Here is a 130,269-nt window from a genome sequence, read left to right as displayed (position 1 = left end):
GCATGGTGGTGTAGTGGTTAGTGCTGTCGCCTCACAGCAAGAAGGTCCAGGTTCGAGCCCCGTGGCTGGTGAGGGCCTTTCTGTGTGGAGTTTGCATGTTCTCCCCGTGTCCGCGTGGGTTTCCTCTAGGTGCTCCGGTTTCCCCCACAGTCCAAAGACATGCAGGTTAGGTTAACTGGTGACTCTAAATTGACCGTGAGTGTGAAGGTCTATGTGTCAGCCCTGTGATGACCTGGCAACTTTCGCCTGTAGTCGGCTGGGATGGGCTCCAGCTTGCCTGCGGCCCTGTAGAGCAGGATAAAGCAGCTAGAGATAATGAGATGAGACATATTTATTATAAACTGATCAAGTAACAACCAGAGGTGGACATCCTGGTCCCCTATGTCTGGTTGGAGTCTCCTGTGGAGGACGGCCCCATATGGGCAGTTGAAAGTCACACTTGGAGGACGCTCTGGATACTTACAGTAATGCTTTTATGGCTGAGGACTACAGTTGACTTGAGAACTTTAGGAGTGCAGTTGTCATGAACAGTTTTGCACTCAAGTTTCCATCAATGACAGGGGCGTAGCTGGGGGGGTCCTGGGGTGCCCGTGACCCCCCCCCCTTGTCGGACCATACATTTTGTCAATAGCCGCATAAGAATATTAGAAAAGCGCCCACTGTAATTTTTCTAACTTTTTTTTTAACTAGATTGTCACCTCAGCCTCATTAGGGTTTCTATAACCTTGACTTCTTGTGGTTTGGGCGCGAAAACCCAGTTTGTCAGAGTGTGTGCGGGAGAGACGGATGTAAGTGCAGATCTCATCTCATCTCATTATCTCTAGCCACTTTGTCCTGTTTTACAGGGTCGCAGGCAAGCTGGAGCCTATCCCAGCTCACTACAGGCGAAAGGCGGGGTACACCCTGGACAAGTTGCCAGGTCATCACAGGGCTGACACATAGACACAGACAACCATTCACACTCACATTCACACCTACGCTCAATTTAGAGTCACCAGTTAACCTAACCTGCATGTCTTTGGACTGTGGGGGAAACCGGAGCACCCGGAGGAAACCCACGCGGACACGGGCAGAACATGCAAACTCTGCACAGAAAGGCCCTTGCCAGCCACGGGGCTCGAACCTGGACCTTCTTGCTGTGAGGCGACAGCGCTAACCACTACACCACCGTGCCGCCTGTACTGTAAGTGCAGATATGTTAAATAATACACAGTGCAATATGAGCATAAAGTGTGTGAAATGCAGACAAAGTTGTAATCGAGGAAATAGGCAGGAGGTCAATCGAGGCATGGACGGAATACCAGAGGCAAAACTATACAAGATCAAGGGATGAGAAATAGGAGTTGAAAATCAGGAGATCAACAAGGACAAGGAACAAGGCTCTGTCAGGCACACTAGACACAGCGTAATACTTCGCATCGTCCTTGCATGGGCGCAGTCCTTAAATAGCCTAAACATAGTTCATTGATTAAAGACAGGTGTTCTTTGTTAACGGCACATCTGCTGGAGCTCATTAGGCGCGTGCGCAGCCCGAGGCGCCTTCAGGTGCACGGACCAAGGCGCGCAGGACTGATACAGTTCTGTGCAAGCGCAACATGATCGCACTAGAAAGCATGGTCAAGCTACCTGTGTAGCTGCAGTCTTTTTAGTTGCGAATTACAAGTATTTCCTCGTGTTAATAATTCACCATTTCAAAACAAGCGAAACTTTCCTCCTTCTTTCGATGTGAAGAGAGGTAAGCAATTTATTATATATTTTTTTCCATCAAAGTTGCATTTTGTGGCTTCGACGCTAAGTTTTAGTGTGCCGTTTCTAGAACACAACATCAAGAAAACATGGAAGAAACAGCAATAATGGAAGAGCCGGTTTCTAAGCTACCTAAAACTAGCAATGGTACCGTAATTATTTTTTGTTGCATAATGTACTCAGGCTGCCAGTCAGTGTATGACCCCCCCCCCTTTGAAAAATCCTAGCTAACACCCCTGAATGAAACTGACTTCATGTTAAAACTGTTAATGTTATAGTCATGTTGTCTGTTGTTGCCCAAATGAGGATGGGTTCCCTTTTGAGCCTGGTTCCTCTCGAGGTTTCTTCCTCATGTCGTCTGAGGGAGTTTTTCCTTGCCACCATCGCCACAGGCTTGCTCATTGGGGATAGATAAAATTAGCTCATGTTTAAAGTCGTTCAAATTCTGTAAAGCTGCTTTGTGACAATGTTTATTGTTAAAAGCGCTATACAAATAAACTTGACTTGGACAGTAACAAAGTACATTTACTTGAGTACTGTACTGTTAGTCGGGCTAACGTGACTGCAAAGCTCTACGAGCTATTGGTCTGGCCAAGATATTAAGCCCAACCGTTTCCCAGAGCCCGTGGTTGACCCGCCTCCCTGAAATGCCTCAGTTTGCTACTGGTCGAAGCCAGAAAAGGCTGTGACGAAGCTTAAACCAATCACATCACTCTTTCCTCTGACGTATGCGATGCGACGGGGCTAACTGGTAGATTAAACTCTTACCGAAGCCGGTCAGGAGCAAGGCGAAAACGTCCTTCCTTTCAATAAATACCTCCAGGGCTGCTCTTTGCTCCGTTTTCAATGAGAACTTGCTCCATGTTCGTAATGTTTCTAGTGAATGAAGCGCTTCCGGCATAGATTCTGTAAACAACCTATGGCTTCCGGTCGCAGTTCTACTACGTCAGTGCCTTGAACACGCCTCTACCTAGGGCCGTTGGAGATGCTCAAAGTTGATTGGTTCCCGATTTTTCGGGAGCTTGGAAGAGCTGTAGATAGCTTGCCTTGCCAGACTAAGCTCGCAACAGGCCCTCATGTTGCGTCACGCTTAGGATGGGCGGGCCCAGGCTACTGTACTGTACACTTTTTGAGTATCTGTACTTTACTTGAGTATTATTTTTTCTGGAAACGTCACGTCCATAGACTGTATAAAATCAAATTCAGTGATTTCTCTGCAGTGTTATTTGAACACGATCAGTTGATGGCAGAATGGAAGGAGGTGGTTCTTCTGGAGAATGCACGCACTCATGGCCATACCTAGAACCCATGTTTCAGTTTTCTGAAAGGATTAAAGATTAATTTCATTTTAAATGTTTGCTTTGTTTGCCTAAAACAAACCACATCACGGCCTACAAAAACCCGCTGTCCAACATGCGGAAGTATATTGGGGTATATAAACGTTTTATTCCAAGAGAAAGCTTGCAGTGAAGTTGTCTGTGCTTTTAGAGCTAGCGATATCATTGCAATAGCTATGCAGTCTGGTTAGTCAAATGACTTTCTACTGTATGGATTTGCCCACCAAGTTGCCATTGTCTTGTCCATGGCTAACGTTAACACATAGCTAGTTAACTTGCACACTGTTAGTCATCACGTAAAAATGGAGTTACGCTAACATCAATAACGTTAACTTATCTGAAGTCCTTTCAGAGATGTTTTAGCATAATCTTGCCAAATAAACAGAATGTAGAAATCTTTCTTTTCTAGTAACGTTAGTTACCCAATATGATTTTGAGTTTGAAAAGAGTTTTCTAGCATATCAGGTGGGGCTTCACTGACTAGCTAGCTTAACATTAAACCACCATGATGGCACAGCATGCGTTCATTTTGTCAAGCCAGTCGGTTGCTTCAGAGGTATTCAGTATTGTAAGCATTGTGGCAATAATACAACACTGCACGGACAGAAAATGTACTTTTACAACCCCGATTCCAAAAAAGTTGGGACAAAGTACAAATTGTAAATAAAAACGGAATGCAATGATGTGGAAGTTTCAAAATTCCATATTTTATTCAGAATAGAACATAGATGACATATCAAATGTTTAAACTGAGAAAATGTATCATTTAAAGAGAAAAATTAGGTGATTTTAAATTTCATGACAACAACACATCTCAAAAAAGTTGGGACAAGGCCATGTTTACCACTGTGAGACATCCCCTTTTCTCTTTACAACAGTCTGTAAACGTCTGGGGACTGAGGAGACAAGTTGCTCAAGTTTAGGGATAGGAATGTTAACCCATTCTTGTCTAATGTAGGATTCTAGTTGCTCAACTGTCTTAGGTCTTTTTTGTCGTATCTTCCGTTTTATGATGCGCCAAATGTTTTCTATGGGTGAAAGATCTGGACTGCAGGCTGGCCAGTTCAGTACCCGGACCCTTCTTCTACGCAGCCATGATGCTGTAATTGATGCAGTATGTGGTTTGGCATTGTCATGTTGGAAAATGCAAGGTCTTCCCTGAAAGAGACGTCGTCTGGATGGGAGCATATGTTACTCTAGAACCTGGATATACCTTTCAGCATTGATGGTGTCTTTCCAGATGTGTAAGCTGCCCATGCCACATGCACTAATGCAACCCCATACCATCAGAGATGCAGGCTTCTGAACTGAGCGCTGATAACAACTCGGGTCGTCCTTCTCCTCTTTATTCCGAATGACACGGCGTCCCTGATTTCCATAAAGAACTTCAAATTTTGATTCATCTGACCACAGAACAGTTTTCCACTTTGCCACAGTCCATTTTAAATGAGCCTTGGCCCAGAGAAGACGTCTGCACTTCTGGATCATGTTTAGATACGGCTTCTTCTTTGAACTATAGAGTTTTAGCTGGCAACGGCGGATGGCATGGTGAATTGTGTTCACAGATAATGTTCTCTGGAAATATTCCTTAGCCCATTTTGTGATTTCCAATACAGAAGCATGCCTGTATGTGATGCAGTGCCGTCTAAGGGCCCGAAGATCACGGGCACCCAGTATGGTTTTCTGGCCTTGACCCTTACGCACAGAGATCCTTCCAGATTCTCTGAATCTTTTGATTATATTATGCACTGTAGATGATGATATGTTCAAACTCTTTGCAATTTTACACTGTCGAACTCCTTTCTGATATTGCTCCACTATTTGTCGACGTAGAATTAGGGGGATTGGTGATCCTCTTCCCATCTTTACTTCTGGGAGCCGCTGCCACTCCAAGATGCTCTTTTTATACCCAGTCATGTTAATGACCTATTGCCAATTGACCCTAATGAGTTGCAATTTGGTCCTCCAGCTGTTCCTTTTTTGTACCTTTAACTTTTCCAGCCTCTTATTGCCCCTGTCCCAACTTTTTTGAGATGTGTTGCTGTCATGAAATTTCAAATGAGCCAATATTTGGCATGAAATTTCAAAATGTCTCACTTTCGACATTTGATATGTTGTCTATGTTCTATTGTGAATACAATATCAGTTTTTGAGATTTGTAAATTATTGCATTCCATTTTTATTTACAATTTGTACTTTGTCCCAACTTTTTTGGAATCAGGGTTGTAATACTTAAGTATTTTAAAAAGCAAGTACTTCAGTACATTAACTTAAGTTAAAATTTGACTGGATAACTTTCACTTGTATCGGAGTAACATTTGACCAGTGGGATCTGTACTTTGACTTAAGTCATGAAGTTGGGTACTTTGTCCACCTCTGGTAACAACATAGCAAGCAAGCTGACTCTGTGGTGCCATCAGCCATATTCTACAGAGTTGTCTGTTGGGGAAGTAGTATCACGACAGCAGAGAGGAAAAAAAAAAATTAACAAGCTGATTAGGAGGGCAGGATCCGTCCTGGGATGTGCACTGGACTCAGTGGATGTAGTGGGGGAAAGGAGGATGTTGGCCAAATTGTCATTCTTAATGGCAAACACCTCCCATCCACTGCAGAAGACAGTAGCAGCACTGGGCAGCTCCTTCAGTGACTGGCTCATCCATCTGCGGTGTGTTAGGGAGAGATACAGCAGCTCCTTCCTTTCTACTGTTATGAGACTGTACAACCAGCACCTCACCAAGCACAGCACCAGACACTCCTCACAATAATGAACAATACTGTCCAGATCACTTCTACATCCATAGAGACCCCTCTGAATGTATACTGTGTTCACTGACTACCAGCATCAGTACTTTACAGCGAACTGCTAGCTACACACTGTTAAAATGGCTCCTGTGCAATATGCCTACTGACTTGTGCAATACTACCTGTGCAATACTTACATGTGTCTGGCAGCGGGGGCGTGGTCAAGCGTCGGTCTGTGACCGGAGGGCGGAGTCAGGGAAGGTAAGTGGCAGAATCACTGCACCTGATGTCTGTTAACCTGTGTTTGTGTGTCTTCTCCAGTGACCGTGCCCTATATAAGGAGAGAGAGAGCAGAGGAAGGGAGCTCTCTCCCCAACCAGAATGCTTGAGTGTATGTGCATGTGTGTGACTGGGAGAGGGTCAGTAAAAGCTGAAAAGCTAAATAAGAGTTTTTGAAAACTCAGTTCTGGCCTGCCGTGCTTCTGTGCTCCACCCACCTGCTCAACATACTACAACGTGCAATACCATCTGTGTAATACACTTATGTTCACTGTATATTTGCAAACCTGTTAATTAATGCTAATTTGTTAATTCATTCATTCTCATCTCATTATCTCTAGCCGCTTTATCCTGTTCTACAGGGTTGCAGGCAAGCTGGAGCCTATCCCAGCTGACTATGGGTGAAAGGCGGGGTACACCCTGGACAAGTCGCCAGGTCATCACAGGGCTGACACACAGACAAAGACAACCATTCACACTCACATTCACACCTACGGTCAATTTTAGTTAGTTAGTTAATTTACAGTCCCCTTAGGGAAATTCTTTTTCACAGTTTACATACATTTCATAGCGCGTTTTAAGGCCTGTTTCATACATACAGTAAAGGCATACATAATCACAAACACATGGACATGGTCACAGGCGTATATACATAAACTGTTTCACACATCCAGTAGAGACATATATACATAGTCACAGACACATAGACATTGTCACAAACGCATTTAGAGTCACCAGTTTACCTAACCTGCATGTCTTTGGACTGTGGGGGAAACCGGAGCACCCGGAGGAAACCCACGCAGACACGGGGAGAACATGCAAACTCCACACAGAAAGGCCCTCGCTGGCCACGGGGCTCGAACCCGGACCTTCTTGCTGTGAGGCGACAGCACTAACCACTACACCACCATGCTGCCTAATTTGTTAATTGTATCTTCAATTTATAGTTTCTCTCTTTTATATATACCTTTCTTTGTATGCTTAGTACTTTTTGCACTACTCCTTCACTGCCTTATTTTCTTTTCTTAATATATTTTGCGGGCGGCACGGTGGTGTAGTGGTTAGCGCTGTCGCCTCACAGCAAGAAGGTCCTGGGTTCGAGCCCCGGGGCCGGCGAGGGCCTTTCTGTGTGGAGTTTGCATGTTGTCCACGTGGGTTTCCTCCGGGTGCTCCGGTTTCCCCCACAGTCCAAAGACATGCAGGTTAGGTTAACTGGTGACTCTAAATTGACCATAGGTGTGAGTGTGAATGGTTGTCTGTGTCTATGTGTCAGCCCTGTGATGACCTGGCGACTTGTCCAGGGTGTACCCTGCCTTTCGCCCGTAGTCAGCTGGGATAGGCTCCAGCTTGCCTGCGACCCTGTAGAAGGATAAAGCGGCTAGAGATAATGAGATGAGATGAGAATATATTTTGCTGCTTTTTTGCTGCTGTAACAATGTAATTTTCCCCTTGTGGGATAATAAAAGGCTATCTTATCTTAAAGTTAACACGAAAGACACCACAAGATAGCTTAGTCAGTTACATCATAATATACAGCCTACATGGCAGTTAACAGCACTCAGTTGTAAAACCAACTACAAATCCAGTCACAATATTAACCAGCTGGGCTTCACAGGACATAACAAATACTATAGATATTTAGGCACTGCCTAAAAGCAGAGCTCCTGACGACTGTATGAGCAAAATATTTGCAAGGATACAAAATTGATCTGAATGGAATAACAATATTATAGCATATGAACCATCAAATTGTGTAGTGGAGTGTATTTCAGGGCGGCATGGTGGTGTAGTGGTTAGCACTGTCACCTCACATTAAGAAGGTCCGGGCTCGAGCCCAGCAGCCGACTAGGGCCTTTCTGTGTGGAGTTTGTATTTTCTCCCCATGTCTGCGTGGGTTTCCTCTGGGTGCTCCAGTTTCTCCCACAGTCCAAAGGCTGCAGGTTAGGCTAATTGGTGGCTCTAAAATTGACCGTAGGTGTGAATGAGAGTGTGAATGGTTGTCTGTGTCTATGTGTCAGCCCTGCGATGACCTGGCAACTTGTCCAGGGTGTACCCCGCCTTTCGCCCGTAGTCAGCTGGGATAGGCTCCAGCTTGCCTGCGACCCTGTAGGACAGGATAAGCGGCTACAGATAACGGATGGATGGAGTGTATTTCATGTCAATCAATTGCCGCATTGTCTTGTGAGAGTGATACCAATAATGAGAGACACATTAGAGTTACGAATACATATTTATTCCTTTCTTTGACACCGCATGCCATGCGCCAGAAACATCATGACATTTGTTATGGTGTGATTCTGCAGCAGTGAACCAGCACTTTCACTGTACATCATCACTATATAGTTACAATCCAATATCAAACTTGATATGTCAAACAGCTGTTTGGTTACATCTTTCACGTCCACACACGTTGGAGCTTGGAGCACATAGTCGCAGACTGCAAAGCACACGTACAACTAATTCACATGCACCGGTTCCTTCTAGCGTAATCACAGCGCACACATTCAGGACTCTCAGTAGCACACAGACTTTGTGAAAGCCTTGTATTTTCTATCACTTTTCTGGTTTTGACCCCATTTGTGTTTTTGGACTGTGAGCATTGGATTACCTCTGATATCCTGTGACTCCCTTGACTACTGCCTATTATTTGACTCTGTCTTTGCCTACGTTTTGGATCCTTTTGCTGGCATGTTTTCAATAAAACTCTTTCTGCACTTACATTTGTCTACCACCCTTACATGACAGAAACTCTCAACTATCCAACAACCTAGTGGACTTAAAAAACCATTTTAACTAGTTTTATATGAAACTGTCATGGGTAATTTTCGTAAAATGTGTTAGTAAATAATCTCATGTTAATTTTTAAACAGTAAATTACTGTAAAAGTAAGTGCTGGATAAAAACCCATCGATCTTATGTAAATAAAGATACAATTGTCATTGTCTGGTGGTCAAGTGTTTGAGATATGTTGTCTTGCACTTAGGGTCAGGTTCCCTGTGGTGGTACACATTCATATTGTACCTACGGATTTCGTATGGTCAAAAGCCATCAAAAAGCAGGTTGGTGTCTTTTAAGTATGAGACTCCGCTCCACACATGCTTTGCGTTTGCGAGGAGCTCCACTATTAAGAGAATTACTTCAGAACTGAGGTTGTGGTAAGAGAAGCTAAACCATATTAAACAATAATAAACAGTAAACTCCACCAGCTTGCATTAATACCTGCGTTGAGCCCCTCATTAAAACTTTGTCCTGTTTTAATTGATTGTTACCTGCAAATCATTTGGGGGGAATTCATTTCAGCTCATTAATTGAAATCAATGGGAATAATTTGGAAACTTACAGTGGTGCTTGAAAGTTTGTGAACCCTTTAGAATTTTCTGTATTTCTGCATAAATATGACCTAAAACATCATTGGATTTTCACACAAGTCCTAAAAGTAGATAAAGAGAACCCAGTTAAACAAATGAGATAAAAATATTATACTTGGTCATTTATTTATTGAGGAAAATGATCCAATATTACATATCTGTGAGTGGCAAAAGTATGTGAACCTTTGCGTTCAGTATCTGGTGTGACCCCCTTGTGCAGCAATAACTGCAACTAAACATTTCTGGTAACTGTTGATCAGTCCTGCAAACCAGCTTGGAGGAATTTTAGCCCATTCCTCCATACAGAACAGCTTCAACTCTGGGATGTTGGTGGGTTTCCTCACATGAACTGCTCACTTCAGGTCCTTCCACAACATTTCGATTGGATTAAGGTCAGGACTTTGACTTGGCCATTCCAAAACATTAACTTTATTCTTCTTTAACCATTCTTTGGTAGAACAACTTGTATGCTTAGGGTTGCTGTCTTGCTGCATGACTCACCTTCTCTTGAGATTCAGTTCATGGACAGATGTCCTGATATTTTCCTTTAGAATTTGCTGGTATAATTCAGAATTCCTTGTTCCAACAATGATGGCAAACCATCCTGGCCCAGATGCAGCAAAACAGGCCCAAACCCTGATACTACCACCACCATGTTTCACAGAAGGGATAAGGTTCTTATGTTGGAATGCAGTGCTTTCCTTTCTCCAAACATAACGCTTCTCATTTAAACCAAAAAGTTCTATTTTGATCTCATTTGTCCACAAAACATTTTCCGATAGCCTTCTGGCTTGTCCACATGATCTTTAGCAAACTGCAGATGAGCAGCAATGTTCTTTTTGGAGAGCAGTGGCTTTCTCCTTGCAACCCTGCCATGCACACCATTGTTGTTCAGTGTTCTCCTGATGGTGGACTCATGAACATTGGCTAATGTTAATGTGAGAGAGGTCTTCAGTTGCTTAGAAGTTACCTTGGGGTCCTTTGTGACCTCGCCGACTATTACACACCTTGCTCATGGAGTGATCTTTGTTGGTTGACCACTCCTGGGGAGGGTAACAATGGTCTTGAATATCCTCCATTTGTACACAATCTGTCTGACTGTGGATTGGTATAGTCCAAACTCTTTAGGCTACGTTTACATTAGACCGTATCTGTCTCGTTTTCTTCGCGGATGCACTGTCCGTTTACATTAAACCACCTGGAAAAGCCGGGAAACGGGAATCCGCCAGCGTCCACGTATTCAATCTAGATCGTATCTGGTCCGGTGCTGTGTAAACATTGAGATACGCGAATACGTTGTGCTGAGCTCTCGCTGGCGTCCTCATTGGACAACGTCACTGTGACATCCACCTTCCTGATTCGCTGGCGTTAGTCATGTGACGCGACTGCTGAAAAACGGTGCGGACTTCCGCCTTGTATCACCTTTCATTAAAGAGTATAAAAGTATGAAAATACTGCAAATACTGATGCAAATACTGCCCATTGTGTAGTTATGATTGTCTTTAGGCTTGCCATCCTTCCACTTGCAAGTAGTAAGTGATATGCGCTGGGATCACACACACAGCGGCTCAGTCCCGAATCGTGGCTTGTGCACTTCACTCGCGCGCTCTGTGAGCTGCGCAGGGCTGGAGTGCGCACCCTCCAGAGGGCACTCGCTGTTCAGGGCGGAGTGATTTGGAGCGCAGGATGCCTGCGGAGCCGAGCGTATCCGTGTATTGGTGTTGCTGTGTGCACGGCTAACGGTTTTAGTGTAAACGCGAATCGTTTTAAGAACGTTAATCTGATGATCCGCTGATTCGACGTAATGTAAACGTAGCCTTAGAGATGCTTTTGTAACCTTTTCCAGCCTGATGAGCATCAACAACGCTTTTTCTGAGGTCCTCAGAAATCTCCTTTGTTCGTGTCATGATACACTTCCACAAACATGTGTTGTGAAGATCAGACTTTGATAGATCCCTGTTCTTTAAATAAAACAGGGTGCCCACTCACACCTGATTGTCATCCCATTGAATGAAAACACCGGACTCTAATTTCACCTTCAAATTAACTGCTAATCCTAGAGGTTCACATACTTTTGCCACTCACGGATATGTAATATTGGATCATTTTCCTCAATAAATAAGTGACCAAGTATAATATTTTTGTCTCATTTGTTTAACTGGGTTCTCTTTATCTACTTTTAGGACTTGTGTGAAAATATGATGTTGTTATAGGTCATATTTATGCAGAAATATAGGAAATTCTAAAGGGTTCACAAACTTTCAAGCACCACTGTAATTACCCCCACCAAGAGGGTAATATTGTTGACGTCAATCTTAGCTTAAAGAAAGTACAGCAGGAGCTTGTTGAGCTCAAGAGTAGAAAGGAAGAGCTTAAACAACTCTCATAGACACGGGATAACATCCGTTACTTCCAGGTAACATATGTGGTTCTTATAGCAGTTTTATCCATCAGTGTGTTCTCTCTGTTTGGAATTAATATCTTTGTCTTCTTTTCCTTGTAGATTTTCCAGTTTTTCCATGATCTTGGTCCACCTGAGGCCATTCCCAGGGTAAACATCAACATGCCATACGCATATGAGAATGTAACAATATTTGTCCATAAACTTAAAGAGCAGACTGAAAGTACCAAATTGTATCCCAATTCATCTTCTCAAATAAACAGTCATCAAATGACTTCTCAGAAATCACACAATGCCTGACACTATGAACAAAGCACTTATTTAGTTCCAGCCCTGTGCCTATTTTCCATAAGCCTGCCTCGGAATCAAAATTCAAATCTGATTTTGGGACCTCTGCTACTAAAAAAAAAAAGATTCGGCTTTGCCACGCGTGCCAAGACTCCTGCAGAATCCCAAACCACATTTGCATTTCAATCAACACCTGCCACTCGATCCTAATCCATTCTTGGTCTCACATTTGAACCTGCTACTGAATCCCAATCTGTATTTGGGCTCTTCTCAACACCTGCTACTCAATCCCAATCTGTATTTGGGTTCTTAACACCTGCCTCTCAAACCCAATCTGTATTCGGATTCTCCTCAACACCTGCCACTCAATCACTTTCTGTATTTGGGTTCCCATCAGCACCTGATACTCAATCCCAATCCATATTTGGGTTCTTATCAACAACTGCCACTCAATCCAAATCTGTATTCTGATTCCCATCAGTGCCTAATACTCAATCCCAGTTTGCAGTTGAGTTCTCCTCAACACCTACCACTCAAGCCCAATCTGTATTTGGGTTATCAACAACTGCCACTCAGTCCCAATCTGTATTTGGGTTCCAATCAACACCCGCCTCTCAAGCCCAATCTGTATTCAGTTTATCATCCACTGCCACTCAATCCCAATCTGTATTTGGGTTCCAATCAACACCTGCCTCTCAAACCCAATCTGTATTTGGATTCTCCTCAACACCTGCTGCTCACTCACTTTCTGTATTTTGGTTCCCATCAGCACCCAATACTCAATCCCAATCCATATTTGGGTTCTTATCAACAACTGCCACTTAATCCCAATCTGTATTCTGATTCCCACCAGCACCTGATACTCAATCCCAATCCGTAGTTGAGTTCTCCTCAACACCTGACCCCCAATCCCAATCTGTATTTGGGTTCTTATCAACAACTGCCACTTAATCCCAATCTGTATTCTGATTCCCATCAATGCCTGATACTCAATTCCAATCCATAGCTGAGTTCTCCTCAACACCTGCCACTCAATCCCAATCAGTATTCCAATTCTCCTCAACATATGCCACTTAATCACAAACTGTATTTCGGTTTTCATCAACATCTGCCCCTCAAACCAAATCTGCATTTGGGTTCCTATCAGCACCCAATACTCAACCTCAATCTGTATTTGGGTTTTCATTAACATGTGCCATCCAATCTATAATTGGGTTTCCATCAACACCCGTCACTCAATCCCATTCCAAATCCACATTTCAGTCATTTCTGATTCATCCCATACCTACTGCTGAATCCTGGTGTACCCTATCCAAAACTATTGAACCAACAATAAAAGAACAACAAGAAGAAACCTTTATTGTCACATGCACACTTCAAGCACCGTGAAATTCATCCTCTGCATTTAACCCATCCGAAGCAGTGAACACATGCGCACACACCCAGAGCAGTGGGCAGCCACACACAGTGCCCGGGGAGCAGTCAGGGGTCAGGTACCTTGCTCAAGGCCACCCCACGTCAACCAACACTGTATGGTTCATCTTATCCCATCCTACAGGCAGAAGCTGAAATCTGCTAAGCCTGTAGTTAAGACGGTGAGGAGATGGTCTGATGAGGCCAAAGTGGAACTATAAGCCTGCTTTGACTGCACTGATTGGAGTGTTTTTGAGGCTGCAGCTTCAGATCTGCATGAACTGACTGATACTGTGACATCTTACATCAGTTTTTGTGAGGATGTGTGTGTGCCCACCAAGACCTTCCGCACATACAATAACAACAAACCCTGGTTCACCGCAAAACTCAAGACAGCTTCGCCAGGCCAAGGAGGAGGCCTACAGAAGTGGGGACAGAGTCCTGTACAAACAGGCCAGAAACACACTGACGAAAGAGGTGAAATCAGCTAAGAGGAGCTACGCTGAAAGGATCAAAAACAGCCTTTCAGCCAACGATCCAGCATCAGTGTGGACAGGCCTGAAGAATATCACTAACTACAGGAGACCATCCCCCTACACTGCAATGAACCATCAACTGGCTGACGAGTTGAATGTGTTCTACTCCAGATTCGACAAATTCACACCTCTCCCCCCCTCAGACATTAAAGACCCATTCACACCCCCTGCTATTCTGCCTCCTCTCACCTCTGACCCCACACCAGCACTCAAGATCTGTGAAGAGGATGTTTGTCAGCTTTTTCGCAGACAGAAGATCAGGAAGGCACCTGGCCCAGATGGTGTGTCACCCTCCTGTCTGAAGGTCTGTGCTGATCAGCTGGCTCCCATCTTCACCCAGATCTTCAATAGATCCCTGGAGTTGTGTGAAGTCCCCTCATGCTTCAAATGCTCCACAATAATCCCGGTTCCCAAGAAAACCACCATCACAGGACTGAATGACTACAGGCCTGTAGCTCTCACATCTGTAGTCATGAAGTCCTTCAAGAGACTGGTGTTGTCACACCTGAAGGACATCACAGACCCCCTGCTGGACCCCCTGCAGTTTGCCTACCGGGCAAACAGGTCAGCGGATGATGCAATCAATATGGGACTGCACTACATCCTGCAACACCTTGACTCTGCAGGGACATACGCCAGGATTCTGTTCGTGGACTTCAGTTCGGCATTCAACACCATTGTTCCAGACATCCTCCACACCAAGCTCACCCAGCTCACTGTGCCCTCCTCCACCTGTCAGTGGATTACAAACTTCCTGACTGACAGAAAGCAGCAGGTGAGGATGGGGAGCATCATATCCAGCACTCGGACTGTCAGCACTGGCGCCCCCCAAGGGTGTGTGCTCTCCCCACTGCTCTTTTCCCTTTATACCAGTGACTGCACCTCAAGAGACCCGTCTGTTAAACTCCTGAAATTTGCAGACGATACAATGGTCATCGGCTTCATCCGGGACGGTGATGAGTCTGCATACAGACGGGAGGTTGAACGGCTGGTCTGGTGGTGTGGTCAGAACAATCTGGAGCTGAACACGCTCAAAACTGTGGAGATGACAGTGGACTTTAGGAGGAGCCCCCCCACTCTGCTGCCCATCACCATCACCATCACCAACAACACTGTGACTGCCATTGAAAGCTTCAGGTTTCTGGGTTCCACAATCTCTCAGGACTTGAAGTGGGAGACACACACAGTCACTGTCATCAAAAAGGCTCAGCAGAGGTTGTACTTTCTGCTCCAGCTCAGGAAGCTCAACCTGCCTAAGGAGCTGCTGACACAATTCTACTCTGCCATCATTCAGTCTGTTCTTTGCTCTTCCATCACTGTTTGGTTTGGATCGGTCACCAAACAGGAGAACAACAGACTGCAACGAACAATAAGGTCTGCAGAGAAAATTATTGGTGTCAACCTGCCCTCCATCCAAGACTTATACTTGTCCAGAGTCAGGAAACGGGCAGGTAACATCTCTGCGGACCCATCACACCCTGGTCGCAATCTGTTTAATCTTCTCCCCTCAGGGAGGCGATATAGATCTCTGTATGCAAAAACAACCAGACATAACAGTTTCTTACCTCAGGCTGTCTCTGTGATGAACAGCTAAAATCCAGATTCTATATCAGTAATATCACTTGCAAAATATCTGCACACTCATACTGTCATTCTGTGCTCACTGTTACTTATATTTATACTTATTTAAATTTATTATTCATCTTTGCACTATGCACCATATTGCACCAAAAGGGAAATCCTTTCTGTGATGAGCAGCTAAAATCCACTTGTAAAATATCTGAACATCTGAATATCTGTAATATCACTTGTAAAATATCTGAACACTTATACCGTCATTCTGTGCACACTGTATACTTTATATTTATTTAACTATTCCATATTTGACTTACCTGGATTACTTTGCACTATGCACCTATTTTTGTTATTTGCTTGTTTGTTTGTTTTATGTCTACACTTTTTTATCTGTTTTGTACTATGAGAGCTAAGTGAACCAGAGTCAAATTCCTCGTGTGTGTCCACATACCTGGCAATTAAAATGTTTCTGATTCTAACTGCATGTCTGGACTGTGGGGGAAACCGGAGCACCCGGAGGAAACCCACACACACACGGGGAGAACATGCAAACTCCACACAGAAAGGCCCTCGCCGGCCGCTGGATTCAAACCCAGAACCTTCTTGCTGTGAGGCGACCGTGCTAACCACTACACCACCGGATACAGCTGATTTTAAAAAGCTGAAGTAAGTTTACATTGCTTTTTTGGCTGGTATCTACACTTTTGCGAGTCCTGTCCAAACCCTCAACTAAATGACATCTCATCTCATCATCTCTAGCCGCTTTATCCTGTTCTACAGGGTCTCAGGCAAGCTGGAGCCTATCCCAGCTGACTACGGGGGAAAGGCGGGGTACACCCTGGACAAGTCGCCAGGTCATCACAGGGCACTAAATGACATAATGACCAAAAAAAAAAACCCCCCACCCCCAGAACAGATCCTCTGGCTGCAAAACAAGCCTCAATCAAACTCTTGGGTTTTTCTTTTATATCTGTGAGCATTAAATGGTCCAACCTGCCTGATCCATCCTGGTGCCCTGTGTCTGGTTGGAGTCTCATCACATCGCTCCTGTGGAGGACGGCCCCATGAGGACAGTTGAAAGTCACACCTGGAGGACGCTCTGGATACTTACAGTAATGCTTTTATGGCTGATGACTACAGTTGACTTGCTAACTTTAGGACTGCAGTTGTCATGAACAATTTTGCACTCAAGTTTCCATCAATGAAGAGTTTATAACATCAACGAAACTGACTTCATGTTAAAACTGTTAATGTTATAGTCATGTTGTCTGTTGTTGCCCAAATGAGGATGGGTTCCCTTTTGAGCCTGGTTCCTCTCGAGGTTTCTTCCTCATGTCGTCTGAGGGAGTTTTTCCTTGCCACCGTTGCCACAGGCTCGCTCATTGGGGATAGATTAGGGATAAAATTAGCTTGTTTTAAATCGTTCAAATTCTGTAAAGTTGCTTTGCGACAATGTTTATTGTTAAAAGCGCTTTACAAATAAACTTGACTTGACTTTGACTGGGATGCCCAGTTCCAAGAACAGGCACCTGTCATGAAGGCTCTCCATTTGTAAACAATCCTTCTCACTGTAGAATCGTGAATTTCAAATTATTTGGAGATGGCCTTATAACCCTTCCCAGCTTGATGAGCAGCAACAATTGCTTCTCTGAGATCATAACTGATGTTCTTTCTTTTAGGCATGATGTAGCTACACAATTGAATCCTTGAGAACACACCAAACTCCAAAAAGTTCTGCTTTTGTAGAGGTAGTCATACTTTTTGATTAACTAATCTTGTGCATTTCATTAGTAACACCTGGCTGCTAATTACTCTTTTAACAATTGTGTAGGTCGGAAGGGTGTACTTATTGTTCCCCACTTGGTTTCTGAATATTGGATTAAAAACAAATTGCTCTTGATTTTGGTGTGACAAGTGCTTTAATCAGAAATTGGTTTGTACCAGCCTTTTATTTAAAAAAAAAAAAAGCAACACAAAATAAAAATGTGTCAATAATACAATATAACTCCAACACCCACTGACCTTTTTGAAATAAATAAAAAAGGAATCATTATTCACGTTTAAAGTGTTGCATAATAATCTAGCACCATTAACATAAGTCTAACATAAGACAGCGTAACATAAGTCTAAATTATGCGCCACTCTACTGAACACAACTCAAGGACAGATAAGAATAAATTCTGGACTTTATCACTGTAATTGAATCATTTCTATCCACAGACAGAGAAGCAAGAGTGGGACAAACAGGATTTTCATTCTAGTCTCCATTCCATATGAGGCACATCATGGAACTGTATCTGGCCTAATATTGCATGTGCATGACCACATAGAAAAAAACTCAATACACACCTCTGCATTTGTATTTCTGAAGCAAAATGACCCCAAAATATACAACAGAATGACAGGTTACCTCCACACCAATCAACACTCCTTTATGAGTGCTCCATCTACCCATCTCTCTCTCATACATACACACATATAAGTGGAATATTATATGGAAACGTGGTTTACTGGGAAAGACACCACTCTTATTTTTCATACGAGCTACATCTGGGACGTGGAGATCCAAAACCATGACATAAATCTCTATACTTCGCTTGTGAGAATATCGATTTATTATTTTTGATAAATTTGGGTACTTTGTTTGCGAATGCGCCTATATAATAAAAATAAAATCACACATTGGCTTGAAGATATGAAGTTCATCTTCTCGTGTTGAAAAACTCACATTTTTTATACGAAATACATCACGGATCTGAAGGACACATTTTCCGATATTTCACTCTGATGACGTCACTCCCGGCGTTTTCCCGCTAACTGGACGCACATTGTCAAAATGGCGAACTGGTTCAAAATTGAAATTATTTTGATGAACTTGCGTTGTTTTTTTGCAGATGTGTCTATATAAAAGAATATCTTCACGCCACCGTGTAACAATCTTCTTGTGTTGAAAATATTTTCACTTGTTTGATTTGCTCACTCATGAATACCGGTATGTTCACCAGTTGAAGATAAACTTCATATTTTCACATAACCATTATTAGTTATCAGAGAAAATAGAAAAGAGAGCTTATAAAAGGAGTGTCAATTGGCATGTGTGTAAGATAGATAGCTAGATAAACAGACAGACAGACACACACACACCACCTATGCTTTTGTTCAGACGTTAGTTTACATTACTTGTTTAATTTCAAAAGGACTGATACTCTGAAATAAGCTAACTAATTGGACCACCGAGCTGAGCTGTGTTAAATTGCACAATAACATTACTGCTTTAGGTGTGTACAGAGCAGTTAATAGCCATGAAGGAGTATTAACATGCACAACCTGCAGGACTGGGCGGTGCGGTGGTGTAGTGGTTAGCGCTGTCGCCTCACAGCAAGAAGGTCCGGGTTCGAGCCCCGTGGCCGGCGAGGGCCTTTCTGTGTGGAGTTTGCATGTTCTCCCCGTGTCCGCGTGGGTTTCCTCCGGGTGCTCCGGTTTCCCCCACAGTCCAAAGACATGCAGGTTAGGTTAACTGGTGACTCTAAATTGACCGTAGGTGTGAATGTGAGTGTGAATGGTTGTCTGTGTCTATGTGTCAGCCCTGTGATGACCTGGCGACTTGTCCAGGGTGTACCCCGCCTTTTGCCCGTAGTCAGCTGGGATAGGCTCCAGCTTGCCTGTGACCCTGTAAAAGGATAAAGCGGCTAGAGATAATGAGATGAGATAAACTTGCAGGACTAGATTGCGAAAGAGAAAGCAAGGAAAGGCAATGTGAGAACAGAACTCATACATTCAGGAGTATGCTACGGGCAAGTTAATACTGCCTGTGACTGTGGAATCCCAGCTTTAGTGCAAATAGCACAGTGTATCACGCAAATGTATAAGATCACATAAAACTAGCAACGACAATTGCTGCCACCGGTAGACTATACAAACACAGTGGCAAGATAATGAGAAATTATTGCTAGATCAGCCCATAGGAGACTGTAGTGCCATGGATTCTCCTTTTTCATTTGACTACAGTGGACTCCAATTATCAGCAAAATGAATGACGACGTGTCAATATGATCCTGAAATTCCTAAATACCCTGCAAAAAAATGACATCTTAGCAAGTGAAAATATCTTGAATATAGTCACATTTACAGTATGATCTACCATTTCCGATAATATGATTACAGTAAACCAAATACAATACTATTAAACCTATTTCTAGACATATTTTACTGGTTTTAAGCTTTAAACGTACTATTCTATTGGAAGATAATTTTGCTTCTTTCTAGAAATAAATGCTTAAAAATGAGCAAAATTATCTGCTAATAGAACGAGACTGTTTCGAGCTTCAAATCATTAAACATGTCGAGACATAGTTTTAATTAGTTCTTATATTTGGTTTCTTGTAATATTCTGATAGGAAATGTTAAATCAGTTGGACTATATTTACGGTACTTGCCAAGATGTCGTTTTTGCAGGGTATGCCTTCTAAATAGGAACTGGTGACAGAACAATGCAATATATCTCTATAAATTACAGCACAATGTAATTTTCTGAAGAAACTGTCAGCATTATCAGTACATTCAGACAAGTGGAAGTTCAAGTGTGCTTGATCAGTCCTATATAATGGTTACCTGCCATTTCTGCAGAGATTTTGTTTAAAAAAAACAAACAAACAAAAAAACTGTACATAATATATTCTTTTCCCAAGGCACCAGGCTAGTGATTTGTAGATCACTTAATAATTGCAATACCAAGTAGCTGATTCGATATTTAAAAAAATGCTCCATTAATGCTATTTTGATTCATTTATGTTCCGATGTTAAATATGTATTTTTGTGGATGATAATTATTAAATCATAGATACAGCTCTGTGGTAACAGTACATTTTTTGTTGATCTCTAAACCCAAATATTCTGATATCCAGCATTAATCGTGAGTTAATGAACTGTGCCATATTGGTTACCTCTACTTCCAAACTGTCACCATATATCTTCTGTATAAAATATGTGCAAGTGCTCGAATAACTTGCGTTACATTAGATCCGATGATACCACAACAAATATTACAGAAAGATCAAGAAAGTCAAAAAAATTCTGAAGACCACATTATCAGTTTTTAGACGGCGTATGTACATTAAAGTGTGTGAATGTGGTACACACTGCATTATGGGGTATGGAACTCCCAAAAAAGATCTGACTGAAACTCAAAGTGTAGTAAGGTTCTCTGCCAAGTAATAAAGGCTGTAGCCATTGCACACAATACAGCAGAGGTTACAGAGGGATGACAGGAGGTGGTAAAACCATAGACGCTTGCTCAGCCGCTTGTACTTGGGGTCTTGGTCGCACAGTTTGGAGTAGGCTTCACGGTTGGATGAAAGTCCAATGTCCTGGCCCAGCCCACATGCCTGCTCAATCATGTGCATGTCCGCCATGATCTCGGAGGTTAACTGGCCAAACCACTGGGCATTCAAGGCTGCCACAGTCACACACACAAAGAAAACAAAGATCTGTCCAGAGATGGAGCATGACACAGACAGACAGATGGGAAAAGGAATACATGTTAAAAGTGAATTGTACAAACATGTCAATAAACACAATACTACAGATACAGATGGGTGACAAACTCATACAGATACAAATCAAGAGCTTCAGTTCATGTTTACTTCAAACATCAGAATGGGGAAAATTGTGATCTCAAAGTGTGACTTTCTTTCACTGTGGCATGGGTGTTGGTGCCAGATAGACTGGTTTGAGGGCCCGTTTACACGAGGACGCTGTCGGGTAAAAACGACTAAATATTTTATCGGAAGTGCCTTTCGTCTACACGGGGACGGCGTTTCCGAGGCTGAAAAACGGAAAAAATTGAAAACGCCTTCCAGAGTGGATAAGTTAAAAACAGCCCCCGTTGCATATCCGTCTAAACTACCCAATACGCGAAACTCTGCTCGGATCTGCTCACGTCGGGTACGCGTTTACGTCATACATGTCATATACTGTACATGCCAGCCCGGGAAGTAAGAAAGTAAGTAAAAAAGTAAGAGCATGTCTGATTACATCGATCCAACGGACCTTCAAGCTGCTCTGGCAGCTTTAATAAACGTCCAGGAGTCCTTCGAACATCTATACCGAATCTGCACATATACCGTTAATGAACAGAGGTGGGTATAGTATGCTCTTACTTTTTTACTTACTTTCACCATAGCCAGAGTAGCCAAAGTTTTCGCAGTGCAGATGTGCAGATCAGACAAGACGGAAGACGTTGCGCATGCGTGCAGACATAGCGGAGGTCTTTCACAGCACCACCTAGCCGCCTGGCATGCACATCCAATTGAATTCCACACATTTATGTGTCACCGTATAGACGCAGATTTCCTCCTTGAAAATGGTCGTGTAGACGCGGAAAAAAGTGAAAACGAAAACGGACTTTTGCGTTTTTGTTTCAGACCGTCCCCGTGTAAAGTGGGCCTGAGTATTTCAGAAACTGCTGATCTCCCGGGGTTCACACACACACACACACACACACACATCAAGGAGTTTACACAGAATGCTGCAAAAAACATTGAGCAACAGCTCTGTGGGTGGAAACGCCTTGTTGATAAGAGAGGTCAGAGGAAAATGGCCAGATTGGTTTGAGCTGCCAGGAAGGATATAGTAGCTTATACAGTGGTGCTTGAAAGTTTGTGAACCCTTTAGAATTTTCTATATTTCTGCATAAATATGACCTAAAACAACATCAGATTTTCACACAAGTCCTAAAAGTAGATAAAGAGAACCCAGTTAAATATATTAGACAAAAATATTATACTTGGTCATTTATTTACTGAGGAAAATGACCCAATATTACATATCTGCGAGTGGCAAAAGTATGTGAACCTCTAGGATTAGCAGTTAATTTGAAGGTGAAATTAGAGTCAGGTGTTTTCAATCAATGGGATGACAATCAGGTGTGAGTGGGCACCCTGTTTTATTTAAAGAACAGGGATCTATCAAAGTCTGATCTTCACAACACGCGTTTGTGGAAGTGTATCATGGCACGAACAAAGGAGATTTCTGAGGACCTCAGAAAAAGTGTTGTTGATGCTCATCAGGCTGGAAAAGGTTACAAAACCATCTCTAAAAAGAGTTTGGACTCCACCAATCCACAGACAGACAGACAGACAGACAGATAGTGCACAAATGGAGGAAATTCAAGACCACTGTTACCCTCCACAGGAGTGGTCGACCAACAAAGATCACAACGAGAGCAAGGCGTGTAATAGTTGGCGAGGTCACAAAGGACCCCAGGGTAACTTCTAAGCAACTGAAGGCCTCTCACATTGGCTAACGTTCATGAGTCCACCATCAGGAGAACACTGAACAACAATGGTGTGCATGGCAGGGTTGCAAGGAAAAAGCCACTGCTCTCCAAAAAGAACATTGCTGCTCGTCTGCAGTTTGCTAAAGATCACGTGGACAAGCCAGAAGTCTATTGGAAAAATGTTTTGTGGACGGATGAGACCAAAATAGAACTTTTTGGTTGAAATGAGAAGTGTTATGTTTGGAGAAAGGAAAACACTGCATTCCAGCATAAGAACCTTATCCCATCTGTGAAACATGGTGGTGGTAGTATCATGGTTTGGGCCTGTTTTGCTGCATCTGGGCCAGGACGGCTTGCCATCATTGATGGAATGATGAATTCTGAATTATACCAGTGAATTCTAAAGGAAAATGTCAGGACATCTGTCCATGAACTGAATCTCAAGAGAAGGTGGGTCGTGCAGCAAGACAACGACCCTAAGCACACAAGTCGTTCTACCAAAGAATGGTTAAAGAAGAATAAAGTTAATGTTTTGGAATGGCCAAATCAAAGTCCTGACCTTAATCCAATCGAAATGTGGAAGGACCTGAAGCGAGCAGTTCATGTGAGGAAACCCACCAACATCCCAGAGTTGAAGCTGTTCTGTACGGAGGAATGGGCTAAAATTCCTCCAAGCCGGTGTGCAGGACTGATCAACAGTTACTGGAAATGTTTAGCTGAAGTTATTGCTGCACAAGGGGGTCACACCAGATACTGAAAGCAAAGGTTCACATACTTTTGCCACTCACAGATAATGTAATATTGGATCATTTGTCTAACTGGGTTCTCTTTATCTACTTTTAGGACTTGTGTGAAAATCTGATGACGTTTTAGGTCATATTTATGCAGAAATATAGAAAATTCTCAAGGGTTCACAAACTTTCAAGCACCACTGTATAGTCACTCTTTACAAGCGTGGTGAGCAGAAAAGCATCTCAGCATGCAACAGCAGAAGACCACATTGGGTTCCGCTCCTGCCGGCCAAGAACAGGAATGTTAGAATCAAGAACAATTTCCTATTAAAGTGGCCGATGGGCGTATGTTGGTTTTTCTTTTGTCACCCTTCTGTATATCATCAGAAAGCTCAGACCTCTGACAGGTACAACTTTTCAACTCTGGTTCTGGATTACCCTCCGTCCTGCACCTTTTTGTGCTCTAAGACACTCACTTCAGCTCAGGAAGGAGAGTTAATTTGCTGATTAGTTGAATCAGGTGTGTTGGGAACACGGAAAACTAGAGATGGCACAGATCCAATACCCAGTATCCATATCAGACCAATACCAGCACTAAATGATGGATTGGATATTGGAAAAAACATCCAATATCAATTCCTGTACAACAATTGGCAAAGATTTGATTTGGAAAAGAAATGTGTTTTAAATGGACCTTTTTGTCTTTTGTAAGGATTTATGTTTTATTATATTTAAACCCTTTGGTGACTGACCCCTTGAAAATGGTTCCTCCAGGAACCATGACGTTTCAGTTGTCAAGACAACGGAAAAACTAAAATACAAATACAAATACAAGAGCATTTTGTTTTGTGCACAAGAGCATTGTGACGTATCTTTCTGTTTTTGTATTTTAGTTTTTCCGTTGTCTTGACAACTGAAACGTCATCGTTCCTGGAGGAACCATTTTCAAGGGGTCAGTCACCAAAGGGACAGTAAGTGATGCGTGTGCAAAAGTTTAACCATGAATTTTAAAGCTTTGTAGTTTTTAAAGAAAACAATATCAGATGGGTGTCAGTATTAGCCGACATTCAAGTTTTAAGAATTAGTACCGATCTCGGAGAAGAAAAAGTGACATCATGCCACTTCTCAGGAAAACGCTAAGATGAGTAAGACAGGGGATCTCAACAACCAGGTAAGGGAACCTGTAGATTACGATAAGGTTTAGAAACATGAAGACATTGTGCTATACACATTATATACACTGCAGTGTGGGAAATAACGCCGGTTCGGTGGACATTTACCAATCATTTTCGCATTTGTCCGTCTGTATTTCAAAAGCACTGGATCGGATGGTCAATAAAAAAAAATAATAATAATTCAAATGCGTGCGTCTGTTTTTCAAAAGCATCAAACCGGAAGGCCCATGAAAAATTGTAAAGATATAGGTCTAATCTACTTCTAATTTTCTTCCAAATGTTACGACATTATGTCGTAACACGGCTTATGAAATGGGGGCCCCAGCGGGCCTGACTTTAAGAATTTAGAACTCAGCCACTAATGGTCCTTGCCCTGCCAAAATTTATAGGCACGTCCCTCTCCCCGAGCCCTTTCGAACCAGCCCAGGCATGGCCCGGTATGACCACAGCGCGACCCATTATTTGCCCCGAAATCCCCAACGAACTTTAACACGAGCCCTGGCTAGAGCCAGTATTTAAAAATTCATAACTCGTCCACCCAAAGTCCCAGCCCTGCCAAACTGTACAGGCACCTCTCCCTCCCTGACACCTTTCGAACAAGCCCAGGCACAACCCGATCCGACGTCAGGAGTGAGTGCGGTTCGCTGAAAACTTTAGCATGATCCCTTGCTCCAGACGCTCGCCATGCGGGGATTTAAAAATTCATAAAATCAACCATCAAAGGTTCAAGCCCCGTAAAAATGTACAGGCACCTCCCAGATTCCCAGTGCATGTGCATCAACCTAGCAAGATGAAGCGGAGTTATCCCTCGGGGAGTGAAAAAGGAAAAAGAAACTGCATGAAAATGAACAGCGGGAACAGCAGTCAGGTAACTCTCCTCTCCGGGTGGGAGAGTGGGAGGGACGGGGCTAGTCGGTGATTGACCTACATAACAGGGCGGTGAGCCCTGGGTGAACCCCGGATGGTCTCCGTGTGCATCTTGCTGGCTTCTACAATTTGTTATATCAATCGTTCTGAGCAGCGCTCGAAACTAACGGTGTCCCGAGGACCATAAAAAATGTCATCGGGACACAAAATTATCATATCTGGGACAATCCCGGGACAATGGAAAAAAATAGATCTAGAAAAAAGTTCTACATTAATATTATTTACAAACCCGTAACACATACGTAGACATTCACCTAATTTGTCAATTTTAATTTTAAAACGTTAACAGCGAAAAATACATAGTAGCTACACTTTCGATGCACCTGCATCCGTAGGCTACAGAGCAGCGCATTCTGTTCTAGAATCTTCGGCCGGAGTCCGCATTATATGGACTTGGAATGGAATTGCTACCGCACACGCTGCGCCGACTCTTGCCAGAACAAAAATGCTGAAGTGGTTGAAGCGGACCGACCGCGGGGAAGAAACTGAAAGGCCAGACATAACGTCTCCGGGACCTTCAGGATCCAAAGTGTCATCGCCTGGTCTGCAGGCAACGCGAGCAACTGAATGAACTGAATGAACACTGTTAGACACGTTATAAAATACAACAGGAATGATGTGGATGATATTGACGGAAGATACCGTTCAACAGAATAAGTGAGTTTTCTTGGTGTCTTTCTAGTTCAGAAAGTTTAGTCAGTCAGCAGCACAACTAGGCTCGGACCTGGCAGGTCCGTGTATCATCGTTTTCCAGATTGAATGGAATACTTGAATGATCGGATGATACACGGACCCTGGCACTATGCTGATGTTGCTAACGTTTGCACCCGGCAGCGAAAGTTCATAAAATGGATAACGGAAAGTTCATAAAAATGGATAACGGTAATGGTGAAAATGATAAGTTGGCCTTATAAGTGCCAACAGATATTCAAGGTATAAGTAGATGAAATGAACATAAAAGGGGTCTTATTTTCAACTAAAGTGTACTGCAGATGTAGGGAGTTGAAACATTTTCTGAATGAGCTAGTTGGCCCCTTTAAATAAACGGGTATCTATTCATACAGTGAGATCGCCAAAGTTTAATAAACTGAAAATGCAATAACTAATTTTGAAGTAGATGATGTATTGGACATGTGTCGCTTGTGTCTTGTGACTTATTGTAAAAATGATATAAAGGGTTCAAAATCGCATAGTTACAAATATAATAGTAACTTCATATGATGGGCGGCACGGTGGTGTAGTGGTTAGTGCTGTCGCCTCACAGCAAGAAGGTCCTGGGTTCGAGCCCCGTGGCCGGCGAGGGCCTTTCTGTGTGGAGTCTGCATGTTCTCCCCGTGTCCGCGTGGGTTTCCTCCGGGTGCTCCGGTTTCCCCCACAGTCCAAAGACATGCAGGTTAGGTTAACTGGTGACTCTAAATTGACCGTAGGTGTGAATGTGAGTGTGAATGGTTGTCTGTGTCTATGTGTCAGCCCTGTGATGACCTGGCGACTTGTCCAGGGTGTACCCCGCCTTTCGCCCGTAGTCAGCTGGGATAGGCTCCGGCTTGCCTGCGACCCTGTAGGGCAGGATAAAGCGGCTAGAGATAATGAGATGAGATGAGACTTCATATGATAATATTAACCACTGGTTATTTCAGAGAGGAAAAAAATGGGGACACTATTGCTTCCATTCGGGACAATACAACACAGAATTCGGGACCACTGGGGGACACAAAGAAAAAAAGTTAATTTCGAGCCCTGGTTCTGAGTGTAGTTACAACTGCACTTGTACAAAATGGAAAGTAATGGATAAATATTTACTAAGATTGAATTTTGTTTGCTTGGACAGCCCACAGGCAAATATAGATGCAGATATATTAGTGAATAAATAAAACTCATGAAATATTATGACAATGGTGCTAAATAGGCTAAATAATAATCTAAGTCACCTACATTTTAAGTACAGTATCTGAAGGTAAAAAAGTGCAGCCACTTTGATGGAGCTGAATTAATAGTAGCCTTATCTATAGTTTACAGGTGCTATGCTTAAGTTTCTAACAAGCAGCACAGAGTCCAGCCAGTCAGCCAGTGGAGGGACAGAACCAGATAGGACAGGCACAGATGAGCCACCTTCAACCAGCACAGATGAGTCGTATGCAGCTGCCTCAGCCAGTACAAGCAGCAGCACAAGTCCAGTACAGCCACCGTTGTCAAGTACAGACGCAGGGGAAGAACAGGCAGCCTCGGCCACTATTCACACAACCACGTGTGCACAGCAAGCATCAGAAGCTAGCTCAGACCCTAAAGCAACAGTCTCTGCGCCACCAAATGATCCAGCAGACTGGCCCCCAGTCTTAACGGACTGTATGCGGACTGAGCTAGTGCGCAGAGGTCCATTCAAGCCAGGAGTAGATTTTTCTTACCCCAAAGACAAGTCCAGAAGAGGGTTCCATCCAGGATTATTACAAAGACGGCTGTCAAATGGTGAAATTTATTTATTTATTTCTGTATAATTTATAAATTTATTTCTGTGTTTATTTGGAGTTAGGCCAACAGGTGGTGACACTAGTGCAATATGTTTAAAGGGGGGGGGGGGATGAGTGGAAGCACTGGGTGTCAGGTGCGACTGTTGAACATTTTGGGGTTCAGTTAAGAGGGCCCCTTAGCAGAATTTTGCCTAGGGCCCCATGGAGGTCTGAACCGGCTCTGACCTCCCCCGAGACCGTTCGAACGAGCAGGCACGGCCCAGTACGACATCAGGATCGAGCATGGCTCATGGAAAACTTTAGCACGAGCCCTTGCTCCAGCCGCTCACGTGCACGGGGATTTAAAAATTCATAATTCATCCACCCAAGGTCCTAGCCACACCCAAATTTACAGGCACCTCCCTCCCCTTGAGTGGCACACTAAATAAGACAATAATAATACACTCAATATTCACTGTTGATTTTATTGCACGATGCAGCTGAAATAGTGTTTTAGGGTTGACCGTATCAGATTGATCCAGCCAGTTGATTAAGAGTTCAGTTTACATGAAACTTTGCAGTACAGTATTAGGTTAAGTGCCAAACTGCTGATCAGTGTTTGTTATTATGTGCTTTTTTTAAAAATTCATAATAAGAATGACAGCCATAGTCATATGCTTTGTAAGATGTAGATTTATATTTTAATAGTTTTCATTTTCTTCTATGAATGGGGATGACAGTGTAGTGAAGATGCAAGGAGCAGACGTAAAGAAAGTTGGTGAATTCAAGTACCTGGGGTCAACTGTGCAGGAAAATGGGGGCTGCGATAGTGAGGTGAGAAAGAGATGGAGCAGTTGGAGAAGGATCTCGGGAGTCATTTGTGATAGGAAAATCCCAGCAAAAGTGAAAGGTAAGCTGTATAAGACAGTAGTGAGGCCAGCTGTGATGTATGGATTGGAGACCGTACCCTTAACGAAGAGACAGGAGGCAAAGTTGGAGGTGGCGGAGTTGAGGATGTTAAGGTTTGTGATGGGAGGTTGGACAGGATAAGGAACGAGCACGTCAGAGGGACAGCACATGTGGAGAGCTTGGGAAGTAAGCTAAGAGAGATGAGACTGAGATGGTACGGGCACATCCTGAGAAGAGATGCAGAGCATGTTGGAAGGAGAATGTTGAGGATGGAGCTGCCAGGCAAACGAAAACGAGGAAGGCCAAAGAGGAGATACATGGACGTGGTGAGAGAGGACGCGAAAGTGGCAGGTGTGGTAGAGAAGGATGCGGAAGACAGGGAGCAATGGAGATGAAAGATCCGCTGTGGCGACCCCTAATCGGGAGCAGCCAAAAGAAGAAGAGTTTCTTCTATTTTCTAGTCCAGCAGATTTGAGTCTGAATGTCAAATGATATGACCATGTCTAGTTCTGACATTTTAAAATGAGTTCTATGTATTTGTATTGTTAATGACTAAAATTTCTCATAGACTTATTATGAATATAGTTACTTGTGACATAATGTTTCATGAGTGTTATGAAAATACCTATATAAGAGTACCAGTAAGTTGTAGCCAACTGGATCATCCTTGCCCCTCCCATACTTTTTTCTAGACATGGAACTGACCTGTGTGTGCTACTGTTTTCTTGGGTAGAACTTGAAGCATGTCTTTCTTGAATCGTCTGACATTTTCTTGTAAATTATATTCAATTTGTAATGCAATTAGCAACTAATGTCGAGTGTAATTTGGACTTTGAAGATCACAAAAATGTGCCTGGAAGTAGCTGAGAAACCATCTCCAGGCATCTAAAGCCCTTCAGCTTCCGGGGCCCTAAGGCAGGCCCTGGACCCCCAGCCACATTGTTCCGGACAGGCTGAAATTTGGACAGACAGACAACATTTCACACTTGTCTGTCCTGTGACAGTCTGCTTAAAATTCCTTATTTCCCACACTGCACTGGATTTGGTTACGTTGGTTCTCTGACTTAGACCAGTCACTTCATATAAATGTTCATTCTTGCTTTTAATTCCTACTCAACCAATGTTAAAATTAAATGAAAAAAAAATACTTCTCTTAAAATTACGATCAATCTGTATTGATCGTAAATGTGCATTCTGCACTTTTTCTAATTTGTTAGAAGAATCTTATTCTCTGATACTACATTTGTTTACAGCTCAAAGTCGGGCCAAATAATAAATCAGTCCCAAGCCTCGTCACAAACGTGAAATTGATAAAATGCACTGTCTCAAAAAATGATCATAATATAAATGATATTCCTAAGAAACAAAACTAATGTTAAAATACAGGATAAAAATCAAGTTCTGCGCAACGCCTTGTGCTTGAGTAAGATTTCCGTGTAACCTGCGTGACATACCTGAAAGGCCTCCCTCTCATTCAGCAGGTCACTGGGATGGTACATGGCAAAAATAGCGAGGTTGAAGAAAGCACAGGCCGAGCCGATGTGCAGATAGAAAGGAAAGAGTCGACTCTGAATGAAGCCGTAGGTGTGTCTGTTTAGATAGCTGTCCATGACAAATCCTGAAATAACACGGCCATTTAAAATAGCGATTTAAAAACCAGGTACACAATGACGGACAAGCTTCCCTGAACAGATAGATTGGAAGCTTCTCTCACAAACTTATAGAGAGTATGGAATGTGCATTATATCAGATCTGAGGCAGGTTTACAGAAACAGACTCTCACCAGAGATGAAGGTGACCCATATCTGCATGCCCCAAAAGGTGGAGAGGATGATGAGGTGAAAAAGCTTTGCACTAAGAGGGGGCTCCTGGTCTGTGGACATGATCAGTGGACACCATCCGATCTCATACGTGCTCGACCCTCTAATCGCGTTCTCCTCCTTCCTGGTGAAAACATTAGCAACATGACAGAAACACAACGTAGGAAACATTTCTAATGTGTGATGCATGGTTTTTTCAATGTCTCATAAATAAATGAATAAATCCTGCTATCGGCTCTTTTTTCGTATCGTCAGCTCCAAAGCTTTGGAATATACTGCCAAAGTTCATTAGAGATGATGATAATTTATCTAGTTTTAAATCTTTACTTAAAAACACACTGGGGGCGCCGTGGCTCAGTTGACTAAAGGTGCCATACTATAAATCTGGGGACCCGGGTTCGATTCCGACCCGAGGTCATTTCCCGATCCCTCCCCCCCTCTCTCTCTAGCTCATTTCCTGTCTCTACACTGTCCTATCCAATAAAGGTGAAAAAAGCCCCCAAAAATATCTTAAAAACAAAACATTAATTTAGCTTTTAATAACTGACTTTTTTTTAGAAATATTTTTATATAATTTTTTATTCTTATTCTACAGCTCAGCAATATTTTTTATTTCATATCTTTAGGATACCATCTGATTTATATTTGTAGTCTTTTTATTTATGTATATTTTAAGCACATTTGATCATATACGGTATGGGCGGAATGGTGGTGTAGTGATTAGCGCTGTCGCCTCACAGCAAGAAGGTCCGGGTTCGAGCCCCGTGGCTGACGAGGGCCTTTCTGTGTGGAGTTTGCATGTTCTCCCCGTGTCCGCATGGGTTTCCTCCGGGTGCTCCGGTTTCCCCCACAGTCCAAAGACATGCAGGTTAGGTTAACTGGTGACTCTAAATTGACCGTAGGTGTGAATGTGAGTGTGAATGGTTGTCTGTGTCTATGTGTCAGCCCTGTGATGACCTGGCGACTTGTCCAGGGTGTACCCCGCCTTTCGCCCGTAGTCAGCTGGGATAGGCTCCAGCTTGCCTGCGACCCTGTAGAACAGGATAAAGCGGCTAGAGATAATGAGATGAGATGATCATACTGTATATGCATGTAAAATGCACTATATGAGTAATAAAATAATAATAATAAAATTACTACTACATGTCAGTGCACTTCAAAAGCACATTAAAGCTCCCCATAAAACAGCTTGAGGTGCATGACTTGATTCCGTATGTTCACACATTTCCTTTTGAAACAGGAAGTCACAAATGGCTTACTGAGGTTCTTGACTGATCTACAGATCAGGAATTGTGTTTGAGATACACAACACCCGCCAATGCCTGCAACCTGTCCACCCCCCGTAAAACATACTAAAGCAAGAGCATTAAATTCCAATAGCAGTCCAAGTAAACTACAAAGACGCCAAAACAATACTATGGAGCACTTGCATGTGACGTCACAGCCGATCCAGATTGTGACAGACGCCATCTTGTCGGTCAAACGCCATATTTCCGCCTTCTACTTCTAGTTCTACTTCTGCTTTTACTTCTACCTTTTCTTCTGGAAAACCCTACTATATACAATTCTACTACAACGGCTGTGGCTACAAGCTCTCCCTACCTGTGCACGTTTTTATGTTTTTTTGTGTGTATTTTTGCATGTTGTTCGTCTGTACTGGACTTCAATATCCACTACAACTGTCTGGACTTACTGGACATGGGTTTCCAGCAGAAAATGACGGTTTGTAGCGATTTCCATCGCATGCACAACATTCCGGACGAGATAGCGAGACCAGCGGGGTCTCCGTGGATTGTTATCGGAAGCAAAGCGAAGGAGGCGGCGTCGGGAGCGGAAGCAAAAGCGAGGCTGCAGAGCCGGCCTGTTGACTAAGCTCAGAAAACAGCCACTCAAACCTCCACTGCTAAGCCTCTATCTCTCCAACGCCAGATCCATGTAAACAACACGGACAATTTGGAATTACAGCTGGAATTACCTTATTCTATTCTATAATCATCTGGTCAGTGCTATACTCAATACTTAAGTGACTTACCCATCCAATGAGGATTCTTGTTTACAAGATGCCACATCTGAGTCGCTGACAAATCCTGAATTTCTGTAAAGATACCTGTCCAGAGATTTATAAGCACGCAGTGCTTCACCACTGAACAGCGAGGGAAAGTTAATGAGGTAATTATACACGTCCGGGTATTCCGCTGGCAGTTCAAAATCCAGTCGTGAAAACTCCATCCGGTAAGCCATAAGGGTCACTAATCTGTAGATCGTTTATTTTAGACATGTATCTAGTTATCTGTTCATTAGAAAAATGAGCCGTGTAGTCCGTCGGTTGAAATTGATCCATTCTGTACACGAGTGCAGCAGTATTCAGCGGTGTTTTTTTACCGACAAGATGGTGGCTGTGTACTTTCCGGTCATGTGACTGCAAGATCTCTATTCAGCATACATTAGAAAGTACATATATTAGTATGAAGATAGAAAGCTGCTAAAATGTCACAAGCAAACTGAATGTTTTACAAATTCATACCAACAGAATGTGATTTGTACAGGATTTATAATACGTATCACTTCCAACAACACGTTAACTGATAGTACGTCAGTGATGATTATTTCTTGATCAGCTACCAAATAAATGTTATTTAGAACACGGTTAGAAAATCCAGACTTTTTATAAAATTAAGGAAATCACATTCATGTTATAATCATGCTCATGTTTCAAAACTTGATTCTTGTACTTAAAGCTAGACGGCCTTTCGATTTTATAAAATTGGTGAAATTTAGTTCCTTCTGAAATTTGGTCATTGTGATCGATGTTTATTTCTGTAATATCTCAAAAACATATCCGGCCATTCTGTGGCTGGGAAGTGATTTAATTTGAGGGCAAATAATGTGCATGAAATCGCTCGCTTCGCGCAGTCAAACAAACAGAGGAAGTCTGTGTGCGCATGTGTAGATTTACCTCCTTCTTCTTCTGGGTTTTACAGCAGCTGGCATCCACAGGTTTACCTTTGACCGTGCACTGACAGTTACATCATTCTGTCGCTAAACGAACAGCTGATCACACCGAAGTGCTCGCTGACCGCCGATATTTATTAGTTTGGTCCTGCATTTCCTTTCCTTCGCAACATGATGCCTTTTCTTCTCGCTTTCCGTTACTGTAGTCGGTCTTTCACGTTTCATTCGCACACTCACGTCCTCCATTTTCCTCTCCTGTTTCAAATTTGTATCCCACAGTGCTTTGCGCAAATGGGGAAAGCCCACCATGTGATGCATGACGTAGTATCTTGAATTGCGTCATGGTGAAGCAGGAAAATTTGGGTACCTGCGCATGTTGGCGTGGAGAGAAATGAACAGGTTGACAAGCTGGCTAAGCAATCACTAAATAAGATAGAAACAGAATTGCAAATCCCAATTAGTAAGGCAGAGACTAAGATTTACATCAAGTCCTACGCAAAGTCAGTCTGGCAGGAGTATTGGGATGGCAGTGAAAACAGGAGGACATCTATACTACTAGGGCTGGGTATCACCAGATACCTCACGATATGATACTATGGCGATATTTTGCCCACGATAACGATAATATCACGGTACAGCGATTCTGCGATAATCGATATATTGCAAGAAATTTCAACCACATCACGATATCTGTGTCACTGAAGAAGATCAGAATTTATTGACCACTGTAAAATTACATTTCACATATATAACTACACACTCTTGCCAGACATATATTTGTCTCTATTCCACTGCTGGCAAAACCAAGAGTTGCTTCACTACAACATACAGAAAATTCCCATTTCTGTGCTAGTATTATCAACTTTTCTGTAAGCATGGACACATCAGTGCTGCTTAACAAGCAGAATCAAATTGTTTTATGAAAACTTAAAACTTGCACTGCAGACTGCACATACATTTCAGTGCTAACACTAATATCAATTTGTTCTTTGTAAACTTGAGAACATATACCGGAGAACATTTAACTTGTGCTTATTTTGCAGGAACAACACACTGTCTGAAACACATTGAAAAGTGCAGTGGGCATCTTAGTCTCCCTGAGCACAATTATGAAACAAAGTGCAGTGTGGGTCAGCATCCAAACACTGAAACTGAACTGAAACCTCAGTGAATCATGTTTCTTCTGAACTTCGAGTAAATACTCAAAATAAAATGCAGTGTCTCACACACACTAAAATTGAAAATGCAAGATAAAGTGCAGCTTCTTGCCTTTGGCCTTAAATGACAAAATTAAGTTCACAGTTACAGTAAGTCACACATCACTGAAGTAGACGGGAGGACTTTGGTGCTGTCCAGTGTAGTTTGCTTCGGGTCGGGTTTCAGCGGCTCCGGCTGAGCTAACATGTCGGGGTGGCGTCGTGCTAAGTAAGTTCGCAAGTTTGTTGTGTTACCTGAATATCTAATTGGAGCGAAACAGGTTTTGCAGAGTGCATACTCTTTGTCCGGCTCACTGTTTTTTTCTCCTTTCCTTTGGAATCCAAAGTGCCTCCAAACATCTGCCTTAAAGTTCGGCGGCGTCTCTAGGTTTACGTTAACAGCCATGCTTGCTTGTTTTTTTTCCTCACTGCAACCGCCAGGGAAAAAAGAGAAGATGAAGAGTGCCTTGCAGTGAGGGAGCGGCACAACGACACCTCGCGGAGCAGAGGTGCGGAAGTCGTACTGGATTTACAACCCGTCTGAAACATGATTTATTATTTGAAAAAATATCGATATTCAAATTTTGAGTATCGATATTGAATCGGAAGACAAAGTATCGCGATATATCGTCGTATCAATATTTTTGCACACCCCTATATACTACACTGAAAAGCAGGCGAATACTGGAAGGATAGTGGGCAGGAGTCGGAGAGAAGACATCATGATCACCCGTTTAAGAACTGGGCATACAGGACTTAACTATTCTCTTAACAAAATAGGCAAACACCCAACCGGAAATTGTGAATACTGTAGCCATCCGGAATCAGTAGAGCATGTAATACTTCACTGTAAGAAATATGAACGTGAGAGAAATGAGCTTTATAAATCTCTCAGAATGGTTAATCATCACAATTTCACTTTGCCTGGTTTATTAGGGAGAGCATCAAGTAGATGTACCGTTACATTACCAAATTTCTGAAAGATTCAGAATTAGCTAAAATGATAAGGGTTGGGTTTTTTTTTCCTCCCTTATATGCTCTGTTCCACACTCCAGCCCAGTCAGTGGCAGTAATGTACCTTTAAGTTGGTTTGCCAACCAACATAAAACAAAAAAGAAGAACGAAGCAGGAAAAAATAGCGAAAAATTTAGGGCCACGTGGCCCTAAATTTATTAATTGATCGATTTTTTAAAAATAATAATAAAATTGGAAGTCTGTGATTCGAATTCAGTAGCGTTCAGTCCACTAAACAAAAATAACTGGGTGTTGGGGAAAATTCTTTTTATGACCTACACTTGAAAAGTCAGATGTATTGTTACATTATCAAATTTCTGAAAGATTCAGAATTAGCTAAAATAATATAAGGGTTGTTTTTTTTCCCAGCCTTCCCTTATATCTTCCGTTCCACACTCCAGCCCAGTCGGTGGTGGTAATGCACCTTTAAGTTGATTTGCCAACCAACATGAAACCTTAAAGAAGAAGAAAACACTAAACCGGTCTGTTGCAGTAAAGAGAGAGCTTTAGAGGTAGAAGATGGATGTATGAAAAAGAATGAAGCAGGAAAAAATAGTGGAGAATTTAGGACCACGTGGCCCTAAATTCATTAACTGTTCTATTTTAAAAATAATAATAAAATTGGAAGTCTGTGATTCGAATTCAGTAGCGTTCAGTCCACTAAACAAAAATAACTGGGTGTCGGGGAAAATATTTTGATGACCTACACTTGAAAAGTCAGATGTATTGTTACATTATCAAATTTCTGAAAGATTCAGAATTAACTAAAATAATATAAGGGTTGTTGTCCCCCCAATATCTTCTGTTGCCAGAGGTGGAAAAACCCGGGTGCAGAAAGTAAAAACCCTGCCACATTTTTGCTCCAGCCAATTCAGTGAACCAGCTGATCCTAATTACCACATCCCCTAAGCCAGGTTGATGAGCTAATTGGTGAAATCATCTGTGTTGAGAGCACAGGCAGAAGGAAAACCTAAGCAGGACTTTTACTTTGTCAATCCAGTTTTTCCACCTCTGTCGTTGCACACTCCAGCCCAGTTGGTGGCAGTAATGCACCTTTAAGTTGGTTTGCCAACCAACATGAAACCTTAAAGAAGAAGCTAAACCGGTCTGTTATTGTAAAGAGGGAGTTTTAGCGGTAGAAGATGGATGGATGGATGGATGGATGGAGAACAAAAAAGGAAAAAATAGCAGAGAATTTAGGGCCACGTGGCCCTAAATTCATTAATTGTTCTATTTGAAAAATAATAATAATAAAATTGGAAGTCTGTGATTCGAATTCAGTAGCATTCAGTCCACTAAACAAAAATAACTGGGTGTCGGGGAAAATTATTTTGATGACCTACACTTGAAAAGTCAGATGTATTGTTACATTATCAAATTTCTGAAAGATTCAGAATTAGCTAAAATAATATAAGGGTTGTTCCGTTCCACACTCCAGCCCAGTCGGTGGCAGTAATGCACCTTTAAGTTGATTTGTCAACCAACATGAAACCTTAAAGAAGAAGAAAATGCTAAACTGGTCTGTTGTAGTAAAGAGGGAGTTTTAGTGGTAGAAGATGGATGGATGAAGAACAAAGAAGGAAAAAATAGCAGAGAATTTAGGGCCATGCGGCCCTAAATTCATTAATTGCAATCTCATCTCATTATCTGTAGCCGCTTTAGCCTGTTCTACAGGGTCGCAGGCAAGCTGGAGCCTATCCCAGCTGACTACGGGCGAAAGGCGGGGTACACCCTGGACAAGTCGCCAGGTCACATAGACACAGACAACCATTCACATTCACACCTACGGTCAATTTAGAGTCACCAGTTAACCTAACCTGCATGTCTTTGGACTGTGGGGGAAACCGGAGCACCCGGAGGAAATGCACGCGGACACGGGGAGAACATGCAAACTCCGCACAGAAAGGCCCTCGCCGGCCACGGGGCTCGAACCCAGACCTTCTTGCTGTGAGGCGACATCGCTAACCACTACACCACCATGCCACCCTTTCATTAATTGTTCTATTTTAAAAATAATAATAATAAAATTGGAAGCCTGTGATTCGAATTCAGTAGTGTTCAGTCCACTAAACAAAAATAACTGGGTGTCGGGGAAAATACTTTTGATGACCTGACTTTTCAAGTGTAGATGTATTGTTACATTATCAAATTTCTGAAAGATTCAGAATTAGCTAAAATAATATAAGGGTTGTTCTGTTCCACACTCCAGCCCAGTCGGTGGCAGTAATGCACCTTTAAGTTGGTTTGCCAACCAACATGAAACCTTAAAGAAGAAGCTAAACCGGTCTGTTATTGTAAAGAGGGAGTTTTAGCGGTAGAAGATGGATGGATGAAGACGAAGGAAAAAATAGCAGAGAATTTAGGGCCATGTGGCCCTAAATTCATTAGCTGTTCTATTTTAAAAATAATAATAAAATTGGACGTCTGTGATTTGAATTCAGTAGCTTTCAGTCCACTAAACAAAAATAACTGGGTGTTGGAGAAAATTCTTTTTTTTTTTTTTTAAATGAAAGGCAGTACAGCTTTAAAGTGCCATTCCACCATTGGATGTATTCTTTGGCATAAAATACAATATATTTTATGACAACATGACTAGACAGAGAAATCTTTTAGCTTCAAAATGATATATCAAACATAATTTTTTGACAACGACAAGTATATTAATTTTGCGACCAAAGTCACCTACCCTTTTAATTTCCGCGTGGTAGTGAAACGTGAAGTCATCGGCAGGTTCCCCTTCTTGTGTACCACGTGTCGGTCTATTTTTAGACCAGGAATCCCCCAAAGTGAGAGAGTAATTTCTCCTCGTATATGGGGGCCAGAAAAAAATTGCGAAAAATTTTGAGTTAATCTTTCAGTTAGCTAGATTTATTGGTATTAGCTAGATTTATTGGTATTATTTTTATCGCGTTCTATCCGCCATTGCTGATAATATGTGCCACGTCACATGGTACACAAGAAGGGGAACCTGCCGATGACATCACGCGCGGAAATTAAAAGGGTAGGTGACTTTGGTCGCAAAATTAATATACTTGTCGTTGTCAAAAAATTATGTTTGATCTATCATTTTGAGGGGCGGCACGGTGGTGTAGTGGTTAGCGCTGTCGCCTCACAGCAAGAAGGTCCTGGGTTCGAGCCCCGGGGCCGGCGAGGGCCTTTCTGTGTGGAGTTTGCATGTTCTCCCCGTGTCCGCGTGGGTTTCCTCCGGGTGCTCTGGTTTCCCCCACAGTCCAAAGACATGCAGGTTAGGTTAACTGGTGACTCTAAATTGACCGTAGGTGTGAATGTGAGTGTGAATGGTTGTCTGTGTCTATGTGTCAGCCCTGTGATGACCTGGCGACTTGTCCAGGGTGTACCCCGCCTTTCACCCGTAGTCAGCTGGGATAGGCTCCAGCTTGCCTGCAACCCTGTAGAAGGATAAAGCGGCTAGAGATAATGAGATATCATTTTGAAGCTAAAAGATTTCTCTATCTAGTGATACCATTTATATATGTTGTCAAAATATATTGTATTTTATGCCAAAGAATACATCCAATGGTGGAATGGCACTTTAACTTTTACAGCGTATTTCTGATAAGGTCTAAAGATAATATTTGCCTGTTGAACATTTGTATTTGAAAACACATTGTGGGTTGTTGGAGTTTTTTTTTTTTCTGAGAGACAGAGGTGCATGTTTACTTATTTTTTTTGCATATTTTGCAAAAATTGTACAAGATATTCAGTTTATTTGTGACATTTTGGCAGCATTCTGACTCCATTAATTAGCCCTCAGGTATTTTCCACACCTTCCTTGCAGGAGGGTAGATGAAGTCACCTTTCACCTAGATCCGATTACTGCAGCACATCAAACCTGTTTTCAGATTTTAATCTGATCAGAACAAATATATACACATCCATTTCTAGATTTAGCATGAAAGCACGTTATGAAATGTCCCAGCTAGATCTGTTTAAACTATCAGAAGTCCTAATCAGTCTGATAAGTGACCTGGGCATCATGAAGCAGCTTGAAGCTACGGTATGTGTTGGTATTGAAGCAGGTGCACGAGCTCACCTGTTTGCTTTCTGGCTCTAGTCCTTGTGCCAGATAAACTTACATTACTTCATATTAATTACATAATTGACAAGTTTAAACATCCTAAACTGAAGCCTGTTTAAAAACGCTAGGCGACATGTCAGTGTTTATTAAACACTGCCGGGTTAGCACACAACTTGTTCTGCTAGTTACAGCAGTCCTACCTCACAAACACTAGCTAGCAACTTTCCGTAGTCATGCAACCTGGCATTCTTACAAAGCCTACAGTTTACACAGCACTATAGCTGTGTTTTTAAATCAAATTAATACCAGAATACTGACATTTATTTATACAACATTTGTAATTAAAGCACACTGACCAACCTGAAACCCCTACGAGCCGGTTTCTGCCCCTGTCTAAAAGAATCCTCGACTCTCCTCCAATCACAGCAGCGCTCTGCCACTGACGGTGTAGTTTACATAATTGGGCGTGGCAAAGAGTGACGACGATTCCAAAAGGACAAATAGCGTTACGAGTATTCTGCATAAATCTGCATATTCACATATAATACAATTATATTCAATACAAGGTATTATCATGAGATCCAGGAAAATGTTTTGGGGAAAAGGATAATATCAGGTCTCAACAGAAGGGAAGAGGTGGTATACACTACCGTTCAAAAAAGTTTGGGGTCACCCAGACAATTTTGTGTTTTCCATGAAAAGTCACACTTTTATTTACCACCATAAGTTGTAAAATGAATAGAAAATATAGTCAAGACATTTTTCTGGCCATTTTGAGCATTTAATCGACCCCACAAATGTGATGCTCCAGAAACTCAATCTGCTCAAAGGAAGGTCAGTTTTATAGCTTCTCTAAAGAGCTCAACTGTTTTCAGCTGTGCTAACATGATTGTACAAGGGTTTTCTAATCATCCATTAGCCTTCTGAGGCAATGAGCAAACACATTGTACCATTAGAACACTGGAGTGAGAGTTGCTGGAAATGGGCCTCTATACACCTGCGTAGATGTTGCACCAAAAACCAGACATTTGCAGCTAGAATAGTCATTTACCACATTAGCAATGTATAGAGTGGATTTCTGATTAGTTTAAAAAGTGATCTTCATTGAAAAGAACAGTGGTTTTCTTTCAAAAATAAGGAAATTTCAAAGTGACCCCAAACTTTTGAACGGTAGTGTATAGTAGACTAATGGCGTATTCACACCTACGTTGTTTGGTCCGGACTAAACGAACCAAATTTCCCTTGGTCCGGACCTTTTGGGTTGGTCTGAATACAAACCACCAAACTCTGGTCCGGACCAAACAAGCGGACCGAGACCGAGCTGCAAGGTCGGACTCGGTCCGGACCAAAGGAACTCTGGTGCGGACCTTTTGGAGGTGTGAAAGCAGACCGGACCTAATCTGACAGTGTTGCTTTTTTGTACCTCGGGAGCTTCTGTCGTTTGTCGAGCATTATGGGAAACAGAGTCTTGACACTCCACCGCAAAGTGCAAACACTGTTTCAGTTGTCAAGGGAACCTTACAACAGTCGTTCAGTCATTCAGACCAGTGGTAGGCTAGACTACAGAGTACAAAAAATGAGTAGGGGGCAAACGTGGGCCGAAGAAGAAACGCGTACCCTTGTGGATACATGGGCAGATGTCCACATATCTGAGCTTTTGGAGAGAACACACAAAAATGCCGACGTGTTTGCTGTATTCAGTGAGAAAATGAAGGAGAAGGGGTTCACGCACTCCCCAGAACAATGTCGGCTAAAAGTGAAGAAACTCTGTCAGACCTACATTAAAATCAGGGACATTCTTTCAAAAAGTGGCGGTACTAGCGACACAAAAAAGAAATTCATCTATTGCGTGAAGAGCCAGAACTGTCACAACATGATGTGCGCTCATCAGCGCTATCCTCCGTAGCCACCTTGCCCTTTGAAGTCGTCGTTGATAAATTACTTGTACAACAGCATAGTAATCGCACAATTGTGAAAACAGTAAAAACTGGAAAAAGCATATAGCTTTGATGACATTAAAAAGAATAACAGCACGGAAAGCCTCCATGACTACTTTTGAACTTAACGCTTTGTGCGCGTGTCGTCTCTGACCAATAGCTGAACGACCTCAGGGCGCGTGGCTTTGTTGACAGATTTTGGTCCGCTTACTAAAATGTACAGTGTGAAAGCGAACTGCACCAAAATGAAAAAATAAAAAAAACATTTGGTTCGGACCAAAGCAAGTGAACTATCGAACTATCCTGGTCTGAATACACCCTATGATTGGGTCACACAGGCCTTAATGGCACTCTACGGTTAATAGGGAAGAGTAATGGTTTATGTAGTGAATGTCATGTTCTAGACATGTTTTATTTAATTACAATAAATACACAGAACACAGACAGCAATGGAGAGAAAGAGAGGCTGATAATGGAATAGAAAACATCCTTAAGGAAGAAGGAATGCAGAGAGATAGGATCAAATCCCGATTTATTTTTCTTAACCCTTTGATGCAAAGCATGGGTCAAAAGTGACCTGGCTGAGTTTTTATCTTCTATATCTTTGCAATAAATTAATTCCATCATTCAGTATTCAAGATATTCCTCAATTAACTTGTTTTTGATCATCCTACATCCTTATTTAATTTTTTCCTTTCTTACTTTTTGAATAAAAACCCTTTTTGTATCACTACCCTTCTAATGCACAACATGGGTCAAAAACGACCTGCATTCATTTTCCAGGTTATTTCATGTATGGCTGAGTGTTTCTATGATATACTTTTGAAATAAATTCATTTTGTCATTTACTTTTCCAAATATGCAGTAAATATCTTGTTTTTGTTTAGCACAAATCATCATTTTTATTTTTCCTTTCTTAAGTTATGAACAAGCACAGCTTTTGTAATTCTACATCAAGTTTACACACATGGGTCAGAAACGACCTGCATGCATTTACTACAGCGTTTGGTGGGAACTGTGAATTGTGCTTGCGTCAGACATTTCACAGCTCAGCACAGCGCCCTTTGCCCATCTAATACATGGAAGTAATGTTTTTCAATTGTTCTAACATTACCTTAGAAAAAAATTGATGATGTTTAGGTTACCTTGAGAGTGAGTAGATTACTTGTCAGAAAGTTACAAGTAATTACTATTAGCTACCGAGCTGTTGACATATTCTACTTTAGTTAGCTAATTTTATTGTAGTTGGCTTAGCTAACTACACTGGCCCCATTCACTGCTAAAGTAATTACTTGAAACAAATTATTATTATAGTATTAAGACATTTAATTTTAAATCACACTTGGATGACCCATGTGTAGTAATATAAAATGCATTTTTGTTCATAAAGTAGGAAAGAAAAATTTAAATTAATGATTGATGGTAATTAAAAACAAGATATTTAAAGAATACTTGGAATATTCAATTATAAAATAAATTGATTTCAAAAGCTAGAGCAAGGCGGCACGGTGGTGTAGTGGTTAGCGCTGTTGCCTCACAGCAAGAAGGTTCTGGGTTCGAGCCCTGTGGCCGGCGAGGGCCTTTCTGTGTGGAGTTTGCATGTTCTCCCCGTGTCCGCGTGGGTTTCCTCCGGGTGCTCCGGTTTCCCCCACAGTCCAAAGACATGCAGGTTAGGTTAACTGGTGACTCTAAATTGACCGTAGGTGTGAATGTGAGTGTGAATGGTTGTCTGTGTCTATGTGTCAGCCCTGTGATGACCTGGCGACTTGTCCAGGGTGTACCCCGCCTTTCGCCCGTAGTCAGTTGGGATAGGCTCCAGCTTGCCTGCAACCCTGCAGAACAGGATAAAGCGGCTAGAGATAATGAGATGAGATTTTCTGTCAACGTATCGCTGTATTATTGCCACAACGCTTACAAAACCTAACGCCGTTACCAAGAACAGAAATGTGAATTCACAAAATGAATGCATGCTGTGCCATCCTGGTGGTTTAATGTTAAGCTAGCTAGTCAGTGATGCTCCACCTGACATGCTAGCAAACTCTTTTCAAACTCGAAATCATATCGTGTAGCTAATGTTACTTGAAAAGAAAGATTTCTACATTCTGTTTATTTGGCAAGATTATGCTGAAACATATTTCTGAAAGGACTTCAGATAAGTTAACATTATTCATGTTAGCATAACTCAGTTTTTACATGCGAACTAACAGTGTACAAGTTAACTACGGTAGCTATGTGTTAAAGTGCCTATCACGGGTAAATTCAGGAGCAAGATCAATGTAATTCTCCTATTTTATATTAAACTTTGGTCAAATATCTGTCACATTTTTTGCAATTTTTTTACCTTGCGTAATACCAGAAAAATTCAGTTGAAATCAAGCCATTTGAGGCGAATTGGTCCGCCTCTGAAAAAACTTGGCATTTAGATTTCCCGGGAAAGATTGATTTTCGTGACTTCACATGCAGGATGCCTCCCTCTGAATCCAACGTCAGCGCTGGTTTGTTTATGAGAAAACGACCTGGTGATTTTCTGCAAATTTCTTCAACGTTATCATGTAATTATTAAAATGGTTAACAGATGCATCGTAGGAGGGTGTAGCAACATTACATTCTTCATCCAAAGGTGAAGTAAAATTGCGCTCAGGTGACAATTCCATATTTCAATGCAAAATCACTAGCTGCTAAGCTTGGTCTACACAGGCTGTGCACTGAAACCATGCAAGCTCTCGCAGCCTGCTGGCGCTTCTGCAGGTGACGTCACGAATCTGGCTCCAGACTCCCTTGGGATTTTTCCAGACGTGTTTTGTTTTTTAATTTTTTTCTGCTGTAGACAGATGGCCTTGTGCAAAATTACCCTTCTGGATGAGTGTGTAAAGGGACATACTTTCATATTAAAAAAAAAACGAATTTGTTCCAGGATATGCACTTTAACATTAGCCGTGGACAAGGTGATGGCAACTTGGCGGGTAAATCCATAGAAAGTAATTTGACTAATCAGACTGCATAGCTATTGCAACATTATCGCGAGCTCTAAAAGCACATAAAACTTCATTGCAAGCTTTCTATTGGAATAAAACTTTTATATATCTCAATATGCTTCCGCATGTTGAATGGCGGGTTTTTGTAGGCTGTGATGTGGTTCATTTTTGGCAAACAAAGCAAACATTTAAAATGAAATGAATCTTTAATCCTTTCAGAAAACTGAAACATGGGTTCTGGGTATGGCCATGAGTGCATGCATTCCCCAGAAAAACCGCCTCCTTCCATTCTGTCATCAATGGATTGTGTTTAAATAATGCTGCTGAGAAATCATTGAACTTGATTTTATACAGTCGATGGACATGATGTGACCCTAGTGATTACTGATAGACTGTCTCAGTGTCACCTGCAGAAAAAAAACAATCATGTTTTCGAAAAGAAAAGAAAAAACCCACTTTCAAAGCCATTTCATAGTAACGAGGACCTTGATAGAAATGTAGCGGAGTGAAAAGTATGATATTTGCCTTTCAAATGTAGTGAAGTTAAAGTCATCTAATCTCATCATCTCTAGCCGCTTTATCCTGTTCTACAGGGTCACAGACAAGCTGGAGCCTATCCCAGCTGACTACGGGCGAAAGGCGGGGTACACCCTGGACAAGTCACCAGGTCATCACAGGGCTGACACATAGACACAGACAACCATTCACACTCACATTCACACCTACGGTCAATTTAGAGTCACCAGTTAACCTAACCTGCATGTCTTTGGACTGTGGGGGAAACCGGAGCACCCGGAGGAAACCCACGTGGACACGGGGAGAACATGCAAACTCCGCACAGAAAGGCCACGGGGCTCGAACCCGGACCTTCTTGCTGTGAGGTGACAGCGCTAACCACTACACCACCGTGCCACCCATTTTTAATTGTTATTTTTATTTTATTGATATGCTGCTGTGATCTGAGCCCTCAAACAGTGTTTCGTTGTATAGCAATGTGCAATGACAATAAAGAATCTATCTATCTATCTATCTATCTATCTATCTATCTATCTATCTATCTATAAGATAAGATAAGATAAGATAAGATAAGATAAGATAAGATAAGATAAGATAGCTTTTTATTATCCCACAAGGGGAAATTTATATTGTTACAGCAGCAAAATATGGAAAGAAAAAAAAGATAAGGTAGTGAAGGAGTAGTGCAAAAGTACTAAGTATACAAAAAAGGGTATATATAAAAAGAAATAAACTACAAATTTAAAGATAAAAATGAACAAATTTGCATAAATTAATAGTTTTGCAGATATACAGTTAACATTACACAGGTGGTATTGCACGTGTAAGTATTGCACAGGTAGTACTGCACAAGTAAGTAGATTTATTTTTTTCACAATCCGGTTTCCATCAAATCGTGCGCTCTGATTGGCTTGCGAGCGGTCCGGAATCCTACGATCCGGACCCCGGTTATGGACCTTTGGCGACTTGCTCGTTCACAACAACAACAAACATAGTAGCAATTTTTGTCAACATTTATTTTCGCATTTCTCAGTATAATAGCATTAATTTTACAGCAGGGCGGCACGGTGGTGTAGTGGTTAGCGCTGTCGCCTCACAGCAAGAAGGTCCTGGGTTCGAGCCCCGGGCCGGCGAGGGCCTTTCTGTGTGGAGTTTGCATGTTCTCCCTGTGTCCGCGTGGGTTTCCTCCGGGTGCTCCGGTTTCCCCCACAGTCCAAAGACATGCAGGTTAGGTTAACTGGTGACTCTAAATTGACCGTAGGTGTGAATGTGAGTGTGAATGGTTGTCTGTGTCTGTGTCAGCCCTGTGATGACCTGGCGACTTGTCCAGGGTGTACCCCGCCTTTCGCCCGTAGTCAGCTGGGATAGGCTCCAGCTTGCCTGCGACCCTGTAGAAGGATAAAGCGGATAGAGATAATGAGATGAGATGAATGAATTTTACAGCATGGATAACGATAACGATAGTGTTCACAGCGAAAGCGAGTTTGACTACCCTGATGAAGACGAAATAAAAGAAAACATTTCAGGAGAAAGCCGAGTAGCAGGTTTGTTCTAAAAATGGTTTCCCTTTCAGGCGCTCTCATTTTCTGTTAGAATTTGGTAAAGAAAAAAATAAATATATTATTTACCAGCTTAAGGTCGGTCCATATCGTGAAATACCGTGATCTCGGCCTTGAAAATACTGACCTCGGCCCAAAGGCCTCGGTCAGTATTTTCAAGACCTCGGTCATGGTATTTCATGATACGGACCTCTCAGCTGGTAAATAATATATATGTATTGCACAGGAGCCATTTTATCAGTGTGTAGCTAGCAATTCGCTGTAAAGTACTGATGCTGATAGTCAGTGAACACAGTATACATTCAGAGGGGTCTCTATGGATGTAGAAATGATCTGGACAGTATTATCAGTCTAATAATTGCAGTCTAATAATTGCAGTATCATACAAGCAGTAGTTTGGTTTATTATGATTGTATTTTGATTCATATGTAATCACACGCTGATTTCATTTGATGCTGATTATATATTAATTCAAAGCCAGGTATGTTGATTTTCAGTAAAGAGTAAATGAAGTTGATTCAATTAAAAGTAATAATAAATTGATTTATGAATGATCATACTTACAGTAAAATACAGTAAAGACATTGAGATTGTTGAAAGGTTCTCCTGAAAGGTTGTTTTCTGCTAAATCACAGGCCTATTCAAAAAGTGTATTATCCTAATTCCAGTGCCTGCAGCATTATCATATGTTGTAGTGAGTGAGCCAAGGTCATGTTCCATCCATCCATCTATCCATCCATCCATTATCTGTAGCCGTTTATCCTGTTCTACAGGGTCACAGGCAAGCTGGAGCCTATCCCAGCTGACTATGGGCAAGAGGTGGGGTACACCCTGGACAAGTCACCAGGTTATCACAGGGCTGACACTGAGACAAGCAATTATTCACACTCACGTTCACACCTACAGTGGTGCTTGAAAGTTTGTGAACCCTTTAGAATTTTCTATATTTCTGCATAAATATGACCTAAAACATCATCAGATTGTCACACAAGTCCTAAAAGTAGGTAAAGAGAACCCAGTTAAACAAATAAGACAAAAATATTTTACTTGGTCATTTATTTATTGAGGAAAATGATCCAATATTACATATCTGTGAGTGGCAAAAGTATGTGAACCTCTAGGATTAATAGTTAATTTGAAGGTGAAATTAGAGTCAGGTGATTTCAATCGTTGGGATGACAATCAGGTGTGAGTGGGCACCCTGTTTTATTTAAAGAACAGGGATCTATCAAAGTCTGATCTTCACAACACATGTTTGTGGAAGTGTATAATAGTACGAACAAAGGAGATTTCTGAGGACCTCAGAAACAGCATTGTTGATGTTCATCAGGCTGGAAAAGGTTACAAAACCATCTCTAAAGAGTTTGGACTCCACCAATCCACAGTCAGACAGATTGTGTACAAATGCAGGAAATTTAAGACCATTGTTACCCTCCCCAGGAGTGGTCAACCAACAAAGATCACTCCAAGAGCAAGGCGTGTAATAGTCGGCGAGGTCACAAAGGACCCCAGGGTAACTTCTAAGCAACTGAAGGCCTCTCTCACGTTGGTTAATATTAATGTTCATGAGTCCACCATCAGGAGAACACTGAACAACAATGGTGTGCATGGCAGGCTTGCAAGGAGAAAGCCACTGCTCTCCAAAAAGAACATTGCTGCTCATCTGCAGTTTGCTAAATATCACGTGGACAAACCAGACAGCTATTGGAAAAATGTTTTGTGAAGGATGAGACCAAAATAGAACATTTTGGTTGAAATGAGAAGCCTCATGTTTGGGGAAAGGAAAACACTGCATTCCAGCATAAGAACCATATCCCATCTGTGAAAAATGGTGGTCGTAGTATCATGGTTTGGGCCTGTTTTGTTGCATCTGGGCCAGGACGGCTTGCCATCATTGATGGAACAATGAATTCTGAATTATACCAGTGAATTCTAAAGGAAAATGTCAGGATATCTGTCCATGAACTGAATCTCAAGAGAAGGTGGGTCATGCAGCAAGACAACGACCCTAAGCACACAAGTTGTTCTACCAAAGAATGATTAAACAAGAATACAGTTAATGTTTTGGAATGGCCAAGTCAAAGTCCTGACCTTAATCCAATAGAAATGTTGTGGAAGGACCTGAAGCGATCAGTTCATGTGAGGAAACCCACCAACATTCCAGATTTGAAGCTGTTCTGTATGGAGGAATGGGCTAAAATTCCTCCAAGCCGGTGTGCAGGACTGATCAACAGTTACCGGAAACGTTTAGTTGCAGTTATTGCTGCACAAGGGGGTCACACCAGATACTGAAAGCAAAGGTTCACATACTTTTGCCACTCACAGATATGTAATATTGGATCATTTTCCTCAATAAATAAATGACCAAGTATAATATTTTTGTCTCATTTGTTTAACTGGGTTCTCTTTATCTACTTTTAGGACTTGTGTGAAAATCTGATGATGTTTTAGGTCATTTTTATGCAGAAATATAGAAAATTCTAAAGGGTTCACAAACTTTCAAGCACCACTGTACAGTCAATTTAGAGCCTCCAGTTAGCCTAACCTGCATGTCTTTGGACTGTGGGGGAAACTGGAGCACCCGGAGAAAACCCACACAGGGAGAACATGCAAACTCCATACAGAAAGGCCCTCACCAGCTGCTGGACTCAACCCCAGGACCTTCTTGCTGCGAGGCAACAATGCTAACCATTACACCACCATACCGCCCCCAAAGCCATGTTGAATTAAGCAATTGTTACTTCGCCCAGGATGGAGTCCACCAGGGGGCGAGGTATTGTTTTTGGTCGGGTTTCTTTGTTTTTTTGTTAACGATATTACAGGGGGCGGCACGATGGTGTAGTGGTTAGCACTGTCGCCTCACAGCAAGAAAGTCCTGGGTTCGAGCCCAGTGGCTGACGGGGGCCTTTCTGTGTGGAGTTTGCATGTTCTCCCCGTGTCTGCGTGGGTTTCCCCCGGGTGCTCCGGTTTCCTCCACAGTCCAAAGACATGCAGGGTAGGCTAATTGGTGGCTCTAAATTGACTGTAGGTGTGAATGGTTGTTTGTCTCTATGTGTCAGCCCTGTGATGACCTGGCGACTTGTCCAGGGTGTACCCCGCCTTTCGCCCATAGTCAGCTGGGATAGCCTCCAGCTTGCCTGCGACCCTGTAGAACAGGATAAGTGGCTACAGATAATGGATGGATGGATATTACAGGGAAACAGCTGGATCAATCTTCATGAAACTTTCAGGATAGATGGGCATTGGTCTCAAATAGAAACCTCCAAATTTTGGGGGGGGTCATCTGGTCAAGGTCACCAAAAAGGTCAAAATCGTTTTTGTTGTGGCTACTGCCTCATATCGAGGCGCTAGCCACTATGTCATCATGCTGTAAGAATGTAAGAGTGTAACAATCGCTCACTGCGCATGCACATACATGTGTTCCATTTAAAATGGCCGGTGAGTGTATACAATTCGGTTCACCATTCAAAATAAATGGACTAGACTAAAGAAATCACTTTCAGACATGCTTATGCTTATTACAGAAGGAAAGTGCGTTACACTGAGCTCTAGCGCCGGGCCATTTCCAAGAAATAAGAGTTTCGGTAATGGCGACAGCGTGTGTATGTCAACCTCGGTTCGGAGGTTTCAGTTTCGAAAACTGTAAGAGGTAAGAGTAGAATAATATAAAGTACACACACTTGGTATATTTTACTTCTGTGATTTTTAAACTGTTTATTTTTGTGGTACTGCCTCATAGAGTAAATATATATGCTATATTTACTGTATGGACATGGTATCAGAAAACAATTTTATTTATAAGCAGTAGCCACATGTACCCATAGGGAACCTATTTTTTTTCACGATATCTTCCTTCATATTCATCATAAGTGTTACCAGGCGAGGTTTGTTTTGCCTGGCAACACTTGTTCATTCTGGAGTGTTTTGCATGCTAATGTAATATATTTTATCAAGGTGTTACAACACAAATTCTACAGCTGTAATGTGCATCATTTTTTTAAAAAAAAATCCTATGTTGTGGTAGGCCATGTTTGTACCCTATCGAGTGTTGCGCTCGTTTGCACCTGCAGCCTGTATCAATCTTTAAGCTGATTTGACTCCAGTCATTTTGAATCATATATCGTACACTCTGAATACTGTGTTGTTCATGACATACCACATCTTATCATATGTTTTGATTCTTCTTGAATTGACTATTCATACTGGAAAATTTGGCTCGGTTGATACAGTACAAAATATGCGAAGCGTGAGATGTACTGCCCAATAGAAAATGTTGAATTGGTACGACGTGACATATTAACCAATGAGATTATTTGTATACACTGTGTTTTTTTGAAACTGTATAAAAAGAGAACTTTGTGATTTTGAGTCGGCTCACTCTGCAGACCGAACTTGGCCTTTGCTAATTGATTTAATAAAAATCTAAACTTTTCTGCAACCTCTTTGACTTTGAATCATTTTTGCTTGGGAGAGTTGAAGTTTTGAGAGTTTCCACAACAAGAGGAGATCATTTAAGCTCCAGTCAGAAAATAACATCAGTAGAAAAAATAAAACTGAACTTTGCTGCTTTGTTAGTGACCAAACCATTTTGGAAAAATGATACGGAATTGCTAAACAGTTGATTAGGCCAAAGATAATCAATTACATTAGTCCTTATTTGATTCACTTCAATTGTCACAAAGCAGCTTCACCGGTATATTTTATACATTCTAGATATACATTTTACAGATATGAATCTATAAATTTATCCCAAATGAGCAAGCCAGAAGGTGACGGTGGCAAGGAAAAACTCCCTGAGACTACATGAAGAAACCTTGAGAGGAACCAGACTCAAAAGGGAACCTGTCTTCATCCGGGTGACACCAGATAGTGTGATTATAAGTAACTTGCTTCTATAACTGTGTGCTATATGGTCATCGTAGCAAAACTGTTTGTATCAATTGCAGTCCAAAGCCTTCTTCACGGTTTCTAAGTGCATCTTTAGACTGTCTATATGGAGTCATCCTCATCCTCATCCAGCCTGAAGTAGGGTATTAGGATGGATCAGGCAGGTCCAGAGAGCAGAAGCGGTCAGGATCACTGGTATCTCAGGAGTAGCATGTGGAGCCCAATAATTCCATAATGAAAGATTCAGCACAATTCTGTACACTTCTGTACAGTCTGTGATTTATGAAATTATTTCCAGATCAGTGTTTTCATTTTCTCATGTCTTCATATATTCGATAATGTAAATGAGTGTGCATATACGTTCACATGTTTCGGATGAAAGACAGGAAGCATGGCATGAGGTCATGACTCACTTTGTTGCTAAGAAGTAATTTTGTCTCATGTTACATTGTCATAGTGACAGTCTTCTCAAATGTGCAGTGGGTCCCTGTGTTAGCACGAGAAAGTGGGCAAGATTTTTTTAAAAAATGGAAGAAATAAGGTTTCAAGAGGCCCCTTTCGGAACCAAAACAGCCAGGTAAATTCAACTAAATATACTGTATGTTTGTTCTATTAAAGTCTAATAGTAAAGTATTGTTATCAGGCTTTTCAGTACATAGACAAGGCATTTTTTTTTTTAAATTCCAGGTTTGATATGTCTGGAGTCTATCCTGAGAACAACAGAGTGGCACCATACACTCAGATCCCCTACTGCAAGAACGCAATCAGTGATATGGTGAACAACAAACAGACAGTTGCTTATTCTAAGAGTCAATTGCCAGTTTATTTTGTTAGCATAAATGTTCAGACTCTGTAACCTAATCAGTAGGCCATCACATAATTGCCTCATTTAGCCATTCATACAAGGTTAAGCACCTATTAGTTGCTGTGTTTATGCACCTGCATGTCACTCTATCTTACTCTGAATGATGTTGTAAATCCATGACATTAAACAGTTATTTCTACTGTGTACAACTCAAAGACTTAGTGTTTCCAGTGCAAAACATATAGGTTTGTATACAAGTTTAGCTTCCCATATATGTTCCATGTCTAATCAGTGTTCCTTGTATTTTATGCCATGTTCAGAAAACCCTGGTTGGTCCAGGCACATACAAGATCACTAGTTTCATTGAGGAACTGGAAAAGAAACCTGGCAGCTTGAGAGGAATTTGTGAGACCAGAGCAAAGCGTTTTAAAGACTGCCAGGTACACACCTTGCCACTAGAGGGGAACAAATTATTTCCATCTGAGTCAGAAAGCCGCCGAAGGCTCTTCATTAACTCATGCTGTGTCCAAGAATAAAAAAAACTCATGAATATAAACATGAATCATGAATGATTCAGAATAATAAATGTGAATATATGTACAATATGAAGGTACAAATATGCCTTATTTTGTATGGCTTCCAGAGCTCTACCCCAGGACCAGGTGCTTATGGTAAAGGGGGAATCCCTTCAGCAGCACTGGAGGAGAAGAAGAGAATGCCTGTGGGGACCTGTCCCTCCATGGGCCATGCCAATAAGCATCGCTTTGAGACAAAAACTGTGGTAAATATTCAAATAATTTTGTATTGTCATTCATGATAGATAGATAGATAGATAGATAGATAGATAGATAGATAGATAGATAGATAGATAGATAGATTTGTGGTCAGACATTTACATACACTCATCATGGATATGAATATCAGGGTAATATTGGGCTTTCAATTATTTCATTATCTGTAACCGCTTATCATGTGCAGCGTTGCAGGCAAGCTGGAGCCTATCCCAGCTGACTATGGGCAAGAGGAAGGGTACACCCTGGACAAGTTGCCAGGTCATTGCAGGACTGACACACAGAGCAGTGGCGGCTCCTGAATTTTTTTTTCAGGGGGGGCAATTTTCCCCCGTTATGTCTACACGGACCGTGAATGTCCACAGGACTGAAGTAAATTGACCTAGGTACCAAATCAATTGGCCGAACTTGTTTTTGCCTGGTAAATTCAGATATCAATACAGACAATATCTCTTCTCTCCACTAGGTGGCAACACTGAACAAGTTAAAGGTGGCAAACTAAGGTAGTTTAGTAAACTAGACCCACCCGCGGGCAGCATGGTGGTGTAGTGGTTAGCGCTGTCGCCTCACAGCAAGAAGGTCCTGGGTTCGAGCCCCGGGGCCGGCGAGGGCCTTTCTGTGTGGAGTTTGCATGTTCTCCCCGTGTCCGCGTGGGTTTCCTCCGGGTGCTCCGGTTTCCCCCACAGTCCAAAGACATGCAGGTTAGGTTAACTGGTGACTCTAAATTGACCGTAGATGTGAGTGTGAATGGTTGTCTGTGTCTATGTGTCAGCCCTGTGATGACCTGGCGACTTGTCCAGGGTGTACCCTGCCTTTCGCCCATAGTCAGCTGGGATAGGCTCCAGCTTGCCTGCGACCCTGTAGAAGGATAAAGCGGCTACAGATAATGAGATGAGATGAGACCCACCCGCCTAGCGGCCAAAAATATTTTTGCCTACGAGTGGCAAATATTCACATTTAGTCTGGCTTGCCAGGCTAAAACTAAGGAAGATTCATTGTGAAGCCTTCAAAGCAAAACATCTGGCATCACAATCAATTAATATTACATTACTCATTTATTTTCTCATATTATTCCAGTATTGTATAATAAGTAGACACAAATTCTTAATTATAAACATATTCTAATTTCTTCAATTCTAAAGAATGTAATTAAAGTGGCAGGATATAAATCCAAAACAAGTGTTTATTTAAGTTTTGAAAAAGATGAAGAAAAGCATAACCATCAAACAAACATGTGCAGCTTAATTATGTGGGTTTTTTTATATGGAATTGCACGATTTTAACAACAAATAATTCTAAATAAATTCTGCAGTTTTTTTTCCCCAAGAATTCCTCCAGAAAGCCATGCCTTAAGAGGAAATTTAAAGTATTACAAGCATGCCAATGAACACAAAAGGCTTTAGTTATTTAGCTATATACACACACAAGGTTACACAAGGTTTTGTAGTCAGTGCAACTTGGCTTAACAAGTTGGAAAAAAGGTAAGTTGCTGCTGGCTCCAATGAACACATATACTGTACAATATATAAAAACTGAAAATATGCTTAATTTACACCAAGTCAGAGAGAACTTGAGGCTACTGAAATATTCCAAGCATGGCAATGTTAAACTGCCATTGGTAAAACAAAAACATGGCAATGTTAAACTGCCATTGGTAAAACACACACACACACACACACACACACACACACACAAAAACAACTTTTGCCTAGTAAATTCAAATATCAGATATCACTGTACCGTCTGCTGTGCTACTTCCAGGGTGGAAGAGAACGCAAGGGTAGCAAAAACGAGCATTGACTACATCACAGCCAGCTAGCCAAGTTTTCCGGTGGTACCAGTTCTTGTTAAAACCTCTTGAGTAGGTCTTCTCCCCCTTCGTAGACACTTGCTTGATGTTTAAATTCGGTCTAGGAGGTCCTAGCTGTTTGATTGCCGTTTTCTCCTCATTGGTACAACGACTAAAGGGAACTTCTTTCAGAGACGCTATCGTATTGTTGCACTCAACACTCGCCATCTTCTTCATAGAATGTTCACACATTTCCTGTGCAAGTTGCGTTTTCCAGCCCAAAATTATGTTCAAAACCCGCCAAAATGCACTTAAAACCAATCTGGCAACACTTGCGCGGCGCAACAGGCGTATGACGTAAGCACGCTGCTTGTGCGAGCACATAAAACCTAATAGAAAATGCATTGGGAGCGTGATTTTCGAAAAAAACGTACGTACCATTAGTGTCAATGGGAGATTTTGGGACAAATCTGAACCTGACAGAAATCGCCCCAAAAGGGCGTGGCTACACCAGGCGCAACCTTAGCCTGATTGGACAATGACATTACTGTTGCCGTGGTAGAGTAGATAAAAAAAAAAATCTCCCTCCCTGTTTGGGAGTGCGTCGCCCAAATCGCCCCTATTAACGAGCCGCCAGTGACACAGAGACAAACAACCATTCACACTCACATTCACACCTACGGTCAATTTATGGCCCTTTTCCACTACCCTTTTTCAGCTCACTTCAGCTCGCTTCAGCTCACTTCAGCCCGACACGGCTCGCGTTTCGACTACCAAAGAACAGCACGACTCGGCTCGCTTCAGCCCTGCTTAGCCCCTAAAACTCGCACCGTTTTGGAGTGGGGCTGAAGCAAGCCAAAGCGAGCCGAGTGAGGCTGGGGGCGTGAGCAGACACTCCCCTGTGCACTGATTGGTGAGGAGGAGTGTCCTCACATGCCCACACACGCCCCGCGAGCACACTGGGATCTGTAAACACCGTAAACCCGGAAGAAGAAGAATTACGAATTACGAGAATTTCTGAAGCCTTATGCGCCTCGCCTCATCTATACTCTCTTGCCAGTATCTGTTGGCGTTGTCGGTGACAACAAGCCACAGCACCAAGACCAGCAACACTAACGACTCCATGTCCTCCATGTTTATTGTTTACTATTCGGGTTGTGAGACTACCGCTTAAAAGATCACTGATGTCACTGTTTGCGCTGCTTAACGACATCACGTGACGTCCACCCACTTTCGCTAACTCCACCCAATGTGTCCACCCACTTCCAGCCAGCACGGTTCAGCACGGTTGTAGTCGAAATGCAACTCCAATAGCCCCACTCAGCTCGACTCAGCCCAACTCAGCACGGCACGGCTCAGCCCGACTCAGCCGCGTTTGTAGTGGAAAAGCGGCATTAGAGCCACCAATGGGGGAAATTGGAGCACCCAGAGGAAACCCACGCAGGCAAGGGGAGAACATGCAAACTCCACACAGAAAGGCCCCCGACGGCCACTGGGCTCAAACCCAGAAACTTCTTGCTGTGAGGAGACAGTACTAACCACTACACCACCATGCCACCCAAAATTATACATTCAGGATCAAAATATACATACAACACACCTAATATTTGGTTAAATGTCCCTTAGAAAGTTTCACTTTAGGTAGCCATCAACAAACTTCTGTCAGAATTCTGGTTGGATATTTGACCACACTTCTTGGAAGAATTGGTAGAGTTCAATTAAATTTGTGTGTTTCCTGGCATGGACCTGACTTTTAAGCACAGTTCACTTATGTTCAATAGAGTTGAGGTCAGCCCATTGGGAAGACCATTCCAAAAGCTTAATGTTATCCTGCTTTATCCATTCTACAACCATATTTGATGTGTTTGGGGTCACTGTCCTGTTGGAACGCCCAACTGTGTCCAGGTTTCAACCATCTAGCTGATGGTTTGAAGTCCTCCTTATATATTATTCTAGCCACTTTGTTTTGCCATGCTTAACCATTGGAACATTGTTCTAGGGGTTGAATGCCTCACCTTTACTCCTCCAAACATACCTTTGGTCATTGTGGCCAAACAACTCAATCTTTCTAAAACTTTTCTCGAGATGGCTTTTTCTTTGTCCATGTGGTCAGCTACAACTTTTAGGCAAGCATGAAGGTGTCAATTTTGGAGCAAGGGCTTCCTTCTCAGATGGTAGCCTCTCAATCCATAGAGATGTAAAACTTGCTTGACTCTAGACAGTAACACTGGTGTTCTAGCAGCTACCAGTTCATGGCAGGCCTGTGCCATGCACCATGGCACAGGCCTGCCATGAACTGGTAGCTGCTAGAACACCAGTGTTCTGGGTTGTTCCTGACCATCCAAACCAATTTCTTCTCAGTTGAAGATGACAGTTTGGGTCTTCTTCCAGACATTGGCAAAGTAGCTACATCACTTGTACATGTCAAACAAACTCTTTTTATGTTAGCACAGAGAAGCAACCAGTTGTTGTCAATCATGATCACGATCAGGAAATTAAGAGGTCTTGACGTTTGGCAAATTAAAAGACATTTTGGAACTTTCATCACCATTGAATTAACAGTCTAAGGGGGTATATGTATATTTTTGACCCTGTATATATAATTTTGACCATGTATTGGTTTCAGAAGACCGAGAATAAAGCAGCCTAGAGGGTCGTTAGGGTGATCTAGGGGTTGTTGGCGCTCTCTGCCATCACGTGAGTCATTGAAGTCAGAGGAGGTGGTCTGAGACACCACTTATCAGCCACCTACAATGCAGTCCTTGGCGCACTTCCCAAAAAACTGAATACACATCCACACCAAGACTCAGCTGACTTCAATGACTCACATGATGGCACAGAGAGCCAACGACCCACAGATCACCCTAACAACCCTCTAGGCTGCTAACACCGTTCACACCCGGCCTCCAGTGACCCTAACACCTACAGGATGATGGAGAGGGTCAACAACCCATGTGACCTCAATGACTCTCCTTAGGGTTGTTTTTGGTCCACTAGAGGATAAATACCTGGAACTCCCACTAGTCAGACAGAACTGAAGAAGCCTTTCGAATGAGAGGATTTCAAGCAAGTCCAGTTGCCTTCTTTAGCCCCTACGGTGTCCCTGTAACTGTCTTTCTCCTTCTGAAGCGATTGTTTATGCTCTGACTGAACTCACTTAATTTCCTCCTTATCACACACTCTGAAAGCCCTCTTCTTCCTGTTCAGCAGGGTCTTCAGATCCTTTGTGATCCACAGTTTGTTACTGGGGAAACAGCACTCTATCATTGTGCTAATCAGATTTTCCAGACAGAAGTTGATGTAGTCTGTTATACAGTTGCTAAGTTCCTCAGTGTCTTCATGATATAAGACTCATAAAGTATATCCGAGTCTGTTTCCTCAAGTCCATCCTGCAGCACCCCTTCAGCCTTCTTTTTCTGTTTCTTCACTGTCCTGATGTTAAAGGGTTTCAGCATTCAAACATGATCAATATCAATAGTACAAGCCTAAATTATAACATTGCACACAAGTACAGCCACCCGGTTAACTATCATAAGCTTAAAAGTCCAAAAAGCACATCAAGTTTTATTACACATGGGCAACCAATATGACGTCCAGGATGTGACGTAAAGTTGTTGACAGACAGGTACCGAAAGTTAAGTGTAGCTGATGTAAACATACTTGTTAGCCTGGATTTATTCAGATGAAAAAGTTATCTTCAAGTCAGTATGGATAGCAGAGAAACCAGATATCTGTATGAACCTTGGAAAAAGGACTATCTGGGAAATTATTTTGGCAGCAAATCATCAGGTGATTCTAAGGATGAAATTGGTGGTGCCTTGCAACCGCAAAGTTGAGAAGGCAGGAAAAAGGGTTTGGCAGCTATCTGGTGCACGTGTGAAAAGTGTGTCAAGTGCAGAGTTGGACAGTAATGAAGTCCATTTACTTGAGTACTGTACTTAAGTACACTTTTTAAGTATCTGTACTTTACTTGAGTATTTTTTTTGTGGAAATTTATGACTTTAACTTCACTACATTTGAAAGACAAATATAGTATTTTCACTCCACTACATTTCTATCAAGGTCCTCATTACTCGTTACTATGAAGTGGCTTTGAAAGTGGATGTTTTTTCTTTTCTTTTCTAAAACGTGATTGTTTTTTTCCGCAGATGACACTGAGACAGTCTATCAGTAATCACTAGGGTCACATCATGTCCATCGACTGTATAAAATCAAGTTCAATGATTTCTCAGCAGCATTATTTAAACACAATCCATTGATGGCAGAATGGAAGGAGGTGATTCTTCTGGGGAATGCACGCACTCATGGCCATGCCCAGAACCCATGTTTCAGTGTTTTGAAAGGACTAAAGATTTGTTTCATTTTAAATGTTTGCTTTGTTTGTCAAAAATGAACCACATCACAGCCTACAAAAACTCGCCATCCAACCTGCAGAGAAAGCAGTTTCCAAGAGAAAGCTTGCAACAAAGTTGTCTGTGCTTTTAGAGTTAGTGATAATGTTGCAATAGCTATGCAGTCTGGTTAGTCAAATGACTTTCTATGGATTTACCCGCCAAGTTGCCATAGCCTTGTCCACGGCTAATGTTAACACATAGCGAGTTAACTTGGACACTGTTAGTTAGCATGTAAAAATGGAGTTATGCTAACATGAATAATGTTAACTTATCTGAAGTTCTTTCAGAAATATGTTTTAGCATAATCTTGCCAAATAAACAGAATGTACAAATCTTTCTTTTCTAGTAGCATTAGCTACCCAATATGATTTCGAGTTTGAAAAGAGTTTGCTAGCATCAGGTGGAGCTTCACTGACTAGCTAGCTTAACGTTAAACCACCATGATGGCGTGTTCATTTTGTGAATTCACATTTCAGTCTGGGCGGCACGGTGGTGTAGTGGTTAGCACTGTCGCCTCACAGCAAGAAGGTCCGGGTTCGAGCCCCGTGGCCGACGAGGGCCTTTCTGTGTGGAGTTTGCATGTTTTCCCCGTGTCCGCGTGGGTTTCCTCCGGGTGCTCCGGTTTCCCCCACAGTCCAAAGACATGCAGGTTAGGTTAACTGGTGACTCTAAATTGACCGTAGGTGTGAATGTGAGTGTGAATGGTTGTCTGTGTCTATGTGTCAGCCCTGTGATGACCTGGCGACTTGTCCAGGGTGTACCCCGCCTTTCGCCTGTAGTCAGCTGGGATAGGCTCCAGCTTGCCTGCGACCCTGTAGAACAGGATAAAGCGGCTAGAGATAATGAGATGAGATATATATATTTAGGCACTGCCAAACGTTGCATTCCTGAGGAGTATAAAATGTGTTAGTAAATAATCCCATATTATTTTTTAAAAAGTAAATTAAAAATAAGTCCTGGATAAAAACCCATCTATCTTACGTAAATAAAGATACAAACTGTGCTGTCCAGTGCTCTGCATTCCGCTCTACTCCACTATAAACTCACACTCGGCTTTGAGCCGTCACTAGCCTATATTTAGACCATATAAACCCTTACAAAAAAGAAGTTTATTCAAGTGTGCTTCTAGTATACTTCTTTTAAACTAAAAATAAGAGAGTATGCTTTCAGTTTACTTTTTATTTACTTATCAGAGATATGCTTAATAAAGTTATATATAAGTATACTTGGCTTATACTGAAAAGTATATAGAAAAGTCCAAGTACAAGCTTATACTTAAACTTAAATTCGCCGGCCACGGGGCTCGAACCCGGACCTTCTTGCTGTGAGGTGACAGCGCTAACCACTACACCACTGTGCCGCCCATATATATATATATATATATAGTGGTGCTTGAAAGTTTGTGAACCCTTTAGACTTTTCAATATTTCTGCATAAATATGACTAAAACATCATCAGGTTTTCACACAAGTCCTAAAACTAGATAAAGAGAACCCAGTTAAACAAATGAGACAAAAATATTATACTTGGTCATTTATTTATTGAGGAAAATGATCCAATATTACATATCTGTGAGTGGCAAAAGTATGTGAACCTTTGCTTTCAGCATCTGATGTGACCCCCTTGTGCAGCAATAACTGCAACTAAACGTTTGCGGTAACTGTTGATCAGTCCTGCACACCGGCTTGGAGGAATTTTAGCCCATTCCTTTGTATAGAACAGCTTCAACTCTGGGATGTTGGTGGGTTTCCTCACATGAACTGCTCGCTTCAGGTCCTTCCACAACATTTCGATTGGATTAAGGTCAGGACTTTGACTTGGCCATTCCAAAACATTAACTTTATTCTTCCTTAACCATTCTTTGGTAGAACGACTTGTGTGCTTAGGGTCATTGTCTTGCTGCATGACCCACCTTCTCTTGAGATTCAGTTCATGGACAGATGTCCTGACATTTTCCTTTAGAATTCGCTGGTATAATTCAGAATTCATTGTTCCATCAATGATGGCAAGCCGTCCTGGCCCAGATGCAGCGAAACAGGCCCAACCCATGATACTACTACCACTATGTTTCACAGATGGGATAAGGTTCTTATGCTGGAATGCAGTGTTTTCCTTTCTCCAAACATAACACTTCTCATTTAAACCAAAAAGTTCTATTTTGGTCTCATCCATCTACAAAACCTTTTTCCAATAGCCTTCTGGCTTGTCCACGTGATCTTTACTGCTTGTCTGCAGTTTGCTAATGTTCTTTCTGGAGGGCAGTGGCTTTCTCCTTGCAACCCTGCCATGCACACCATTGTTGTTCAGTGTTCTCCTGATGGTGGACTCATGAACGTTAACATTAGCCAATGTGAGAGAGGCCTTCAGTTGCTTAGAAGTTACCCTGGGGTCCTTTGTGACCTCGCCGACTATTACACGCCTTGATCTTGGAGTGATCTTTGTTGGTCGGCCACTCCTGGGGAGGGTAACAATGGTCTTGAATTTCCTCCATTTGTACACAATCTGTCTGACTGTGGATTGGTGGAGTCCAAACTCTTTAGAGATGATTTTGTAACCTTTTCCAGCCTGATAAGCATCAACAACACTTTTTCTGAGGTCCTCAGAAATCTCCTTTGTTCATGCCATGATACACTTCCACAAACATGTGTTGTGAAGATCAGACTTTGATAGATCCCTGTTCTTTAAATAAAACAGGGTGCCCACTCACACCTGATTGTCATCCCATTGATTGAAAACACCTGACTCTAATTTCACCTTCAAATTAACTGCTAATCCTAGAGGTTCACATACTTTTGCCACTCACAGATATGTAATATTGGATCATTTTCCTCAATAAATAAATGACCAAGTATAATATTTTTGTCTCATTTGTTTAACTGGGTTCTCTTTATCTACTTTTAGGACTTGTGTGAAAATCTGATGATGTTTTAGGTCATATTTATGCAGAAATATTGAAAATTCTAAAGGGTTCACAAACTTTCAAGCACCACTGTGTATATATATATATATATACATATATATATATATATATATATATATATATAAGCTTTGAATGTCTATACTATTCTAGTTAATCAGCTTGCATGGCCTGAATCCCTTTTCTGTGGACGGTGTTGGAATCAGCATCAGGTTTGAGTCTAACGCAACCTGCATTGCCCAAGAGCTGAGCCTGTAGATTCATTTCAATGCAATCGGGCTCAAAATGGTCCTCACAAACAACAGAATTTCTACCAGAGAGTGTTTCTAAAGTGTGACCTGTTCCCAAGTTATGCAGCCACTGTTTAGCAAGCTATTTACGTTGCTCGGTTGTCGGCAGTGGAACACAGAAAAATGTTTTCCCTTATCATCATCACATTTATTATTCTGCTATTTTTCAACAATGTTCTGCACACCTGGATACATCGCGGTGTCAGGAGCAGTGGGCCAATCAAGATACAGAAAACCTATCAACGATACTACGTCAGACACCGCCCACAAAACGGCAATATGGCTGCAGCCTTGAGTAAGCAGGAATATAAAAAGAATTTTAAAGTACTGCTTTATGCAACACAGTGTGATAATACAAGGGAGAAAATGCATTTGTGCAAAATGTGTAGTATGTCTAGCCTATGTTTATTTTTCACTATGGGTACCCTTTAAAGTGAGATGGGCTTTTGAGTTCATAACATCAGTGAAATTTAGTTCCCTCTGAAATTTGGTCATTGTGATATATGTTTATTTCTGTAATATCTCACAAAATATCAGGCCATTCTGTGGCTGGGAAGTTATTTAATTTGAGGGGATTCCCTAGCAAATAATATGCATGAAATCGCTCACTTTGCACAGTCAAGCAGACAGAGGAAGTCTGTGTGCGCATGTGCAGGTTTACCACCACCTTCTTCTTTTGGGTTTTACAGCAGCTGGCATCCACAGTGTTGCATTACTGCCATCTACAGGTTTACCTTTGACCGTGCACTGACAGTTCCATCATTCTGTCACTAAACGAACAGCTGATCACACCGAGGTGCTCGCTGACCACCGATATTTATTAGTTTGGTCCTGTGTTTCTTTTCCTTCGCAACATATCTTTTCTTCTCACTTTCCGTTACTGTAGTCGGTCTTTCACGTTTCATTTGCACACTCATGTCCTCCATTTTTCTCTCCTGTTTCAAATTTGTATCTGTGAAGGAAATTTAGTGAATGAACATTCCTATTCTCTGTGTTTCTGTGTGTTGAGCTCAAGTGGCCTAGTGTACTGAGAAAAGTTGTTCTTCCACAAGCTGTAATCGCCTTTCTGTGTCCTTGGCGACTTCAGCTGGTGATAAGCAGGCTGCGCATCTCAGAGCACATCAGGTGCATGCTCTAACAAAGAACCGATGTTTAGCTTCGATGGAAAGCCTCGAGCCAATCACGTGAAGACGCGAGCAGTAAGCGAATGCCTTTAGAGTATAATAGATAACAGCCACTAAGACACAACTCAGAGTGTGCACTCTCGGCATCACCTGAGGTGGTGTCTTCTTCTTCTTCTTCTTCTTCTTCTTCTTTCCTTTTCCTGTTTTATATCTCTGTTTTATAAGATCTACTATAATAAATAACTGAAAAGACAACTGCTAAGCATTCTGAAGTGTTTATTAGAAGTTTGTCTGTGAAGATTCTCAGGCTACATCCACACGACAACGGCAACGAGATTTTTTTAAAAATATCGCGTCCACATGGGCAATGGATCAGTAAAATATCAGGTTCATATGGCAACACAACGCTTGCTGAAAACGATGCAATACACATGCCACACCACTACGTGCGCTGTAAGACGGTCCCATCGGAGACACCAGAACAATAGAAGTAGACACGTGCGCATAACTGCGCATGCACACAGTGACTATCCCTGTCACTGTCACACGCACACACTTTCTCACTCCCTATCCTATGGATATAGTCCCTTTAAATCACGTGCTCGTTTTTTGAATGGAGACGCGGAAAGAGGAATGAACAGGGGTAGATGGAAGCCGGTACGCCAACATTCTGATATCCTCCAGAATTCTTTTATGGTCCCGAATAAATTGAATGCTACACGTTGATGGATTACTTTGTTCTTCTACGCCCTTTTTGAGGAATGTATTGTCAGACTTAAACCAACATCTGAAGAGGTGAGATCGCTCCTTTTTTTCCCCTATTTTTGCTGTCGGGATTGACTCTGCCCTAAGGGCTATTCTCTCACTCTCTCTCTCTCTCTCTCTCTCTCTCACTTTGCACAATTACACAATAAACATTCACAGTGAAAATATTTTGTAAGCGTGTTTCATGAACCAAGTTATAGGATTTGTTGACAACTCACATCGAGTTCGTTACACTTCTACCTGGTGTGAAACACATGTGGTTGTGACGTCATCGTAAACAAATCCGTTCTACTCATCCAGACGACTTCGCAACGGCTCCGTTGCCAGATTTTTTCACTCTGGAACCGGTTCTCAAAAGATTTCGTTTTGGGGCACCCAAAACACCGGTGCCGTGTGGACGCCAGGCCAAAACGATAAACAATTTTATCGGATTCACCTGAATCCGTTGCCGTGTGGACAGGGCCTCAGTCAGCGAGGAGTTAAAGAAGCCATTTTTGTCAACCTGGAATGGCCATCACTGAACAGAGGTGGGGGTCTAAGGGCCTCTGCATGCTCTTGCGACAAGGCTTTCGCAGATAGCTTTTCGCAGACAGTTGTAATTTATCGTTGAGCGGGGAGTAATAGGCATGCGCGATGTTATTCACCACCACAACGCAAGGGGGCGCAAAGTCGCGAAATCACTAGGAGTAGTTGGTGGGTGTGGTTAGTGGAGTGTTTATCCTCCGGTTACTTATAATGACTAGAACTGGAGTTGTATAGATGTACGTACTTCCTCGATCAACCGCTCTTCGTGCTGCTCCATCTTCGCTCGTGTTTTTAAAAATGGCGGTAGTGAAAACAAACCAAATCGGGAAAGTAGGGAAGCGGAAGTGCATGTACAGCGGATGTAGAGTGGACCAATCAGAGCCCTCTTGTATGCGACGCTGTCTGCGAGGCTTCTGCAGTGGTCACAATTTTTGGGAGGTGCGCGCAGAGCGTCTGCAAAGGGTGGGGGGCTACGCAGACACCATCTGCGATGCCATCTGCAAGGAATGCGTTGTCAGCATAAATTGGCCTTAAGACATCATTTATCAGCCATCTACAATGCAGTCCTTGGCACACTTCCCAGACAACTGAATGCACACCAAAACCCAGCTGTTTTCAGTGACTCACAGGAGGACAGAGAGAATCAGCATTCCATTGATCACCTTAACGGGCAATCCATTGATCATCCTAACGATTCTCGAGGCCGTTCACATCCAGCCCCCAGTGACCCACACCAACAGGATGACTCAATCACTATGTTTACATGCACATAGAGAGAATCGAATTTCTGCCATTGCTCGACTGAAATCGAAGTTCAAAATGCCATGTATACACCTTAATTCGGCTGAAATTGAACCGAACTTGATTTCTCGGAATTGAGCTACACGACCTAGTTTATGCGATTTCTGCCGAGCTACTTTGTGCATGTATACCCTATCGAGCTAGTTGTCGAGCTACTTCCGTAAGTGACGAGTGACGAGACCACAAGCAGGAAACACAACAGCCTCGGTCGGCATGACAACAGTAGTAGCGAGCAGCAGAAGAGGTCAGGAGGAACAAACGAAGAAGAGAAAATGGCGATGTAGAGCTCTCTGAAGTGTGGGTGGAGCACAGAGGACGGCAGGACAAAGCTTCTGGTACTAATAGGCTTTTTATTGTCAGACTTTTCAGTTTAACAGCCTACTTTTATTCTTGAGAGAAAAACACACACACGCGCGCGTTTTGTTCTAGTCCCGGGATGAGCTCTCCCCTCTGCTCTCCCTCTGCCTCCTTAAATAGGGCGCGGTTACTGGGAAGACACACAAACACAGGTTAATTACCGTCAGGTGAAGTGATTCTGCCACTCACCTTCCCTGGCTCCGCCCTCCTGTCACAGACCGGCGTTTGACCACGCCCCCACTGCCACAGGCAAGCAGAAACGTGCACTTCTGGAGCAATGAGGAGACAGAGTTCATGCTCATTCAGCTTAAGGAGTTGAATATATTAAAATTCATGGACGGGAGAAAAACGCGCAATGGAGAACACGGAACTGATAACTTTGTTTACACTCTTGAATAGCTCTTCTTCATGACGACAACCGGAAGTGTACCAACACGATGGGGCGTGTTGCGCCACCTGTGGCTCGGGTGCACAATGCACCTCACACAATAGCCCGATTTCATTGTGTGCATGTAGGATTGGATTTCTCTGGCACCCTGCTGGGACCTTCAGCTCGATTACCGACAGCAGCTCGATTTGGATGTGCATGTAAATGTAGTCAGTGACACCTTAGATGAGCTTTTCATCCATGAGAGGATAAATACCTGATACTCCCTATTAGTCAGACAGAACTGAAGAAGCCTTTCGGATGAGAGGTGAAACGTCTTCAAGAATCTTCAAGCAAGTCCAGTTGCTCTCTTTTACCACCCACATTTATTAGAAGTTTCCATTACATATCCCACAATGCCTTGCGTGAACAGGGAAAGCCCACCATGTGATGCATGATGTAGTATCTTGAACTGGGTCATGGTGAAACAGGATAAAATAGTGGAGAGTTTAGGGCCACAAGGCCCTAAATTCATCAGTTGTTCTATTTAAAAAAATAATAAAATTGGAAGTCTGTGCTTCGGATTCAGGAGCTTTCGGTCCACTAAACAAAAATATTTGGGCGTCTGGGAAAATTCTTGTTATGATCTACACTTGAAAAATCTGAAAGGCAGTCGAGCTTTAATCTCCAGAGGTCGCTATGAATGCATTAGGATGGCCTGTCATTACTTTACTAACCACAGAATGTTTCTGCTCTGTCATGGCAACAACATTCAGATTACAAACCTGTGCACTGACCAATAGGTGTCTGGGGTTACACCATCTATCATTCACATAAACAACAAGTTCACCTCCTCTGTACTTACTGCTATCTGTCATGTGACTGTGTGAACAGTGTGAAAGCTGTTCAGTGAAATTGTAGACTCTTGAGTTGACAGACAACAAATATTGTATGCATGCGCAATATGTACATTTAAAACCTCAGCTTGTTTTCTGTTTGTGTTTTTCCAAATATGCAGGACAGTGGCTTAGGTCCAGGTACATACAATCTGAAAAGCTTCACTGAGCTGATGCTGAGTTGCAGAGTCAGTAAAAGGAACCCGTATGACCTGTCCACTGGTAATGGAAACCTCTTCACTGCTCCTGTACGCACCACTTTTGTCAAAACTAAAGTCCCATCACCACAAAACTTCTGTGTACTAAAATAGTTTTTAATTAAAAAAAAAAAAACTATGCAAAAGCAAATGTACAGTTCCTTGCAAAAGTATTCATCCCCCTTGGTGTTTGTCCTGTTTTGTTGCATTACAAGGTGGAATTAAAATTGGTTTTTTTTTTTTTTTTTGGGGGGGGGGCACCATTTGATTTACACAAGAAGTCTATCATTTTAAAGGTGCAAATTGTTATTTTATTGTGACACAAGCAATAATTAAGATGAAAAAAATCTGGAGTGTGCATAGGTATTCACACCCCCAAAGTCAATACTTTGTAGAGCCACCTTTTGCTGCAATTACAGCTGCAAGTCTCTTGGGGTATGTTTCTATTAGCTTAGCACATCTAGCCACTGGGATTTTTGCCCATTCCTCAAGGCAACACTGCTCCAACTCCTTCAAGTTAGATGGGTTGCGTTGGTGTACAGCAATCTTTAAGTTTTGCCACAGATTCTTTCCTTCAGTCCTGACCAGCTTTCCTGTCCCTGCAGATGAAAAACATCCACACAGCATGATGCTGCCACCACCATGCTTCACTGTAGGAATGGTGTTCTCAGGGTGTTGGGTTTGCGCCACACATGGCATTTCCCATGATGGCCAAAAAGTTCAATTTTAGTCTCATCTGACCAGAGAATCTTCTTTCATGTGTTTGGGGAGTCTGCCACATGATGTTGGGCAAACTCCAAACGTGTTTTTTTTTCTTAAATCAATGACTTTTTTCTGGCCACTCTTCCATAAAGCCCCACTCTGTGGAGTGTACGGCTTAAAGTGGTCCTATGGACAGATACTCCCATCTCCGCTGTGGATCTTTGCAGCTCCTTCAGTGTTATATTTGGTGTCTTTGTTGCATCTCTAATTAATGCTCTTCTTGCCCGGTCTGTGAGTTTTGGTGGGCGGCCTTCTCTTGTCAGGTTTGTAGTGGTGCCATGTTCCTTCCATTTTACTATAATGGATTTAATGGCACTCCGTGGGATATTCCAAGTTTGGGATATTTTTTTTTTATAACCCAACCCTGATCTATACTTCTCCACAACTTTGTCTCTGACCTGTTTGGAGGCTCCTTGGTTTTCATGTTGCTTGCTTAGTAGTGTTGCAGAGTCAGGGTCCTTCCAGAACAGGTTGATTTATACAGACATCATGTGACAAATCATGTAACACTTTGATTGCACACAGGTAGATCTTAATCAACTAATTATGTGACTTATGAAATGAATTGATTGGACCAGCTCTTATTTAGGGGTTTCATATGAAAGAGAGTGAATACCTATGCACACTCCAGATTTCTGTTTTTTCATCTTAATTATTGTTTGTGTCACAATAAAACAACAATTTGCGCCTTTAAAGCTGTAGGCATGTTGTGTAAATCAAATGGTGCTAACCCTCCAAAAATCAATTTTAATTCCAGCTTGTACGTAATGTGACAAAACAGGACAAACACCAAGGGGGATGAATACTTTTTCAAGACACTGTATGTATAGCCAATTTAAAGCAGCATGAATATTCTGTGCAGAAATGGGTGAATCCAGACCCAGGTACGTATCCCAAGGAGTTGCCCAAGTTTGGTGAAGAGCTGCAGAAGCCTGAGAAGAAGAAACATGGGGTGTTTGGAAGTCGGGAGCAATACCCTGCCATCCCTACTGAGAGAATCTACCTATGTACCTTGTCTCAGTGCCCACAGACTGCGGTACATATAGCACACATGTAACAACATCTACACAGCCTTAATCCCTGCTACCTTCAGTCTCACTTACAATGATGTAATGTGCATGAGTAAGCTCAGTCCTTGTGCATTAAAACTTTTAATCCCTCATTCATTGACTCTTTCCCTGTCAGTCATCTCCTGGCCCAGGTTGGTATGATATTATTCCTATCACTCTCAAGTATCGATCAAAAAGTGGCAAACAAGCCCCTTTCCTCTCCACTGCCCCACGAATGAGCAAGAAGACAGAGATGCTGATGAATAAAAACCATGTGAGGTCCACAACACATTGATACAACAACAAAAGCAAATGCATAGATAGTTTGTCTTGACATGCATATACAACAAATAGTGTTGAGGGCATTTATATATGATATAAATATCTCCAAAAACACAGTATGATATAAAATATTTTGATTCGTTCCGTGTATAAGCAATTACCATAGAGTAAAATTATTTATGGATCTAAACTTTCAATGTTCAGATTTTTAGAAAGAGGTATTTAGAGACTTAAAAAAGTTATTAAGAAGGTTTTTTTGCATAATATGGAATGTGATGTAATAATATGGAGTCGTGATTTTTATTTTTTTATTTTTCCTACAGAATCCAGTCGGGCCTGGTCGCTACAACATAACAGAGTCAAATCAGAACAAGAATAAAAATAGTCATAGATCATCATTTATATCTGGCACCCAGCGCTACCTACACTGCCCTGAAAGAGCCAAGTTCAACCAGTAAGAAAAACTATACATTACTCAAAGCATGCATTCACTTCCAGATCTAGATGGAGTTGTTAGTTTCTTAGATGTGGCCGAGCAAAAAAATTAAGAAATGTCTTTAAAAAGCTTTCAGACATTCAAATGTATTCAATAAGTAATTAATCTCATTCTAAATACACTACATAACTAAAAGTGTGGAGACACCTGACTATCACACCCATATGCGACTCAAAGTTGGAAGCACACAATTGTACAGGATGTCTCTGCATGCCATAGCATTACAATTACCCTTCACTGGAACTAAGCAGCCTAAACCTGTTCCAGCATGACAAGGCCCCTGTGCACAATGCAAGCTCCATGAAGACATGGCTTGCCAAGGTTGATGTAGAAGTAGGCTTGTAGTACTCGAGTCCGACTCGTGCCCTAATTTTAAGGACTTGTGACTTGACTTGGACTCGGACTTGTGCATTAACTGCATTCAGACTTGTAAATTGGAGACGAGGACTCGGATTTTTTTCTTTATTTTTTGTAACATGCCATAATAATTTGGCATAAGATGTTTATACCTGGGGGCGGCATGGTGATGTAGTGGTTAGCGCTGTCGCCTCACAGCAAGAAGGTCCTGGGTTCGAGCCCTGGGGCCGGCGAGGGCCTTTCTGTGTGGAGTTTGCATGTTCTCCCCATGTCTGCGTGGGTTTCCTCCGGGTGCTCCAGTTTCCCCCACAGTCCAAAGACATGCAGGTTAGGTTAACTGGTGACTCTAAATTGACCGTGAATGTGAGTGTGAATGGTTGTCTGTGTCTATGTGTCAGCCCTGTGATGAGCTGACGACTTGTCCAGGGTGTACCCCGCCTTTCGCCCGTAGTCAGCTGGGATAGGCTCCAGCTTGCCTGCGACCCTGTAGAAGGATAAAGCGGCTAGAGATAATGAGATGAGATGTTTATACCTACATTAATTTTTATACTAATTTTGTGCAAGAGAATGCACATTCACCTGTTCATACATAATGTTCAGGAACAAACTAATGTTAATGGTGCTAAAATGCCTGGAGAGAAGCCCCTAGGATTGTCCACTTTGCTTATACAGACTTCTCGTGCAGTGGGAAAAAAATGCACTGCTGTGTGTTCCATATGTAGAAGAACTATCGAGGAGAAGACGGGGACAACCTCGAACTTCAATCGTTGTTTGACAAGACTCCACCCAGAGAAGGAAGTGACACGCTATGTTATTTGCTCTGTTGATAGTGGGCGGGGCTTGCTGAGCGATGAACAAGCTTTTTATCTGTATCCTATTAACTAAAATGGGGCAGTCGAGCAGTAATATTAGTCCAACACAGTAGCAGAGACACTTTCACATAAAGACAGCAACAGCACCGTCAAATGGTGGAGTTGGAGTCTTGTTCTCGGACTCGACTCGGACTCAGCTCGGCTCAATAGTGGACTTGACTCAAAAATTTTTTCAGTGACTTGGACTTGAACACTGGGGACTTGAGACTGGACTCAGCTCGAGGTTTAGTGACTCAACTCGAGGTTCAGTGAGCTGAACACTGACTGCACCCCAGGCCTCCTCACCAATATCAGTACCTGACCTCACTAATATTCTGATGGTTGAATGAGCAAATATTTCCACAGCCACGCTCCAAAATCGAGTGGAAAGCCTTCCCAGAGGAGTGGAGATTATTATAACAGCAAAGCTAAACTAAATCTGGAATTGGATGTTCAACAAGCACATATAACCTCTTATAAATACCTTGGCATCTGGCTTGACAAGAAGTTATCCTCTGGAGTCCATATAGAGAGTCTTTTAAAAAAAAAACACCGACCGAAGCTAGGTTTTTTATTTTCGTTTAAAGAAATGTTTTCCTTTTACTGCTGGAAAAAGATTAGTTCAGAGTACTTTCCTATCAGTATTAGATTATGGTGATGTAATATACAGTGCCTTGCAAAAGTATTCATACCCCTTGAACTTTTTCACATTTTTCCACCTTACAACCACAAACTTAAAAATTTTTTGTTGAGATTTTATGTGATAGACCAACACAGAGTAGCACATAATTGTGAAGTGAAATGAAAATGATAAATGGTCTTCAAAATTTTAAACAAATAAAAATCAGAAAAATGTGATGTGCATTAGTATTCAGCCCCCCTGCGTCAATACTTTGTAGAGCCACCTTTTGCTGCAATTACAGCTGCAAGTCTTTTGTGGTATGTCTCTACCAGCTTTGCACATCTAGACACTGAAATTTTTGCCCATTCTTCTTTGCAAAATAGCTCAAGCTCAGCCAGATTGGATGGAGAGCGTCTGTGAACAGCAATTTTCAAGTCTTGCCACAGATGCTCAATGGGATTTAGGTCTGGACTTTGACTGGGCCATTCTAACACATGAATATTCTTTGATCTACACTGTAAAAAAGAATAGTTGAGAATACTTGAAATTTCAAGGCAACAGTCTGCATTAATAATTTTATGTTTTGCCAACGATGTGACCATGATAATCCAAATTATGATAACACTGTTATCTTTATTAAGAATTCTTAATTAAGTAAATTTTCAATTCCTCATTCTGCCAACATAGATTTCTCTTTTTGCTGAACAGTGGCATTCACAGTAGTACAAAAGGCAATTGAGGTTATCACAATTTTTGGGGGGGCTTTTTTCACCTTTATTTGGATAGGACAGTGTAGAGACAGGGATCAGGAAATGACCTCAGGTCGAAATCAAACCCAGGCCCCCGGATTTATGGTATGGCGCCTTATCCACCTGAGCCACGACAACATGAACTTTAACCCGAGAGAGAACCACATTGCCCAGCCTATGCATTTGGGAGAGGAAACCACGTGTCTTGGTCATTCAGAGCATGCGCTGAATAAACACCTGTGACAATTATGTATTTTCAATTCAGATTATTCACTATTGTATATTTACACATCATTGAGGTGCACCCTATCAGTTTGATGTGGATTTTTCTTGATGTGGATAATTCTAAAAAATAGAATTATGCTTTGTTCAAGTAATTCCATATTCACAATTGAATGGACAAGAAAACATGAATAATTATTAACGAACAGAAAAATCCACATCAAACTGATAGGGTGCACCTCAATGATGTGTAAATATACAACAGTGAATAATCTGAATTGAAAATACATAATTGCCACAGGTGTTTATTCAGCACATGCTCTTAATGACCAAGACACGGGGTTTCCTCTCCCAAATGCAAGGGCTGGGCAATGTGGTTCTCTCTCCGGTTGAAGATCATGTTGTTGTGGCTCAGGTGGATAAGGCGCCATACCATAAGTCCGGGGACCCGGGTTCGATTCTGACCTGAGGTCATTTCCTGATCTGTCTCTACACTGTCCTATCCAAATAAAGGTAAAAAAAAGGCCCCCCCAAAAATTGTGAGAACCTCAATTGCCTTTTTGTACTACTGTGAATGCTACTGTTCAGCAAAAAGAGAAATCTATGTTGGCAGAATGAGGAATTGAAAATTGACTTAATTAAGAATTCTTAATAAAGATAACAGTGTTATCATAGTTTGGATTATCATGGGCATACATCGTTGGCAAAACATAAAATTCTTAATGCAGACTGTTGCCTTGAAATTTCAAGTATTCTCGACTATTCTTTTTTTACAGTGTAAACCATTCCATTGTAGCTCTGGCTGTAACTTAAACTCTATGTTTAAGGTCATTGTCTTGCTGGAAGGTGAATCTCCTTCCCAGTCTCAAGTCTTTTGCAGCCTCCAGCAGGTTTTCTTCCAGGATTGCCCTGTATTTAGCTCCATCCCTCTTCCCATCAACTCTGACCAGCTTCCCTGTCCCTGCTGAAGAAAAGCATCCCCATAGCATGATGCTGCCACCACCATGTTTCACAGTGGGGATGGTGTGTGCAGGGTGATGAGCAGTGTTAGTTTTCCGCCACACATAGCGCTTTGCATTTAGGCCAAAAAGTTCAACTTTGGTCTCATCTGACCAAAGCACCTTCTTCCACATGTTTGCTGTGTCCCCTACATGGCTTCTTATGCCTGTCTTTCAACAATGGCTTTCTTCTTGCCATTCTTCCAAAAAGGCCAGATTTGTGGAGTGTACGACTTATAGTTGTCCTGTGCACATATTCCCCCACCTGAGCTGTGGATTTCTGCAGCTCCTCCAGAGTGATCATGGGCCTCTTGGCTGCTTCTCTGACCAGTGCTCTCCTTGCTCGCTCTGTCAGTTTAGGTGGACGGCCATGTCTTGGTAGGTTTGCAGTTGTGCCATACTTTTTCCATTTTTGAATGATGGATTGAACAGTGCTTCTTGAGATGTTCAGAGCTTGGGATATTTTTTTATAACCTAACCCTGCTTTAAACTTCCCCAGAACTTTATCCCTGACCTGTCTGGTGAGTTCTTTGGTCTTCATGATGCTGTTTGTTCTTCAGTGTTCTCTAACAAACCACTGAGGCCTTCACAGAACAAGTGTATTTATGCTGAGAGTAAGTTGCACACAGTAGGACTCTATTAACTAATTAGATGACTTCTGAAGGCAATTGATTGCACTGGATTGTATTTAGAGGTATCAGAGTACAGGGGGCTGAATACTAATGCACATCACATTTTTCAGATTTTTATTTGTTTAAAATTTTGAAGACCATTTATCATTTTCGTTTCACTTCACAATTATGTGGTACTCTATGTTGGTCTATCACATAAAATCTCAATAAAAAACTTTTAAGTTTGTGGTTGTAAGGTGGAAAAATGTGAAAAAGTTCAAGGGGTATGAATACTTTTGCAAGGCACTGTACATGCATGCATCTTTATTCTATTTGAAGAAACTGGATGTTGTTTATCATTCTGCTTGGAGGTTTGTAACTGGTGCTACCGCAATAACACATCTTAGATTTTATTGCAAAAGCTTTAATGGGCAAATTACCTCAGTACATTTTGCAGTCTACTGACACTTCACACTACGGCGTACACTACTCGCTCATCAGTCAAACTTCTCCTTCAGTCTCCAACCACATGGACAGAACTGGGAAAATCTGCCTTTTGTTCATATGCACCACACGATTGGAATGAGCTGCAAAACATTCTAAATTTGGATTCCTTGGCTTCGATGAATGTGTTTAAAAAATCTCTTAAACTCAGTTCACATAGAACAGTGTCATTGTTTCAAATAAGTGTCTTTTTTATCTTTTCCATGGTTCATTTTAGTCACTGACTCCCGTATGTCTCTGTCTGTTTTAGTCTGTGTTAATGTTGCCTGTCTCTGTTTGTGCACTGTATGTTTATGAAACTTTTTATTTTATTTGCTGCCATCTTGGCCAGGACTCCCTGGAAGAAGAGATATTGTATCGCAATGGGACTTTCCTGGTAAAATAAAGGAGAGATAAATAAAATAAAATAAAATAAAATAAAATATGGGTGGCACGGTGGTGTAGTGGTTAGCACTGTTGCCTCACAGCAAGAAGGTTCTGGGTTCGCGGCCAGCGGGGGCCTTTCTGTGTGGAGTTTGCATGTTCTCCCCGTGTCTGCGTGGGTTTCCTCCGGGTGCTCCAGTTTCCCCCCACAGTTCAAAGACATGCAGTTAGGTTAACATGGGGCGGCCTTGGGTTGAAGTGCCCTTGAGCAAGGTACCTAACCCCTAGCTGCTCCCCGGGCACTGCTCTGGGTGTGTGCGTGTGTTCACTGCTTCAGATGGGTTAAATGCAGAGGATGAATTTCACTGTGCTTGAGTGTGCATGTGACAAATAAAGGCTTCTTCTTCAAATTTCAGCCTGGCCTTTCTGTGCGGAGTTTGCATGTTCTCCCTGTGTCTGTGTGGGTTTCCTCCGGGTGCTCCGGTTTCCCCCACAGTTCAAAGACATGCAGGTTAGGCTAATTGGTGGCTCTAAATTGACTGTAGGTGTGAATGAGAGTGTGAATGGTTGTTTGTCTCAATGTGTCAGCCCTGTGATGACCTGGTGACTTGTTCAGGGTGTACCCCACCTCTCGCCCATAGTCAGCTGGGATAAGCTCCAGCTTGCTCGCGACCCCCCACAGGATAAGCAGTTACGGATAATGGATGGATGGATAAAATAAATGTGTAACGGTCAGATGTCCACATACTTTTGGCCATTATTGTGTATATAAACTTGTCTATTCCTAATAACTACTGAAAGTCAACATAAATTTTGTTCACATTGTGTACAAAAAGTAAATGTGATGTACTGTCTGTATTGTAATATGAGGGGTTTTATTATTATTTATTAGGGAGCGACTCAGGCCTATGAACGTTCCTTTGGACAGATCATCATTCCTCTTGCAACCTGAGGGCCACTTTAAATGAGCAAGAAGTCCAAGGCAGTTGGGCTTAAAGAGCCAGTATTTTAGATTTTAAAGGCATTTATTTCTACCACACGATATATCCACATGCTTCTGCCATTTGTATGTTCCACTGAATTAAACTCATGCCAAACTGTTGACAGATTGGAATTTTATTGCACCATATACACAAACACGCACACACACACACATCCCACAGCCCTTAAAACAGAAATGCAACTTGATTAAATGATGAAATTTATCTGGGCTACTGACAATGAACCCAGAAACCTTATGACAGCTCAGTCCTGAAACTGGAAAATTAAAGATCACTAATGTTCACATGCACAAAGAAACACCTTTTGTACCGTACGTACCAAGGAAGGACACAAAAACAGTTGTGAACACGAAGCAGCAAACACAATATTACAAGAAGGCCACAATCTAAAACCAACAATAAAATCCCGGTCTACTTCGGAGCTTCTAGAAAATGATGGTGATTGTGGAGGAAAAAAAATAAAATAGAGTCTACAGCTATAAGGCTTAAAGGAATTAATGTGCATTTCTTCAAGTGGTATTTTTAAGTGGTGATATAGTGGAAGCAGCATATTCATACACAGGTTTGTGCGTGTGTGCGTTTTAGAATAATTTAAAGACACACTGGCAGTCTGTATTTTGTCTTTTGCTCATTTGTAAGAGAAAAAAAATACTTTATGAAAGGTTTATAGGTGGCACTTGTGGAAAAGCAATACCTGTTGAGATGAGTTATAAAAGTTGTGCCTTATACAGTTGTGTATTGATATATACACTACCGTTCAAAAGTTTGGGGTCACCCAGACAATTTTGTGTTTTCCATGAAAAGTCACACTTTTATTTACCACCATAAGTTGTAAAATGAATAGAAAATATAGTCAAGACATTTTTCTGGCCATTTTGAGCATTTAATCAACCCCACAAATGTGATGCTCCAGAAACTCAATCTGCTCAAAGGAAGGTCAGTTTTATAGCTTCTCTAAAGAGCTCAACTGTTTTCAGCTGTGCTAACATGATTGTACAAGGGTTTTCTAATCATCCATTAGCCTTCTGAGGCAATGAGCAAACACATTGTACCATTAGAACACTGAAGTGATAGTTGCTGGAAATGGGCCTCTATGGAGCACTTGCATGTGACGTCACAGCCGATCCAGATTGTGACAGACGCCATCGTGTCGGTCAAACGCCATATTCCGCCTTCTACTTCTGGTTCTACTTCTGCTTTTACTTCTACCTTTTCTTCTGGAAAACCCTACTATATACAATTCTACTACAACGGCTGCGGCTACAAGCTCTCCCTACCTGTGCACGTTTATGTTTTTTGTGTGTATTTTTGCGTGTTGTTCGTCTGTACCGGACTTCAATATCCACTACAACCGTATGGACTTACTGGACATTGGTTTCCAGCAGAAAATGACGGTTTGTAGCGATTTCCATCGCATGCACAACATTCCGGACGAGAAAAAAAAAAAGAAAAACATTCCGGACGAGACAGCGAGGTCTCCGTGGATTGTTATTGGAAGCAAAGCGAAGGAGGCGGCGCCGGGAGCAGAAGCAAAAGCGAGGCTACAGGCAGAGCCGGCCTGTTGACTAAGCTCAGAAAACAGCTACTCAAACCTCCACTGCTAAGCCTCTACCTCTCCAATGCCAGATCCATGTAAACAAGACGGACGATTTGGAATTACCTTATTCTATTCTATAATCGGCTGGTCAGTGCTATACTCAATACTTAAGTGACTTACCCATCCAATGAGGATTATTTTCTTGTTTACAAGATGCCACATCTGAGTCGCTGACAAATCCTGAATTTCTGTAAAGAAAACTGTCCAGAGATTTCTAAGCACGCAGTGCTTCACCACTGAACAGCGAGAGAAAGTTGATGAGGTAATCATACACGTCCGGGTATTCCGCTGGCAGTTCAAAATCCGGTCGTGAAAACTCCGTCCGGTAAGCCATAAGGGTCACAAATCTGTAGATCATTTATTTTAGACATACATCTAGTTATCTGTTCATTAGAAAAATGAGCCGTGTAGTCCGTCGGTTGAAATTGATCCATTCTGTACACGAGTGCAGCAGTATTCAGCGGTGTTTTTGACCGACAAGATGGGGGTTGTGTACTTTCCGGTCACGTGACTGCAAGATCTCTATACACCTATGGAGATATTGCACCAAAAACCAGACATTTGCAGCTAGAATAGTCATTTACCACATTAGCAATGTATAGAGTGCATTTCTGATTAGTTTAAAGTGATCTTCATTGAAAAGAAGAGTGTTTTTCTTTCAAAAATAAGGACATTTCAAAGTGATCCCAAACTTCTGAATGGTAGTGTAAGAATAACTTGGATAACAATTTGTTTTGAAAGCTTGAAGGCAGATTTAGTATGAGAACGTCACTAGGGAAATCAGCATTAAAACAATTTCACAGACAAAATATATCTATGCCGTAAAAATAAGGTACCTTTAGATAGAGGACAATATTAGGTGTCGAATACACCGGTTACTGATGTTCCCTTTATTTATATTGTTTGCTGAAAATACACTCACCAGCCACTTTATTAGGAAACACCAATATACCTGTTGTTTTGTGCAGTTCTTGAATCAGCCAATCCCCTGACAGCAGCGCAATGCATCAAATCATGCAGATACAAAATCAAGAGCTTCAGTTAATGTTTACTTCAAACATCAGAATGGGAAAAATTGTGATCTTAAAGTGTGACTTTCACTGTGCCAGATGGACTGGTTTGAGTATTTCAGAAACTGCTGATCTCCTGGGGTTTTCTCACACAACAGTCTCTAGAGTTTACATAGAATGGTGCGAAAAACAAAAAACATTGAGTGAGCGACAGTTCTATGGGTGGAAACAAACGCCTTGTTGATAAGAGAGGTCAGAGGAAAATGGCCAGATTGGTTCGAGCTGCCAGGAAGGAAATAGCGACTCATATAATCAATCACTCTTTACAACCATGGTGAGCAGAAAAGCATCTCACCATACAACAGCAGAAGACCACACTGGGATCCACTCCTGCAGCCAAGAACAGGAATCTTAGAATCAAGAACAAGTTCCTATTAAAGTCGCCGGTGAGTGCATATTTAAATGTAAGAAGGCTCAAGTGTATGTATTAAAAATCCAGTTTAAAAAAAGATAGCTGGTAATATTGCCTATAGCTGGTTGACATTTTATGAGATTATAATTTTTTTTTTTAAATTCCATTTTCTCTTTTTCCTGTATTTCGATCAGGACTGAATTTAATGTCTTGCAGCTTTGCAGATTTTGTTGTACACTTCAGGAAATGCCTGCTCACAGTCCAGATCCTTCCGTAGCTTATGATACAGCGCACCATCAAACATTTCCCAGAATTCTTGTCGTTCCATGTACACATCTGCATAAAGCATCTGGAAACTAGAGAAGGAACGGAAGTATGTTAATGAAAAGGATCAACTGTACACCAAAACGCAATGTGTCAATGTCAAATATACTTTGTCAGTTTATTAGGTACACCACCTTATAACTGTTCTGAGTGATAATTATTAGCAACGCCTATAATTTCTGTGGGAATAAATGTGAATGATCTTCAGATTTAACCTGTCCATGAGGGAAAGGCATTCATCCGCAGTGCAGCAGTGACAATGATGTGGTAGTGATGAGTGGCAGTAGTACCAGTTTTGAAAGGAATTTTTTTTTGAACAGCTGCTGGTTTGAGAAAATATCCAGCCAGCAGCACTATACGTTTAGAAATTGTGCACGATTAATACATACTTTGCATGGAAAAAACAAACAAACCAAGACCTATAGTCTCTAAATGTATATTTACAACATGGACCAATAAAGTAAGATTGTCTAATAAAGTACATGTTAATAATGCAGGTTACCAGCACCCTCACACACACACACACACTGCCATGTTAGTGTCACTGCTATATTGAGAAAATTCAAATCAAGTCAAAGTCCCTCCTGTGCCAGGATCTGGTCTTCCCAGGCAGTTTCCTGTATCAGTATTAACCAGCTCTTGAGGCACATGGGTGTGGCGCTAATCTCCGTTTCTATAGTCTTCAGGCATTACATAGCTAGGGTAGGGTGACCAGACGTCCCGGTTTTACCGGGACAGTCCCGATTTGGGGTTGTGTGTCCCGAGTCCCAACAAAAGTCTGTCGGGACACGGATATGTCCCGGTTTTCGCCACTCGCGACGTTTGCGACTGAGCAGCGTGGGAATCATTAGTGGAGAAATGTCTGCATTTACTATTTTGATGAATTGACAGGAATCGCAAACTTTCCTGGTTACTGCCCCCTGGCCCTGTGGCATGGGTGTTTATTTAGCCACATTATTCCAGACAACAGAACGTGTTGCCATGCAACAATAAAATAAACATTAACTGGCGCTAATGTTCTTTGTCTAGCAGCTAGCAGCAGTAATGCCGCAGCAATTATGCCGAAAAGAAAATGTACCTTTTCCAAAGATTTACAGGGCACCTACCCCTTCCTCCGAGAGGTGCAGAACAATGCGCACGAAGCCTACTGCACACACTGTAAGTGCTTTGTTCCTGTGCTGAGTTGGGTAGCCTATGTTGCAAATGCTGTGCGCTCCTGTGGGGGCTTTCCTCGGGCTGTCGCCCCTCTCCTCCTTTATTGCTGTTTTGTTTGAGTGTAAATTTACGGAAGCCGCGAGAGGCCCTTCATATAATCTTTTTTTATTCACCTTGTTATCCCGAGATAACGACATAATTAATTCAGGATCTCGAGAAAACAAAACCGTTATTCCGTGATCTCGAGAAAACAAAATTATTTCATGATCTCAGCTGGATCGCTGTATCTCCGTCGGTAGAGACGAAGCCGGGCCAGTCTTCTGTGGAGGTGCCGTGGACTAATTTTGAAATGATCCCTTATTAAAAGACTTAATGCAATCTCTCCCTGTGTCAACCCCTGATCAAAATATTGCCTTATTAGGTGATCGATTATTCCAGACATTCTAATGACCAAAGTTGCGTCTATACAGAATGAGAAATAGCCCCAAAGTCAGCACATCACAAGTCTCTTGGCATACCTGAATGAACCATTTCTCAGCTGTTTACTCGAGATCATGAAATAATTGTTTTGTTTTCTCGAGATCTTGGAATAACGGTTTTGTTTTCTCGAGATCTCGAATTAGTTGTGTTGTTTTCTCGAGATTCTTAATTAATTATGTCGTTATCTCGGGATAACAAGGTGAATAAAAAAAAGGATTATATGAAGGGCCTCTCTTCGTGAAGTGTCAGCCAGGTGTCAGTGCCGCCATTTTGAAAACTGTTTTCCAAATGAAATATTGCACAAAAACAAGTTTAAATGACGATTACTGCCTACTTTTTTCAAACTTTCCTGATTGCTATCAAAACAAACAGAACGTCCGGCTTGATTACATCAGCATCCGAAGGAGGGCGCGCGCGTCTTTTGACAACATCGGCAGATATTGGTCACTTTGATTTCTGCTATATGTTTTACTTCCATCCTACGATGTCTCGCACAGGTCTCAACGAATCTAATTTACGGCCATTGCTTTGACATCTCATCTCATCTCATTATCTCTAGCCGCTTTATCCTGTTCTACAGGGTCGCAGGCAAGCTGGAGCCTATCCCAGCTGACTACGGGCGAAAGACGGGGTACACCCTGGACAAGTCACCAGGTCATCACAGACATAGCTTTGACATATGGACTGATATATTACACAACATATTTCAAACACTCATAACTTGCTATAGCAGTGACAAAATAGCTATCAAAAATGCACTTATATTTAATAAAATGAGATAAATAGAATTTTGATAATAAAAAAAATTGCCTTCAGTTCTCCTTTAATGTAATGGAACAACTGAGAGACAAGTTCCTGCTATTCCTCACAGAGAACACAAAGTCCTTTATCTTGAAGACTCTCCCATGGTGGAAAACTTACTGAATTACAAAAGCATTGACTTCTTTGTGGAGATGACTTCCATAAATGTTAATGTTAGGCATATCAAGTGAAAATTCAAATTCAGTCCAAATTGCTTGAAACTGCTGGTCACTGAATTCAGAAATGAATGCAGAACAATATACGTTTTACAGGGTGGCATGGTGGTGTAGTGGTTAGCGCTGTTGCCTCACAGCAAGAAGGTCCGGGTTCGAGCCCCGTGGCCGGCGAGGGACTTTCTGTGCGGAGTTTGCATGTTCTCCCCGTGTCTGCGTGGGTTTCCTCCGGGTGCTCCGGTTTCCCCCACAGTCCAAAGACATGCAAGTTAGGTTAACTGGTGACTCTAAATTGACCGTAGGTGTGAATGAGAGTGTGAATGGTTGTCTGTGTCTATGTGTCAGCCCTGTGATGACCTGGTGACTTGTCCAGGGTGTACCCCGCCTTTCGCCCGTAGTCAGCTGGGATAGGCTCCAGCTTGCCTGCGACCCTGTAGAACAGGATAAAGCAGCTACAGATAATGAGATGAGATACGTTTTACAGGATTAAAATATGTTTATCCGTTCTTGAGATATTATAAATCAAAGATTGAAAAAACAACTTAATTTTTAGAAAACTACTGTAATATTCTGTATGAGGATCACATGGTCCAAAATGGGCCTCATTAACGAATAAGATCAAATGTTTTTTTTCTTAATAACTTTTCTATTTTTCAAGATATTTACATGGAAATTGGCAGGCACATAGATGGTTGTATACCAAATACGAAGTTTGAAAAATCAGCAAAAAAAAAAGCAAATTAGTAGTTAATTAGTATTAATCATATACCGACTAGTGGCCTAGTGGTAGTGTGTCTGCCTCTCGATCGGGAGATCGGGAGTTCTATTCACGGTCGGGTCATACCAAAGACCATCATAAAAATGGTACCTACTGCCATCTGGCAAGGCACACTGCAATACAGATGTGCATGGGGAGTTAAACTCTCGTGGTTACCAGAGGACTAGCCCCCCACTGTAACCCTAGCTATGTAATAGGCGAGAGGCCGAAGGCTATGGAAACGGAGATCGGCGCCGCCCGATGCGCCACATACAGAGTTGGGCCTGGTTAGTACTTGAGTGGGAGACTGCCTAGGAATACCAGGTACTGTAAGGCATGGGAAGGACTTTAACTTAACTTTAGTATTAATCATGATAATTAGGTGAAACGTTCAATTGGTACACTCAATAAGAAAGTAATAAAAGATTTTTTCTAATACGCTCTTTGTGCTCTGTAGGTATTTGTATTTCTCAAAAGTAGGGCCTACTAGTATTCATATTAAAGAATATAAATGATAATATTCACAGCTTTCAAGGCTAACCTCGAAAAAACTGTGTGAACCACATCCAATGAACAATTCACATTAATTGAACTGAAATGGACACTCACATTTCTGACGACTTTTTTTTTTTAAATCTCATTCCGACCACTAAGCTCTCAATATTTTTCATCAAAACAACTAGTTATATTCTAAAATAGTTATTTATATGAATCAGTTTGATTTAAAAAAAATAAGTAGGTAAAATTATGAAAAACTCACTTCAAAGTCTCCCGTGAATTATAACATCAAAACTAGATGGAAGATGGAAAATTTTGCTGAATACTTCATCAGAAACAGTGAGCGCTAGAGAACATTCCTATAAAAGTTATCTGATTGATATTCACGAGTAATCTAGTCGGAAACCGATCAGAAGAGAGAGAGCCTGAGTGCTTTCCCGTGACTCAAAAGGCACCAGCAGTTTCCCGACGTCCCGCGAGCAGAGTTTACTCTGTTGTACCAACTTCAACCTGCTGTTACTCCCAAAGTACTGAACAGATCTTAACGAGATACATTTCTTTGGAAAGCAGAAATTACAAGATTTTTAATGATAGTATTCACGATAGAAAATATTCAAGAGTTCAGCAATGACAGGTTTGGAAACTTAAATGAGCGTCTGCATGGACAATTTTCACAGTACGGCCAGCGAGCGTCTGATATGACTATTAATGTCTTTTTACAAACATTTGTTTTGCTAAATAACATCTTTTTTAATGTTTAGCTTTAGGTTATGTGAACTGTCCTCCATACAAGTGTCTTCGAATGAGGTATTTGTGTAGCATAAGAATGTATTTGAACATAATATAAACCTGTGATTTTAATAACTATAACTAATGCTCATACTGTTGTTTTATAAAAGTAATCAACACTTTCAGACCAATCAATCAATCAATCAATCAATCAATCAATCAGATTTGAGAATTCAGTGGTGCTGTTGTATAAGCAAACATTTATAATCCATTTCCCAGATTGAAGTGCTTTTTTAACTGACCCGTGTACATCTCGGACAAACTTCTCAAGCTGGCGTGTGGAGGCCCAAGCATCAAAATGTTTGACTTGGGGTTCCCCGTATGCCCCAATGTCCACATACAGCTCATCCTCATCTCCTTGAGGATGCACCATGCCTGGCCGACTGGGCAATATGAAAGGGCACAGCCATAAGGGATACACCTGCACACATGCACATAAAACTCAAGAATTACATGGTAGAACTGAGAATGGGTCAATTTTTTAAATCACAATAACTGTCTACTTGTTTGTCATTATTCATGGTATCATCACAATATTACCCCATTCCCACTCCCAGTGAACACCGTGAATTTTCCGTTGTTATGCAGTAATGGTGTTGTGTGAGAATGGGAGCAAAATGGCAAAAGTCAAAACATTAATCTAACTCCTGTTGACCTAGTAAAATGTATGGAAATATTTTTTTACGGCTCCAGTCGGAACCAGAACTGTCAGATTTGGAGAACATCCATATAAAAGTTATCTGACTGATATTCACAAGTAATCCAGTTGGAAACCAATCAGAAGAAAGAGGGAGCCTGACCGCTTTCCCGTGACTCAAAAAGCACCGGCAGTTTCCCAGTTTTCTCCAGTGGGAACCATCAACTGTCAGATTTGTGTGTTGTGACGGTTGTGACATTGCTGGAGGTGATGTAAATGATGATATAGTGACATTGCAAAGACATTTCTCATACCACCTCCGTGTAAAGCGACTGGCGGCGAACTCAAAACAGCAAGCAGTGAAAACATGTCAGATACAATGGGATCGCTGTATTCGTGGGGGAAAACATTCCAAGGTTTAATGCAGATAACCGAAACCGCGGATTGTAGCAAACCAAATATAAAAGCTTATTGTTTTGGTGCATACATACCTATGGTAAAAGTTTTGTTTAACTGCACACAATTTAACATCAAATAATAATAATAATAATAATAAACTGTAATAAGTTATGTGAATGGGGTCTCTCTTTCTGGATGCTGACATTTCAACTTCATCTCTTTATCATGGTTGAGGCGCAGAGGTGGATGCAAGTATGGAAATATTTTATTTACACAGGATAGTCAAAGCAATGAAAAACATTCATCCATCCATCCATTATCCATCACCACTTATCCTGTTCTACAGGGTCGCAGGCAAGCTGGAGCCTATCCCAGCTGACTACGGGCGAAAGGCGGGGTACACCCTGGACAAGTCGCCAGGTCATCACAGGGCTGACACAGAGACAAACAACCATTCACACTCACATTCACACCTACGGTCAATTTAGAGTCACCAGTTAACCTAACCTGCATGTCTTTGGACTGTGGGGGAAACCGGAGCACCCAGAGGAAACCCACACAGACACGGGGAGAACATGCAAACTCTACACAGAAAGTCCCTCGCCGGCCGCTGGGCTTGAACCCAGAACCTTCTTGCTGTGAAGTGACAGTGCTAACCACTATACTATCATGCAGCCCGCAGCAAAAAAAATAAACACACCAGGCATGAAGTGAGGAACACAACAAGCGTCGGGATAGAAAATAAAAACAAACGCAAGCCAAACTTACTGAAGCCGGGGTTTAAATAAGGCGGGTCATAAATGTCCACAGTGGAAAACAGACATTCATGGACAAATGCTGTCTATAAGCAAGGTGTGCAGTTTGAGGGGCCATGCTTGTTTCTTGAGTGGGTCAATGGATATTGTCGCCCCATTGTATAAGTAAAAATGTTCCAGACAGCATTTGCTTGAGCAATCCAGACGTTCAACACTGTGAAACATAAAAACAGCGGTCTCAGAGACATAATGCAGCTTGACTCGTGCCATATTGATAATTAGCTGATGTCTCAGCTTCTGGTTTGGGCTTTTCACAACAATGGATTTCCCACATCGTGAATTATACGTCAGATACAATCTCGCATGGTTGGCAGTCTGTAGCATTGTGTTAAATAATATAGTCAGGTGGGAATACATGATATCCATAATTTTTCCATTAGAGAAGAATCAGTGGGAATGAAAATGTGTTATCTACAGTGGTGCTTGAAAGTTTGTGAACCCTTTAGAATTTTCTATATTTCTGCATAAATATGACCTAAAACATCATCAGATTTTCACACAAAAGTCCTAAAAGTAGATAAAGAGAACCCAGTTAAACAAATGAGACAACTAGATCGAGCTCGACGCCAACGGCCTCGATGGGGATGCCTCTGCCTGGTAGACTACATGCCTTATTAAAGTTGTGATTTGGGGATGGACATTTGACCTCACAGTAATCTTGACCTGTGACCTTTGAACCTCAAGATCTAATCAGTTCATGGTTGTCCCCAAGTGCACAAATGGTGAAAGTTTGGCGAAATTCCTTTCATTTGCCTTGGAGATATTGTGTTCACAAGGTTTTCGGACAGACATCTGGCCCTCACAGTGACCTTGACCTTAGACCTTTTGATCTCAAAATCTAATCAGTTCATGTTTGTCCCAAAGTGCACAAATGGTGAAAGTTTGGTGAAATTCCTTTCATTAGCCTTTGAGATATCGCGTTCACAAGGTTTTGGGACGGACGGACAGACACACAGACAGACGGACAACCCAAAAACATAATGCCTCCTGCACCTTACGGTGGCGGAGGCATAAAAATATTATACTTGGTCATTTATTTATTGAGGAAAATGATCCAATATTACATATCTGTGAGATGCAAAAGTATGTGAACCTTTGCTTTCAGTATCTGGTGTGACCCCCTTGTGCAGCAATAACTACAACTAAACATTTCCGGTAACTGTTGATCAGTCCTGCACACCGGCTTGGAGGAATTTTAGCCCATTCCTCCGTACAGAACAGCTTCAACTCTGGGATGTTGGTGGGTTTCCTCACATGAACTGCTTGCTTCAGGTCCTTCCACAACATTTCGATTGGATTAAGGTCAGGACTTTGACTTGGCCATTCCAAAACATTAACTTTATTCTTCTTGAACCATTCTTTGGTAGAACGACTTGTATGCTTAGGGTCGTTGTCTTGCTGCATGACCCACCTTCTCTTGAGATTCAGTTCATGGACAGATGTCCTGACATTTTCCTTTAGAATTCACTGGTATAATTCAGAATTCAGGCGGCATGGTGCTGTAGTGGTTAGCGCTGTCGCCTCACAGCAAGAAGGTCCGGATTCAAGCCCCATGGCCGGCAAGGGCCTTTCTGTGTGGAGTTTGCATGTTCTCCCCATGTCCGCATGGGTTTCCTCCGGGTGCTCCGGTTTCCCCCACAGTCCAAAGACATGCAGGTTAGGTTAACTGGTGACTCTAAATTGACCGTAGGTATGAGAATGTGAGTGTGAATGGTTGTCTATGTGTCAGCCCTGTGATGACCAGGTGACTTGTCCAGGGTGTACCCTGCCTTTCGCCCGTAGTCAGCTAGGATAGGCTCCAGCTTGCCTGCGGCCCTGTAGAACAGGATAAAGCGGCTAGAGATAATAAGATGAGATGAATTCAGAATTCATTGTTCCATCAATGATGGCAAGCTGTCCTGGCCCAGATGCAGCAAAACATGATACTACCACCACCATGTTTCACAGATGGGATAAGGTTCTTAAGCTGGAATGCAGTGTTTTCCTTTCTCCAAACATAACGCTACTCATTTAAACCAAAAAGTTCTATTTTGGTCTCATCCGTCCACAAAACATGTTTCCAATAGCCTTCCAGCTTGTCCACGTGATCTTTAGCAAACTGCAGACAAGCAGGAATGTTCTTTTTGGAGAGCAGTGGCTTTTAGCCAATGTGAGAGAGGCCTTCAGTTGCTTAGAAAGTTACCCTGGTGTCCTTCGTGACCTCGCCGACTATTACACGCCTTGCTCTTGGAGTGATCTTTGTTGGTCGACCACTCCTGGGGAGGGTAACAATGGTCTTGAATTTCCTCCATTTGTACACAATCTGTCTGACTGTGGATTGGTGGAGTCCAAACTCTTTAGAGATGGTTTTGTAACCTTTTCCAGCCTGATGAGCATCAACAACCCTTTTTCTGAGGTCCTCAGAAATCTCCTTTGTTCGTGCCATGATACACTTCCACAAACATGTGTTGTGAAGATCAGACTTTGATAGATTCCTGTTCTTTAAATAAAACAGGGTGCCCACTCACACCTGACTGTCATCCCATTGATTGAAAACACCTGACTCTAATTTCACCTTCAAATTAACTGCTAATCCTAGAGGTTCACATACTTTTGCCACTCACAGATATGTAATATTGGATTATTTTCCTCAATAAATAAATGACCAAGTAGAATATTTTCCTCTCATTTGTTTAACTGGGTTCTCTTTATCTACTTTTAGGACTTGTGTGAAAATCTGATGATGTTTTAGGTCATATTTATGCAGAAATATAGAAAATTCTAAAGGGTTCACAAACTTTCAAGCACCACTGTATTCCGTTGTTAATACCTCATACAATAATGGATTCTGGATGTGAAAGGGGCTTATTATAGGGCAAGAAATACTGCATGATTGACGAGAACCATGTTAAACTGTTCTTAAAGGTATACTGCCTTTCAGATTTTTCAAGTGTAAGTCATAAAAAGAATTTTCCTGACACCAATTGTTTTTGTTTAGTGGACCGAAAGCTCCTGAATCCGATTCACAGACTTCCAATTTTATTCGTTTTTTTTAAAAAGAACAATTAATGAATTTAGGGCCACATGGCCCCAAATTCTCCGCTATTTTTTTTCTGCTTCACCATGACCCAATTCAAGATACTACATCATGCATCATGTGGTGGGCTTTCCCCGTTCACACAAGGCATTATGGGATACAAATTTGATACAGGAGAGAAAAATGGAGGACGCGAGTGTGCGACTGAAACGTGAAAGACCGACTACAGTAACGGAAAGCGAGAAGAAAAGATGTTATGTTGCGAAGGAAAAGGAAACGCAGGACCAAACTAATAAATATAGGTGGTCAGCGAGCACCTCGGTGTGATCAGCTGTTTGTTTAGCGACAGAATGATGGAACTGTCAGTGCACGGTCAAAGGTAAACCTGTAGATGGCAGTAATGCAACACTGTGGATGCCAGCTGCTGTAAAACCCAAAAGAAGAAGGTGGTAAACCTGCGCATGCGCACACAGACTTCCTCTGTCTGCTTGACTGCGCAAAGTGAGCGATTTCATGCACATTATTTGCGAGGAAATCCCCTCAAATTAAATAACTTCCCAGCCACAGAATGGCCTGATATTTTGTGACATATTACAGAAATAAATATACATCACAATGACCAAATTTCAGAGGGAACTAAATTTCACCAATTTTATGAAATCGAAAGGCCATCTAGCTTTAAAGTAATTTTTACATTATATACATCAACAATTAAAAAAAAAAAAAAAAAGACGAGAAGGTTAAAAAACATAAATTAGACAATGGAGATGTCAAAGTAAAACCCCACCTGCATTCATTTATTTAATATAAGATTGTTTCAAATATGCTACCATTTACATTTCAAAATAAAATATTACATAAGAAGTGAACTTTCTTTCACTGCCTAGTGCGATTTTCCACGTGGGAAAGCCTTTATTTTAAACCACGCAAATTCCCCCTGAATCAAGCATGTGAAACAGGAGTAGCATCATTTTGCAGTGTTCATAATTATCAAGATATTTTTGTTCTACAATTTTACTGACGCAATTGTAGACATGATTAAAGATGTTTGTTCGGACTGAATGTGTCTGTTGTGTAATGTGTAAGCTGCTGAATCTTACATGAATGTCCTGGTGGAAGTGCGAGATGGCTGTGTGCATATGCTTCATGGGCACCAGCATGTCCTGAACCACGTGATGCTGCTCGTAAAGCCGACGGATGGTCTCGCCCTGAGTCAGCTTCAGCAGGGAGATCTTCGGAGGAACCATCCAGCCAAACAAATACCTGAACAGTGGGTTATTCCCAAATGGAATGATGTCCTAAATACAATGAGATAATGTACCGTAAGATAGAGAATAGACGAGAGAAAGAAAGCATTTTATGTGCACATAAGATTTAAAAAAAAAAAAAAAGAAAGAGGAGTGCTTATTGGGTGGCATAATCTGGGGAACCCATCAAAGACAGACTGTGTAACCAATACTTCCACTCCGTAATAGAATGGCACATTTACTGTATATCAAGCTGTTTACTTGGGATATCAGAAAAGTGCCTAACAGGAAATGTGCGCGCGTGTGTGTGTGTGTGTGTGTGTGTGTGTGTGTGTGTGTGTGTGTGTGTGTGTGTGTGTGTGTGTGAGACAGATGATAAATAACATTGTGCTCATGCTGAGACAGCACATTTCCCCCTAACACAACCAAGAAGAAAAACCTGCATAATTTATCAGGGCCACAATAATTACCATCATCTTCCTTCAGTTCTTCAGTTAATGACTCTAGAGGAAAACATTAGTGGTTCAGTGGTTTTTCTTTATTTTTTTTTTAAAAAGACAAAAAAAAAAAAGAGACACACGTCATATCCAAGTAATGATGGCTGTCATTTCTCTATACTTAGTTGAGCAGTTCTTGTCATAAATACACATTATTTACCAGCTGGGAGGTCCGTATCGTGAAATACCGTGACCGAGGTCTTGAAAGTACTGATCGAGGCCCTCTGGGCCGAGGTCAGTATTCAAGGCCGAGGTCACGGTATTTCACCATACGGACCGACCTTAAGCTGGTAAATAATATATTTATTTTTTTCTTTACCAAATTCTAACGGAAAATGAGAGCACCCGAAAGGGAAAACCGAACCGAGCCGCCACTTTGAATCCTCATTCACGGCTTTAATGCAAATGGCTTCCTCCTCGGTATACAAGTGCACTTCCATGGCAGGAAAAAAACTACTACATTTTGCCGCCTATGTAGTCCCCTATTTATACAAAATTGAGTCATTCAGGATTCAGCTATGTTTTTGCTCGGCGTTAGCAACAGTTACAGGTTTTTAGCTTTCTCCTGAAATGTTTTATTTTATTTTGTCTTCCTCAGGGTAGTAAAACTCGCTTTCACTGTGAACACTGTCGTTATCGCTATCCATGATATAAAATTAATGCTATTCTCCTGAGAAATGCGAAAATAAATGTTGACAAAAAATGCTACCATGTTTATTGTGAACAATAACAATTGCCAATAGTGTACAAAGCGTCATCAAGGTCAACGCTGGCTACTTTGAAGAAACTAAAATATGAAACACATTTTGTCTTTAACACTTTTTGTCTGATAGCAGCACAAGGCATAAAATCATGCAGATACAAATCAAGAGCTTCAGTTAATGTTCGAACATCAGAATGGGAAAAACTGTGATCTCAAAGTGTGACTTTCTTTCACTATGGTATGGGTGTTGGTGCCAGATGGACTGGTTTGAGTATTTCAGAAACTGCTGATCTCCTGGGGTTTTCACACACAACATCTCTAGAGTTTACACAGAATGGTGCGAAAAACAAAAAACAAAACACTGAGTGAGCGACAGTTCTGTGGGTGGAAACAAACGTCTTGTTAATAAGAGAGATCAGAAGAAAATGGCCAGGAAGGATATAGCAACTCATATAATCACTCTTTACAACTGTGGGTGAGCAGAAAATCATCTTCTACAACAGCAGAAGACCACACACTGGGTTCCCAGCCAAGAACAGGGATCTTAGAATGAAGAACAAATTCCTATTAAAGTGGCCAATGAGTGTGTGTATTTTGTATGTATGTATGTATGTATGTATGTATGTATCCTGTCCACATTCACTGGATATGAGCAATCGTGCGGTCTGATTGGCTACTCTACCACTCGTCTATCAGCTCATATACCGTAAGTAGAGAAAAACAAAATGATTGAGCGTGTTGCTGAACCAACCGAGGACGAGATAAAAACTCTACTTGAAAACAAAACCCAAAAAATTATCAAGTATTTAAAAGAAACAAAAATAGCTTGAAGAATATAGTTCCCCCCCCCATTTCACACTCCAGCCCAGTCAGTGGTGGTAATGCACCTTTAAGTTGGTTTTCCAACTGCCAAAAAAAAAACCCTAAAGAAGACGACTCAAAAAATACCAAAAAAAAAAAAAAAAAAAAGATGGTAAGAATGTCTCTTTTTTTGATTTTTCAAGAATTATTATTATAGCATTTTTCACAAATTGCTCCTGTCATTTCACCAGTTTGTTAACATTCCAAGTGGAAATGTTTTTTGTCGGATGTTTTGAACTGCTTTATCCTAGACAGAGTCACAGTTTTACAAAAATTGCAGCTTTTATTTTACATAAAGGTTTTATTTTGGTTACTGATTAGGTTTCGGTATAGACATTAATAATCATTTGCATGTGTGTGTACGGTATGAGAGAGAGAGAGAGAGAGAGAGAGAGAGAGAGAGAGAGAGAGAGAGCAGACAAGAAGGATTATATGATGAAGCCGGAAAAAAAGTTTTGTCCAATACTAATACATTAGGGGAACAATGAGGTTGCAGTATCAAAGCTAATGGATATAAAATGGAAGACAGAGACCACACAGCCGTGTTTAAGAGTCTTATCACAGACCATCAAACCACCTGTCAAAGAAATACAATCTCTGTTCAACCTGGCTGATAGCAGGACCTATTTATTTACAGCTGAAATGAAGAATATGACTATATTACGGTGATATACAAATGCACAAATGTCCCCGACACATTTTACTTAATCATTCATCACAACCCAGCACAAAGTTTTACTATTAATACTTATCCTTCAAGAACACATAATTTAAAAACACTGAAATGACAATTCAGTTTCTTATATCAGAAATCTTCTTTGAAACTAATATACCTGTTCCTTACGTCTATATGTTTCTTTATGTATAGATGACTTGCAACCGTGTGATCAAAACGTGCTACGTCATGAGCGTCCGCCATGATGGTGGATATACAAAGCAACTAGGATGGCAGCCGCTGAAAGAGTGTCTGTAAACAATGCTGAATTTTCTCAGTATTACCACGATTTGAACGACCGAGCGAACATAGATGTGTGTGTGGTTTTAACCCATTTGGTTTGGTTTAGCAAGCATCTGTCGCAGATGACAATGCTGAAGTGACCTAAATTCCACTACTCCACTTCTCTCTTCGTTTTCTGAGTGTCTCTAGGTTGTTATCAGCATCCAATAATTGGCCTTTACAGATGGAGCTTCTCCACTTAACCCTATCACGTGCAACAACAGTCCAAGTGTCAGGATAGATAGAAAAATATTTCTAGTCCCTCTTGAGGACATCTTTAAAGTGCAGTCTTGGTCTTCCTGTCTGGCGAGTCCCTTCATTCAGCACACTGTGAAGTATTTTGTGTGGTACACGAGTGGTGGGCATTCAAGTAACATGACCAGTCCATCTGAGGCATATGAACTTCAACCTTGAAGACAGAGGTTCTGACTTTGTAGCTTCAAAGAGTTCCTGGTTAGTCATTTTGTCTTCCCATGTTTTGCCAATGATTGTGTGGAGATTTCTTGTGTGGAAGGTGCCGAGGTGCGATTCCTGGTGCCTGTAAGTGGGCCAGGATTCAGCTCCATAAAGAAGAATACTAAGGACACAGGCCTCTGGTTCCTCATGGTTTCTTCCTCATGCCGTCTGAGGGAGTTTTTCCTTGACACCGTCGCCACAGGCTTGCTCATTGGGGACAGATTAGGGATAGATTAGGGATAAAATTAGCTCATATTTTAAGTCGTTCAAATTCTGTAAAGCTGCTTTGCGACAATGTTTATTGTTAAAAGCGCTATACAAATAGACTTGACTTGACTCATATACACAAACTTTTGTACATGTTGAGAGAGAGGTTTGTTTTTCCATACTCGTTTGGTGAGTCTTCCGAAAGTTGTGGAAGGTTTACCAAGTCTACCATTGACTAACGGTCAATCCAAAAGGTGCTACAAGAATTAGCAAAACAGTCTAGTAGTGTTTGGAGTTGCATAGGCGATGATGCACAGAGGGTGGCATCATCATCTCATCTCATTATCTCTAGCCACTTTATCCTGTTCTACAGGGTCGCAGGCAAGCTGGAGCCCATCCCAGCTGACTACGGGCGAAAGGCGGGGTACACCCTGGACAAGTTGTCAGGTTATCACAGGGCTGACACAGACACAGACAACCATTTACATTCACACCTACGGTCAATTTAGAGTCACCAGTTAACCTAACCTGCATGTCTTTGGACTGTGGGGGAAATCGGAGCACCCGGAGGAAACCCACGCAGACACGGGGAGAACATGCAAACTCCGCACAGAAAGGCCCTTGCCGGCCACGGGGCTCGAACCCAGACCTTCTTCCTGTGAGGTGACAGCGCTAACCACTACACCACCCTGCCGCATCATCAGCATACAGCAATTCTCTGATAATAAGTTCCTCAGTTTTTGATTTGGCCTTAAAGCGAGACAAGTTGAAGTTTCCATCGGCTCTATATAACAGAGAGACACCAACATTCCTTTCCAATCCAATGTAAGCATGTTTAAAAAGAAATGAAAAGTATATGCTAAATAAGGTGGGTGCTAGTACACGGCCTTGTTTTAGCCTTTTGTCAATGGGAAATGGGTCTGATAGCTCGCCATCATACTGTATTTGACCTTTCATGTTGTTGTGAAGGGATTTGATCAGCAACAGTAGTGTCGGAGGGCAGCCAGCTTTACCTAGGACCAAGAAGAGTGCCTCCCTGTCTACCAGGTCAAAAGCTTTGGTCAGATCTACACATGCTATATACAGTGGTTGCCTTTGTTCTCTAGACTTTTCCTGCAATTGTTGAACTGTAAACATGTCTGTGGTGGATCTTTGACCTCTGAAACTGCATTGTGACTCTGGGTCTACATCATCGGCTATAGACTGTAATCGGTTAAGTAGGATACGAGCTAGCACATTGCCAGCGACACTTAGCAGGGAGATCCCACAATAATTATTACAGTCACCTCTATCACCCTTCTTTTTGTAAAGTGTGGTTATCTTAGCGTCTCTGAAGTCTTGAGAGACAGATTTGGATGACCAGCATTTCAAAGTCAGTTGATGGAGTTGATTAGCGAGTGGAAGAATTCCAGCTTGTAATAATTCGGCTGGGATTTAATAATTTCCCACAGCTTTCCCTTGTTTAAGATGGTGAATTGCAGTGATCACTTCCTCAATGTCAGGTTCAGAATCCAAATGGCTTTGATCGACAGATTGAGGGATGGTTGCTATTGTTTCCAGCACTATAGAGCTCACTGTAGTGTTCAATCCAATGGTCAAGCTTTTTGTCCCTATTTTGTATGATGGTGCTGTCTCTCTTTTTCAGGATACTGCATGATTGTTTGGATGGTCCTACAGCAGTCTTGATAGCTTCATACATTACTTTTACATTACCAGAGTCTCTAGCACTGGAGCAAAGATCATCCCAGTACTTTTTTGCACATTGCCTGACAGTTCTTTGAGTTTCAGCCTTGGCCTCTCGGTAAGTATTTAAATTTCTGCGAGTTGATCTGTTTTTCCATCTTATCAAGGCTTCTTGTTTGGCTTCCAGAACAGGTTGAATTTCAGTGAGTGAGTGATTGAACCAGTCTGGATTTTGTCTCTTTCTTTGGCCAAATGTAGCAAAAGCCACATCATGGATTGCGTTCTTCAATCTACTCCAGTGATCTTCAAGAGGTAGATCTTCTGGGATATCAGCTAGTTTTGCCCCCAGCTTCATGCAGTATCCTTCTCTGACCTTTGGGAGCTTTGCTTGGGTGATGTTAATTTTAGTGCATGTCTTTGTTGCTCAGTGGAAAGGCTTCTGAGTGAGGGTCATTGAAGATACTGCAAGGCTGTGGTCTGAATCACAATCAGCGCTGTGATAAGTATGGGTGTTGTTGACTTCAGCTTTGTGTTTCGTTTTCACAATTACAAAATCGAGTTGATGCCAAATCTTTGATCTTGGGTGACATCAGGTCTTCTTCTGGTGGGCTTTACCAGGGAACATTGTGTTGGTTAGGTACAGGTTGTTCCTACAGCAGAATTACAGTAGGCGTTGACCATTCGTGTTCATTTTCCCAACACCAAACCTTCCCAGACAGTCAGGCCAATTTTCATGGTCTGAGCCAACCCGAGCATTCATGTTACTAAGAATGACTAAGAATGACAATCCTCTCATTCTCAGGTGTGCCTATGATAAGGGTTTCAAGTTGACAGTAGAATGAGTCTTTCAAAGTCTCGTCAGCATTCAGTGTTGGGGCATAAGCTGAAATAACCAGAATCTTTCCTTGTTTGGTATTGAGGCGCACATAAGAGATCTTGTTACTTATCATCTCTGGAGATTGTATAAGACTGTTGTGGATAGCAAAATCTGTCCCATAGAGTCTTGGTTCGTCTGCGGGTCTCCCAAACCAGAAGAAAGAATAGCTTTGTTCTCTAATAGAGCCAGAACCTTCCAGTCTTATCTCCTGAAGTCCAGCAATATGAACTTTCTGACGTGATAACTCTGTCAATTATAACTGTTTTCCTTACATCAGTCTGGTGATTATCCAAGTCACAGTCAGTGGACATTCCAGTAGTCATTGTCCGAACATTCCATATGGAGAATAATACACACTTTTTCTTAGATGAGGTAATTAAGCAAAAGACAGACCACCCCATCCGTCAGTGCTGTGGTGGTGACCAATAGTACCTTACTGGTTAGGGGCTGCCTAACTTCAGTGGGCGGTAACTATCATGGGATTAAATAACCCCTCCCACTCTTGAAAGAAATCCCTGGCGCCAGAGCATATCACCATAACTCTTAGCTTATAGCCGGTAACTACTTCTTTCCGGGTTTTTGTTTCCTGCAGTAGAAGTGACTACAGTCGCAGCTTTCCTCTGCGAATACTGGATTAAGCGACGCTAGTGGGAAGGTCACTGCCAGGACTAGAGAGCTACCTTGGGCGGTCCTAGTCGCTTATCAAGGGCTTCTCTCACCCAGAACCTCTCTGCATCAGAGGAAAGGCACAGCCAATACGTCTGAGAGAGATTTTGGGTGTAGGGGCTGCCATCAGCAGGGCCGTTGACAGCTTTGGCTGGGCCCGGGACAAAATAATCTGAGTGGGCCCCCCCCACACACACACACACATACGCGCGCACGCACATCGCCACACAGCAACCACCCACACCCAACCCCTCTTTTCACAGTCTCCATTCACTCCAACCCTTAAATAACAGGTATTCCAAGCCCATTAAAACAGTCAACCATTTTATTTCAACATTTCAACATATTTACAGTTTGAACATTTCCTTAGTCTGCAACTATTCAGGTGCGAAATGCAATGCGCCGGACTTTTGCTGTGGCAAAGTCGTCAATAAGGTCATTGAAGTCCAGCTTCTTTGCAAGTTCGCGCTCTATAGAGAGCATAGCCAGCCCATCGAGCCTCTCCTGTGACATGTTTGAGCGCAGGTAGTTGATAAACCAAAATGATTGTTTACGGGATGGAACTGGGCCTCAATGAGAACGGAGTTATGGCTTTCCCGAAATCTAAACATAGAAGCATCACCACTAGTCACACACGGACTGGCTATTGGGAGTGGTGGGCCGGTGGTTCAGCGTGGGCCGGCGGAGAAAAAAAAAAAAACAGTTGCGCGCTGGCCTTTAATATGATAAGCAATGTTAACAGTTTCTTTAAGAAACTGTTAACATTGCTTATCATATTAAAGGCCAGCGTGCAACTGTTTTTTGTTTTTTTTTTTCTCCGCCGGCCCACCGGGAAAACTCCCGCTACTCCCGATGGCCAGTCCGTGTGTGCCACTAGTGATGTGATGTGTACAGTGAGTTTTTCAGTGTATTTTTTTGTCTTGTTTTTCATAAACATCCTTTCCATACTCGATTTAGAATGTTACAAAAAAAATTGACACCCTCCCAACCACGTAACATTAGCCTATCTGACCTGGGGGCTGACACGTTTATTACGGATAAACCAAAAGGATTACAACATTCCCTGGATATAGAACTGGACCGAGAAGATTTCAAAATCTTAACGTGTAAGCAACAACAATAAAACAGAGGTTGTTTTATTCATTTAGGGCTTATTAGGCTACTTTCATTAATTGCGCTTTTCATACAGGCCTATCATTTTTCACTTGAGCAAGGGAATTGTTTGAAGAGTATCCAGTCTAAGCGAAAGTTTAATGTTTTGCAACAGACTAACCTCAAAACACCCCATTTATAGCCCATTCGTTACATTAAACTCTATCTAGCTGGCAATTTCACATGCCGTCGTATCTACACGGGATGATTTCCAACAAAATAAGGTTTAATTAACAAGAGGCAGCGTTCCACGGGCTTTCAGCTAACCGGAGTCCAGCTCAGCAAGCGTGCCTAAAACATTTGGATATGATTGCGGGCCAATGTGCTATTCTTTGCATCATTGAGATATATGCAACACAGTGTTATTAAACCGATATGTTTAGGAAATAATTCAATGCCCTGTGCATTTCAGTGTTCACTCAGTGTACCCTGCTATCCCCTACTTTATAATTATGAATGACGCGTCGCGCGTGCTGGGGTTACATTACGGGGCTGGAAAAAAGTTATCTGTGTCTTACCTGGCTCAGCTGCCCCACTGCCTTCACCACCTGCTGCGTCATCAAATCAAGTTTATTTGTATAGCGCTTTTAACAATAAACATTGTCGCAAAGCAGCTTTACAGAATTTGAACGACTTAAAACATGAGCTAATTTTATCCCTAATCTATCCCCATCATCTGAATCTTTTCTAAAATATCTATGCAGTGAGCCCCTGAGGCTCTTGGCTTCTTCATCTCTTTTTCTCTTTTCTTTTCTTTGCTCCTGACTTGTGCATGTTGGCAAACGGGCTCGCACGCTTATTGTCGAAGCGTTATGATGGAATAGTGCCGTGTTATTTGGTGCCTTAATCAAAGACCCAACCATTTCTGCATTAGGGGTGGTAGGTGGGTTCTTGAATCTATTTTCGAAGACAATAAAGGCAAAAGAACCAGAAATCATTCAGTGAATGCAAATATAGCACATTTTTCTCCCCCAAATCAACACATTTTGAAATGAAACAGAATGATTAATGGCATCTTCATGAGGGACCAGTTCTGGGCCCCCCCTCATGCCTGGGCCCGGGACAAAATACCCGGTTGTCCCCCTCTGTCGATGGCCCTGGCCATCAGAGTCAGTGGTACTGTACATCAGATGCCTACAATGGGACCCCGGCTCCATTTTTGCATGTTGGCCACTGGCTCGCAAGGAGCTCCTACGCCCCTTAACAGGTCTTGTTTTTAATCCTGCTGGGTGACATGCCACCCTCCTCACAAGCCAAAGGCTGGTGGGGGAGCCGGTTTAGACGCCGACCACCCGTCCATGCGGCAGGTTGTACTGGGTTACAATGATACCAGTAGCAGAGTCAAAGACTCTGACCTGACACAGACATGGGTTAAAACCATATGGTTTTAACCCATATTATTTTAAAAAGTCAGGCTTTTCTGAAGATAAGACGCTTCTACCGACCATTGAGTATGAATACAGGTCATTTCGTCCCATGACCATTTTGTCCAAAGCCTTTTTCATACGCACTATCAATTATTTTATATTTCACGAATTTGTTTGTTTGAAAAAAGGAGGAATTCTCAATGGAATCTGACTGAAGCAAAACACATTTTTGTAAAGCAAATGAGTGCCATAGTATGGATCATATTAAATCTTTAGGTGCTGAGCAACGCTCTCGCAGGGGCTTTGTTCACGAATCCTGGGCTGAGGCACAGTCTTACTGACCCAAGACCGTGCACTTTCGAAGGGGGAGGCTTAGAAGGAGGTGCCTGTAAAATCTGGCTTTGCTGTGAGCTTCGTTGGTCGAGTTATTCATTTTTAAAGCCGGCTGGATCACGTTAAATCTTTAGGTGCGGAGCAGTGCTCTCATGGGGCTTTCATTCACAAACACCAGAATACCTGAAATATAAAATAATTGATAGTGCGTCTGAAAAAGGCTTTGGATGAAATGTAACTATTGGACAAAACGATCATTGGATGAAGTGTCCCGATCCCCTCGTCTCCTCTCTGTACTAAGCCTCAGAGTTTCCTCACCCTCTTTCCGAATCACGGACGGAATTCTAAAAAATCGGAACATGCCACGGTCACGAGTACTGTTGTGACCACAACCATATACAGCACAAAGATGTGGTATAGGTAAAAGAACACTTAAAGCAGTGAAAAAACAAAGAGAGGTGCGCATGCGTGACTATGTTTTGTACAGAATGTCGCTTAACCCCACATTTGTATATCCACCAACATGGCCGACATCCGGGTTTCTATTTTGCTTTGACGTCACTTGCAAGTCAAGGATATTGCGATGTATTTGTCACGTCTTAATGACTAACTTCAGATTGTTCTTGTTCACTGCTGACGTTCATCATTGCCCATGTGTCAGAGTTTCCCTTCTATGTTCATGCATTACCGTTCCAGTACATTAACATTTTCACACCATTTACCTGGAGCTCCCAGAAGATGCTTCGTGTGTGTCTGTGGTAGTAGTGTCTGAGTGGGATGTACTCCACACCAGTTCCATCCTCCTTCAGGTACTTCTCCACATGCTTAAAGAACCAGGGCTTGTAGTAGTGACCAATGCGATTGATCTGGCAGACATGGACAAAAATACACTGCGACTTAATGCAAATGTTCTTTGTTTTTTTTCCAGCTTCTGAAACAACACTCCTAAATACCATTAATCTAATCTCACCATGATGCTGAGATGGTTCGGAGCCAGTCATTTACTTATGTTTGTCAGTTTATTTGACATGGCAGAAATACTTGTTACTCAGAGCATGATGGAAATGATACAAGTTGTTTTACTATAATGCAATAACTCCAGTCATTTGGGAATGAAGCCAAAAACTGCCCAAGCACTAACGTTCAAAGGGAGTAAAACAAAAATTTTAAAATGAAGTCTGAGCGACAGTGTCAGCATAAGGCTGAAAACATGCACTCACTGTCCACTTTAATAGGACGAGCTGTTCGTGTTCCAGTACTTGAGATTGGTCTTGGTCTCGCGACCACTTTTTGAAGGTTTTGGTTTCATCTCGGAATCGACCGCATTTTTACTCGGTTTTGTCTCGGTCTCAGGATTTTATTTCAAGACCAGTCAAGGCCACAACTGCAAGGATTTCACTAAATTTCCTATGCATTGCCTGATTTATATGTTAACATCGTAACTGTGATTGGATGTAAAATTTCCTGCTTCAAATGTAACCAATAACGTGACTCATTGCCAATTTAATATTTTTCTTTCTGTTAATGGCTGCCACCCCTCCCTGCCCACCTTCACACCCACTGGTCTGGTCTTGACTCGGTCTCGCACTGCCCTGATCTTGGTCTTGACTTGATCTCAACCCCTCAAAGTCTTGGTCTTGTCTCGTTCTCGATGCACTCTAGTCTCGGTTTAGGTGGTCTTGACGACAACGCTAAGAGCTGTACACTTGATCATTTATGCAGTTATCAAATCAGCCAATCAATCATGTGGCAGAAGCACAATGCATAAAATCATGCAGATACAAATCAAGAGCTTCAGTTAATGTTCACATCAAAATAAGGAAAAAGTGTGATCTCTGTAACTTTAACCACGACACTATTATTGGTACCAAATGGGCTGGTTTGAGTAGTTACGAAACTCCTGGGAATTTCACACAGAGTTTACACAGAACTATGCAGAAAACAAAATGCTTCAGGCTGAAAAGCCTTGTTGATGAGGGAGAAACGTAAGAAACAAAGTATATAAGCAGTCCAAGTATGCACGTGATCTCACCTTGTCAGGCTCAGCGTGGTCAGTCATAACACCGGTCATGATAACAGCCTCGTTGAGCGAATACTGTAACCCCTCCACAAAATGGTTCTCTTTGTTCGCGGACTCCTCTGCGAACACCTTACAGATGGCATCCAAACCCCGTACAGCCTTGTAACGCAGCCTCACCCACTGCCGTGCTGGAATAATCCGAATCTCAGCTGCCACCAAGAAGCCCAGTGTTCCACAGGACCACGGGACTGAATAGAACAGCTCCGAGTTCTCGTTCTGCCCCACAAGGAGAGCATTTACACGAAAATATACAGTATATAATATTCAAAGTGCACAAAGTACTAGTAACAAACATTACTCGTCCTAATTAGCAGCGACTGACAATGTATAATGACTACATTAAATAATAATGAAAAAGATACTAGTTTTATATATTTTATTACACACACAGTTGTGGTCAGAAGTTTACATACAGTGACATTAATGTCATCTTGGATATGAAGGTCATGGCAATATTTGGGCTTTCAGTAATTTCTTTGAACACAGGGTCAAAATTATACATACAGGGTCAGAAATTTACATACACTCACTTAGATTATTAATTCAGAGGTGCTGAAACTTCCAAAATGTCTCTTATCTTGTCAAGGCTGAGGTCTCTTAACTTCCTGTTAGTGATCATGATTGACTACAGCTGGTAGCTTCTCTGTGGCTTCATAAAAAGGGTTTGTTTACAGCACTCCTTGGATTGACCAACACACAATACAATGGGAAAATCCAAGGAGCTCAGTGCAGATCTGAGAAAGAGGATTGGCATATCCTCCCTGTCCATCTCTCTAAAATATTTTCTTTACAAGTTTGTATGATTTCAGACTACACCTTTTGCACCAAGTCTACAAATGTAACTGATATAAAGAAACACTGGCACATATGTTTACACACACAGCCACATACACACTCTCACACAAAGTCAAACTCGTACCTCAGTGCAGCGAACCAGACTGCCATCTGCCAGTACCAGCTCAAAAGCCACACAGATGTGTTGGAACAGGCCATAAATATGAGACGAGGACTCAATTCCTGTGCCCATTACCAAACCTCCTGAGAGAGAGAATCAATAAACTGCAATGATGACAACAAGACTTGTATTTAAGTGTATTTGATCATATGTACTTAATATCTTTCCAATTAACAACTTTTAAAAGCTTGTATTCCTGTGTGTAGTGTATTTGTAAGAGAATATATGATTAAGGTAAGAGGAAACAAGTTTGTGCTGTCTTGTTTCCCCAAACAGCTGCTCTCTGTAGGCCTCCAAATGAATTTGTAGCAGCGGCACTGGAATGGAAACCATTACCTGGACAGCAGGCGCAATTTCTGCTGGCCATAAACGCTTTTAGTAGAACAGGCCATTTCCGCACCCAATCTAACCTAACGCAGTGAAACAGGGCCATTACTCATTCATAACCCAATTAGGAGTAGCCTCTGATGCACCATACGAGACACACAATATCGACCAGCAAGGAATATTGCATATACGCACTCCACTTAAAGCTGTGATATTGCTTCAAGCCAATACACTGGGGGAAGGGACAAAGAGCGAGAGAGAAAGGGGATAAAATAAACCTGTGAGACTCTGAAAAGGCATGGCAGGCCAAACTGGGAATAATTTTTTTATCCAGCATTCAGGATTTGGTAGACGTACCTACTGTGAGATCATCAAGCTCAGGTAATACAGGCAGCGTCCAGCCGATGGAATTCAATAAGGCCGTCACCTGACCCATATTCACCAAGGGCTCCACTCGCACCACCTAAAAAGAGGGCCACGATCATATCACTCATCACGCAATTTGCCCTGACTAAACTCACCAAAAGGCTTTCGTGATTTGATAGGCGAGGCCATGTATCCTGAACACCACTGGCTTAAATGCACAAATATGTAAGTGCTTTCAGATACAAACTAGATCCAAAAACACATTATCTTTCATTCTATTATGTGCAAGATTGACTCTGTGGAGTTGTAGTGAGAACCCACCTGGCGTTTCGTGTCCACCTCTAAAATATCCATCATATTGATTTTTATATTCTTGTGAGTCTTCTTATATTTCCCCACCCTCAGAGACACGGTCAACCAGCCAGGACGTCCTGTGCACATATATGCCTTTCCTCCCTCCTTCTTCCACTCACGGACCTGAAAAACAGGAATAAATCTTTATAGGATGGAGCGATACACAGTTTCAAATAAAGCTCTCAACAAATATGTGAAGCGTTTTTCCACTCAACACAGAAAAACGTTAGACTCAATCATCTCATTACCTCTAGCCGCTTTATCCTGTTCTACAGGGTCGCAGGCATGTCAAGATGAAATTAGGTGTAGAAAAGGAATTAAAAAGGTACGATCAGTTGAGTTTTTGTTTCATTTGCTATGTGCTTGGTCACATGACTAGTTAGGAGATTGGCATAGGAAGTAAAGTCATCTTTCTAGAAGTCTCAGGCTCAGAAGCTCCACCCACTACTAGCTAATGTATTTTTGATACTTCGTTGATCATGATAATCAGAATCTCATTGACTAACCACACATTTATGTGTAGTTTTTAAATCAATCCTTCCGAGAAACGACTTTCTTGAAGACCATGGTTCGAATTACAGTACATGGGAGCCAGTGGGAGCTGAGCGCCCATAGAGTGAGGACTGGCTCTCATGAAAGCAGTAAAATCATGCATCTGTGAGGGTCTCTAAAAATGCATCATCATTACATCCATCCATCCATTATCCGTAACCGCTTATCCTGTACAAGGTTGTGGGCAAGCTGGAGCCTATCCCAGCTGACTATGGGCGAGAGGCAGGGTACACCCTGGACAAGTTGCCAGATCATTACAGGGCTGACACAGAGACAAACAACCATTCACACTCAGTCAATTTAGAGCCACCAGTTAACCTAACCTGCATGTCTTTTGACTGTGGGGGAAACCGGAGCACCCAGAGGAAACCCACATAGACACGGGGAGAACATGCAAATAGAGCCCTGCACTCCCGTGGGAGTCCCGCGGGACCCGCCGCAAAGCAGTGCGGCGCGGGACAAATTTTGAAAGCTCATTGCGGGCGCGGGCGGGACCGGAAGTGCACATATGCGCGCGCGAGCGGGAGTGCACATATGCGGCGCGGGTGGGAGCGGTGATAAGCTGCAGTCCTGCTAACTAAAAACGTGCTTGAAATAAAATTTATAAATTATTAATTTATGTCTATCATATATAATTTGTGCTGGATTTCTGGGATAGCATTGAGTCAAGCCTACCGTCACTGTGTAACATGTCTCTCTGATTAAAGTTGTAGACTAACGCAAGCAGTAAATCAATTCACTTCTTTTACTAGCTCTGCTTTGCAATTAAAAAAAAAAAAAAAAAAAAAAAAAAAAAAAAACACACACAACACATTGGTACAAAGCAAGCCCATTCACTTTTTTATGCTGATCAGAGAATTACAATGGTTTCTCATGTGATAAAAATGTGTGATTTGCGATTAAATATTTTAATCATTAGACAGCACTAATTATTATTATGAGATACTACATGCTGAATTCAGAAACAAGGTAAACAATAACAAACGTGAGCTGTAGATATTTATGCTCAAATCCACTCAAAGTAGGGGGCGGGGCACAATCACGCTGTGTCAAGACAAGAACTTTCCTGAGAAATAACGCGAACGCCTGCATCATGCGGGATTTGCGGGCGGGAGCAGGACTGAAAATCATAATTTTTTTGTGGGCGCGGGCGGGACTGCACAATGCGGGCGCGGGCGGGAGCGGGACTGAAAAATCCGACCCGTGCAGACCTCTACATGCAAACTCCACACAGAAAGGCCCCCGTCAGCCACTGCGCCCGAACCCAGAACCTTCTTGCTGTGAGGCAACAGTGCAAACCACTACACGACCGTGCCGCCCCAGCATCATTACATTTTAATCACAAATAACACATTTTCCTTCAATACACTTTGTGATATTTACTAGACAAATAGCCTTAAATAATTATAAGAATAAACATGTTTTCCAAAAGAATGCGTTACAGCTAGGTGCATACTCTCGTGAATGCAGCACCACCACGCCACTGTGTGCAAACTATCCTTTTGAGAGCTCGTGAACGTTAACACACATTAATCCTTTCAGAAGAAGAACCACTTGACTTTGGTTTCATTCGTTGGTTAAAGTTTTCAAGAAAAAGATCATGTCCACAGCCTGCTGAAAACAGAACACTTTGGTCTATTTTGTCTGCCTGATGATGTCCATCCATCCATTTTGGCATATCACTACAGTGACGTGGCCACTCTAGACAGCTTCAGCCATCAAAGCCTCTAGGGAACATTACAGTAGTGGTTTCCTGCTAGATACTAGATACAGAGGTTCTCTTTTCAACCATTCACACCTACAGTCAATTTCGAGCCACCAATTAGCCTAACCTGCATGTCTTTGGACTGTGGGGGAAACCAGAGCACCCGGAGGAAACCCATGCACAGAACATGCAAATTCCACACAGAAAGGCCCCTGTTGGCTGCTGGGCTCAAACCCAGAACCTTCTTGCTGTGAGGCGACGGTGCTAACCACTACACCACCCAAGTGTAGGCTATAGGAAAATAGCAAAAAGAAGATGTTAAAAAAAAACCCATACAATAAAAGACTACTATATATGTGTATGCATGTATAGCCTAATGAACCATGTAGCCTCTCACTCACGGAAAGCACACCTGTTAGGCTATTTATTATTTATATATTTACTCACCACGTATATGCACCGTTCCTTTTTTTTTTTTTTTTACTTTATTTTATTTTTTTAAAAAGAGACCCCACAAAGATGAATTCATAATTCGAACCCTGTTGAACACGGTGATAACAGAAAGCTTAAACAGTAAGAAAGTCACTGGGTTCAACAAATAATTGCACAAAGGCTACTGGAAATTTTCACAATCACCTTCGATGACAAGGGTGATTGAGTGAGTGAGTGATTTATATATTTTTTAAATGCCAAGTCAGCACTTAAGGCTATTTCATGGCAACAGCATTTCTAAAAGGTATTATAATGTCTTCATAAATAAATAATCAAAACAAATACAATTATATAAATGACTAAATGAGATGCTTCAGATACACGTGATGATACAATTCTAAAACTTTTTGTGGTGGTACCTTGTTTAAAACATCATCCAAAGTACTTTGAGAATAAAATCCTTCCCTTGTGGCACTGAGACCAGGACAACAAAGTAAAATATGCTTGACCGTCAGAGATCTCCTACACAAACGGCCTGATGGTGGTTCTTCACCTTTTAATAATAAACCATAGGTGAAACCTGAATGACCAATACGACACCTGGTACATCACTTGATCATGTCTGGTTCGAAATGAGAATAAAAAAGTGTCTTATTGATGGCAGGGTTGATTTCATACAACTTGTTTTCAAGACAATCATCCCATTAAGTCTGACACTTTCTTAAAATCTACAATGCCAGCGCAGGTCTGAGATCGGAGACAGTGATTTTACATTCAGTGACCTCTTTAGTGAGGGTTTGCGATGTCAACCAAATGACCTCTTCTAAAAATAGGTGGGTCTTGGCCACATTAAGTGAAGAGAAACTACCAGATTCTCGCAGCCTAGACAAGATAAGAATAATAAATTACTCTTCTCAAGAGGAAAAGAGGCTTAAAGGTAGACTGCCTTTCAGATTTTTCAAGTGTAGGTCATCAAAAGAATTTTCCCCGACACCCAGTTATTTTTGTTTAGTGGACCGAAAGTGACTGAATTCGAATCACAGACTTCCAATTTTATTAGGTTTTTTTAAGAGAACAATGAATGAATTTAAGGCCATGTGGCCCTAAATTCTCTGCTATTTTTCCCTGCTTCACCATGACCCAATTCAAGATACTACATCATGCATGACATGGTGGGCTTTCCCCATTCGCGCAAGGCATTGTAGGAGACAAATTTGAAACAGGAGAGAAAAATGGAGGACGTGAATGTGTGAATGAAATGTGAAAGACCGACGACAGTAACGAAAAGCGAGAAGAAAATACGTTATGTTGCGAAGGAAAGGAAACGCAGGACCAAACTAATAAATAAATATCGGCGGTCAGCGAGCACCTCAGTGTGATCAGCTCTTCGTTTAGTGACAGAATGATGTAACTGTCAGTGCACGGTCAAGGTAAACCTGTAGATGGCAGTAATGCAACACTGTGGATGCCAGCTGCCGTAAAACCCAAAAGATGAAGGTGGTAAACCTGCGCATGTGCACACGGACTTCCTCTGTCTGCTTGACTGCACAAAGCGAATGATTTCATGCATATTATTTGTGATTGAATCCCCTCAAATTAAATAACTTCCCAGCCACAGAATGGCCTGATATTTTGTGAGATATTACAGAAATAAACATACATCACAATGACCACATTTCAGAGGGAACTAAATTTCACCGATTTTATGAAATCGAAAGCCTGTCTAGCTTTAAATATGCTTATTCATGACTGTCAGCAAAACCCAGTTGTTTGAAGCCTTCAATTGGCAAACTAACATGAAAACCAACAAGATTCACTTTCCCAGTTTTTATTGAACACACAGAGTAGGTGCAGATAACTCAAGTTCTGATTAAGGGTACTGCTGCTTTACCAACTCAATGGGTTCTGTGAAATACAGAACTGAGATCTTTATGGCCTGCTAGTAGAAATTTTACCTACTGCCAATACCGGTTAGCTGATTATCAAGATCTTTATGCTTTGGATCAGGTATGTATGAAGTGGCACTGGGTCCCAAGGACTACAGCTGGAAATCAATATCTTCTCAGGTTCTTCCACCAGTCAGTGCAGTGGGGTTGCAGACACAGCTTTGGGATCAAAAGGTCACTAGTTTGATTCCCTGGACCAGAAGGAATAGCTGAAGTGCCCTTGAGCAAGGCACCTAACCCCAACTGCTCCCCAGGCTGCTCTGGGTATGTTGTATGTTGCTCTGGATAAGCACATCTGCTAACTGCCTGTAATGTGATATAATGTAATGAGAGTTTAATGACCAAGTTTGACCAATCAATAGTCTGTGCTATATTTAGCTCCACCCCCATGTTTAGTACTTTTGGTAGTTAGTAATGGTGTAGGTCATTTGTCAATGGAAAGAATGAGGGACTTGCTGCCATACCTGGAAGAGATTAGAAAAACACACAAGATGATACACTAGCAGTGTTTCCAACTAAGACCTTTTTGTTGCTAGGTGTGACAACTTTTTTAGACCCCTATTTGAAAAAAAAAAAAGAGCCGAGTAACAAATCTAGCTCCTTTTTGAGCAGACTAGTTCTCCAGCTCACATCACAAAAGTGACACATTCATTGTAACACGTAATACTCCTATTACAAATGCACGGCACGGTGGTGTAGTGGTTAGCACTGTCGCCTCACAGAAAGAAGGTTCTGGGTTCGAGCCCAGTGGTTGATGGGGGGGGGCTTTCTGTGTGGAGTTTGCATGTTCTCTCCATGTCTGCGTGGGTTTCCTCCAGGTGCTCTGGTTTCCCCCAAAGACATGCACTTAGGTTTTGCCACATGCACTAATGCAACCCCATACCATCAGAGATGCAGGCTTCTGAACTGAGCGCTGATAACAACTTGGGTCGTACTTCTCCTCTTTAGTCTGAATGACACGGCGTCCCTGACTTCCATAAAGAACTTCAAGTTTTGATTCGTCTGACCACAGAACAGTTTTCCACTTTGCCACAGTCCATGAGCCTTGGCCCAGAGAAGACATCTGCGCTTCTGGATCATGTTTAGATACGGCTTCTTCTTTGAACTATAGAGTTTTAGCTGGCAACGGCGGATGGCACGGTGAGTTGTGTTCACAGATAATGTTCTCTAGAAATATTCCTGAGTCCATTTTGTGATTTCCAATACAGAAGCATGCCCGTATGTGATGCAGTGCCGTCTAAGGGCCCGAAGATCACGGGCACCCAGTATGGTTTTCCGGCCTTGACCCTTACGCACAGAGATTCTTCCAGATTCTCTGAATCTTTTGATGATATTATACACTGTAGATGATGATATGTTCAAACTCTTTGCAATTTTACACTGTCGAACTCCTTTCTGATATTGCGCCACTATTTGTCGGCGCAGAATCAGGGGGATTGGTGATCCTCTTCCCATCTTTACTTCTGAGAGCCGCTGCCACTCCAAGATGCTCTTTTTATACCCAGTCATGTTAATGACCTATTGCTAATTGACCTAATGAGTTGCAATTTGGTCCTCCAGCTGTTCCTTTTTTGTACCTTTAACTTTTCCAGCCTCTTATTGCCCCTGTTCCAACTTTTTTGAGATGTGTTGCTGTCATGAAATTTCAAATGAGCCAATATTTGGCATGAAATCTCAAAATGTCTCACTTTCAACATTTGATATGTTGTCTATGTTCTATTGCGAATATAATATCAGTTTTTGAGATTTGTAAATTATTGCATTCTGTTTTTATTTACAATTTGTACTTTGTCCCAACTTTTTTGGAATCGGGGTTGTACTTATTCAGGTGACATTGGGCATACCTAACAACCTGTTTTCTCTCTCTCTCTTCCCTCCCCCATCTGTCCCTCTGAGTTACATGTCAATCCTGGGATCGAGATGCTGACCTCTTCTGCTCCTCGGATCTGCCTGATCCATCCTGGTGCCCTATGTCTGGTTGGATTCTCATTGCATCGCTCCTGTAGAGGACGGCCCCACATGGACAGTTGAAAATCGCACTTGGAAGACGCTCTGGACACTTACAGTAATGCTTTTATGGCAGTTGACTTGCGAACTTTAGGATTGCGCTTGTCATGAACAGTTTTGCACTCAAGTTTCCATCAATGAAGAGTTTATAACATCATCAACGAAACTGACTTCACATTAAAACGGTTACTGTTGTCTGTTGTTGCCCAAATGAGGATGGGTTCCCTTTTGAGTCTGGTTCCTCTCGAGGTTTCTTCCTCATGTCGTCTGAGGGAGTTTTTTTTCCTTGCCACCATCGCCACAGGCTTGCTCATTGGGGATAGATTAGGGATAAAGTTAGCTCATGTCTTAAATCATTCAAATTCTGTAAAGCTGCTTTGCGACAATGTTTATTGTTAAAAGTGCTATACAAATAAACTTGACTCCCATCACTCATGAGTCAGATAATTAGTTTAGATTAGAATAAGTTTGTTGAATACTGAGTGGTTTTATGGATGAACCTGGGAACCTGTGCAGTGAAGAAAAACATGCATTAGAAAGTAATAGTCTAGTGAGTCTATGACTTCTTTCCTCCTCCTCCTTTGTGTGCAAGAAAAGTAGTAAGAGTTCCCATCTGGACTTACACACATGCATGCATGCTTAATGTGTGTTTCTACACTGGAATACTCACTCATACAGATGTTACAGATGTTAATGTACCTGTTTCTGGATGTCCCGGACCCGTTGCTTGTGCAGTTTTGGCGCTGAGCACATCTTAAAGATGATCCAAGCTCGAACATAATAGTAGGCATCAAACACCACGGACAAGGGCAGAAGGAAAAGGCAAACAAATATCCATCTCTGGTGAATTATAACATAATCGAGACCTTTGATCCTGATCCATAACAGAAACAACAGAACCAAAACACCCAGATACAACACCGGACCCATTTGGAGTAGAAATAAACAACTAAAAATGTTTTTTTTTTTTTTTTGCTGTCAATTTAAATATGATTATTTAAATCAAACATTTAAAACGTGGCTTACTTGTTCTTGCACTTTCTAAAACTACTCCACTTTTAAAAAACGAATTTTGGCTCCTTTATTTATTTTTGCCTGATTTAATTCCCAATGTCGGACCGAATACCGAACCACAACCTGTTCCCTATACAAGGACACTAGATACGACATCAAATAATGCGTTCTGTACCATAACTAGTGCACTTTAAGTAAAATACAAAGCCGTTTCGGATGTAGCCCAGATGGGTAAATAAGCCACGCCTCTACACAGCATTGATTGGTCCGAGGCGCGTCAATTACGCCTTCTCCAGTTATTGCGTGTAGACTTTTTATCCAATAGGAATCCAGGACAGCGATCAGCCCATTGTCTCAGTCCGGCGTGATCGTTATCGCGCATGCGTCAGAGAAACAGTTCAGATGGAGTTCAAGAAAAGCGAATAAAATCAAGTTTCACAAACTATGACCAAAAAAAAAACAAAAACAAGAGAGAGAACAATAGACAACATTCATTTATTTACAGCATGATGTCCGAGTGTGCTTTGTTTTTTTTAAACTTTATGAAAATATTCTGAAATAATAGCATGTAGTATTGAAATAATACACAAAGTTTTTCTTTGATGGTGAGGGCACGCGCTTATTCAGTATGGTGAGCATAAAGCTCGCTTGCGACAGTAAACAATAAACAATGGATGGGGTGGGGCGAATGGCCACTTGCGCACACACACACACACATATCACTTGGTCAGTGTGTATCTGTCCTGAACACCTAAATGAAGCGAGCAGGATGCAGGAACAGGGATGCTGATGCTCTTTTGTTTGTGAAACAGTGGATCCTGGGCTACTAAACAGGAAAAAAAAAAAACAGGAATGATGCTTTTTGCTGTGCGCGAGACGACTTTTCAGGGACGCATCATGAAAAGTCAGCAAGGGAACCCTTCATCATCGCGAGAAGCGCATGCAGTTTCACATTGTAGCCTGAACAAACCGTGAGAGTGAAGTATTGCCAGTTAGTGAACGGGAGAAATGGGATTTTGCAACTTTTAAGGAAGTATTAAGGGCGCGCGCGGGTGTGTGAGCGCGAGAAAGAGAGACAGAGCGCGCGCGCGCGGGTGGGTGAGAGCGCGAGACAGAGAGACAGAGCGCGCGCGGGTGTGTGTGTGAGAGGGTGTGAGCGCGAGACAGAGTGCGCGCGGGTGTGTGAGCGCGAGACAGAGAGACAGAGCGCGCGGGCGGGTGTGTGAGAGGGTGTGAGCGCGAGACAGAGCGCGCGGACGGGCGGGTGTGTGAGAGCGAGACAGAGAGACAGAGCGCGCGCTCGCTCGCTCGCTCCGGGACACGGGTGAAGTTCGGGTCATGCCGTCTCTGCACCATGGCGCCGTGTTCATTGGCGTCTTCCTCATCGTCACCGGGGGCTCGACCGCATTCCTGACGTCTAGCCAGAGCAAACTGCAGGCGTTCAGCCTGTGCTGTGTGGTCCTGGGCGCAGTCATGCTCATCCTTGGGCTCTTCTGGGCCATGAACAGCAAGAGCCACCAGGGCTCCTACACTAATGAATACACGCACGACTATGGGCACGTGCTGTTCAGCCCACCGCCCGGGAGCCACTTCCCGGAGTCCCAGTCCGTCTTCATGCACAGGTAAACATGTGCACTCTTCCCCACAAAGCATGCATTCTGCGGTATTACCCATCATTTCCACTGTAATGCATGCACTGGTGCACTACTGGTGAATCATTTTAAATAGTGATTTCTATGGATTTGAAGCAAATATAGCAAAGATTTTAATCCCAACAGTCAGCACAACAAACTAAGTGCTGATAAAGATTACCCATTAAAGGCTATAATAATAATAATAGGAAACCATTTTCCTGAATGCAGGATATGAAAATGCATGTGCGTTACCTATGTAGCCTGTTATATCCTAAATTTGGTTTTTAATGCTGTATAATCCCTGAGGTTATAAGGGCGGGGGCGGCACGGTGGTGTAGTGGTTAGCACTGTCGCCTCATGGTAAGAAGGTCCTGGGTTCGAGCCCAGTGGCTGACAAGAACCTTTCTGTGTGGAGTTGTTCTCCCCATGTCTGTGTGGGTTTCCTTTAGGTGCTCCGGTTTCCCCCACAGTCCAAAGACATGCAGGTTAGGCTAATTGGTGGCTCTAAATTGACTGTAGGTATGAATGTGAGTGTGAATGTCCCATAGTCAGCTGGGAAAGGCTCCAGCTTCTCTGCAACCCTAAACAGGATAAGCGGTTACTGTATCTCATCTCATCTGATTATCTCTAGCCGCTTTTGCTGTTCTACAGGGTCGCAGGCAAGCTGGAGCCTATCCCAGCTGACTACGGGCGAAAGACGGGGTACACCCTGGACAAGTCACCAGGTCATCACAGGGCTGACACATAGACACAGACAACCACTCACATTCACACCTACGGTCAATTTAGTGTCACCAGTTAACCTAACCTGCATGTCTTTGGACTGTGGGGGAAACCGGAGCACCCGGAGGAAACCCATGTGGACACGGGGAGAACATGCAAACTCCGCACAGAAAGGCCCTCAATGGCCACGAGGCTCGAACCCGGACCTTCTTGCTGTGAGGCGACAGCGCTAACCACAACACCACCGTGCCGCCCGGCTACAGATATATAAAATGCATGTATATGTATGTTTGTTTCTGAAAGTACTCTTTTGATTATTTAGCCTAAAATGCTGTTTGCATTGATTTTAGTCATTGTTAATATTTGAGGTGTTCAAGAGGCCTATAGCAAATAGTGTAAAAGGACACTAGAAAAAAAAATGAGCCAGACAGAAGCTATAAAGTAACTAGACATGGATGTTTACAGTATACTGTAATGAAAGGAATAATGATGTTAAAATGGAACATTAATATTAAGTATAATGTTGTGTTCCATATCGTGGTGTTCTCTTGTTTGACAAAATGAACATATTAATAGATTGAGTCAACTGAGCAGTCAAGTGCTACTAGCACCAATTCGGAAATGAGAAGTTAGTTAACACACACACACACACACAAATGTAGAGGGTCATGGGAATCAATACAAGCCATTTTTCCCTTTAAAAGGTTTTATAATTCACTCAGTGGAAAAGCAAATACACCGTCAAGTTATGTGCTTGTATTCCTTAAAATCTGAATTACTTGAATGGTTTGTGCTCCACTTAGTGTTAAGAAGCTCCAGTCCTGTGGCTGAAAGGCTTTAACATTTTCTTCAGCTAAACATCATTGTCGAAATTAAGATTATGTATTCTTTGTAATGGTTAGCACTGTCACCTCACAGCAAGAAGGTCCTGGGTTCGAGCCCAGCGGCTGGCGAAGGCCTTTCTGTGTGGACTTTGCATGTTCTCTGCGTGGGTTTCCTCCGGGTGCTCCGGTTTCCCCCACAGTCCAAAGGCATGCAGGTTAGGTTAACTGGTGACTCTAAATTGACCGTAGGTGTGAATGTGAGTGTGAATGGTTGTCTGTGTCTATGTGTCAGCCCTGCGATGACCTGGCGACTTGTCCAGGGTGTACCCCGCCTTTCGCCCATAGTCAGCTGGGATAGGCTCCAGCTTGCCTGCGACCCTGTAGAACAGGATAAGCAGCTACAGATAATGGATGGATGTTTGGTTTGTTTGTTTGCTTGCTTGAGTTATATCTCATCTCATCTCATTATCTCTAGCCGCTTTATCTTGTTCTACAGGGTCGCAGGCAAGCTGGAGCCTATCCCAGCTGACAGTGGGCGAAAGGCGGGGTACACCCTGGACAAGTCACCAGGTCATCACAGGGCTGACACATAGACACAGACAACCATTCACACTCACATTCACACCTACGGTTGATTTTAGAGTCACCGGTTAACCTAACCTGCATGTCTTTGGACTGTGGGGGAAACCGGAGCACCCAGAGGAAACCCACGGGGAGAACATGCAAACTCTGCACAGAAAGGCCCTTGACGGCCACGAGGCTCGAACCCGGACCTTCTTGCTGTGAGGCGACAGCGCTAACCACTACACCACCGTGCCGCCCTGCTTGAGTTATATAACTAAAAAAAACCTCCCTTATAGATTCTTTAGAGCATAAACCTGAATTAATGATGCTTCAAAGAAAAAATGCATGATTTGATGATGAATATTTTGAATTGTGAATTTTATATATTTGAATACATTGAGGTGGCACAGCAGGGCAGTGGTTAGCACGGTCACCTCACAGCAAGCAGGTTCTGGGTTCGAACTTACCAGTCGACTGAGATCGTTCTTTGTGGAGTTTGCATGTTCTCCTCACGCCTGTGTGGGTCTCCTCTGGGTGTTCTGATTTCCTCCCAACTAATGCAGATTAGGTCAACTGGCTACTCTAAACAGCTGTGAATGTATGAATAGTTATTTGTGTCTCTGTGTAAGCCACCGCCCAATGACAGCTGGGATTGGCTGCAGCTCACCCACACCCTGCAATGGCTAAGTAGTAGAGAAAATGAATGAAGATGTTGGATCAAAATATGTTTATAGCGGCGCACCATACCTAAGAAAAAATGGTAAACCCATCGAGTTGATTTTTTTGTGGTGTGTACGTGTACCACCAGTCATACACACCGCCTAGTGGTCAGTGTTAGTAATTACCAGTCATACACACCGCCTAGTGGCCAGTGGTAGTAATTACCAGTCATACACACCGCCTAGTGGCCAGTGGTAGTAATTACCAGTCATACACACCGCCTAGTGGCCAGTGGTAGTAATTACCAGTCATACACCGCCTAGTGGCCAGTGGTAGTAATTACGTCATACACACCGCCTAGTGGCCAGTGGTGGTAATTACCAGTCATACACACCGCCTAGTGGCCAGTGGTAGTAATTACCAGTCATGCACACCGCCTAGTGGCCAGTGGTAGTAATTACCAGTCATGCACACCGCCTAGTGGCCAGTGGTAGTAATTACCAGTCATGCACACTGCCTAGTGGCCAGTGGTAGTAATTACCAGTCATGCACACTGCCTAGTGGCCAGTGGTAGTAATTACCAGTCATGCACACCGCCTAGTGGCCAGTGGTAGTAATTACCAGTCATACACACCACCTAGTGGCCAGTGGTAGTAATTACCAGTCATACACACCGCCTAGGGCGGCACGGTGGTGTAGTGGTTAGCGCTGTCGCCTCACAGCAAGAAGGTCCGGGTTTGAGCCCCGTGGCCGGCGAGGGCCTTTCTGTGCGGAGTTTGCATGTTCTCCCCGTGTCCGTGTGGGTTTCCTCCGGGTGCTCCGGTTTCCCCCACAGTCCAAAGACATGCAGGTTAGGTTAACTGGTGACTCTAAATTGACCGTAGGTGTGAATGTGAGTGTGAATGGTTGTCTGTGTCTGTCAGCCCTGTGATGACCTGGCGACTTGTCCAGGGTGTACCCCGCCTTTTGCCCGTAGTCAGCTGGGATAGGCTCCAGCTTGCCTGCGACCCTGTAGAACAGGATAAAGCGGCTACAGGAGATGAGATGAGACACACCGCCTAGTGGCCAGTGGTAGTAATTACCAGTCATACACACCGCCTCGTGGCCAGTGGTAGTAATTACCAGTCATACACACCGCCTAGTGGTCAGTGGTAGTAATTACCAGTCATACACACCGCCTAGTGGTCAGTGGTAGTAATTACCAGTCATACACACCGCCTAGTGGCCAGTGGTAGTAATTACCAGTCATACACACCGCCTAGTGGCCAGTGGTAGTAATTACCAGTCATGCACACTGCCTAGTGGCCAGTGGTAGTAATTGCCAGTCATACACACCGCCTAGTGGTCAGTGGTAGTAATTACCAGTCATACACACCGCCTCGTGGCCAGTGGTAGTAATTACCAGTCATACACACCGCCTAGTGGTCAGTGGTAGTAATTACCAGTCATACACACCGCCTAGTGGTCAGTGGTAGTAATTACCAGTCATACACACCGCCTAGTGGCCAGTGGTAGTAATTACCAGTCATACACACCGCCTAGTGGCCAGTGGTAGTAATTACCAGTCATGCACACTGCCTAGTGGCCAGTGGTAGTAATTGCCAGTCATACACACCGCCTAGTGGTCAGTGGTAGTAATTACCAGTCATACACACCGCCTAGTGGTCAGTGGTAGTAATTACCAGTCATACACACCACCTCGTGGCCAGTGCTAGCCAGTCTCATCTCATCTCATTATCTCTAGCCGCTTTATCCTGTTCGATAGGGTCGCAGGCAAGCTGGAGCCTATCCCAGCTGACTACGGGCGAAAGGCGGGGTCCACCCTAGACAAGTTGCCAGATCATCACAGGTGCTAGCCAGTAAAGAAATAAAACAAAAGAGACTGGCTATGATATAAGAAAATTCTACAACCCAGAAACAGATGGGAGCTCTGCTTTTAGGCAGTGCCTAAATCTATATATTACTTATTAATCTCCAGGTACTTTTATCCAAAGTGGCAAATCAAAGTATACAGCTTGCCAGTTGGTGGATGGGTCATTTGGTCACCAGTTAACTGAAATCCTCTTCCTCCTTGCAGTTCAAGTCTTGAAAATTAACATTTACTAAAATTCAGGTTATGAAGGGGTCAGGTTACAAGTCCACACTTTACATTAACGCAGCTGTGAAAATTTATGTTGTAAATATTCAGAACTTACTTTGACTGGAACCAAACTTCCTTCTGGATGTTCTGTGTAATATATTGATGTCAGCTAGCAACTTGATGACGTATACTTTCTCCAAAAGTCATCGTATCATTTCAGTTTGCTGCTCAGTCTTATATATGAGCTTATAAACAATTACAATAGATGAGTATCGTTCCGATCAGCAAGGAAGATAGAATGGCATCATTTTCATCCAAATTGCAGTGACAAGTATGCTTTCTTGTACTCTATCAGCATTCAAACTCGCAACATCTCAAACATTATTTGTTCCAGGCAGGAAGGAGCCCTGCTTATTTTTTTTTTTTTAACCAAATTTTCAAGACCTGAACTTTTAAAGAGGGCAAATCAGAGCTAAATTGATCAAATATCTAAGATTTGAAATTAAAGGTTTCATTGCAAATTTGGCCTGTTTTTCTTTCATGAATCCAGGTTCATATTCTGGTGAATTTGAAATAACGTGATGACATGTGCATGCGTATATGATTGTGTGTGCTGTTTTAGAACTTTGGAAAGGCAAAGACGAGGGATGTACGGGGACGATTTTGACTACCCTCCTATGGAGACAACATGGAGCCCAGCTGCTCGAGGACCACCCCCCCACTGGGAGACGGAACCACCACCTCCGTATGAAGTGGCCATCAAAACCACATGCAGCTCCACAAACATGCGACGCAGTTACTCGGACACACTGTTGTCCACTGAGCCGCTCTTCAGTCGATCCCGTGAAATCAGCTTTGAAGTGTAAGGCTTGTGCTGTCAGCGAGCCATTAGGCTGCACTCATTCACTGCAGCCAGCAACTAGCATGGAGTATGGCTCGCCCAAGGAACACACACACACTCCAAGTGTGCTTCAGAAACCTTTAGCACTGAAGCTACCTTTTTTTTTTTTCTGACGAGTTCCATTTTGAATATTTGTCAAAAGAGAAATTATGTAACCTTATCAAGTGGCAACATCCCGATGAGTATTTAATATCTGCTGTTTCCTTCTTTGAAATGTGTTCTTTTATAATTACAGTACTGGTCAAAAGTTCGGACACGCCCTTTAATTCAATGGATGTCGTTTCTCTTTACTTAGTAGAGCAGTTCTTGATATAATATGGATTAGTATAGTTGTGGAATAGGACTATTTAGTGTATTTTTATTATTTATTACTTACTGTTTGATCTTAGATGTATTAAGAAGGCAAAAAAATTGCACTAATTAACTTTTGATGAGGCACCTGTTAATTGAAAGGCATTCCAGGTGACGAACTCATGAAGCTGGTTATACCAAATAGGCTGATAATGCCAATAGTGTGCAAAGTATCATCAAGGTAAGATTCAAAGATTTTTTTTATTGTCAATTCACTATATATCCAGGACATATAGGAGAATCGAAATGCCCTTTCTCTCTCACATTACTTGTAAAAACAGATAAAGATTACAAAAAAAATATAAGAAAAATGATATATATATAAAACTTATAAATATAGATAAAAATACACTAAAATCAATGTACAAAATAGCAGTAGTGCAAATACAGTACAATATCTAACGGAGAAGGTGCTTAGAAGAGCAGCTTATGAGGTGTATATGAACAGCAGTGCAAATGAGCAATAGCTGCAGATACAGCAGTAAGGTAAATGTTTGTAGTGTGATGTGCAAATGGATATGAGAGAGTTTCTTGTGTGAATGAATGTGTTACAGACCAGGGGTAGGGGGTAGGTCGTGGACAGAGTTCAGCATCCTGACAGCCTGGTGGATGAAGCTGTTCAGCAGTCTTGTGTAGCGGGCCCGGAGGCTCTGGTACCTTTTCCCTGAGGGCAGGAAGTTGAAGAGTGAGTGTGAAGGGTGGGAGGTGTCACCAGCGATGCTGATGGCTCTGCGGGTGAGACGGGAGTGATAGATGTCCGTAAGGGAGGGCTGAGGGGTACCGATGATCTTGCTGGTCATGTTCACTATGCGTTGCAGAGTCTTCCGGCAGGAGGCACTGCAGCCTCCGTACCACGCAGTGATGCAGCCAGTGAGGACACTCTCAATGGTGCCCCTGTAGAATGAGCACATGATGGGGGGTGGGACTTGTGCACTCCTCAGTTTGCGGAGGAAGTAGAGGAGAGTTTGAGCCTTCTTAGCCAGCGATGTGGTGTTGTTGGGCCAGGAGAGGTCCTCAGCGATGTGCACCCCTAGGAATTTGGTGCTGCTGACCCTCTTCACTGCAGCACCATCGATGGTCAGAGGGGGATGCTGTGAGTGACCTTTCATGAAGTTGACTACAATCTCTTTGGTCGTAGTCGACTTCAGGAGAGGTCACTCCTTGGTTGATACTTTGAAGAATCTAAAATATGAAACATATTGTTTTGGTGACACGGTGGTGTAGTGGTTAGCACTGTCGCCTCACAGCAAGAAGGTTCTGGGTTCGAGCCCAGTGGCTGACGGGGGCCTTTCTTTGTGGAGTTTGCATGTTCTCCCCGTGTCTGTGTGGGTTTCCTCCAGGTGCTCCGGTTTCCCCTACAGTCCAGAGGCATCCAGGTTAGGCTAAATGGTGGCTGTAAATTGACCATGAGTGTGAATTTGTCTCTATGTGTCAGCCCTGTGATGATCTGGCAACTTGTTCAGGGTGTACCCCGCCTCTCGCCTATAGTCAACTGGGATAGGCTCCAGCTTGCCTGTGACCCTATAGAGCAGGATAAGCGGCTACAGATAATGGATGGATGGATATCTTCAGTATTGTTCTATGATATATCAAATCAAAGTCCCTTCCCACACCATGTGGCGCATAGGGCGGTGCCGATCTCTGTTTCCATAGCCCTCGGCCTCTTGCTTATTACATAGCTAGAGTTACAGTCGGGGGCTAGTCTTCTGGTAACCGTGAGAGTTTGACTCCACACTCGCATTTGTATTGCAGCGTGCCTTGCCAGACGGCAATAGGTACCATTTTTATGATGGTCCTATGATGGTATGACCCGACCGTGAGTAGAACTTGCAATCTCCCGTTCGAGAGGCGGACACACTAACCACTAGGCCAACTCGTGGTATTATTCTACAATGTAGAATATAGTAAATATACAGAAAAACCTGTGAATGGGTGAGTAGGTGTGTCCAAACTATTGACTGGTACTGTATACTCAGAAGGTATAGTTACCACTGATGGATAAATCGCTCTCAGTATTTTCATGACTCCTAGTGTTTGAAAATTGAGGCCAGTTTCTCCAATTTGCAATGTCCTTTCTTCATGCAGCCTCTACATTTTCTTTCCATACATGGCACTGATGTTACACAGATCACTGACTATATACTACAAACACGTGTACTTCTACCCAGTTACAAATTCCTCACAAGCATGAATCACAATCACTTCTTGACTGGTTTGGTGCTCAGATGAGATTTGCTGCTTGTGAATGTCATAAATTGCAGCTCCGGGACCCACGGAGATATATAGATATATAGATGAAGTCACTTGCACAACGGATGCAGACGGAAACTGGAGATGTTGGAAGTGAAACCAGATTTGAAAGTATTTCTCTAGCAAAAGCACATCTACTGTGGCAATAGCAAAATTGAATTACTCCTGCTTGTTGCATCGCACTGACTGCTAATATGGTGGCAAGACCCATAACAATGTATCTCTTCATCAGGGCACTTCCAGAGAATTGACAGAATATGTCTTACAGGAAACACTCAAGTGCAACAGCAAACCAGAGCATTATTTGTTTCGTCACTGGTGGCCTTTGTTTCCCCTGGAGGAAACTGACAATCTAAGAAGCATCGATTTGTGATATAATGTAAGTGTAGAATGCCTCATTGATGTGATCACGAATAACCACAGTGCATTAGCAGGTTTAATATTACCCTGGAATCCTCTTGATTGTAACATTATGAATCATGGCATTTTCATTGATTGCTTTCTCTGCCTCAACCAAAGTGACATACATTGATGTGCCTCCATTAAATACAGTTCAGGGCCTTTAACTATAGGTACTTTGCACTATACATTATAGAATATGCACGATGGACATGGCTTACGTGCATGTACCCAAAGATTCTATTATGTTTTTGGAACAACAATGTAGTTTTCATTTCTTTTGAAAATTATTATTAAATAAATAAAAATAATTAAATACTACTATTTAAAAAATACTGTACATTAAAATGTTTTTGATCACTTTACTACACACACAATTCCTGATCAGGTTTACAAATGACATGTCTCCTACTACTGTAATTGCTTTTGAAGTTCACTTTCGGTTAAGAGTACACTGTGCGCATTTTGGCTGCCACTTCTCACTGGAGCTTTATCATTTTTTTTCTCCCTTTGTTTTCCTTTTTGTGTGTTGTATAGTTTGATTAGTGTTTTTTTGTTTGTTTGTTTTTTTAATATAAATGTTTTATCCGCTGGTTGTGGTGTAGCTCCGGACCCAGTTTTGGGCATCGGTTCCCTTCAGGCCTTGGTCCGCCGTGGGTGATGTCTCTGCTCCTCACTATGGACTGCACTGAGCTCTTTGTAACATTAGGGTTGTCCGGCGCTCTGTGTGGCGGTGCTTCTGTGTTTGATGCGGTGTTCCGAGTGATGTTGCCCGGCGGCGCTGTGGTGGCTGTGCAGGTGGTTTGGGATTTACCTTCATGCGCCTTTTGGTGGGACTGTGGATAGCTACGCTATTGAAATTACATCCTGACCCTCTTATGGTGGACATTTTTTTTCCCCCCTTTCCCTAATTGTAAAGCGACCTTGGGTGTGAGACATTATATAAATTAAACTTATCATCTAATCAGATAATCCCTTGACAGCAACTTAGTGCATAGCATCATGCAGATACAAATCAAGAGCTTCAGTTAATGTTCACTTCGAACATCAGAATGGGAAAAATTGTGATCTCTGTGACTCACTGTGGCATGGATGTTGGTATCAGATGGACTGGTTTGAGTATTTCAGAAACTGTTGATCTCCTGGGGTTTTCACACACAATAGTCTCTAGAGTTTACACAGGATGGTGCAAAAAACATTGAGTGAGTGACAGTTCTGTAGGTGGAAACGCCTTGTTGATTTAAGAGAGGTCAGAGGAAAATGGCCAGATTGTGCCAGAGCTGCCAGGAAGGATATAGTAACTCAATCGCTCTTTACAACCGTGGTAAGCAGAAGAGCATCTCTGCATACATGAAACATTGAACCTTGAGCTGGATGGGCTTCATCAGCAGAAGACCACACTGGGTTCCACTCATGTCAGCCAAGAACAGGGATTTGAGGCTATCATGAGCACAGACTTGCCTAAACTGGACAGGTGAAGATTTTTTTTTTTTTTGGGGGGGGATCGCTTGGTCTTTTGACCTCAACCAGGGAGGTTATGTTTTTGGGGCGGTTTGTTTGTCTGTAAGCAGGATTGTCCAAAACCTACCAACCTGATTTCCATAGAACTTAATGGCAAGGTGCATCATGGGTCAAGGAAGAATCCATTAAATTTTGGAGCGGATCTGGGTCACGGGGGATCCACAAATTTAGTTTCACTTTCAATAAGAGACACAGCATTTGACCTTGGTGGAAGTATGTTTTTAACAATGCCATATATCTTAAAATCTCATAGATGGCAGTAAAGTTCAATCATGACAAAACATAACCAATGTAGAAACATGACAACTCCATAATACAGTCCATGTTTATGGGTACCAGTAAGCCTCTGGAATACACATGTAGATTAGTTGCTCAAATATGATTAAGAAAGCAGTCGTCATGGATCACTTGGGGATGGTGGTTTCAAAATATGTCTTCAAGGGGCCAGCTCAGCTTTCCCAGAATCCTATTTATTGTTTTGTTTACATACTGGCCACTGTGTTTTGAAAGCATGTGACTGCTACTTTGCTAGCTCTCTTCATACATACTCACCTAGCTGAATACCAAGCCTTTGCAAGAAAACCTTTGCTAATAAAGAAAAGCGCACAACTTTGAACACAATATGCCTGATGTTTTCTTTTTTCATGGCCGCCTGTGGGACAGCTGAGGCCAGTTCTGGTCCGTTACAATGGAATAACCGTATAAAAATAGAATGGAGCTGTCAAAAGAATTTAAAATTTAACTACTTTGACCAAATAGCTTCAATTTCACATTAGATCTATGGTCTAGGTTGGTGCTGCAATGTTGTGGATTGTTTTTCAAAGGTAAGACGGTGGAATATCGATGGCATCGAAAAATGGTGACTCGCTATTTAGCACAAAGGCTTCTGGGAAGGGTGAGCTGGCCCCTTTAATGTTAAACCAGCTGAGGAATCATTGCCAGTAAGTACAACTCATCCAGACACAAAGTGCTTGGAGTTGCAGATTTGCATATCATGTAAGAGTCAACTATTTTCCTTGGCAGAGATCTGCGCTCTCTAAGTGCCCTTCTTCCAGTCTTTTGTAGTGTTTATTTATTTGAGTTACTATGGACTTTCTGTCAGATCAGACCAGTCTGATCATTTTCCTCAGATCTCTAACACCAAGGTGTTTCAACCTGTAGACCCTTCACACACATGATGCTTGTTTTTGTTTTTCATACCATTCTGTGTAAACTCAAGAGACTATTGTCTGTGAAAGTCCTGGGAGATCAGCAGTTTCTGAAAAACTCAAGACCATCTGGTACCAATATCCATACCACGATCAAAGTCACAGGTATCACATGAGTGGTTGATGAGATAACTGCATGAATTTGCAGGTGTACAAGTGTTTTCTAATAAAGTGGGTGGTGAGTTTATGTGAAAATTATTTTAAAAAAAGTGGTAGTATGGCATTATGGACTATTTTCTTTGGCTTTGAATCCCAGTTTGAAAACCATTATGACTGGTGATTTCTCTGATAATTTGATATTTCGTTCTTGGAAACCAACAAGGATCTACTTAATGATAGTTGATTATTATATTTACATCAGCCAAATGAGATAAAAGCAAATATTAATTTAAAAAAACAACTAATGATCTCATCTCGTTATCTCTAGCCGCTTTATCCTTCTACAGGGTCGCAGGCAAGCTTGAGCCTATCCTAGCTGACTATGGGCTAAAGGCGGGGTACACCCTGGACAAGTCGCCAGGTCATCACAGGGCTGACATGTAGACACAGACAACCATTCACATTCACACCTACGGTCAATTTAGAGTCACCAGTTAACCTAACCTGCATGTCTTTGGACTGTGGGGGAAACTGGAGCACCCGGAGGAAACCCACGCGGACACGGGGAGAACATGCAAACTCCGCACAGAAAGGCCCTCGCCGGCCACGGGGCTCGAACCCGGACCTTCTTGCTGTGAGGCGACAGCGCTAACCACTACACCACCGTGCCGCCCAATTAATGATTGTTAACGAAAAATTAAGATTAATACCAACTCATCTTTAAAGAAACAAATGGTTCAAAACCATTGAACCATTTCAAGGGTGAGAAGCTTGGTCATGCGGGAGAGACTCCGAGTAGAACCGCTGCTCCTCCATGTCGAAAGGAGTCAGTTGAGGTGGTTCAGGCACCTTGTTAGGATGCCCCCTGGATGCCTACCAGGGGAGGTTCTCTGGGCATGCCCTACAGGGAGGAGACCCTGGGGCAGACCCAGGACACGCTGGAGAGATTACATCTCTCAGCTGGCCTGGGAATGCCTTGTTATTCCCCGGAAGAGCTGGTGGACGTGGCCGGGAAAAGATAAGTCTGGGCTACTCTGCTTAGGCTGCTACCCCCACGATCCGGACCTGGATAAGTGGCAGAAAATGGATGGATGGATGGTTCAAAACTGACATGGCAGAGTCCAGAAGTGTTTTAGGATTTCCCTACTGTAAAACACTGTAAACCTGGTTATGTTAATTATTGATTGATTATTCTTTACAAAAAGTCTCTAGACTCAAGGTTTCTGGAACAAGTGTTACCAACTAAATCACACTGGTTTAGACCAATATTTGTGTCATTAACAAGAAACAAGAATCAGATTCTTCATAACTTCAAGATTTGCATTTAGAATGTTATAAAACTGTGAGGAGAAAAGGTTCCAACAGATCAGCCCATAAAACCATCCATTATCTGTAACCGCTTATCCTGTGCAGGGTTGCGGGCAAGCTGGAGCCTATCCCAGCTGACTATGGACGAGAGGCGGGGTACACCCTGGACAAGTCACCAGATCATCACAGGGCTGACACATTGAGACAGACAACTCATTCACACCTACAGTCAATTTAGAGCCACCAATTAGCCTAACCTGCATGTCTTTGGACTGTGGGGGAAACCGGAGCACCTGGATGAAACCCACACAGACACGGGAAGAACATGCAAACACCACACAGAAAGGCTCCCGTTGGCCGCTGGTCTCAAACCCAAAACCTTCTTGCTGTGAGGTGACAGTGCTAACCACTACACCACCGTGCCACCGCCCATAAAACCTTTTCTTAGAATATTTCAACCAGAAATTAAGAGGACTAATATCTATTTTTCTTGGCACCAGGGTGGTACATCAAGGGAACATCTGTTGTACCATCAATATGTATCTTTTTACTAGGGAAGATGCATATAAAGTGTCCTTTAATCAGCTTTTAGTGTAAAGCTTTATAGATATATTGGTGGGCCTTCTGGTCATTATGTAACTTAAATTCTTTTTAAAGGTATACACCATATGGCCAAAAGTCTGTGGATACCTTACCATCATGCCCATACTGTATGTTTTTCCTTCCCCAAACTGTTGCCACAAATTTGGACTCACACAAGTAAAGGATAATGTAGCCTTATCATTATAATTCACATTAAACTCATCTCATTATCTCTAGCCGCTTTATCCTTCTACAGGGTCGCAGGCAAGCTGGAGCCTATCCCAGCTGACTACAGGCGAAAGGCGGGGTACACCCTGGACAAGTCGCCAGGTCATCACAGGGCTGACACATAGACACAGACAACCATTCACACTCACATTCACACCTACGGTCAATTTAGAGTCACCAGTTAACCTAACCTGCATGTCTTTGGACTGTGGGGGAAACCGGAGCACCCGGAGGAAACCCACGCGGACACGGGGAGAACATGCGAACTCCACACAGAAAGGCCCTCGCCAGCCCCGGGGCTCGAACCCAGGACCTTCTTGCTGTGAGGCGACAGCGCTAACCACTACACCACCGTGCCGCCTCACATTAAACTGAAAATTAAAATTAATATTAGAAAAATCTTCTGTGGTGTTTTCTGATGGAGTAATGTTTTTTGCCACAGGGTGTCGTGAATGAGCTAAAACAACAAAATTTACCAAACTACTTTCTGGGGCTTGCTAAAATTGGACATGCTCCTCCTAACACTGATCAGAACTGTGGACACAGCAACGTTTTTTTATTCATAGCAGTGGTTTTCTATTTAGAAACAACAGACTATGCAATGTCATAATTGACCAATCAGAATCAAGTATTCAACAAAGCTATGTAATTATTGTATATAATGTATTTATATGATGTAGCATTACAATTTCCCTTCACTGGAACTAAAAGGGGTGGCAGGATGGTGTAGTGGTTAGCACTGTCGCCTCACAGCAAGAAAGTTCTGGGTTCGAGCCCAGTGCCCGATGGGGGCCTTTCTGTGTGGAGTTTGCATGTTCTCCCCGTGTCTGCATGGATTTCCTCCAGGTGCTCCGATTTCCCCCACAGTCCAAAGACATGCAAGTTAGGCTAAGTGGTGGCTCTAAATTGACCGTAGGTGTGAACGTGAGTGTGAATGGTTGTTTGTCTCTATGTGCCAGCCTTGCGATGATTTGGTGACTTGTCCAGGGTGTACCCTGCCTCTTGCCCACAGTCAGCTAGGATAGGCGCCAGCTTGCCCGTGACCCTGCACAGGATAAGTGGGGATGGATGAATGGAACTAAAAGGCCTCAACATGTTCCAGCATGACATTGCCCCCATGTACAAAGTGAGCTCCATGAAGACATGATTTGTCAAGGTTGTTCTGCACAGACTCTTGACCTCAACCCCACTGAACACCTTTGGGATGAACTGGAACACAGACCTCCTCACCAACATCAGTACCTGACCTCACGAGTATTCTTGTAGCTGAATGATCACAAATCCCCGCAGCCACACTCCAAAATCTCGTGGAAAGCCTTCCTTGAAGAGTGGAGGTTATTATAATAGCAAAAGTGGGACTAAACCTGGAATGGGGTGTTCAACAAAGCACATATGGGATTGTCAGGTGTCCACATACAGTACTTTGGGCAATATAGCGTACGACTGTATATTCATTGGTTCCAGGTGAAGGATACATAATGTTACAAAAGATGTACCCTTGAAAGAACCACTAGCACCTTTGTAACAAGGAAAAGTTTATAAAGAAATTATACTACTTTATTTATTTATTGCTTTTAGGTCAAGTGGACACCCGTAAATACAAACTCAGTTCCAAAAAGTTGGAATGCTGTGTAAAATGTAAATAAAATCATAATGTGACTATTTGCAAATCATGAAAATCCTATATTTCATTAAAAATAGTACAAAGACAACATATCAAATGTAACTGAGAAATTTTTATTGTTTTTTGAAAATATATAGGTTCATTTTGAATTTAGTGCCAGCAATATGTTTCCAAAAAAGTTGGGACAGGGGCAACAAAAGACTGGAAAAGTTGTGTAATGTAAAAAACAAACAAATAAAAAACCTAATTAGGTTAACTGGTGGCGGCACATTGGTGTAGTGGTTAGTGCTGTCACCTCACAGCAAGAAGGTCCGGGTTTGAGCCCCGTGGCCGACCAGGGCCTTTCTGTGCGGAGTTTGCATGTTCTCCCCGTGTCCGCGTGGGTTTCCTCCGGGTGCTCCAGTTTCCCCGACAGTCTCTAAATTGACCATAGGTGTGAATGTGAGTGTGAATGGTTGTCTGTGGCTATGTGTCAACCCTGTGATGACCTGGCGACTTGTCCAGGGTGTACCCCGCCTTTCGCCCGTAGTCAGCTGGGATAGGCTCCAGCTTGCCTGCAACCCTGTAGAACAGGATAAAGCGGCTAGGGATAATGAGATGAGATGAGGTTAACTGGCAGCACGTCAGTAACATAATTGGGTATAAAAAGAGCATCCCAGAGAGGCTGAGTCTCTCAGAAGTAAAGATGGGGAGGGCTTCACCGCTCTGTGAAAGACTGCGTGAGTAAACAGTGCAACAATTT

The 130,269-nt window shown here is 42.3% G+C and overlaps 4 protein-coding genes across 6 annotated transcripts; 2 read left to right on the top strand and 2 right to left on the bottom strand.

Annotated features, from left to right (window-relative positions):
* Positions 1-19,225: 19,225 nt before the first annotated feature.
* On the bottom strand, positions 19,226-40,599 carry si:ch211-121a2.4 (transmembrane protein 205). 3 transcript variants are annotated; one of them, XM_060917604.1, is made up of 4 exons: positions 40,526-40,599; positions 30,931-31,087; positions 30,602-30,765; positions 19,226-21,171 (listed from the first exon to the last, which is right to left on the bottom strand). In XM_060917604.1, exons 2-4 carry the CDS (start codon positions 31,028-31,030, stop codon positions 20,869-20,871), a joined length of 567 nt encoding a protein of 188 aa, XP_060773587.1. In that variant the 5' UTR covers positions 31,031-31,087; positions 40,526-40,599; the 3' UTR covers positions 19,226-20,868. The 3 variants fall into 3 exon arrangements, with proteins under 3 accessions (XP_060773587.1, XP_060773586.1, XP_060773589.1); XM_060917603.1 differs by having other exon boundaries at positions 30,931-31,091; positions 40,526-40,593; XM_060917606.1 differs by having other exon boundaries at positions 30,931-31,091; positions 40,522-40,554.
* Positions 40,600-52,566: 11,967 nt separating this feature from the next.
* LOC132882622 (ciliary microtubule-associated protein 2-like) lies at positions 52,567-76,891 on the top strand. The gene is made up of 9 exons (XM_060915709.1): positions 52,567-52,616; positions 52,727-52,814; positions 53,165-53,284; positions 53,488-53,625; positions 67,983-68,108; positions 69,682-69,855; positions 70,005-70,142; positions 70,474-70,604; positions 76,816-76,891. Exons 1-9 carry the CDS (start codon positions 52,567-52,569, stop codon positions 76,889-76,891), a joined length of 1,041 nt encoding a protein of 346 aa, XP_060771692.1.
* A 132-nt stretch (positions 76,892-77,023) lies between these two features.
* On the bottom strand, positions 77,024-112,583 carry dhcr24 (24-dehydrocholesterol reductase). The gene is made up of 9 exons (XM_060916076.1): positions 112,257-112,583; positions 104,883-105,038; positions 104,553-104,658; positions 103,833-103,951; positions 102,866-103,129; positions 101,556-101,699; positions 90,888-91,085; positions 85,163-85,341; positions 77,024-80,299 (listed from the first exon to the last, which is right to left on the bottom strand). The coding sequence occupies exons 1-9, from the start codon at positions 112,485-112,487 to the stop codon at positions 80,146-80,148; spliced, it is 1,551 nt and encodes a 516-aa protein (XP_060772059.1). The 5' UTR covers positions 112,488-112,583; the 3' UTR covers positions 77,024-80,145.
* Positions 112,584-113,318: 735 nt separating this feature from the next.
* si:dkeyp-51f12.2 (uncharacterized protein LOC100151460 homolog) lies at positions 113,319-120,286 on the top strand. The gene is made up of 2 exons (XM_060916075.1): positions 113,319-114,193; positions 119,679-120,286. The coding sequence occupies exons 1-2, from the start codon at positions 113,910-113,912 to the stop codon at positions 119,920-119,922; spliced, it is 528 nt and encodes a 175-aa protein (XP_060772058.1). The 5' UTR covers positions 113,319-113,909; the 3' UTR covers positions 119,923-120,286.
* Positions 120,287-130,269: the final 9,983 nt, after the last annotated feature.

This window comes from Neoarius graeffei, chromosome 3, assembly GCF_027579695.1.
Source record: "Neoarius graeffei isolate fNeoGra1 chromosome 3, fNeoGra1.pri, whole genome shotgun sequence".
NCBI lineage: Eukaryota > Metazoa > Chordata > Actinopteri > Siluriformes > Ariidae > Neoarius > Neoarius graeffei.
Note: the sequence above shows the minus strand (reverse complement) of the source record. Positions and strands in the feature narration are given on the sequence as shown.

What these genes read in the sequence shown, in the direction of transcription:
- dhcr24 (XM_060916076.1), bottom strand. Translation starts at nt 112,487, where the DNA reads ATGGGTCCGGTGTTGTATCTGGGTGTTTTGGTTCTGTTGTTTCTGTTA. An exon ending in ACCACGCTGAGCCTGACAAG is followed by an intron (nt 101,700 to 102,865) that starts GTGAGATCACGT and finishes CATGTCTGCCAG; the next exon opens with ATCAATCGCATTGGTCACTA. An exon ending in GCATCTTCTGGGAGCTCCAG is followed by an intron (nt 91,086 to 101,555) that starts GTAAATGGTGTG and finishes CATTGTATTTAG; the next exon opens with GACATCATTCCATTTGGGAA.
- LOC132882622 (XM_060915709.1), top strand. Translation starts at nt 52,567, where the DNA reads ATGGAAGAAATAAGGTTTCAAGAGGCCCCTTTCGGAACCAAAACAGCC. An exon ending in TTCGGAACCAAAACAGCCAG is followed by an intron (nt 52,617 to 52,726) that starts GTAAATTCAACT and finishes TTTAAATTCCAG; the next exon opens with GTTTGATATGTCTGGAGTCT. An exon ending in GAAACCTCTTCACTGCTCCT is followed by an intron (nt 68,109 to 69,681) that starts GTACGCACCACT and finishes TATTCTGTGCAG; the next exon opens with AAATGGGTGAATCCAGACCC.
- si:ch211-121a2.4 (XM_060917604.1), bottom strand. Translation starts at nt 31,030, where the DNA reads ATGTCCACAGACCAGGAGCCCCCTCTTAGTGCAAAGCTTTTTCACCTC. An exon ending in ATGGGTCACCTTCATCTCTG is followed by an intron (nt 30,766 to 30,930) that starts GTGAGAGTCTGT and finishes GTGTTATTTCAG; the next exon opens with GATTTGTCATGGACAGCTAT. An exon ending in ATGAGAGGGAGGCCTTTCAG is followed by an intron (nt 21,172 to 30,601) that starts GTATGTCACGCA and finishes ATCTCTGGACAG; the next exon opens with ATCTTTGTTTTCTTTGTGTG.
- si:dkeyp-51f12.2 (XM_060916075.1), top strand. Translation starts at nt 113,910, where the DNA reads ATGCCGTCTCTGCACCATGGCGCCGTGTTCATTGGCGTCTTCCTCATC. An exon ending in CAGTCCGTCTTCATGCACAG is followed by an intron (nt 114,194 to 119,678) that starts GTAAACATGTGC and finishes GTGCTGTTTTAG; the next exon opens with AACTTTGGAAAGGCAAAGAC.